This window comes from Ranitomeya imitator, chromosome 6 (genome assembly GCF_032444005.1).
Source record: "Ranitomeya imitator isolate aRanImi1 chromosome 6, aRanImi1.pri, whole genome shotgun sequence".
In the NCBI taxonomy this organism is placed as follows: domain Eukaryota; kingdom Metazoa; phylum Chordata; class Amphibia; order Anura; family Dendrobatidae; genus Ranitomeya; species Ranitomeya imitator.
In genome coordinates, this window is record NC_091287.1 from 9,801,027 (window position 1) to 9,945,205 (window position 144,179).

General features: G+C 46.7%; 1 protein-coding gene across 1 annotated transcript; it reads left to right on the top strand.

The window, feature by feature from the left end:
- The first annotated feature begins 871 nt into the window (after positions 1-871).
- LOC138641609 (oocyte zinc finger protein XlCOF7.1-like) lies at positions 872-96,103 on the top strand. Its single transcript, XM_069729125.1, has 3 exons — positions 872-1,146; positions 39,733-39,852; positions 93,501-96,103. Exons 2-3 carry the CDS (start codon positions 39,735-39,737, stop codon positions 95,468-95,470), a joined length of 2,088 nt encoding a protein of 695 aa, XP_069585226.1. The 5' UTR covers positions 872-1,146; positions 39,733-39,734; the 3' UTR covers positions 95,471-96,103.
- The last annotated feature ends 48,076 nt before the right edge of the window (positions 96,104-144,179 follow it).

Genomic DNA, 144,179 nt, shown 5'->3' on the forward strand with positions numbered 1-144,179 from the left:
TCCAGCACTAAGCAGCCTCTCCAGGACCTCGCTGTCTGCCGTCCTCCAGCACTAAGCAGCCTCTCCAGGACCTCGCTGTCTGCCGTCCTCCAGCACTAAGCAGCCTCTCCAGGACCCCGCTGTCTGCCGTCCTCCAGCACTAAGCAGCCTCTCCAGGACCCCGCTGTCTGCCGTCCTCCAGCACTAAGCAGCCTCTCCAGGACCCCGCTGTCTGCCGTCCTCCAGCACTAAGCAGCCTCTCCAGGACCCCGCTGTCTGCCGTCCTCCAGCACTAAGCAGCCTCTCCAGGACCCCGCTGTCTGCCGTCCTCCAGCACTAAGCAGCCTCTCCAGGACCCCGCTGTCTGCCGTCCTCCAGCACTAAGCAGCCTCTCCAGGACCTCGTTGTCTGCCGTCCTCCAGCACTAAGCAGCCTCTCCAGGACCCCGCTGTCTGCCGTCCTCCAGCACTAAGCAGCCTCTCCAGGACCCCGCTGTCTGCCGTCCTCCAGCACTAAGCAGCCTCTCCAGGACCCCGCTGTCTGCCGTCCTCTAGCACTAAGCAGCCTCTCCAGGACCCCGCTGTCTGCCGTCCTCCAGCACTAAGCAGCCTCTCCAGGACCCCGCTGTCTGCCGTCCTCCAGCACTAAGCAGCCTCTCCAGGACCCCGCTGTCTGCCGTCCTCCAGCACTAAGCAGCCTCTCCAGGACCCCGCTGTCTGCCGTCCTCCAGCACTAAGCAGCCTCTCCAGGACCCCGCTGTCTGCCGTCCTCTAGCACTAAGCAGCCTCTCCAGGACCCCGCTGTCTGCCGTCCTCCAGCACTAAGCAGCCTCTCCAGGACCCCGCTGTCTGCCGTCCTCCAGCACTAAGCAGCCTCTCCAGGACCCCGCTGTCTGCCGTCCTCCAGCACTAAGCAGCCTCTCCAGGACCTCGCTGTCTGCCGTCCTCCAGCACTAAGCAGCCTCTCCAGGACCCCGCTGTCTGCCGTCCTCCAGCACTAAGCAGCCTCTCCAGGACCCCGCTGTCTGCCGTCCTCCAGCACTAAGCAGCCTCTCCAGGACCCCGCTGTCTGCCGTCCTCCAGCACTAAGCAGCCTCTCCAGGACCCCGCTGTCTGCCATCCTCCAGCACTAAGCAGCCTCTCCAGGACCCCGCTGTCTGCCGTCCAGGTAATTCCCCGTCCTCCACCTTCTTAGTTGTTGGCTCCTGGGATTGTGAGTAATATATGAAGAGGGGGGTGAGGACTTATTCATGCTGATGACATATTGTAACCGCGGGGCCCTTCTTTTTTATGTGGCTGCACCCTCCTCTGTTACTGTATGTGGCAGGACACCAAACCTCACATGGCGGGGGATGGGGGTCTATAGTGTTTGCTGAATAACATCAGAGTCGGAGGACACAGACCGTTGTGAGGGAATTAGCAGAATTCAGCAGGGCGGCAGCTAAAGGGTTAAGGTGGGGGAATTTCTCCAGACCCCCATACACATGGGCATATGTTTTCGATAAGGGAGGGAAGAAGCAGCGGGCAGACATCTCTAGTACTGGGGAGAGCTGGGGGTGGAGAGTTGTATCTGGAGAAACGAGGAAAAACATCCCAAAAATTGTCCCCGAGACCCTGACAAATGTCTCGTGTCCCTTCCCTTGTATATGGGGGCGCCACATAACGAGCTGCTTGTAAATATCTCTGCCTGTCACCGCCGTAGCCCCCCACATGTATACACACAGGACTCTGACCACTCAGTATATAGTGTATATAATATGTGCAGAAATCCTGCTCCTATCCTGTATATTGTGAGCCCTCGCGGGCAGGGTCCTCATTCCTCCTGTACCAGTTATGACTTGTATTGTTTAAGATTATTGTACTTGTTTTCATTATGTATACCCCTCCTCACATGTAAAGCGCCATGGAATAAATGGCGCTATAACAATAAATAATAATAATAATAATAATAGTATACTGGGTGTAATTCTCAGTATCTGTATTATTCTCTATATACAGTTGCTTGTGAAAATATTCTACCAGCCCCCACTGCCCCCCACCCCGCTGACATTTTTTGTGTTTTGTTACCTCACAACCGGGAATGTCACTTGTTTGCATCAGTTCATGTACAGAACATGCCGACAACTGTGAACATTCGGTTTTCTTTTATTTTCTGAAGCAAACAACAAATAGGACAAAATAACTGAAAGCTTCAGTGTGCAAAACTATTCACCCCCTAAAGTCAGTATTTTGTAGAGCCTCCTTTTGTGGCAATTACAGCTACATGTCGCTTTGGATAAGTCTCTATGAGATTTCCACATCTTGCCATTGGGATTTTTGCCCATTCCTCAAGGCAAAACTAATCCAGGTCCTTCAAGTTAGATGGTTTACTCAGGTGAACATCGATCTTCACATCTGACCACAGATTCTCCATTGGATTAAGGTCGGGGCTTTGAGTAGGTCACTCCAAAACATTTACATATTTCCCCTTACACCACTCGAGTGTTGCTTTAGCAGTATGCTTTGGGTCATTGTCTTGTTGGAAGGTTAACCTCCGTCCCAGTCTCAAAACACTGACAGCCTACAACAGATTTTGCTCAAGAATATCCCTGTATTTCGCACCAACCATCTTCCTCTCAACTTGGACCATTTTCCCTGTCCTTGTTGCCAAAAAACATCCCCACAGCGTGATGATCCTACTACCATGTTTCACTGTGGGGATGGTGTTCTTGAGGTGATTCATTTATTTATTTTACTCATTTATGTAGTGCCATTAATTCCACAGCACTTTACAGACATTATCGGCACTGTCCCTGATGGGGCTCACAATCTAAATTCCCTATCAGTATGTCTTTGGAATGTGGGAGAAAACTGGAGAACCCGGAGGAAACCCACACAAACATGGGGAGAACATACAAACTCTTGCAGATGTTGTCCTTGGTGGGATTTGAATCCAGGACCCCAGCGCTGCAAGGCTGCTGTGATAACCTCTGAGCCACAGTGCCGCGTGTCGTGCCATGATGAGCCATGTTGTTTTAATGCCAGACATAGCATTTACCTTGGTGGACAAAAAGTTCAATTTTTGTCTCCTCCGACCACAGCACCTTCCACAAGATATAATTAGGGGAGTCTCTCACATGTCTTTTGACAATCTCAAAATAAGCCTTACAATTTTTGCTTGGAAGTAAAGACTTTTTTTCTGCTCACTCTTCCTTAAAGGGACTCTGTCACCTGAATTTGGCGGGACTGGTTTTGGGTCATATGGGCGGAGTTTTGGGGTGTTTGATTCACCCTTTCCTTACCCGCTGGCTGCATGCTGGCTGCAATATTGGATTGAAGTTCATTCTCTGTCCTCCATAGTACACGCCTGCGCAAAGCAATCTTGCCTTGTGCAGACATGTACTATGGAGGACAGAGAATGAACTTCAATCCAATATTGCAGCCAGCATGCAGCCAGCGGGTAAGGAAAGGGTGAATCAAACACCCCAAAACTCCGCCCATATGACCCAAAACCAGTCCCGCCAAATTCAGGTGACAGGTTCCCTTTAAAGTCACCTCTATGGAGTGTACAGTTCATTGTGGTCGTTTGGACTGGTACTCCAGTCTCTGCTTGGGAACTCTGCAGTTCTTTCAGGGTTACCTTTGGTCTCTGTGCTGCTTCTCTGAATAATGCCCTTCTTGCCTGGACTGAGAGTTTTGGTGTGTGACCATCACTTGGCAAGTTTGTTGTGATACCATGTTCTTTCCAAATGATGATAATGGATTGGATGGTGCTCCAGGAATCATCAGAGATTGGAATATTTTTTATAACCCAAACCTAACTTGTACTTCTCAACAACTTTGTCCCTGACTTGTTTGGAGATCTCCTTGGCCTTCATGGTGTTGTTTGGTTAGTGGTGTGTTGTGAATTCTGTTGTCGAACTCCCTCGTGTGGTCGTGAATGGTACTTCGGCGAGTTCTGTCCATGGACTCCCTCTGGTGGCTGTGAGTGAAGCTGGTGCTTCTGAGGTTCCTTGCACAGGTGACGTGGTTTATCCTTTGGTTGGCTGCTCTATTTAACTCCACTCAGATTGTTACTCCATGCCAGCTGTCAATGTTCCTGCAGTGGTTCAGTTCGCTTTTGGATCTTTCTGGTGACCTGTCTTCTCCAGCAGAAGCTAAGTTCCTGATAGTTATTATTTGTTCATTGTTTCCTTGTCCAGCTGGTTATCTTGATTTGTCTTGCTAGCTGGAAGCTCTGGGATGCAGAGTGGCACCTCCGCACCGTGAGTCGGTGCGGAGGTCTTTTTGCACACTCTGCGTGGTCTTTTGTAGTTTTTGTGCTGACCGCAAAGATACCTTTCCTATCCTCTGTCTGTTTAGTAAGTCTGGCCTCCCTTTGCTGAAACCTGTTTCATTTCTGCGTTTGTGACTTCATCTTACTCACAGTCAATATATGTGGGGGGCTGCCTTTTCCTTTGGGGAATTTCTCTGAGGCAAGGTAGGCTTTATTTTCTATCTCTAGGGCTAGCTAGCTCTTAGGCTGTGAAAGAGGCGTCTAGGGAGAGTCAGGAACACTCCACGGCTATTTCTAGTGTGTGTGATAGGATTAGGGGTTGCGGTCAGCAGAGCTCCCACATCCCAGAGCTTGTCCTGTGTGAGTTTAACTATCAGGTCGTGCCGGGTGCTCCTAACCACCAGGTCATAACAGTGGTGCCACTTGTTAATCGTCTTGCAACCTCTATGGCCTTTCAGAAAAGGTAACAAGTACCATATTTTTCGGACTATAAGACACACTTTTTTCCTCCAAAAATGTGGAGGAAAATGGGGGGGGGTGTCTTATAGTCCAGATGAACTGGCTCTGGCTATGGCGGGGAGGTGGGGGAGCGGTTTTGGCGGAGCAGGGGGTCGCAGAGGCAGGAGCCGGCTGCTGTGGCTAACTCCTGTGCCAGCTGAGAGAAATGAATATTCACTGAATTCCACACCCATTGGGATGGAGAGCAATGAATATTCATTTCTCATTAATGGCATCCTGGTATGATTGGCCCCCACCCCGGTCCTGGTATGATTGGTCCCATCCTTTCCTTATCCTGGTATGATTGGCCCCCACCCCCATCCTGGTATGCTTGGCCCCATCAGAAAACATTGAAAAAATCATTATGCTTACCTTCCCGGTGCTCCCTCCCAGCACACTGTTCCAATGCAATGTTTATGCTTGTAAGCAGTGCATGGCAGAGCCCTCATGCACTGCTTGCAAGCTGAAGGGCAGCTGAAGGAATACTCAATGCTCTACACACCAGGACTGTGTGCACGCAAAGCAGTGAGTATTCATTGCTCTCTAGCAAGCACAGTGGCAGCGGGAGACTTCCTGTTGCGGCCGGCAGTCACGTGTGCCGCTACTTAAGAGAATTGAATATTCACCCCATTTCATGAATATTCATTTCTCTTAAGTATTGGCACATGTGACCATCAGCTGCAGCAACAAGTCTCCAGCTGACACTGTGCTCACTACTGAAGAGCAATGAATACACACTGCTTTGCGCTCACACAGTCCCGGCGTGCAGAGCATTGAGTATTCCGGCAGCTGCCCTTCAGCCTGCGAGCAGCGCATGATGTCCTTGCCAAGTTGTGCTTACAAGCATAAAGCAGTTGCTGGCATCGGAGCAGGATGCTGTGAGGGCACGTCATGAAGTTAAGTGTAATGGTTTGTTTTTTTAATGTTTTCTGATGGGGCCGTGCATACTAGGATGGGGTGGTGGTCAATCATAAGGATGGGGACATGCATACCAGGAGCAGGGTTTGGGGCCAATCATACCAGAAAAAGGATGGGGTCAATGATACCATGGTAAGGATGGGACCATGTATACCTGCATGGGGGCCATTCATACCAGGTTAACAATAGGGCCCTGTATACCAAGATAGAGATGGGGCCATGCATACTAAGATGAGATGGGGACCCTGAATTCCAGGATATGGATGATTGAGCCATGCATACCAAGATAGGGATGAGGGAGCCATACAAATCAGAGTAGGGATGAGGGGGACCATGCATGCCAGGATAGGGTTAAGTGGGGCATGCATACCAGGATGGGGATGAGAGAGCCATGCATACCAGGATGGGGATGAGGGAGCCATGCATACCAGGATAGGGTTGAGGGGCCATGTGCCTCAGGATGGGGATGAGGGGACCATATATACTAGGATAAGGGTATTAAGTTCAAAATTGACCACATTTTTTGCTTCAATTTCCTTTTTCCTGATTTCCCTGATCCACACAGTCTGTGATTCCATCATTGAAGGAAATTAGATTAGTCTGGCATGACTTGTTTGCTACATACCCATGCTGGTTCTGGTTACTTACTGTATTCTTATCCAAATACTTACATAAATGCTGTTTAATAATTTGTTCAAAGATCTTTCCAGGCATAGAAGAAAGTCTTACTGGCCTGCAATTTCCTGGCTCCATCTTCTTTTCTTTTTGGAAGATAGGGACATCATTTACCCTTCTCCAATGTTCTGTGACTTATTCTGTTCTCCAGGATTTCTCAAAGATTCTTGCTAGTGCTTCTGCAATTTCCTCTTTCAGTCCCCTAGGATCCAAGAAATATTATTTTTCCTTGCTGAGAGTGACATGTTAAGCATGTCGTGTTGAGAAGACTTAAAGCCAGAATGGTCCTCTGGGAAATGTGCAAATTGTCATAAAGATAGATGACTAGAACTCTAGTACCACCTATTGGAAGTAGCAATCCTAAAAGTCAATGTCAACCCTTTAACGAGCCTTGTTACATAACTTAGGATAAAAGCCAAACCAGAATCTCAATTTGCAGATACTGTGTTTCGGGGTACTGCCCCTCATCAGTGCAAAGTGTGAGATCTGGTTTGGCTATATGAGAGGGATCCAAAAAGTGTAATTTCTCCTTGCGGCGAGTGACATGTAAAGCATGCTGAAATGAGGAGACTAAAAGCCGCAATGCTCCTCTGGGAAATATGCAAATTGTCTCTTCAGACAGGAAGAGGACTAGAACTCTAGTGCCACCTATTGGAAGCACCAATCCTAAAAGTCAGTGCCGACCCTTTAACGAGCCTTGTGACATAACTAAGTTAGGTTCCTCTCTGAAGAGACAATTTGCATAGTCCCCTAAGATGTAATTCATCTGGACCAGCAGATGTAAATTCATGTAAATTAGCTAAGTGTACACCATCTCTCTGTTTATTGATAGTGTGGATTCTTTTATTCCTTTGATGGCACCATGAAGATCAGTTGATGTTACAATTACTTTCTGAGAGAAAACAAATGCAAAATAGGAATTTACAATTTCGGCCTTCTCAACATCATTTTTTACCACTTCACCCTTTTCATCCTGTAAAAATCCTATAGCATGTTTGACTTTACTTTTTACATACCCCCCCAAATCCTTTCTTATTGCTTTTGACATGTCTTACAAGCCTTAATTCATTGTCCGCTTTAGATAATCTGATTCGTGCCCTGCAGGTTCTGCAGACAGCATTATATTCTTCTTTAGATATGCCTCCCTCTTTCCATTTGTTACACATTTCATTCTTACTTTTTAACATGTGTATAAGTTCTGTGTTCATCCTTCCTGGTTTCCTTAAATGCTTTCTATTCTTCCCTCTTTTAGAGATTGTTAACGATTGTGCTTTGAGAATTTCATTTTTCAAAAATCTCCCATCCTTCTTGGACATTTCTGTCCTTGAGAACATCCGGCCATTGTGTAATAATTATAGGGGATAACTCAGGAGACTCTTTGCGTGGAACAAGACAACTACAGGACACAGTTTTATAAGTGGTAAAGTCTATATTATCACACGGTGATTCAAACAGGTGCAGAGACAAACTCAAGTCCACAACACTTGGTGTAAATATTAAACGCATCTTAGCAGTCTATAGGAAACTTCAGAGGAAAATGCAATCAAGCAGAAAGTCTATGAAGCACAATTATTCTTGAGGATACTTGACACGAATAAGTCCTTGCTTAGTCCAGACACAGATAGATATGCTTGTAAGGCAGTTCAAATAATATCTTAGCTCAACCAGGGAGGCCTCGTTAATAGTCTCAGGTTCTTGCAGAGCAGCAAACAGCTTACATGTATATAGCATCCGAAAAAAAGGAGTCACTAAACTGCCACTTAGAGTATAAAAAATAACACCATTTATTTATAACCTTATAAAAAAGCTCAATACACAGACATATAAATAGAGTAACTATTGTGAATTACGAATAGGGTAACAAGACCAACCAACACAACCAAATCAACGGCTTGAGGTCTCAGGTTCACTAGAAGCACATGTATAATGAATAGTGTTCCATAACTAGTCCAACTAAGGACCCGTGGAAATAAATAAATCTAAATAAACATACAAGACTGGACCTCACCCATGTCAGCCGAGTTGTGTAGGTAGTCACGCCAGCCCCTACGCGCGTTTCGCGTAGGCTTCTTCCGGGGGCTGTACAGCGTGTGTCCCTAGCAAGGTATATAAAGAGCCACCGCACCTGAAGCTCGTAACGGGGCTCAAACGTCGGCGCATGCGCATGCGGCTACAGCGCCGGAACTAGCATCACAGCCCGGCCTTCCGGGCAAAGCGACGAGCCAGGGAGCCATAACCATGGCAACCATGACTCATACGCTAACCCAATGGAAGCCTGCGGCGATGCACCGTCACGCCGCGGCCACAGTCATGCGCACAAGCCCCAGCCCAGAGAACAAAGAGAGCGGATACAAGTACGTAGTGCATAATATAAGAGAAATACAAAAACTGAGTGTTCTAAAGTGTCAAGTGCATGTGCAAAATAAATACAGAATAAATGCATACCTCCCTGGTAAATATTGCAGTATATAATATAAAAAAAATACACAAAAATAGTACAAATAATAATAGCAAAACAGTGACGCAAAGTAGTCCAGAGCTTGATAAAGTTCTCCAGGGAAATGTGAAAGATAGTGGATATATATTTAGTTCTCGCTTTCACTGTCTCATAAAAGGGTGCCGTGGACATCAAAGACAATAGTAATTCCATCATGAGAAACTAAAATAAAATATAAAGCAAAAAATGAATGAATAAAATATGACAAGACACACAAAGACAAATAAAATCTAAATCCAGATATAACTACAGATATTACTCCTAGAGAAACGAAGCAAAGCTATTCTGCTCGTTGAGACCAAAGGGGACTGTTGTATTGAGAACGTTAATCCACCTGCACTCGCGCTGAAAAAGCATGCGTTTAGAATCACCGCCTCTGATGCCCGTGTGGATTCTGTCAATACCCCACACTTTCAACTCATTAGGATTGCAGTTGTGTTTTTCCCGAAAGTGTCTAGGGATAGTCTTTAAGGTACCCACATCGTTAACATCCTTAGCAGCAATGATCTCTCTTACGTGCTCTCGTGTTCTCACACGCAGTTCTCGAGAGGTAAGCCCTATGTATATAAGGTCACACGTGCATTTTGCATAGTAGATAACAAACACACTTTTACACGAGATAAATTCTCGGATTTTGAATTCATGTGACCCATCTGAGAATGTGAACGATGTGGCTCGCTGATGCTTCTTACACGCCATGCAATCCCTACATGGGAAGAAACCCACTCTTGGTTTATTGGCTCCAAAAATGGTAGGGGATTTAGCCACATAGTGACTCCTGACAAGTATGTCACGCAGATTTTGGCTCCGCCTAGCCGTCATCATTGGATTTGCTGATAGATGCTGATTGAGGACAGGATCCATCCTCAGAACAGACCAATGTCTCGAAAGGATAGATCGTATCTCATCCCAGTTTGAGTTAAAGGTTGTAATAAATCTAGTCATCCCTTGTTGTCCGTTCTTACCCCCTTTCTTTTTACCAGACACATGATCAAGTTGGTCCTGTGATAATAGAGACATCCTCTCGGTATGTTTGGCCCTCTTGTAGCCTTTTTTAACGCATCTTTTACTGTATCCACGTTCATTAAATCTCTCCCCAAGGTCCACTGCCTGACGCTCAAAAGCCTCATTCGTAGTACAGATTCTCCTCATTCGGAGAAATTGACCAACAGGTACAGCTCTGATGGTAGATCCGGTATGTGCGGAAGATGCGTGAAGTAACGCATTTACAGAAGTTTCCTTCCTGTACACATCCGTCCCCAATGTACCATCAGGCTGTACCTGTATCTTCAAGTCAAGAAACGAAATTTCCTTAGGGTGCCAGGAGTAGGTTAATCTGATGTTGAAATCATTGCGGTTCAACCTGGACATGAACAGATCCAGCTCACTGACCGATCCCTGCCAAATAAAAAAGACATCATCTATAAAGCGGTACCATCCAAGGATCTGGGGGGCGGCATGTGCGTCCACTGGAAAAATTTCCCTCTCCCAAAACCCCAAAAATAAATTTGCATACGAGGGCGCACATGCCGCCCCCATCGCGGTCCCACGCTTTTGCAGGAAAAAACGGTCCTTAAACGTAAAAAAATTATGTTCCAGGATGAACCGCAATAAGTCCAACACCAGATCCCTGACATCCGGATCCACATTACTGGATTCCAGGAAGAATCCTGCAGCCCTCATGCCATCCTCGTGATCGATACACGTGTAAAGTGTTTCCACGTCGGCCGTCACGAGGAGCATGTCGGGTTCAATCTGCAGGCCATCCAACCGTCTCGAGAACTGCGTGTGAGAACACGAGAGCACGTAAGAGAGATCATTGCTGCTAAGGATGTTAACGATGTGGGTACCTTAAAGACTATCCCTAGACACTTTCGGGAAAAACACAACTGCAATCCTAATGAGTTGAAAGTGTGGGGTATTGACAGAATCCACACGGGCATCAGAGGCGGTGATTCTAAACGCATGCTTTTTCAGCGCGAGTGCAGGTGGATTAACGTTCTCAATACAACAGTCCCCTTTGGTCTCAACGAGCAGAATAGCTTTGCTTCGTTTCTCTAGGAGTAATATCTGTAGTTATATCTGGATTTAGATTTTATTTGTCTTGGTGTGTCTTGTCATATTTTATTCATTCATTTTTTGTTTTATATTTTATTTTAGTTTCTCATGATGGAATTACTATTGTCTTTGATGTCCACGGCACCCTTTTATGAGACAGTGAAAGCGAGAACTATATATATATCCACTATCTTTCACATTTCCCTGGAGAACTTTATCAAGCTCTGGACTACTTTGCGTCACTGTTTTGCTATTATTATTTGTACTATTTTTGTGTATGTTTTTTTATATTATATACTGCAATATTTACCAGGGAGGTATGCATTTATTCTGTATTTATTTTGCACATGCACTTGACACTTTAGAACACTCAGTTTTTGTATTTCTCTTATATTATGCACTACGTACTTGTATCCGCTCTCTTTGTTCTCTGGGCTGGGGCTTGTGCGCATGACTGTGGCCGCGGCGTGACGGTGCATCGCCGCAGGCTTCCATTGGGTTAGCGTATGAGTCATGGTTGCCATGGTTATGGCTCCCTGGCTCGTCGCTTTGCCCGGAAGGCCGGGCTGTGATGCTAGTTCCGGCGCTGTAGCCGCATGCGCATGCGCCGACGTTTGAGCCCCGTTACGAGCTTCAGGTGCGGTGGCTCTTTATATACCTTGCTAGGGACACACGCTGTACAGCCCCCGGAAGAAGCCTACGCGAAACGCGCGTAGGGGCTGGCGTGACTACCTACACAACTCGGCTGACATGGGTGAGGTCCAGTCTTGTATGTTTATTTAGATTTATTTATTTCCACGGGTCCTTAGTTGGACTAGTTATGGAACACTATTCATTATACATGTGCTTCTAGTGAACCTGAGACCTCAAGCCGTTGATTTGGTTGTGTTGGTTGGTCTTGTTACCCTATTCGTAATTCACAATAGTTACTCTATTTATATGTCTGTGTATTGAGCTTTTTTATAAGGTTATAAATAAATGGTGTTATTTTTTATACTCTAAGTGGCAGTTTAGTGACTCCTTTTTTTCGGATGCTATATACTATTTGTGGAGTGTTGTTCTGTCCGTCTGCGGACTCATATATGTGTCTCGGATCTAATTATTTACATAAACAGCTTACATGTCCAGCAAATGCAGATGGAAGTAACACGAGCAGCAGATGAAGGAGGATTCCTGGAACTGGTGTATGCAGCAGGAACTCAGAGCAGAGTAGCAGGATCACCACACAGGTTCACAGGAACAGGTGTAAAGCCAGGGAGTCACCAGGGTCAGGAGCTGGATGCAAGGCAGAATACTCTAGCACAGACTGAAGGCTGGGGTGGAGTTTTATAGCAGGAAGACACAGTGCACAAGAGACCAAAGACGCCATCTTGGAAAAGGGCAGTAATGCACAAAAGGTAATAAAAAATGTTCAGAGTCCTGACACTTTGGACCTTTCCTACCCTCTTCCTCAGTCCCTTAAAATCTGCCTTTTGAAGTGCAACCTCAAAATCTGAGTCTTCACAGGTTTTCCTTCCCTAGTAATCCAAAATTCTATGACAGCATAACCGCTACCTTCTAGGGTCCCAGCCACTATTACCTCCTCAACTATTTCCTTCCTGTTGGTAAGAATTGGGTCCAAGATGGCAGATCCTCTTGTTTTCTCTTCTACATTTTGGAAGATGAAGTTGTCAGCAAGAGAAGATGAGAATTTTCTAGACCCAGGACTTTTGCCTGAGAGAGATTCCCAACAAATATCTGGATAGTTGAAATCTCCCATGATCACTACGTCATATTTCTTTTTTTATAACATGGCCATATGATGCATAGAGTTCATCCATATCTTCAGCCTGCCTAGGTGGCCTGTAGTAAATGCCTACAATGGTGACTTTTCCACTGTTCTCTCCTTGCATTCTTACAGAAACAGTCTCCCACAGAACTACCAGTCTGAAGTGAAGCTTTAATCTCTGTGGAGGTCAGGGGCAGACATACCACCGATGAAACCGGTCCAATTGCAGCGGGGGCTGGAGGTAGAGGGGGCCTTTCCAGGAAGGGGCATACTGCTTATAGCAGCAGACCATGCAGCTGCTTTGGGGGCATTCAGTCATGATTATGCTCGGGAGTGAAAAGGGCCCGATGTTATGCAGCACTGGCTCCTCTCACTCCCTCCTATAATCAAGTGGATGCCAAAAGCTGGGGAGAGCGCGGTGCGCAACAAAATGCAGGAGTTCAAAAAGGGGGCGTGTCATGCAGGGAGAGACGCTGGCCAATGAACGCTTTCCCCACCAGACTGATGAGAGCGCTCACTGGCTGTCGTCTCTGACCTCCTGCACGGCGCGTCTCAATGGTGAGTGCTCACCTGTAGTCAGGGGCCCGGGCTGCACTGCACACAGGGGACAACAGTGGAGGAAGAGCAGGACTTACAGGGGGTCCGGGCCACACAGCACACTAGGTACAACAGTGGAGGAAGAGCAGGACTTACAGGGGGTCCGGTGTTATGATCAGGTGACCTTGGAGCAGCATGAAAACTTTCACTGGAGTAGGTGGTAACTATACTGACCGCAAACCCTGACCTTATCAACGCAACTAGAAGTAGCTGTGGGGTGTTCCTAAAAAAACCTAGACACCTTGACACAGCTGGAGGACTAAATACCCCTAAAGATGGAAATAGGAATACTATCTTGCCTCAGAGCAGAACCCCAAAAGATAGGCAGCCCCCTACAAATGACTGTGAGTAGTAGAGGAAAAGACACACGCAGGCAGAAAACAGGATTTAGCAAAAGAGGCCACTTCTAGCTAAATAGGAAAGGATAGGACAGGATACTAAGCGGTCAGTATTAAAATCCTTCCAAAAATATCCACAGCAGAAAATACAAAAACTCCACCACCTAACTAAAGGTGTGGAGCGTATATCTGCAACTCCAGAGAATCCAACCAGACACAGTCTAAGCTGGACAATAGAAAACAAATGAATAGCACTGAATATAAGCACACAGCATGTGTGCCACAGAAAAAGAAACACTTATCTTTGCTGAATTGGCAGCTAAGCAGGAGAGGCCAGGCAGAGATCCAACACTTCCCAAGAAACATTGACAACTGACAAGGACTAATGAGTCCTGCAAACCTAAATACCTGTTGTGAATTCTGTGGCTAAGCTCCCTCCTGTGGTCGTGAGTGGTACTTCGGCTGGTTCTGTCTATGAGCTTCCTTTGGTGGATGAGAGTGGTACTGCGGCTTCTGAGTTTCCTTCCTCAGGTGATGAGGTTAAGTCGTTAGGTGCTGCTCTATTTAACTCCACCTAGTGCTTTGATCCTGGCCTCCAGTCAATGTTCTAGTATTGGTCTTGCTTTCTCCTGGATCGTTCCTGTGGCCTGTCTATCCTGCATAAGCTAAGTTTTGCTTGTGTTATTTTTTATTTGCTATTTTTTCTGTCCAGCTTGCTATATTGGTTTTTCTTGCTTGCTGGAAGCTCTGGGACGCAGAGGGAGCACCTCCGTACCGTTAGTCGGTGCGGAGGGTCTTTTTGCCCCTCTGCGTGGTTGTTTGTAGGTTTTTGTGCTGACCGCAAAGCTACCTTTCCTATCCTCAGTCTGTTCAGTAAGTTGGGCCTCACTTTGCTAAATCTATTTCATCTCTGCGTTTGTATTTTCATCTCAACTCACAGTCATTATATGTGGGGGCCTGCCTTTTCCTTTGGGGTATTTCTCTGAGGCAAGCTAGGCTTATTTTTCTTTCTTAGGGCTAGCTAGTTTCTCAGGCTGTGCTCGAGGCGCATAGGTCTGGTCAGGAGCGCTCCACGGCTACCTCTAGTGTGGTTGGATAGGATTAGGGATTGCGGTCAGCAGAGTTCCCACGTCTCAGAGCTCGTCTTATGTTTTTGGTAATTGTCAGATTACTTTGTGTGCTCTGAACTTCAAGGTCCATTGTGGTTCTGAATTACCTGTTCATAACAGTACTGGAGGCACAAAGTACTAATGCTTCTCAATAGAGGGAAAAGAGAAGTTCTGAGACCATTTTTTTTTCCTTTGCACTGTGTTCTGTCTTTCTTTTCCCCTTTACATCAGGGTGGTTCAGAACACAGGTGTGGACATGGACATTCAGGGTCTGTTCTCTTTGATGGATAATCTCGCTATAAATGTACAGAACATTCAAGATTTAGTGGTTCAGAATCCTATGTTAGAACCTAAAATTCCTATTCCTGAGTTATTTTCTGGAGATAGAGCTAAGTTTTTGAATTTTAAAAATAATTGTAAACTATTTCTGGCTTTGAAACCCCGCTCCTCTGGTGACCCAGTTCAACAAGTTAGGATCATTATTTCTTTATTACGTGGCGACCCTCAAGACTGGGCATTTTCCCTTGCACCAGGAGATCCTGCATTATGTAATATTGATGCGTTTTTTCTGGCGCTCGGATTGCTGAATGAAGAACCTAATTCAGTGGATCAGGCAGAGAAAAATTTACTGGCTCTGTGTCAGGGTCAGGATGAGATAGAGATTTATTGTCAGAAGTTTAGAAAGTGGTCCGTGCTCACTCAATGGAATGAATGTGCGCTGGCAGCTATTTTCAGAAAGGGTCTCTCTGAAGCCCTTAAGGATGTCATGGTGGGATTTCCTATGCCTGCTGGTCTGAATGAGTCTATGTCTTTGGCCATTCAGATCGGTCGACGCTTGCGTGAGCGTAAATCTGTGCACCATTTGGCGGTATTATCTGAGCATAAACCTGAGCCTATGCAGTGTGATAGGACATTGACTAGAGCTGAAAGGCAAGAACACAGACGTCAGAATGGGCTGTGTTTCTACTGTGGTGATTCCACTCATGCTATCTCCGATTGTCCTAAGCGCACTAAGCGGTTCGCTAGGTCTGCCACCATTGGTACGGTACAGTCGAAATTTCTTTTGTCCGTTACTTTGATCTGCTCTTTGTCTTCCTATTCTGTCATGGCATTTCTGGATTCAGGCGCTGCCCTGAATTTGATGGACTTGGAGTATGCTAGGCGCTGTGGGTTTGTCTTGGAGCCCTTGCAGTGTCCTATTCCATTGAGAGGAATTGATGCTACGCCTTTGGCCAAGAATAAGCCTCAGTATTGGACCCAGCTGACCATGTGCATGGCTCCTGCGCATCAGGAGGATATTCGATTTCTGGTGTTGCATAATCTGCATGATGTGGTCGTGTTGGGGTTGCCATGGCTACAAGTCCATAACCCAGTATTAGATTGGAAATCTATGTCTGTGTCCAGCTGGGGTTGTCAGGGGGTACATGGTGATGTTCCATTTCTGACTATCTCATCATCCACCCCTTCTGAGGTCCCAGAGTTCTTGTCTGATTACCGGGATGTATTCGATGAGCCCAAGTCCAATGCCCTACCTCCGCATAGGGATTGTGATTGTGCTATCGATTTGATTCCTGGTAGCAAGTTTCCTAAGGGTCGACTGTTTAATTTATCTGTACCTGAGCACGCCGCTATGCAGAGTTACGTGAAGGAGTCCTTGGAGAAGGGTCATATTCGCCCGTCATCGTCGCCATTGGGAGCGGGGTTCTTTTTTTGCCCAAGAAGGATGGTTCGCTGAGACCTTGTATTGATTACCGCCTTCTAAATAAAATTACGGTCAAATTTCAGTACCCCTTGCCGCTGCTGTCTGATTTGTTTGCTCGGATTAAGGGGGCTAGTTCGTTCACCAAGATAGATCTTCGTGGTGCATATAATCTTGTGCGTATTAAACGGGGCGATGAATGGAAAACAGCATTTAATACGCCCGAAGGCCATTTTGAGTACCTGGTTATGCCATTCGGGCTTTCTAATGCTCCATCAGTGTTTCAGTCCTTTATGCATGACATCTTCCGAGAGTACCTGGATAAATTCCTGATTGTATACTTGGATGATATTTTGGTCTTCTCGGATGATTGGGAGTCTCATGTGAAGCAGGTCAGAATGGTGTTCCAGGTCCTGCGTGCGAATTCTTTGTTTGTGAAGGGGTCAAAGTGTCTCTTTGGTGTTCAGAAGGTTTCATTTTTGGGGTTCATTTTTTCTCCTTCTACTATCGAGATGGACCCTGTTAAAGTTCAGGCCATTTATGATTGGACTCAGCCAACATCTCTGAAGAGTCTGCAGAAGTTCCTGGGCTTTGATAATTTTTATCGTCGCTTCATCAATAGTTTTTCTAGTATTGCTAAACCGTTGACTGATTTGACCAAGAAGGGTGCTGATGTGGTCAATTGGTCTTCTGCTGCTGTGGAAGCTTTTCAGGAGTTGAAGCGTCGTTTTTCTTCTGCCCCTGTGTTGTGCCAACCAGATGTTTCGCTTCCGTTCCAGGTCGAGGTTGATGCTTCTGAAATTGGAGCAGGGGCGGTTTTGTCGCAGAGAAGTTCTGATTGCTCGGTGATGAAACCATGCGCCTTCTTTTCCAGGAAATTTTCGCCTGCTGAGCGAAATTATGATGTTGGCAATTGAGAGTTGCTAGCCATGAAGTGGGCATTCGAGGAGTGGCGTCATTGGCTTGAAGGAGCTAAGCATCGCATGGTGGTCTTGACTGATCACAAGAACTTGACTTATCTCGAGTCTGCCAAACGGTTGAATCCTAGACAGGCTCGTTGGTCGCTGTTTTTCTCCCGTTTTGACTTTGTGGTTTCGTACCTTCCGGGCTCTAAAAATGTGAAGGCGGATGCCCTGTCTAGGAGTTTTGTGCCCGATTCTCCAGGTTTGCCTGAGTTGGCAGGTATTCTCAAAGAGGGGGTAATATTGTCTGCCATCTCCCCTGATTTGCGGCGGGTGCTGCAAAAATTTCAGGCTGATAGACCTGACCGTTGCCCAGCGGAGAAACTGTCCCTGATAGGTGGACGAATAAAGTTATCTCTGAAGTTCATTGTTCGGTGTTGGCTGGTCATCCTGGAATCTTTGGTACCAGAGATTTGGTGGCTAGATCCTTTTGGTGGCCGTCTCTGTCGCGGGATGTGCGTTCTTTTGTGCAGTCCTGTGGGATTTGTGCTCGGGCTAAGCCCTGCTGTTCTCGTGCCAGTGGGTTGCTTTTGCCCTTGCCGGTCCCGAAGAGGCCCTGGACGCATATCTCTATGGATTTTATTTCGGATCTCCCCGTCTCTCAAAGAATGTCGGTCATTTGGGTGGTTTGTAATCGCTTCTCTAAGATGGTCCATTTGGTGCCCTTGTCTAAATTGCCTTCCTCCTCTGATTTGGTGCCATTGTTTTTCCAGAATGTGGTTCGTTTACATGGCATTCCAGAGAACATCGTTTCTGACAGAGGTTCCCAGTTTGTTTCGAGGTTTTGGCGAGCCTTTTGTGCTAGGATGGGCATTGATTTGTCTTTTTCCTCGGCTTTCCATCCTCAGACAAATGGCCAGACTGAACGAACCACTCAGACCTTGGAAACATATCTGAGATGTTTTGTTTCTGCTGATCAGGATGATTGGGTGTCCTTTTTGCCTTTGGCTGAGTTCGCCCTTAATAATCGGGCCAGCTCGGCTACTTTGGTTTCGCCGTTTTTCTGCAATTCTGTGTTCCACCCTCGTTTCTCTTCAGGGCAGGTTGAGTCTTCGGACTGTCCTGGTGTGGATACTGTGGTGGATAGGTTGCAGCAGATTTGGACTCATGTAGTGGACAATTTGACTTTGTCCCAGGAGAAGGCTCAACGTTTCGCTAACCGCAGGCGCTGTGTGGGTCCCCGACTTCATGTTGGGGATTTAGTTTGGTTGTCATCTCGTTATATTCCTATGAAGGTTTCCTCTCCTAAGTTTAAGCCTCGTTTCATTGGTCCATATAGGATTTCTGAGGTTCTTAATCCTGTGTCTTTTCGTTTGACTTTTCCAGCTTCTTTTTCCATCCATAATGTGTTCCATAGGTCATTGTTGCGGAGATACGTGGCACCTGTGGTTCCATCTATTGATCCTCCTGCTCCGGTTTTGGTTGAAGGGGAGTTGGAGTATATAGTGGAGAAGATTTTGGATTCTCGTGTTTCGAGACAGAAACTCCAGTATCTGGTTAAGTGGAAAGGTTATGGTCAGGAAGATAATTCCTGGGTCTTTGCCTCTGATGTCCATGCTGCCGATCTGGTTCGTGCCTTTCATGTGGCTCATCCTGGTCGGCCTGGGGGCTCTGGTGAGGGTTCGGTGACCCCTCCTCAAGGGGGGGGTACTGTTGTGAATTCTGTGGCCAAGCTCCCTCCTGTGGTCGTGAGTGGTACTTCAGCTGGTTCTGTCTATGAGCTTCCTTTGGTGGATGAGAGTGGTACTGCGGCTTCTGAGTTTCCTTCCTCAGGTGATGAGGTTAAGTCGTTAGGTGCTGCTCTATTTAACCACCTAGTGCTTTGATCCTGGCCTCCAGTCAATGTTCTAGTATTGGTCTTGCTTTCTCCTGGATCGTTCCTGTGGCCTGTCTATCCTGCATAAGCTAAGTTTTGCTTGTGTTATTTTTTGTTTGCTATTTTTTCTGTCCAGCTTGCTATATTGGTTTTTCTTGCTTGCTGGAAGCTCTGGGACGCAGAGGGAGCACCTCCGTACCGTTAATCGGTGCGGAGGGTCTTTTTGCCCCCTCTGCGTGGTTGTTTGTAGGTTTTTGTGCTGACCGCAAAGCTATCTTTACTATCCTCGGTCTATTCAGTAAGTTGGGCCTCACTTTGCTAAATCTATTTCATCTCTGCGTTTGTATTTTCATCTCAACTCACAGTCATTATATGTGGGGGGCTGCCTTTTCCTTTGGGGTATTTCTCTGAGGCAAGCTAGGCTTATTTTTCTTTCTTAGGGCTAGCTAGTTTCTCAGGCTGTGCTCGAGGCGCATAGGTCTGGTCAGGAGCGCTCCACGGCTACCTCTAGTGTGGTTGGATAGGATTAGGGATTGCGGTCAGCAGAGTTCCCACGTCTCAGAGCTCGTCTTATGTTTTTGGTAATTGTCAGGTTACTTTGTGTGCTCTGAACTTCAAGGTCCATTGTGGTTCTGAATTACCTGTTCATAACAAATACCCCAGTCAGAATTGCAATCAGCAGATACACCTGTCCAAGACTGCAGCCCAGGGACAACTGCATTACCATCTACAACCACTGGAGGGAGCCCAAAAGCAGAATTCACAACAGTCCGGTCCACACAGCACACAGGGGACAACAGTGGAGGAAGAGCAGGACTTACAGGGGGTCTGGGCCACACAGGACACAGGGGGCAACAGTGGAGGAAGAGCAGGACTTACAGCGGGTCCGGGCCGCACCGCACACAGGGGACAACAGTGGAGGAAGAGCAGGACTTACAGGGGGTCCGGGCCACACAGCACACTGGGTACAACAGTGGAGGAAGAGCAGGACTTACAGGGGGTCCGGGCCGCACAGCACACAGGGGACAACAGTGGAGGAAGAGCAGGACTTACAGGGGTCCGGGCCACACAGCACACTGGGTACAACAGTGGAGAAAGAGCAGGACTTACAGGGGTCCGGGCCACACAGCACACAAGGGACAACAGTGAAGGAAGATCAGGACTTACAGGGGTCTTCTGCTCCCTCCACTGTTTTATTCCCAGCAGCATCTCACAGAGAAGAGGCCAGGGAAAGGAGGCTCACTGCACTGGACAGTATGGCAGCAGCAGGGAGCTGATGTCAGTCCTCTCTGCTGTGTCCCCATCCCCCACAGTGGGGTCTGCAGCCCTGTTCAGCTGATCTTGGAATTATGAGGCCGACCTCCTCCAGGGCTCATCTGAACACCTGATATCATAGATTAGTATGTACAGTATGATATATGTGTATGTACAGTCATGACCAAAAGTATTAACACCCCTGCAATTCTGTCAGATAATACTCAGTTTCTTCCTGAAAATGATTGCAAACATGAATTCTTTGGTACTATTATCTTCATTTAATTTGTCTTAAATGAAAAAACACAAAAGAGAATGAAGCAAAAAGCAAAACATTGATCATTTCACACAAAACTCCAAAAATGGGCCAGACAAAAGTATTGGCACCCTCAGCCTAATACTTGGTTGCACAACCTTTAGCCAAAATAACTGCGACCAACCGCTTCCGGTAACCATCAATGAGTTTCTTACAATGCTCTGCTGGAATTTTAGACCATTCTTCTTTGGCAAACTGCTCCAGGTCCCTGATATTTGAAGGGTGCCTTCTCCAAACTGCCATTTTTAGATCTCTCCACAGGTGTTCTATGGGATTCAGGTCTGGACTCATTGCTGGCCACCTTAGAAGTCTCCAGTGCTTTCTCTCAAACCATTTTCTAGTGCTTTTTGAAGTGTGTTTTGGGTCATTGTCCTACTGGAAGACCCATGATCTCTGAGGGAGACCCAGCTTTCTCACACTGGGCCCTACATTATGCTGCAAAATTTGTTGGTAGTCTTCAGACTTCATAATGCCATGCACATGGTCAAGCAGTCCAGTGCCAGAGGCAGCAAAGCAACCCCAAAACATCAGGGAACCTCCGCCATGTTTGACTGTAGGGACCGTGTTCTTTTCTTTGAATGCCTCTTTTTTTCTCCTGTAAACTCTATGTTGATGCCTTTGCCCAAAAAGCTCTACTTTTGTCTCATCTGACCAGAGAACATTCTTCCAAAACGTTTTAGGCTTTTTCAGGTAAGTTTTGGCAAACTTCAGCCTGGCTTTTTTATGTCTCGGGGTAAGAAGTGGGGTCTTCCTGGGTCTCCTACCTTACAGTCCCTGTTCATTCAGACGCCGACGGATAGTACGGGTTGACACTGTTGTACCCTCGGACTGCAGGGCAGCTTGAACTTGTATGGATGTTAGTCGAGGTTCTTTATCCAACATCCACACAATCTTGCATTAAAATCTCTTGTCAATTTTTCTTTTTCGTCCACATCTAGGGAGGTTAGCCACAGTGCCATGGACTTTAAAATTCTTGATGACAATGCGCACGGTAGACACAGGAACATTCAGGTCTTTGGAGATGAACTTGTAGCCTTGAGATTGCTCATGCTTCCTCACAATTTGGTTTCTCAAGTCCTCAGACAGTTCTTTGGTCTTCTTTCTTTTCTCCATGCTCAATGTGGTACACACAACGACACAGGGCAGAGGTTGGGTCAACTTTAATCCATGTCAACTGGCTGCAAGTGTGATTTAGTTATTGCCAACACCTGTTAGGTGCCACAGGTAAGTTACAGGTGCTGTTAATTACACAAATTAGAGAAGCTTCACATGATTTTTCGAAGGGTGCCAACACTTTTGTCCACCCCCTTTTTATGTTTGGTGTGGAATTATATCCAATTTGGCTTTACGACAATTCTTTTTGTATTTTTTTCATTTAAGACAAATTAAATGAAGATAATATTACCAAAGAATTTGTGATTGCAATCATTTTCAGGAAGAAACTGAGTATTATCTGACAGAATTGCAGGGGTGTTAATACATTTGGCCATGACTGTGAACATATTTGTTTTTGATTCATGTATGATACTGTAATTGTAAAGGATAGGAAAATCAATCTGGCTCTTTAAAGGGTTATTCACCGAATAATGGATGGGGGATAACTTGCTGATCACTGGGGATTCGACCACTGGGGCCCCCAGAGATTCTGAGAACAGGGGTCTGCAGTCTTGCCTTGAATGGAGCAGAGTGGTGCATGCTCGGCCTCTACTTTCTCCATTATCTATAGAGCTGCTGAGCCCCCCAGAGATTCTGAGAACAGGGGTCTGCAGACTCATCCTGGATGGAGCAGTTTTGCATGCTTGGTGTCAGGAATCACACCGTGACTGTCAACAATATGTCATGATCGGGGTGACCTTTGGCCAGCACCCGACTATCACATGTGCAGGGGGCTTATCTTAGTTATCCCTCCACTGCTACAATGCGATGAAAACACACACAAGGCTATTGACCTATCAATTTACCGCAGGGGCTTATTTTAGTTATCCCACTGCTCTGCCACAATATAACACGAACTGCAGGGATTTATGTATATCCCGCTTTACAGTTCCGCTTGAGAACTTGCAGCTCTCTGGCGCCCCTCTAACCTTCAGGTCAGATTAGGTACTGCACCTGGGGTAATTAGTTGCCAGAAAGGCTGCCTGCTATGTACTGGCTATTGGGCATGCTGCAGCGAGGGCGATTGTTGTGAATTCTGTGGCAGAGTTCACTCCTGTGGCCACAAGTGGTACTTCGGCTGATTCTCTCTGGGATCTTCCGTTTGTGGAGGAAAGTGGTACTGCAGCTTCTGAGTTTCCTCCCTCAGGTGATCTGGTGAGCTTGTTAGCTGCTTCTCTACTTAACTCCACCTAATGCTTTGATCCATGCTTCCTGTCAATGTTCCAGTGTTGGACTTGTGTATCTCTGGATCATTCCTGTGGCCTGCTGCTCTGCATAGCTAAGTGCTTCTTTGCTATTTGTTGCTATTTTTTCTGTCCAGCTTGTCTATTTGTTTTGCTGGAAGCTCTGGGACGCAAAGGGTGTACCTCCGTGCCGTTAGTTCGGTACGGAGGGTCTTTTTGCCCCCTTTGCGTGGTTTTCTTTAGGGTTTTATGTAGACCGCAAAGTTATCTTTTCTATCCACGTTCTGTCTAGAATATCGGGCCTCACTTTGCTGAATCTATTTCATCCCTACATTTGTCTTTTCATCTTACTCACAGTCAATATATGTGGGGGGCTGCCTTTTCCTTTGGGGTATTTCTCTGAGGCAAGGTAGGCTGATTTTTCTTTCTTCAGGCTAGTTAGTTTCTCAGGCTGTGCCGAGTTGCATAGGGAGCGTTAGGCGCAATCCACGGCTGCCTCTAGTTGTGTTTGGAGAGGATCAGGAATTGCGGTCTACAGAGTTCCCACGTCTCAGAGCTCGTTCTATTATTTTGGGTTATTGTCAGATCACTGTATGTGCTCTGATCGCTATGTACATTGTGTTACTGAATTGCCTATCATAACAGTACAGGAAGCCAAAAGTACTAATGTTTCTCAATAGAGGGAAAAAAAAAGAGTTCTGAGACCATTTTTTTTTTCTTGCACTGTGTTTTGTTTTGTTTTTTTCCCCTAGACATTTGGGTGGTTCAGGACACAGTTGTGGACATGGATATTCAGGATCTGTGCTCTTCAATGGATAATCTCGTTATAAATGTACAAAAAATTCAAGACTTGGTGGTTCAGAAGCCTATGTTAGAACCAAGAATTCCTATTCCTGATTTGTTTTTTGGTGATAGAGTCAAGTTTGTGAATTTCAAAAATAATTGCAAGCTGTTTTTGGCCTTGAAATCTCACTCCTCTGGTGACCCAGCTCAACAAGTGAGAATTATTATTTCTTTTTTGCGTGGTGACCCTCAAGACTGGGCATTCTCCCTTGCGCCGGGAGATCCTGCATTGGGTAATATTGATGCGTTTTTCCTGGCGCTCGGATTACTGTAGGATGAGCCTAATTCAGTGGATCAGGCAGAGAAAAATTTGCTGGCTTTGTGTCAGGGTCAGAATGAGATAGAGGTATACTGTCAGAAATTTAGAAAGTGGTCTGTACTCACTCAATGGAATGAAGCTGCGCTCGCAGCGATTTTCAGAAAGGGCCTCTCTGATGCCCTTAAAGATGTCATGGTGGGATTTCCTATGCCTGATGGTCTGAATGAATCTATGTCTTTGGCCATTCAGATCGGTCGACGCTTGCGTGAGCGTAAAGCTGTGCACCATTTGGCGGTATTACCTGAGATTAAATCTAAGCCTATGCAGTGCGATAGGACTTTGTCCAGAGTTGAACGGCATGAACACAGACGTCTGAATGGTCTGTGTTTCTACTGTGGTGATTCCACTCATGCTATCTCTGATTGTCCTAAGCGCTCTAAGCGGTTCGCTAGGTTTGCCACCATTGGTACTGTACAGTCAAAATTTCTTCTGTCCGTTACCTTGATATGCTCTTTGTCATCATATTCTGTCATGGCGTTTGTGGATTCAGGCGCTGCCCTGAATTTGATGGACTTGGATTATGCTAAGCGATGTGGGTTTTTCTTGGAGCCCTTGCAGTGTCCTATTCCATTGAGAGGAATTGATGCTACACCTTTGGCCAAGAATAAGCCTCAGTACTGGTCCCAGCTGACCATGTGCATGGCTCCTGCACATCAGGAGGATATTCGCTTTCTGGTGTTGCATAATCTGCATGATGTGGTCGTGTTGGGGTTGCCATGGCTACAAGTCCATAATCCAGTATTAGATTGGAAATCCATGTCGGTGTCCAGCTGGGGTTGTCAGGGGGTACATGGTGATGTTCCATTTCTGTCAATTTCGTCTTCCACCCCTTCTGAGGTCCCAGAGTTCTTGTCTGATTACCGGGATGTATTTGATGAGCCCAAGTCCGATACCCTACCTCCACATAGGGATTGTGATTGTGCTATCAATTTGATTCCTGGTAGTAAATTCCCTAAAGGTCGATTGTTTAATTTATCCGTACCTGAGCACACCGCTATGCGCAGTTATGTGAAGGAATCCCTGGAGAAGGGGCATATTCGCCCGTCATCATCGCCATTAGGAGCAGGGTTCTTTTTTGTAGCCAAGAAGGATGGTTCGCTGAGACCTTGTATAGATTACCGCCTTCTTAATAAGATCACGGTTAAATTTCAGTACCCCTTGCCATTGTTATCTGATCTGTTTGCTCGGATTAAGGGGGCCAGTTGGTTCACAAAGATAGATCTTCGTGGTGCGTATAATCTGGTGCGAATTAACCAAGGCGATGAATGGAAAACTGCATTTAATACGCCAGAGGGTCATTTTGAGTATCTAGTGATGCCGTTCGGACTTGCCAATGCTCCATCAGTGTTTCAGTCCTTTATGCATGACATCTTCCGAGAGTACCTGGATAAATTCTTGATTGTGTACTTGGATGACATTTTGATCTTCTCGGATGATTGGGAGTCTCATGTGAAGCAGGTCAGAACGGTTTTTCAGGTCCTGCGTGCTAATTCTTTGTTTGTGAAGGGATCAAAGTGTCTCTTTGGTGTGCAGAAGGTTTCATTTTTGGGGTTCATCTTTTCCCCTTCTACTATCGAGATGGATCCTGTTAAGGTCCAGGCCATCCATGATTGGACTCAGCCGACATCTCTGAAAAGTCTGCAAAAGTTCCTGGGCTTTGCTAATTTTTATCGTCGCTTCATCTGCAATTTCTCTAGTATTGCTAAACCATTGACCGATTTGACCAAGAAGGGTGCTGATTTGGTCAATTGGTCTTCCGCTGCTGTGGAAGCTTTTCAAGAGTTGAAGCGTCGTTTTTCTTCTGCCCCTGTGTTGTGTCAACCAGATGTTTCTCTTCCGTTCCAGGTCGAGGTTGATGCTTCTGAGATTGGAGCAGGGGCTGTTTTGTCGCAGAGAGGTTCTGATTGCTCAGTGATGAAACCATGCGCTTTCTTTTCCAGGAAGTTTTCGCCTGCTGAGCGAAATTATGATGTGGGCAACCGAGAGTTGCTGGCCATGAAGTGGGCATTCGAGGAGTGGCGTCATTGGCTTGAAGGAGCTAAGCATCGCGTGGTGGTATTGACTGATCATAAGAACTTGACTTATCTCGAGTCTGCCAAGCGCTTGAATCCTAGACAAGCTCGTTGGTCGTTGTTTTTTGCCCGTTTTGACTTTGTGATTTCGTACCTTCCGGGCTCTAAAAATGTGAAGGCGGATGCTCTGTCTAGGAGTTTTGTGCCCGACTCTCCGGGTTTATCTGAGCCGGCGGGTATCCTCAAGGAAGGAGTGGTTGTGTCTGCCATCTCCCCTGATTTGCGGCGGGTGCTGCAAAAATTTCAGGCTAATAAACCTGATCGTTGCCCAGCGGAGAAACTGTTTGTCCCTGATAGGTGGACGAATAGAGTTATCTCTGTACTTCATTGTTCGGTGTTGGCTGGTCATCCTGGAATCTTTGGTACCAGAGAGTTAGTGGCTAGATCCTTTTGGTGGCCGTCTCTGTCGCGGGATGTGCGTACTTTTGTGCAGTCCTGTGGGATTTGTGCTCGGGCTAAGCCCTGCTGTTCTCGTGCCAGTGGGTTGCTTTTGCCCTTGCCGGTCCCGAAGAGGCCTTGGACACATATCTCTATGGATTTTATTTCTGACCTTCCCGTTTCTCAAAAGATGTCAGTCATTTGGGTGGTCTGTGATCGCTTTTCTAAGATGGTCCATCTGGTACACTTGTCTAAATTGCCTTCCTCCTCTGATTTGGTGCCTTTGTTCTTCCAGCATGTGGTTCGTTTGCATGGCATTCCAGAGAATATTGTTTCTGACAGAGGTTCCCAGTTTGTTTCGAGGTTTTGGCGAGCCTTTTGTGGTAGGATGGGCATTGACTTGTCTTTTTCCTCGGCTTTCCATCCTCAGACTAATGGCCAGACCGAACGAACCAATCAGACCTTGGAAACATATCTGAGATGCTTTGTTTCTGCTGATCAGGATGATTGGGTGTCCTTTTTGCCTTTGGCTGAGTTCGCCCTTAATAATCGGGCCAGCTCGGCTACCTTGGTTTCGCCGTTTTTCTGCAATTCTGGGTTCCATCCTCGTTTCTCTTCAGGACAGGTTGAGTCTTCGGACTGTCCTGGTGTGGATACTGTGGTGGACAGGTTGCAGCAGATTTGGACTCAGGTAGTGGACAATTTGGCCTTGTCCCAGGAGAAGGCTCAACTTTTCGCTAATCGTAGACGCCGTGTGGGTCCCCGACTTCGTGTTGGGGATCTGGTTTGGTTATCTTCTCGTCATATTCCTATGAAGGTTTCCTCTCCTAAGTTTAAACCTCGTTTTATTGGTCCGTATAGGATTTCTGAGGTTCTTAATCCTGTGTCTTTTCGTCTGACCCTCCCAGATTCTTTTTCCATACATAACGTATTCCATAGGTCATTGTTGCGGAGATACGTGGCACCTATGGTTCCATCTGTTGACCCTCCTGCCCCTGTTTTGGTGGAGGGGGAATTGGAGTATATTGTGGAGAAGATTTTGGATTCTCGTGTTTCAAGACGGAAACTCCAGTATCTGGTTAAATGGAAGGGTTATGCTCAGGAAGATAATTCCTGGGTTTTTGCCTCTGATGTCCATGCTCCCGATCTTGTTCGTGCCTTTCATGTGGCTCATCCTGGTCGGCCTGGGGGCTCTGGTGAGGGTTCGGTGACCCCTCCTCAAGGGGGGGGTACTGTTGTGAATTCTGTGGCAGAGTTCACTCCTGTGGCCACAAGTGGTACTTCGGCTGATTCTCTCTGGGATCTTCCGTTTGTGGAGGAAAGTGGTACTGCATCTTCTGAGTTTCCTCCCTCAGGTGATCTGGTGAGGTCGTTAGCTGCTTCTCTACTTAACTCCACCTGATGCTTTGATCTATGCTTCCTGTCAATGTTCCAGTGTTGGACTTGTGTTTCTCTGGATCATTCCTGTGGCCTGCTGCTCTGCATAGCTAAGTGCTTCTTTGCTATTTGTTGCTATTTTTTCTGTCCAGCTTGTCTATTTGTTTTGCTGGAAGCTCTGGGACGCAAAGGGTGTACCTCCGTGCCGTTAGTTCGGTACGGAGGGTCTTTTTGCCCCCTTTGCGTGGTTTTCTTTAGGGTTTTATGTAGACCGCAAAGTTATCTTTTCTATCCTCGTTCTGTCTAGAATATCGGGCCTCACTTTGCTGAATCTATTTCATCCCTACGTTTGTCTTTTCATCTTACTCACAGTCAATATATGTGGGGGGCTGCATTTTCCTTTGGGGTATTTCTCTGAGGCAAGGTAGGCTGATTTTTCTTTCTTCAGGCTAGTTAGTTTCTCAGGCTGTGCCGAGTTGCATAGGGAGCGTTAGGCGCAATCCACAGCTGCCTCTAGTTGTGTTTGGAGAGGATCAGGAATTGCGGTCTACAGAGTTCCCACGTCTCAGAGCTCGTTCTATTATTTTGGGTTATTGTCAGATCACTGTATGTGCACTGATCGCTATGTACATTGTGTTACTGAATTGCCTATCATAACAGGCGATGTAACTACTCCCACTCAGGCAGGTACAATAATTATCAACGCCGCCGTTGCTACAACGATTCCTAAATGCACAGGACAAGTATGCTGCCACCAGCTTCAATTAAACGGGTTCAAAGCCAACCCAAATAAGTAGCGTAATTAACTTCAGAAGACTTAGGGTACATTTTAGAGCAAGAGAACGAAGCTAGTAATTTATATATTTTACTCCATAAAAGATCACGCAGTGTTTATAAAAGGCATATAAAGATGTTACAAAATAAGACAATTTAAAATATGTACAAAGCAATTATAAAATAAACAGGGATTAAGGAAAGATAAAACTCACATTTTGCTTAAGGTACCTTCACACATAACGATTTCCTTAACTATATCGTTGCTTTTTGTGAAGTAGCAACGATATCGTTAACGAAATCGTTATGCATGACAGTGACCAACGATCAGGCCCCTGCTGGGAGATCTTTGGTCGCTGGGAATGATCAGGACCTTTTTTTTGGTCGCTGATCACCCGCTGTCATCGCTGAATCGGCGTGTGTGACGCCGATCCAGCGATGTGTTCACGGGTAACCAGGGTAAATATCGGGTTACTAAGCGCAGGGCCGCGCTTAGTAACCCGATGTTTACCCTGGTTACCCGGGGACTTCGGCATCGTTGGTCGCTGGAGAGCTGTCTGTGTGACAGCTCTCCAGCGACCACACAACGACTTAGCAACGATCACGGCCAGGTCATATTGCTGGTTGTGATCATTGGTAAATCGTTAAGTGTAACGGTACCTTTAAGTCATTTCAGACAAACCATGCCGGTAGGCGGAGCCAAATTTCCCAATTCATCAGATAGTCTTTCTGTAGTGAGATCCCAGGCAAGAATGAAGGTGGGGTTGAGTGCAGGGACTTATACCTGCAGGCATGTGACATCACTAAAGAGGGTTGAGTTACCCTCGCCCTCCCCTTTCCTCCGAATTACAGATTTACCAGCAATACTTATAATTCTCATATCTTCCCTGGACAACCTAGCCGAGTTACAGCACACACATCATTCCTCTTATATTAAAATTAGCTTTCTATTGACTCCAAACGTGGTCTGGCTATTCCGCTTTGTTTGGGAAAAATCCATTTCTCTGGTTCTGTTACAGCTAGAGTTTAACAAAAGGCGCCGTTGGGAAGCTCTCTTAAGGCACGTTCTGAATATGTTTCTGGCATATCTCTATCATACACTGGCGACACGATATGGCTTATGCAAAAGCTCTCCACACACAGCAAACCTCATGGGTTTGGAAGCAAATAAATTCTTACGGGAGAGGGAAGAGGACAGAGAGAAGTTTGCACATGCTCCTGGCTACTTAAAATTCTTGGCTTGGAGCTCGAGGTTCAGGTTACAGGAGCTAGAGAGAACAGTCTGCTGACAGGCGAAGGGCAGCCTCAGTGCAGCTTCAAAGCTAGCAGAAAGTTCTAGAAAGGCATGTGAATTAATAAGGCAAACCATTCGTCAGTTTTACATTATCATCACTCTCGGACTCTGCTCTCTCCATTATCTATATTGCTGCTGAGCCCCCCAGAGATTCTGAGAACAGGGGTCTGCAGACTCGTCCTGAATGGAGCAGTGTTGTGCATGCTCGGCCTCTGTTCTCTCCATTATCTACAGAGATAAATATACCTCAAGGCACGGTGCACATAGCAATTGTACATGGGAGGAGAGAATATATATATATATATATATATATAACCACCAATGTGCACCAATGGAAGGTGTTTTGGACAAATCGGGAAAACATAGAAAAAATGAACAAAAAAACGAAACAAAGTCCAAAATGCAGTATAAATTACAATATTTATTAAAATATATATAATATAGTGTAACGGTGGGAAAAAATACCATAAAAAGCACAACAACAGGGACATATAAATGGCAGCACTAAAAATAAATTAAATATATAACCACAGTGTAAGGACAACATATATGTGCATACCCGTGTCAATAAGCCATAAAATATATAGCAAGCAGATTTACCAAGCTTAATTAGTTGGTGGCAAAAAGGAGACCGAATAGAGATGCTAATAATAAATATTGGTGCAACCTATTGGCACTAAATCCGGCCGGTATATAGTATAATAGTAATAGAGACCAGTGATCTATAAAGCACCCAGCGGGCAAACAAACAAAAAAAAAAAATACCCAAAAAAACAAAATAAAAAAATCGGAGTAGAGGTCAAAAAGAAACCACCTGGTATTACCTGCTCGACGAAGGCAGACGCCGAAACGCGCGTCGGGGTTTGGCACATCTCAGGGACGTTCATCCCATTCAGCAGGTAATACCAGGTGGCTTCTTTTTGACCTCTACTCCGATTTTTTATTTTATTTTGTTTTTTGGGGCATTTTTTTGTTGTTGTTGTTTCCTTGCCCGCTGGGTGCTTTATAGCTCACTGGTCACTATGACTATTATACTATATACCGGCCGGATTTAGTGCCAATAGTTTGCACCAATATTTATTATTAGCATCTCTATTCTGTCTCCTTTTTGCCACCAACTAATTAAGCTTGCACATGCACTTTATAATATTTATTTGGTAAATCTGCTTGCTATATATTTTATGGCTTATTGACACAGGTATGCACATATATGTTGTCCTTACACTGTGGTTATATATTTAATTTATTTTTAGTGCTGCCATTTATATGTCCCTGGTGTTGTGCTTTTTATGGTATTTTTTCCCACCGTTACACTATATTATATATATTTTAATAAATATTGTAATTTCTACTGCATTTTGGACTTTGTTTTGTTTTTTTCTTCGTTTTTTTTCTATTATCTATAGAGCTGCTGAGCACTGCCCTCGGCTATTCCCATCGGTTCCATACAAAGTGAATAAAGTAGATACCGGTTGATCCAGGCGACAGACGCATAATGTAATATAATATGTACATGATCGGGCTCTTCCGGTTCCAGCAGTTATCACATAACTACGAAGAGGCACTTTGCACACTTGTCATGTGCAGACTCTAGTGTCCGCCACGTCTACAGTGTTCACAAGAACACAAGATGTCACTTTACAGCAAGTCTGACTGCTCTGGAGCCGGCAGAACCGATTCCTATCGGAGATATATTTACACACACAGTAATAAGATTGGGCCGGAGGTTGGAATGGAGGTCTATCATCATCAGAGATGAGGCCAGCTTTTGTTTTAGACACAATGATAACCAGACTTTGGTCTGGAGACCACGTAGGCACCACCATGAGAGAACGTCACACTGATCCTAATCTAGGGATTGTGATGTGGGTGGCATAATGTAAATTAGCCGGACCGCTGTAACTGTTGTGAATTCTGTGGCTGAGTTCACTTCTGTGGTCACAAGTGGTATTGCAGTCTCTGGGCTTCCTCCCTCAGGTGTTTTGGTGAGCTCGTTGGCTGCCTTGCTATTTAGCTCCACCTGAGTCTGTCTTCCTTGCTCCTTGTCAATGTTCCAGTGTTGGATCTGAGCTACTGCATCTTTCCTTGGGCCTGCTGCTCTGCTAGATAAGTGCTTCTAGTTTGTTTTCTGTTTTTTCTGTCCAGCTTGCTATTAACTTTTGCTGGAAGCTCTGAGAAGCAAAGGGGTGCACCGCCGTGCTGTTAGTTCGGCACGGTGGGTCTTTTTGCCCCTTTGCGTGGTTTTCGTTTTAGGGTTTTTTGTAGACTGCATAGTTCTCTTTGCTATCCTCGCTCTGTCTAGAATATCGGGCCTCACTTTGCTGAATCTATTTCATTCCTACGTTTGTCTTTTCATCTTGCTAACAGTCATTATATGTGGGGGGCTGCCTATTCCTTTGGGGTATTTCTCTGAGGTAAGTCAGGCTTGTATTTCTATCTTCAGGCTAGTCAGCTCCTCAGGCAGTGTCGAGTTGCATAGGTAGTGATAGGCGCAATCCACTGCTGCTTATAGTTGTGTGAGGATAGATCAGGTACTGCAGTCTACAGAGATTCCACGTCTCAGAGCTCGTCCTATTGTTTTTGGTTATTGCCAGATCTCTGTATGTGCGCTGATTACTGCACGCTGTGTTGCCTGATTGCCAGCCATAACAGTACAAGGAGCCACACCAATGATTCCCAATAGAGGGAAAAAAGAAATCCTGACATCATTTTTTTTTCTTAGCTCTGTCTTCAGTCTTTTTTTTCCCCTAGACATTAGAGTGCTTCAGGACACAGCTGTGGACATGGATATTCAGGCTCTGTGCTCCTCAATGGATAATCTCGTTGTAAATGTACAAAAGATTCAAGATACTATTGATCAGAAATCGATGCTAGAACCAAGAATTCCGATTCCTGATTTGTTTTTTGGTGACAGAACTAAGTTCCTGAGCTTCAGAAATAATTGTAAGCTATTTTTGGCCTTGAAACCTCATTCTTCTGGTAATCCTATTCAACAGGTTTTGATTATTATTTCTTTTTTGCGCGGCGACCCACAGGACTGGGCGTTTTCTCTTGCACCAGGAGATTCTGCATTGAGTAATGTTGATGCATTTTTCCAGGCGCTGGGATTGCTTTACGATGAGCCTAATTCAGTGGATCAGGCTGAGAAAAATCTGCTGGCTTTATGCCAGGGTCAGGATGATGTAGAAGTATATTGTCAGAAATTTAGGAAGTGGTCAGTACTCACTCTGTGGAATGAATCTGCACTAGCGGCTTTGTTCAGAAAGGGTCTCTCTGAAGCTCTTAAGGATGTAATGGTGGGATTTCCTATGCCTGCTGGTTTGAATGAGTCTATGTCCTTGGCCATTCAGATCGGTCGTCGCTTGCGCGAGCGTAAATCTGTGCACCATCTGGCGGTATTGTCTGAGAGTAAACCTGAGCCTATGCAGTGCGACAGGACTATGACTAAAGTAGAACGGCAAGAACACAGACGTCTGAACAGACTGTGTTTCTATTGTGGTGATTCTACTCATGCTATTTCTAATTGTCCTAAACGCACTAGGCGGTTCGATAGCTCTGCCGTTATTGGTACTGTACAGTCCAAATTCCTTTTGTCCATTACCTTAATGTGCTCTTTGTCATCGTATTCTGTCATGGCGTTTGTGGATTCAGGCGCTGCCCTGAATCTGATGGATTTGGATTATGCTAAACGTTGTGGATTTTTCTTGGAGCCTTTGCGGTGTCCTATTCCGTTGAGAGGAATTGATGCTACACCTTTGGCCAAGAATAAGCCTCAGTACTGGGCCCAGCTGACCATGTGCATGGCTCCTGCACATCAGGAAGTTATTCGCTTTCTGGTACTGCATAATTTGCATGATGTGGTCGTGTTGGGGTTGCCATGGCTACAAACCCATAATCCAGTATTGGATTGGAACTCTATGTCGGTAACCTGCTGGGGTTGTCAGGGAGTACATGGCGATGTTCCATTTTTGTCTATTTCGTCATCCATTCCTTCTGACATCCCAGAGTTCTTGTCTGACTTTCAGGATGTATTTGAAGAGTCCAAGTCTGATGCCCTACCTCCACATAGGAATTGTGATTGTGCTATCGATTTGATTCCTGGTAGTAAATTCCCTAAGGGTCGTTTATTTAATTTGTCCGTACCTGAACACACCGCTATGCGCAGTTATGTGAAGGAGTCCCTGGAGAAGGGACATATTCGCCCATCGTCGTCACCATTGGGAGCAGGGTTCTTTTTTGTAGCCAAGAAGGATGGTTCGCTAAGACCGTGTATTGATTACCGCCTTCTTAATAAGATCACTGTTAAGTTTCAGTATCCCTTGCCATTGATTTCTGACTTGTTTGCTCGGATTAAGGGGGCTAGTTGGTTTACTAAGATTGATCTTCGTGGTGCGTATAATCTGGTGAGAATCAGGCAGGGAGATGAATGGAAAACGGCATTTAATACGCCCGAGGGTCATTTTGAGTATCTGGTGATGCCGTTCGGACTTGCCAATGCTCCATCTGTTTTTCAGTCTTTTATGCATGACATTTTCCGTGAGTATCTGGATAAATTCTTGATTGTTTACTTGGATGACATTTTGATCTTCTCAGATGATTGGGAGTCTCATGTGAAGCAAGTCAGAATGGTTTTCCAGGTACTGCGTGCTAATTCCTTGTTCGTGAAGGGATCAAAGTGTCTCTTCGGTGTGCAGAAAGTTTCATTTTTGGGGTTCATCTTTTCCCCTTCTACTATCGAGATGGATCCGGTTAAGGTTCAGGCCATCCAGGATTGGACTCAGCCGACATCTCTAAAAAGTCTGCAGAAATTCCTGGGCTTTGCTAATTTTTATCGTCGCTTCATCTGTAATTTTTCTAGCATTGCCAGACCATTGACCGATTTGACCAAGAAGGGTGCTGATTTGGTTAATTGGTCTTCTGCTGCCGTGGAAGCTTTTCAGGAGTTGAAGCGTCGTTTTTGCTGTGCCCCTGTGTTGTGTCAACCTGATGTTTCTCTTCCGTTCCAGGTCGAGGTTGATGCTTCTGAGATTGGTGCAGGGGCGGTTTTGTCACAGAGAGGTTCTGGTTGCTCAGTGTTCAAACCATGTGCTTTCTTTTCCAGGAAATTTTCTGCTGCTGAGCGTAATTATGATGTGGGCAACCGAGAGTTGCTGGCCATGAAGTGGGCATTCGAGGAGTGGCGTCATTGGCTTGAGGGTGCTAAGCATCGCGTGGTGGTATTGACTGATCATAAGAACCTTACTTATCTTGAGTCTGCCAAGCGCTTGAATCCTAGACAGGCCCGTTGGTCGTTATTTTTTGCTCGTTTTGATTTTGTGATTTCATACCTTCCGGGCTCTAAAAATGTGAAGGCGGATGCTCTGTCTAGGAGTTTTGTGCCCGACTCTCCGGGGTTATCTGAGCCGGCGAGTATCCTCAAGGAAGGAGTCATTGTGTCTGCCATCTCCCCTGATTTGCGGAGAGTGTTGCAGAAATTTCAGGCTAATAAACCTGATCGTTGTCCGGCCGAGAAACTGTTCGTCCCTGATAGGTGGACTAGTAAAGTTATCTCTGAACTTCATTGTTCGGTGCTGGCCGGTCATCCAGGAATCTTTGGTACCAGGGAGTTGGTTGCTAGATCCTTCTGGTGGCCATCTCTGTCACGGGATGTGCGTGCTTTTGTGCAGTCCTGTGGAATTTGTGCTAGGGCTAAGCCCTGCTGTTCACGTGCCAGTGGGTTGCTTTTGCCCTTGCCGGTCCCGAAGAGGCCTTGGACACATGTTTCGATGGATTTCATTTCTGACCTTCCCGTTTCTCAAAAAATGTCGGTCATTTGGGTGGTCTGTGATCGCTTTTCTAAAATGGTCCATCTGGTGCCCTTGGTTAAATTGCCTTCCTCCTCTGATTTGGTGCCTTTGTTCTTCCAGCATGTGGTTCGTTTACATGGCATTCCTGAGAATATTGTTTCTGACAGAGGTTCCCAGTTTGTCTCGAGGTTCTGGCGAGCCTTTTGTGGTAGGATGGGCATTGACCTATCTTTCTCCTCGGCCTTCCATCCTCAGACTAATGGCCAGACCGAACGAACCAATCAGACCTTGGAAACATATCTGAGATGTTTTGTTTCCGCTGACCAGGATGATTGGGTGTCATTTTTGCCGTTGGCTGAGTTCGCCCTTAATAATCGGGCCAGCTCGGCTACCTTGGTCTCTCCATTTTTCTGCAATTCTGGGTTCCATCCTCGTTTCTCTTCAGGACAGGTTGAGTCTTCGGACTGTCCTGGTGTGGATTCTGTGGTGGACAGGTTGCAGCAGATCTGGACTCAGGTAGTGGACAATTTGACCTTGTCCCAGGAGAAGGCTCAGCTTTTCGCTAATCGCAGACGCCGTGTGGGACCCCGACTTCGTGTTGGGGATCTGGTTTGGTTATCTTCTCGTCATATTCCTATGAAGGTTTCCTCTCCTAAATTTAAACCTCGTTTTATTGGTCCGTATAGGATTTCTGAGATTCTCAATCCGGTGTCTTTTCGTCTGACCCTCCCAGACTCCTTTTCCATACATAATGTATTCCATAGGTCGTTGTTGAGGAGATACGTGGCACCTATGGTTCCATCTGTGGAGCCTCCTGCCCCTGTTTTGGTGGAGGGGGAATTGGAGTATATTGTGGAGAAGATTTTGGATTCTCGTGTCTCTAGACGGAAACTCCAGTATCTGGTCAAATGGAAGGGTTATGCTCAGGAAGATAATTCCTGGGTTTTTGCCTCTGATGTCCATGCCCCAGATCTTGTTCGTGCCTTTCATGTGGCTCATCCTGGTCGGCCTGGGGGTTCTGGTGAGGGTTCGGTGACCCCTCCTCAAGGGGGGGGTACTGTTGTGAATTCTGTGGCTGAGTTCACTTCTGTGGTCACAAGTGGTATTGCAGTCTCTGGGCTTCCTCCCTCAGGTGTTTTGGTGAGCTCGTTGGCTGCCTTGCTATTTAGCTCCACCTGAGTCTGTCTTCCTTGCTCCTTGTCAATGTTCCAGTGTTGGATCTGAGCTACTGCATCTTTCCTTGGGCCTGCTGCTCTGCTAGATAAGTGCTTCTAGTTTGTTTTCTGTTTTTTCTGTCCAGCTTGCTATTAACTTTTGCTGGAAGCTCTGAGAAGCAAAGGGGTGCACCGCCGTGCTGTTAGTTCGGCACGGTGGGTCTTTTTGCCCCTTTGCGTGGTTTTCGTTTTAGGGTTTTTTGTAGACTGCATAGTTCTCTTTGCTATCCTCGCTCTGTCTAGAATATCGGGCCTCACTTTGCTGAATCTATTTCATTCCTACGTTTGTCTTTTCATCTTGCTAACAGTCATTATATGTGGGGGGCTGCCTATTCCTTTGGGGTATTTCTCTGAGGTAAGTCAGGCTTGTATTTCTATCTTCAGGCTAGTCAGCTCCTCAGGCAGTGCCGAGTTGCATAGGTAGTGATAGGCGCAATCCACTGCTGCTTATAGTTGTGTGAGGATAGATCAGGTACTGCAGTCTACAGAGATTCCACGTCTCAGAGCTCGTCCTATTGTTTTTGGTTATTGCCAGATCTCTGTATGTGCGCTGATTACTGCACGCTGTGTTGCCTGATTGCCAGCCATAACATGTAACATTCCAGAACACATAGCAGTGGCCTTCATGGACTCCGATCATAATGCAGCCGCTTCCTGTGTCTGGGATTGGCTGCGGTGCTGATGTCATATCGGCAGTGCTGCAGCCAATCAGTGACCTGAGTGGGGTATTACATGTACATGGGGACCCAACGCTCTGACCTGCTGAGCTCACTGATTGGCTGCTGTGCTGTTGAGTGGACCTCAACACTGCAGCCAATCCCAGATGCCGGGAGCAGAGGCAACACTCCGGGAAGATGAGTACAGATTATTTAGAATAACTTGGAGCCGGTGACCAATATTTACTTAAAGAGAACAATCCTTTTAACTAAGAACCACATGTTCAGTTTAGTATTTGTTTCATAGCTGCAAAAGAAATACAGGTGCTTCCAACAAAATTAGAAAATCATCATAAAGTGAATTTATTTCAGTTCTTCAATTCAAAAAGTGAATCTCATATATTCTATAGAGTCATTACACACAGAGTGACCTATTTAATGTGTTTATTTCTGTTAATGTTGATGATTATGGCTTACAGCCAATGAAAACCCAAAAGTCATTATCTCAGTAAATTAGAATACTTTATAACACCAGCTTGAAAAATGATTGTAAAATCTGAAATGTTGTCAGTAAATGCGCTGAATACTTGGTCGGGCTCCTTTTGCATCAATTACTGCATCAATGCGGCGTGGCATGGAGGCGATCAGCCTGTGGCATGGCTGGGGTGTTATGGAAGCCCAGGTTGCTTTGATAGCAGCCTTCAGCTCGTCTGCATTGTTGGGTCTGGTGTCTCATCTTCCTCTTGACAATACTCCATAGATTCTCTATGGGTTTAAGGTCAGGTGAGTTTGCTGCCAATCAAGCCCAGTGATACTGTTGTTTTTACACCAGGTATTGGTACTTTTGGCAGTGTGGACAGGGGGCGAGTCCTGCTGGAGAATGACATTTCCATCTCCAAAAAGCTTGTCGGCAGAGGGAAGCATGAAGTGCTCTAAAATGTCCTGGTAGACGGCTGCGCTGACTTTGGTCTTGATAAAACACAGTGGACCTACACCAGCAGATGACATGGCTCCCCAAACCATCACTGATTGTGGAGACTTCACACTAGACCTCCAGCAGCTTGGATTGTGGCCTCTCCACTCTTCCTTCAGACTCTGGACCTTGATTTCCAAATGAAATGCAAAATGTACTTTCATCTGAACACAACACCTTGGACCACTGACAACAGTCTAGTTCTTTTCTCCTCGGCCCAGGTAAGACTCTTCTGGCATTGTCTATTGAACATGAGCTGTTGACACAAGGAATGCGACACTTGTAGCCCATGTCCTGGAGACGTCTGTGAGTGGAGGCTCTTGAAGCGATGACTCCAGGAGCAGTCCACTCTTGGTGAATCTCCCCCACATTTTTGAATGGCCTTTTCTTAACAATCCTTTCCAGGCTGCGGTTATCCCGGTTGCTTGTGCACCTTTTTCTACCACACTTTTTCCTTCCATTCCACTTTCCATTAATATTCTTGGATACAGCAGTCTGTGAACAGCCGGCTTCTTTACCAATGACCTTTTGTGTCTTCCCCTCCTTGTGGAGTGTGTCAGTGACGCCTTCTGGACATCTGTCAGGTCAGCAGTCTTCCCCATGATTGTGGAGCTACTGAAACAGACTAAGGGACATTTATAAACACTTAGGTGCCTTTGCAGGTGTTATTTGTTAATTATTCTAATTTTATGGGATAATTACTTTTGGGTTTTCATTGGCTGTAAGCCGTAATCATCAACATTAACAGAAATAAACACGTGAAATAGATCACTCTGTGTGTAATTACTCTATAGAATATATGAGTTTCACTTTTGTATTGAAGAACTGAAATAAATTAACTTATTGATGATATTCTAATTTTGTGAGAAGCACCTGTATTAGTTTCAGATGTGCTGTCCATGTCTTTTTTTTCTCCAGTTATGTTGACTTTTCTTTCCATCTATAACTTTTCTATTATTTATTTCACAGTTATGAAATCTGGTGAAGATCTGATGAATCTTAATTCTGCAGCCATAATGGAGAAAGAAGAGCGTGATGTGCGGGGTGATGTGCGGGGTGATGAGCGGTGCGCGGAGGACGATCTGACAGGTAATTGCCCCAGGGAGGAGCCACCATTAAATAAAGAAAAGAGTCACGTTCTCCTCATTCTCCGGACAAGACAGTTCTGGGACAGAGGGTTTATGTTTTCTTCAGCCGTAGATTTCCCCGTTCAGATAAATACAGGTGATATCTGGAGATAATGTGATAGCGCTATATGTGATAACACCGCTGTGCATCTATAATATGGGTGTAAGATACAGCGGGAACATGGAGGTGAGGAGCGTGACCGGGCCGATATCTTTATCATCTACTGTCACTACTGATGAGGGGGAGGATTTGTCCAGTTTTGGGACTATGGAGCCATTAGCTGTTATTAGACACATACTGTATGTAGTGATGTTCGTGTGGACACAGCTATACCGGAGTCTGCCCACAGCTGTCTCTCCCGATTCGGCCATATGTTCATCTCTTCTTTATATAGCGAGAGAAGAAATCCGCTCTCAGACTTCTCTGGCAGTAATTTAATATCCAAGAAAACAGAAGCGTCCGATCGGAAGAATGGGGAAGTGTTATCCCTGACAGGACACTTTTATCACTATTTTAAAATGCAGTGGCAGGTGGTGTTGTGAATTCTGTGGCAGAGCTCCCTCCTGTGGCCACAAGTGGTACTGCGGCTTCTGAGTCTCCTTCCTCAGGTGATGTGGTGATGTCGTTAGACGTTTCCTATTTAGCTCCACCTGGTGCTTTGATCCTGGCCTCTTGTCAATGTTCTAGTGTGGGTCTAGCTTCCTCCTGGATCGTTCCTGTGGCCTGCTGCTCTGCATAAGCTAAGTTGCGCTTGTGTTATTTTTTGGTTTGCTGTTTTTTCTGTCCAGCGTGCTCTTTTTGTTTTTGTTGCTTGCTGGAAGCTCTGGGACGCAGAGGGTGTACCTCCGTGCCGTTAGTTCGGTACGGAGGGTCTTTTTGCCCCCTCTGCGTGGTTGTTAGTAGGGTTTTGTGTTGACCGCAAAGTTACCTTTTCTATCTTCGGTCTATTCAGAAAGTCGGGCCTCACTTTGCTAAATCTGTTTCATCTCTACGTTTGTCTTTTCTTCTCACTCACAGTCATTATATGTGGGGGGCTGCCTTTTCCTGTGGGGAATTTCTTTGAGGCAAGTTAGGCTTGTTTTCCTCTTAGGCCTAGCTAGTTTCTCAGGCTGTGCCGAGTTGCATAGGTAGCGTTAGGCGCAATCCACGGCTGCCTTTAGTTGTGGTACGATAGTATAGGGATTGCGGTCAGCAGAGTTCCCACGTCTCAGAGCTCGTCCTATATTTTTGGGTTATTGTCAGCACACTATTTGTGCTCTGAACTTCAGCATCCATTGTGGTTCTGAATTACCATTTCAGGACAGTGTGGGATGTCTGACCGCAGCTCCATTCATTCTCTTTGGGGCTTCCAAAAAAAAACAAGTGCAGCCACAGAGTGAATGAATGGCTCAGTGATCTAGTCGGACATGCCACTCCAGTCTAATGGGGATAAAAAGTTCCACATTTTGCTGAATGGGTCCAAGCAGTCAGACCCCCACCAATCAATACGTTATCACTTATCCTGTGGAGAGGTGATTACTTTTTTCCACAGGAAACCCCCTGTCAGTGCATCTCCGCCGCTGTGCACAAATCATTAAAACGCTAATGGAAATAAAGAATCTTCTCCTAATTAATATCAGAGAGAACAAACGACCGCCATACACAACACAATCCTCTATACCAAGACCAATAATACCACATACAGGAGGAAATACCACCACACCATGACCAGACCACATAGTGACCGAATAATACTACATACAAGGGACAAATACCACCGCACCATGTCAAGACCACATATTACCACCACATAGTGATTGAATACTACAATACTGATCAGTAATAAAAAAAATAAAAAAAAGCACAATACTATGACCATAAGTGCCAGTATTCACAGGAGATCTGTACTTAGTATGCAGTGTCTGTGTAGAGGTAATACAGAGATCACTGGTGACATTGTACACAGGACCTCTGTATATAGTATACAGTGTATGGTGTCAGTGTATAGGTAACACTTACTCACCAGTGACGTCTCTAGGTGAAGTCCTTCATCTTTCATCCAGCACAGACCGCCATCACTTCATTCAGCCAGGACTCGTCTCTGCAGGAAATAACACTGTTATCTCGAGCTCTGCTTGCAGAACACATGACTTAATTTTTCACAACTTCTACATTACACCACATGAAGAAAAAAAGGCGATATACGTGTCACTCTGCACAGTAACAGGACCGCCCCCCATTTAAAACAGTATCCTCAAAAAACAAAATAAATACATCACTGCATTAATAATATCCTTTAATTATCCCCTATGGTAATAATATTCCCCACCCTGGCCCCGTTTATCTCATTCCTGGCTTCAGCCATATGTTCTCCCATTCTGCCCTCATGAGTATCCATTCTACCCTATATGATCTCCCCATCCTGCCCCATCTGTCTCCATCGTATCCATCCTGCCCCATGATCCAATCCTGCCCCATGTCTTTCATTCTGCCCGGTGTCTCCAATCATGCCCCGTATCTACATTCTGCCCATGCCTCCAGTCCTGCCCCCAGTGTGTCCAGCAATCTGCCCCAGTGTGTCCAGCATATTACCCCTAGTGTGTCCAGCATATTACCTCCAGTGTGTCCAGCATATTACCCCTAGTGTGTCCAGCATATTACCTCCAGTGTGTCCAGCATATTACCCCTAGTGTGTCCAGCATATTACCCCCAGTGTGTCCAGCAGTCTGCCCCAGTATGTCCAGCATATTGCCCCAGTGTCCAGCAATCTGCCCCAGTGTGTCCAGCAATCTGCCCCAGTATGTCAAGCATATTGCCCCAGTGTGTCCAGTATTGCCCCCGGACAGTGTGTCCAGCAATCTGCCCCAGTGTGCCCGGCAATCTGCCCCAGTGTGCCCGGCAATCTTCCCCAGAGTGTCCGGCAATCTGCCCCAGTGTGTCCGGCAATCTGCCCCAGTGTGTCCAGCATATTACCCCCAGTGTTTCCAGCATATTACCCCCAGTGTGTCCAGCAATCTGCCCCAGTATGTCAAGCATTGCCCCCAGACAGTGTGTCCAGCAGTCTTCCCCAATATGTCAAGCATATTGCCCCAGTGTGTCCAGCGTTTCCCCCAGTGTGTCCAGCAATCTGCCCCAGTATGTCCAGCATATTGCCCCAGTGTGTCCAGATTTGCCCCCAGACAGTGTGTCCAGCAGTCTGCCCCAGTGTGTCCAGCATATTACCCCCAGTGTGCCCAGCAATCTGCCCCAGTATGTCCAGCACTGCCCCCAGTGTGTCCAGCAATCTGCCCCAGTATGTCCAGCACTGCCCCCAGTGTGTCCAGCAATCTGCCCCAGTGTCCAGCATTGCCGCAGTGTGTCCAGCAATCTGCCCCAGGGTCTCCAGCATTGCCCCCAGACAGTGTGTCCAGCAATCTGCCCCAGTGTGTCCAGCAATCTGCCCCAGTATGTCCAGCACTGCCCCAGTGTGTCCAGCAATCTGCCCCAGTATGTCCAGCACTGCCCCCAGTTTGTCCAGCAATCTGCCCCAGTATGTCCAGCATATTACCCCCAGTGTGTCCAGCAATCTGCCTGTTGTGAATTCTGTGGTCAAGCTCCCTCCTGTGGTCATGAGTGGTACTTCGGCTGGTTCTGTCTATGAGCTTCCGCTGGTGGATGTGAGTGGGGCTGTGGCTTCTGAGTTTCCTTCCTCAGGTGACGAGGTTAAGTCGTTAGGTGCTGCTCTATTTAACTCCACATAGTTCTTTGTTCCTGGCCTCCAGTCAATGTTCCAGTATTGGTCTGGCTCTCTCCTGGATCGTTCTTGTGGCCTGTCTGCCCTGCATAAGCTAAGTTCTGCTTGTGTTACTTTTGTTTGCTATATTTTCTGTCCAGCTTGCTATATTGGTTTTTCTTGCTTGCTGGAAGCTCTGAGACGCAGAGGGAGCACCTCCGTACCGTTAGTCGGTGCGGAGGGTCTTTTTGCCCCTCTGCGTGGTTGTTTGTAGGTTTTTGTGCTGACCGCAAAGCTATCTTTCCAGTCATTATATGTGGGGGGCTGCCTTTTCCTTTGGGGAATTTCTCTGAGGCAAGGTAGGCTTATTTTTCTATCTTCAGGGCTAGTTAGTTTCTCAGGCTGTGCCGAGTTGCATAGGAAGCGTTAGGCGCAATCCACGGCTACCTCTAGTGTGGTATGATAGGATTAGGGATTGCGGACAGCAGAGTTCCCACGTCTCAGAGCTCGTCCTATGTTAGTAACTATCAGGTCACTTTGTGTGCTCTTAACCACTAGGTCCATTGTGGTTCTGAATCACCTGTTCATAACATTACTGGAGGCCCAAAGTACTAATGCTTCTCAATAGAGGGAAAAGAGAAGTTCTGAGACCATTTTTTTTTCTTTGCACTGTGTTTTGTCTTTCTTTTCCCCTTTACATCAGGGTGGTTCAGAACACAGGTGTGGACATGGACATTCAGGGTCTGTCCTCTTTGATGGATAATCTCGCTATAAGTGTTCAGGACATTCAAGATTTAGTGGTTCAGAATCCTATGTTAGAACCTAAAATTCCTATTCCTGAGTTATTTTCTGGAGATAGAGATAAGTTTCTGAATTTCAAAAATAATTGTAAACTATTTCTGGCTTTGAAACCCCGCTCCTCTGGTGACCCAGTTCAACAAGTAAAGATCATTATTTCTTTATTACGTGGCGACCCTCAAGACTGGGCATTTTCCATTGCGCCAGGAGATCCTGCATTATGTGATATTGAGGCGTTTTTTCTGGCGCTCGGGTTGCTTTATGATGAACCTAATTCAGTGGATCAGGCAGAGAAAATCTTGCTGGCTCTGTGTCAGGGTCAGGATGAGGTAGAGATATATTGTCAGAAATTTAGGAAGTGGTCTGTGCTCACTCAATGGAATGAATGTGCTCTAGCAGCAATTTTCAGAAAGGGTCTCTCTGAAGCCCTTAAGGATGTCATGGTGGGATTTCCCATGCCTGCTGGTCTGAATGAGTCTATGTCTTTGGCCATTCAGATCGATCGACGCTTACGTGAGCGTAAAACTGTGCACCATTTGGCGGTATTATCTGAGCATAAACCTGAGCCTATGCAATGCAATAGGACTTTGACCAGAGCTGAACGGCAAGAACACAGACGACGGAATGGGCTGTGTTTTTACTGTGGTGATTCCACTCATGCTATCTCCGATTGTCCTAAGCGCACTAAGCGGTTCGCTAGCTCTGCCACCATTGGTACGGTACAGTCGAAATTTCTTTTGTCCGTTACTTTGATCTGCTCTTTGTCATCCTATTCTGTCATGGCATTTGTGGATTCAGGCGCTGCCCTGAATTTGATGGACTTGGAGTATGCTAGGCGCTGTGGGTTTTTCTTGGAGCCCTTGCAGTATCCTATTCCATTGAGAGGAATTGATGCTACGCCTTTGGCCAAGAATAAGCCTCAGTACTGGACCCAGCTGACCATGTGCATGGCTCCTGCGCATCAGGAGGATATTCGCTTTTTGGTGTTGCATAATCTGCATGATGTGGTCCTGTTGGGGTTGCCATGGCTACAAGTCCATAACCCAGTATTGGATTGGAAATCTATGTCTGTGTCCAGCTGGGGTTGTCAGGGGGTACATGGTGATGTTCCATTTCTGTCTATTTCATCATCCACCCCTTCTGAGGTCCCAGAGTTCTTGTCGGATTACCGGGATGTATTTGATGAGCCCAAGTCCAGTGCCCTACCTCCGCATAGGGATTGTGATTGCGCTATCGATTTGATTCCTGGTAGTAAGTTTCCTAAAGGTCGACTGTTTAATTTGTCTGTGCCTGAGCACGCCGCTATGCGGAGTTACGTAAAGGAATCCTTGGAGAAGGGTCATATTCGCCCGTCGTCGTCGTCGCCATTGGGAGCAGGGTTCTTTTTTGTGGCCAAGAAGGATGGTTCGCTGAGACCTTGTATTGATTACCGCTTTCTAAATAAAATCATTGTCAAATTTCAGTACCCCTTGCCGCTGCTGTCTGATTTGTTTGCTCGGATTAAGGGGGCTAGTTGGTTCACCAAGATAGATCTTCGTGGTGCGTATAATCTTGTGCGCATTAAACAGGGCGATGAATGGAAAACAGCATTTAATACGCCCGAGGGCCATTTTGAGTACCTGGTTATGCCATTCGGGCTTTCTAATGCTCCATCAGTGTTTCAGTCCTTTATGCATGACATCTTCCGAGAGTACCTGGATAAATTCATGATTGTATACTTGGATGATATTTTGGTCTTCTCGGATGATTGGGAGTCTCACGTGAAGCAGGTTAGAATGGTGTTCCAGGTCCTGCATGCGAATTCTTTGTTTGTGAAGGGGTCAAAGTGTCTCTTTGGTGTTCAGAAGGTTTCATTTTTGGGTTTCATTTTTTCCCCTTCTACTATCGAGATGGACCCTGTTAAAGTTCAGGCCATTTATGATTGGACTCAGCCGACATCTCTGAAGAGTCTGCAAAAGTTCCTGGGCTTTGCTAATTTTTATCGTCGCTTCATCAATAATTTTTCTAGTATTGCTAAACCGTTGACTGATTTAACCAAGAAGGGTGCTGATGTGGTCAATTGGTCTTCTGCTGCTGTGGAAGCTTTTCAAGAGTTGAAGCGTCGTTTTTCTTCTGCCCCTGTGTTGTGTCACCCAGATGTTTCGCTCCAGTTCCAGGTCGAGGTTGATGCTTCTGAGATTGGAGCAGGGGCTGTTTTGTCGCAAAGAAGTTCTGATGGCTCGGTGATGAAACCATGCGCCTTCTTTTCCAGGAAGTTTTCGCCTGCTGAGCGTAATTATGATGTTGGCAATCGAGAGTTGCTGGCCATGAAGTGGGCATTCGAGGAGTGGCGTCATTGGCTTGAAGGAGCTAAGCATCGCGTGGTGGTCTTCACTGATCATGAGAACTTGACTTATCTCGAGTCTGCCAAACGGTTGAATCCTAGACAGGCTCGTTGGTCGCTGTTTTTCTCCCGTTTTGACTTTGTGGTTTCGTACCTTCCGGGCTCTAAAAATGTGAAGGCGGATGCCCTGTCTAGGAGTTTTGTGCCCGACTCTCCGGGTTTGTCTGAGCCGGCGGGTGTTCTCAAGGAGGGGGTAATTTTGTCTGCCATCTCCCCTGATTTGCGGCGGGTGCTGCAAAAATTTCAGGCTAATAGACCTGACCATTGCCCAGCGGAGAAACTGTTTGTTCCTGATAAATGGACAAGTAGAGTTATCTCTGAGGTTCATGGTTCGGTGTTGGCTGGTCATCCTGGAATCTTTGGTACCAGAGATTTGGTGGCTAGATCCTTTTGGTGTCCGTCTCTGTCGCGAGATGTGCGTTCATTTGTGCAGTCCTGTGGGATTTGTGCTCGGGCTAAGCCCTGCTGTTCTCGAGCCAGTGGGTTGCTTTTGCCCTTGCCAGTCCTGAAGAGGCCCTGGACACATATCTCTATGGATTTTATTTCGGATCTCCCCGTCTCTCAAAAAATGTCGGTCATTTGGGTTGTTTGTGATCGCTTCTCGAAGATAGTCCATTTGGTACCCTTGTCTAAATTGCCTTCCTCCTCTGATTTGGTACCATTGTTCTTCCAGCATGTGGTTCGTTTACATGGCATTCCGGAGAACATCGTTTCTGACAGAGGTTCCCAGTTTGTTTCGAGGTTTTGGCGAGCCTTTTGTGCTAGGATGGGTGTTATGTTTGCTAATGACAGGTGTTATGAAGGCAATCCAGAAACACAGTGTGCTTAGCGATCAGAGCGCACACAGTGATCTGACAAATACCCAAAAATACAAGAACGAGCTCTGAGACGTGGAAACTCTGTAGACTGCACACCTGATCCTATCCTAAACACAACTAAAAGCGGCTGTGGATTGCGCCTAACGACTACCTAGGCAACTCGGCACGGCCTAAGAAACTAGCTAGCCTGAAGATAGAAAAATAGGCCTGACTTGCCCCAGAGAAATTCCCCAAAGGAAAAGGCAGCCCCCCACATATAATGACTGTGAGTAAGATGAAAAGACAAAACGTAGGGATGAAATAGATTCAGCAAAGTGGGGCCCGATATTCTAGGACAGAGCGAGGACAGTAAAGCGAACTTTGCAGTCTACAAAAAACCCTAAAGCAAAACCACGCAAAGGGGGCAAAAAAACCCCACTGTGCCGAACTAACGGCACGGCGGTACACCCTTTGCGTCTCAGAGCTTCCAGCAAAACAAAAGACAAGCTGGACAGAAAAAAAGCAACAAAAAAGCAAAAAGCACTTAGCTATACAGAGCAGCAGGTCACAGGAACAATCAGGAGAAGCTCAGATCCAACACTGAAACATTGACAAGGAGCAAGGATAGCAGCATCAGGCGGAGTTAAGTAATGAAGCAGTTAACGAGCTCACCAGAACACCTGAGGGAGGAAGCTCAGAAGCTGCAGTACCACTTGTGACCACAGGAGTGAATTCAGCCACAGAATTCACAACAGTACCCCCCCCTTGAGGAGGGGTCACCGAACCCTCACCAGAGCCCCCAGGCCGACCAGGATGAGCCGCATGAAAGGCACGAACAAGATCGGAAGCATGAACATCAGAGGCAAAAACCCAGGAATTATCTTCCTGAGCATAACCCTTCCATTTAACCAGATACTGGAGTTTCCGTCTAGAAACACGAGAATCCAAAATCTTCTCCACAATATACTCCAATACCCCCTCCACCAAAACCGGGGCAGGAGGCTCAACAGATGGAACCATAGGTGCCACGTATCTCCGCAACAACGACCTATGGAATACATTATGTATGGAAAAGGAGTCTGGGAGGGTCAAACGAAAAGACACAGGATTGAGAACCTCAGAAATCCTATACGGACCAATAAAACGAGGTTTAAATTTAGGAGAGGAAACCTTCATAGGAATATGACGAGAAGATAACCAAACCAGATCCCCAACACGAAGTCGGGGACCCACACGGCGTCTGCGATTAGCGAAAAGTTGAGCTTTCTCCTGGGACAAGATCAAATTGTCCACTACCTGAGTCCAGATCTGCTGCGACCTATCCACCACAGAATCCACACCAGGACAGTCCGAAGACTCAACCTGTCCTGAAGAGAAACGAGGATGGAACCCAGAATTGCAAAAAAATGGAGAAACCAAGGTAGCCGAGCTGGCCCGATTATTAAGGGCGAACTCAGCCAACGGCAAAAAGGACACCCAATCATCCTGGTCTGCAGAAACAAAACATCTCAGATATGTTTCCAAGGTCTGATTGGTTCGTTCGGTCTGGCCATTAGTCTGAGGATGGAAAGCCGAGGAAAAGGATAGGTCAATGCCCATCCTACCACAAAAGGCTCGCCAAAACCTTGAAACAAACTGGGAACCTCTGTCAGAAACAATATTCTCAGGAATGCCATGCAACCGAACCACATGCTGAAAGAACAAAGGTACCAAATCAGAGGAGGAAGGCAATTTAGCCAAGGGCACCAGATGGACCATTTTAGAAAAGCGATCACAGACCACCCAAATGACTGACATCTTTTGAGAAACGGGAAGGTCAGAAATGAAATCCATCGAAATATGTGTCCAAGGCCTCTTTGGGACCGGCAAGGGCAAAAGCAACCCACTGGCACGAGAACAGAAGGGCTTAGCCCTAGCACAAATCCCACAGGACTGCACAAAAGTACGTACATCCCGTGACAGAGATGGCCACCAGAAGGATCTAGCCACTAACTCTCTGGTACCAAAGATTCCAGGATGACCAGCCAACACCGAACAATGAAGTTCAGAGATAAGTTTATTAGTCCACCTATCAGGGACGAACAGTTTCTCTGCTGGACAACGATCAGGTTTATTCGCCTGAAATTTTTGCAGCACCCGCCGCAAATCAGGGGAGATGGCAGACACAATGACTCCTTCCTTGAGGATACCCGCTGGCTCAGATAAACCCGGAGAGTCGGGCACAAAACTCCTAGACAGAGCATCCGCCTTCACATTTTTAGAGCCCGGAAGGTACGAAATCACAAAGTCGAAGCGGGCAAAAAATAACGACCAACGGGCCTGTCTAGGATTCAAGCGCTTGGCAGACTCGAGATAAGTCAAGTTCTTATGATCAGTCAATACCACCACGCGATGCTTAGCTCCTTCAAGCCAATGACGCCACTCCTCGAATGCCTACTTCATGGCCAGCAACTCTCGAATGCCCACATCATAATTACGCTCAGCGGGCGAAAACTTCCTGGAAAAGAAAGCACATGGTTTCATCACTGAGCAATCAGAACCTCTCTGTGACAAAACTGCCCCTGCTCCAATCTCAGAAGCATCAACCTCGACCTGGAATGGACACAACACAGGGGCAGAACAAAAACGACGCTTCAACTCCTGAAAAGCTTCCACAGCAGCAGAAGACCAATTAACCAAATCAGCACCCTTCTTGGTCAAATCGGTCAATGGTTTGGCAATGCTAGAAAAATTACAGATGAAGCGACGATAAAAATTAGCAAAGCCCAGGAACTTTTGCAGACTTTTCAGAGATGTCGGCTGAATCCAATCCTGGATGGCTTGGACCTTAACTGGATCCATCTCGATAGTAGAAGGGGTAAAGATGAACCCCAAAAATGAAACTTTCTGCACACCGAAGAGACACTTTGATCCCTTCACAAACAAAGAGTTAGCACGCAGGACCTGAAAAACCATTCTGACCTGCTTCACATGAGACTCCCAATCATCTGAGAAGATCAAAATGTCATCCAAGTAAACAATCAGGAATTTATCCAGATACTCACGGAAGATGTCATGCATAAAAGACTGAAACACAGATGGAGCATTGGCAAGTCCGAACGGCATCACTAGATACTCAAAATGACCCTCGGGCGTATTGAATGCAGTTTTCCATTCATCTCCTTGCCTGATTCTCACCAGATTATACGCACCACGAAGATCTATCTTAGTGAACCAACTAGCCCCCTTAATCCGAGCAAACAAGTCAGATAACAATGGCAAGGGATACTGAAATTTAACAGTGATCTTATTAAGAAGGCGGTAATCAATACACGGTCTCAGCGAACCATCCTTCTTGGCTACAAAGAAGAACCCTGCTCCCAGTGGTGATGACGATGGGCGAATATGTCCCTTCTCCAGGGATTCCTTCACATAACTGCGCATAGCGGCGTGTTCGGGCACGGATAAATTAAATAATCGACCTTTAGGGAATTTACTACCAGGAATCAAATTGATAGCACAATCACAATCCCTATGCGGAGGTAGAGCATCGGACTTGGGCTCTTCAAATACATCCTGATAATCAGACAAGAACTCTGGGACCTCAGAAGGGGTGGATGACGAAATCGACAAAAATGGAACATCACCATGTACCCCCTGACAACCCCAGCTGGATACCGACATGGAATTCCAATCCAATACTGGATTATGGGTTTGTAGCCATGGCAACCCCAACACGACCACATCATGCAGATTATGCAACACCAGAAAGCGAATAACTTCCTGATGTGCAGGAGCCATGCACATGGTCAGCTGGGCCCAGTATTGAGGTTTATTCTTGGCCAAAGGTGTAGCATCAATTCCTCTCAATGGAATAGGACACCGCAAAGGCTCCAAGAAAAACCCACAACGTTTAGCATAATCCAAATCCATCAGATTCAGGGCAGCGCCCGAATCCACAAACGCCATGACAGAAAACGACGACAAAGAGCATATCAAGGTAATGGACAGAAGGAATTTGGACTGTACAATACCAATGACGGCAGACCTAGCGGACCGCTTAGTGCGCATAGGACAATCAGAAATAGCATGAGTGGAATCACCACAGTAGAAACACAGACCATTCAGACGTCTGTATTCCTGCCGTTCAACTCTAGTCATAGTCCTATCGCACTGCATAGGCTCAGGTTTAACCTCAGGCAGTACCGCCAAATGGTGCACAGATTTACGCTCGCGCAAGCGTCGACCGATCTGAATGGCCAAAGACAAAGACTCATTCAAACCAGCAGGCATAGGAAATCCCACCATGACATCCTTAAGAGCCTCAGAGAGACCCTTTCTGAACAAAGCTGCCAGCGCAGATTCATTCCACTGAGTGAGTACTGACCATTTCCTAAATTTCTGACAATATACTTCTATATCATGCTGACCCTGGCACAAAGCCAGCAAATTTTTCTCAGCCTGATCCACTGAATTAGGCTCATCGTACAGCAATCCGAGCGCCAGGAAAAACGCATCGACACTACTCAATGCAGGGTCTCCTGGCGCAAGAGAAAATGCCCAGTCTTGAGGGTCGCCGCGCAAAAAAGAAATAATAATCAAAACCTGTTGAATAGGATTACCAGAAGAATGAGGTTCTATCTCCAAAAAACAAATCAGGAATAGGAATTCTTGGTTCTAACATAGATTTCTGATCAATAGTATCTTGAATTTTTTGTACATTTATAACGAGATTATCCATTGAAGAGCACAGACCCTGAATATCCATGTCCACACCTGTGTCCAGAATCACCCAAATGTCTAGGGGAAAAAAAAAAAAGTGAACACAGAGCAGAAAAAAAAAAAAAAAATGATGTCAGAACTTTTTCTTTCCCTCTATTGAGAATCATTAGTTTGGGCTCCTTGTACTGTTATGTTTGCTAATGACAGGTGTTATGAAGGCAATCCAGAAACACAGTGTGCTTAGCGATCAGAGCGCACACAGTGATCTGACAAATACCCAAAAATACAAGAACGAGCTCTGAGACGTGGAAACTCTGTAGACTGCACACCTGATCCTATCCTAAACACAACTAAAAGCGGCTGTGGATTGCGCCTAACAACTACCTAGGCAACTCGGCACAGCCTAAGAAACTAGCTAGCCTGAAGATAGAAAAATAGGCCTGACTTGCCCCAGAGAAATTCCCCAAAGGAAAAGGCAGCCCCCCACATATAATGACTGTGAGTAAGATGAAAAGACAAAACATAGGGATGAAATAGATTCAGCAAAGTGGGGCCCGATATTCTAGGACAGAGCGAGGACAGTAAAGCGAACTTTGCAGTCTACATAAAACCCTAAAGCAAAACCACGCAAAGGGGGCAAAAAAAACCCACCGTGCCGAACTAACGGCACGGCGGTACACCCTTTGCGTCTCAGAGCTTCCAGCAAAACAAAAGACAAGCTGGACAGAAAAAAAGCAACAAAAAAGCAAAAAGCACTTAGCTATACAGAGCAGCAGGTCACAGGAACAATCAGGAGAAGCTCAGATCCAACACTGAAACATTGACAAGGAGCAAGGATAGCAGCATCAGGCGGAGTTAAGTAATGAAGCAGTTAACGAGCTCACCAGAACACCTGAGGGAGGAAGCTCAGAAGCTGCAGTACCACTTGTGACCACAGGAGTGAATTCAGCCACAGAATTCACAACAGATGGGCATTGATTTGTCTTTTTCCTCGGCTTTCCATCCTCAGACAAATGGCCAGACTGAACGTACCAATCAGACCTTGGAAACATATCTGAGATGTTTTGTTTCTGCCGATCAGGATGATTGGGTGTTTTTTTTGCCTTTGGCTGAGTTCGCCCTTAACCCCTCTGTGACCTTAGACGTACTATCCCGTCGAGGTGCCCTGGGCTTATCTGACCCTGGACGGGATAGTACGTCATAGCCGATCGGCCGCGCTCACGGGGGGAGCGCGGCCGATCGCGGCCGGGTGTCAGCTGCTTATCGCAGCTGACATCCGGCACTATGTGCTAGGAGCGGTCACGGACCGCCCCCGGCACATTAACCCCTGGCACACCGCGATCAAAGATGATCGCGATGTGCCGGCGGTGCAGGGAAGCACCGCGCAGGGAGGGGGCTCCCTGCGGGCTTCCCTGAGCCCCCCGCAGCAACGCGATGTGATCGCGTTGCTGCGAGGGTCTCCTCACCTCCCTCCCTGCTCGAGCCCCGGATCCAAGATGGCCGCGGATCCGGGTCCTGCAGGGAGGGAGGTGGCTTCACAGAGCCTGCTTAGAGCAGGCACTGTGAAGGCTGCAGCGCTGCATGTCAGATCAGTGATCTGACAGAGTGCTATGCAAACTGTCAGATCACTGATCTGTGATGTCCCCCCCCTGGGACAAAGTAAAAAAGTAAAAAAAAATTTTTCCAAATGTGTAAAAAAAATAAAAAAAAATATTCCAAAATAATGAAAAAAAATAAATAAATATTATTCCCATAAATACATTTCTTCATCTAAATAAAAAAAAAAAACCAATAAAAGTACACATATTTAGTATCGCCGCGTCTGTAACGACCCGACCTATAAAACTGTCCCACTAGTTAACCCCTTCAGTAAACACCGTAAGAAAAAAAAAAAAAAACGAGGCAAAAAACAATGCTTTATTATCATACCGCCGAACAAAAAGTGGAATAACACGCGATCAAAAGGACAGATATAAATAACCATGGTACCGCTGAAAGCGTCATATTGTCCCGCAAAAAAAGAGCCGCCATACAGCATCATCAGCAAAAAAATAAAAAAGTTATAGTCCTGAGAATAAAGCGATGCAAAAATAATTATTTTTTCTATAAAATAGTTTTTATCGTATAAAAGCACCAAACCATAAAAAAATGATATAAATGAGGTATCGCTGTAATCGTACTGACCCGAAGAATAAAACTGATTTATCAATTTTACCAAACGCGGAACGGTATAAACGCCTCCCCCAATAGAAATTCATGAATAGCTGGCTTTTGGTCATTCTTCCTCACAAAAATCGGAATAAAAAGCGATAAAAAAATGTCACGTGCCCAAAAATGTTTTCAATAAAAACGTCAACTCGTCCCGCAAAAAACAAGACCTCACATGACTCTGTGGACCAAAATATGGAAAAATTATAGCTCTCAAAATGTGGTATTGCAAAAAATATTTTTTGCAATAAAAAGGGTCTTTCAGTGTGTGACGGCTGCCAATCATAAAAATCCGCTAAAAAACTCGCTATAAAAGTAAATCAAACCCCCCTTCATCACCCCCTTAGTTAGGGAAAAATAAAAGAAAATGTATTTATTTCCATTTTCCCATTAGGGCTAGGGTTAGGGCTAGGGTTAGGGCTAGGGCTAGGGTTAGGGCTAGGGTTAGGGCTAGGGTAAGGGCTAGGGCTAGGGTTAGTGCTAGGGTTAGGGCTAGGGTTAGGGCTAGGGTTAGGGCTAGGGCTAGGGTTAGGGTTAGGGCTAGGGTTAGGGCTAGGGTTAGGGCTAGGGTTAGGGTTAGGGTTAGGGCTAGGGTTAGGGCTAGGGTTAGGGTTAGGGCTAGGGTTAGGGCTAGGGTTAGGGCTAGGGTTAGGGTTAGGGTTGGGGCTACAGTTAGGGTTGGGGCTAAAGTTAGGGTTAGGGTTTAGATTACATTTACAGTTGGGAATAGGGTTGGGATTAGGGTTAGGGGTGTGTCAGGGTTAGAGGTGTGGTTAGGGTTACCGTTGGAATTAGGGTTAGGGGTGTGTTTAGATTAGGGTTTCAGTTATAATTGGGGGGTTTCCACTGTTTTGGCACATCAGGGGCTCTCCAAACACGACATGGCGTCCGATCTCAATTCCAGCCAATTCTGCGTTGAAAAAGTAAAACAGTGCTCCTTCCCTTCCGAGCTCTCCTGTGTGCCCAAACAGGGGTTTACCCCAACATATGGGGTATCAGCGTACTCAGGACAAATTGGACAACAACTTTTGTGGACCAATTTCTCCTGTTACCCTTGGGAAAATACAAAACTGGGGGCTAAAAAATAATTTTTGTGGGAAAACAAAAAGATTTTTTATTTTCACGGCTCTGCGTTATAAACTGTAGTGAAACACTTGGGGGTTCAAAGTTCTCACAACACATCTAGATAAGTTCATTGAGGGGTCTAGTTTCCAATATGGGGTCACTTGTGGGGGGTTTCTACTGTTTAGGTACATTAGGGGCTCTGCAAACGCAATGTGACGCCTGCAGACCAATCCATCTAAGTCTGCATTCCAAATGATGCTCCTTCCCTTCCGAGCCCTCCCATGCGCCCAAACGGTGGTTCCCCCCCACATATCGGGTATCAGCGTACTCAGGACAAATTGGACAACAACATTTAGGGTCCAATTTCTCCTGCTAACCTTGGAAAAATACAAAACTGGGGGCTAAAATATAATTTTTGTGGAAAAAAAAATATTTTTTATTTGCATGGCTCTGCGTTATAAACTGTAGTGAAATACTTGGGGGTTCAAAGCTCTCACAACACATCAAGATGAGTTCCTTAGGGGGTCTACTTTCCAAAATGGTGTCACTTGTGGGGGGTTTCTACTGTTTAGGTACATTAGGGGCTCTGCAAACGCAATGTGACGCCTGCAGACCATTCCATCTAAGTCTGCATTCCAAATGGCGCTCCTTCCCTTCCGAACCCTCCCATGCGCCCAAACGGTGGTTCCCCCCCACATATGGGGTATCAGCGTACTCAGGACAAATTGGACAACAACTTTTGGGGTCCAATTTCTCCTGTTACCCTAGGGAAAATACAAAATTGGGGCTAAAAAATAATTTTTGTGGGAAAAAAATTTTGTTTTATTTTTATGGCTCTGCATTATAAACTTCTGTGAAGCCCTTGGTGGGTCAAAGTGCTCACCACACATCCAGATAAGTTCCTTAGGGGGTCTACTTTCCAAAATGGTGTCACTTGTGGGGGGTTCCAATGTTTAGGCACATCAGTGGCTCTCTAAACGCAACATGGCGTCCCATCTCAATTCCTGTCAATTTTGCATTGAAAAGTCAAACGGCGCTCCTTCCCTTCCGAGCTCTCCCATGCGCCCAAACAGTGGTTTACTGCCACATATTGGGTATCAGCGTACTCGGGACAAATTGGACAACAACTTTTGAGGTCCAATTTCTTCTCTTACCCTTGGAAAAATAAAATATTGGGGGCAAAAATATAATTTTTGTGAAAAAATATGATTTTTTATTTTTACGGTTCTGCATTATAAACTTCTGTGAAGCACTTGGTGGGTCAAAGTGCTCACCACACCTCTAGATAAGTTCCTTAGGGGGTCTACTTTCCAAAATGGTGTCACTTGTGGGGGGTTTCAATGTTTAGGCACATCAGTGGCTCTCCAAACGCAACATGGCGTCCCATCTCAATTCCTGTCAATTTTGCATTGAAAAGTCAAATAGCGCTCCTTCCCTTCCGAGCTCTCCCATGCGCCCAAACAGTGGTTTACTGCCACATATGGGGTATCAGCGTACTCAGGACAAATTAGACAACAACTTTTTGGGTCCAATTTCTCCTGTTACCCTTGGTAAAATAAAACAAATTGGAGCTGAAGTAAATTTTTTGTGTAAAAAAGTTAAATGTTCATTTTTATTTAAACATTCCAAAAATTCCTATTAAACACCTGAAGGGTTAATAAACTTCTTGAATGTGGTTTTGAGCACCTTGAGGGGTGCAGTTTTTAGAATGGTGTCACACTTGGGCATTTTCTATCATATAGACCCCTCAAAATGACTTCAAATGAGACGTGGTCCCTAAAAAAAAATGGTGTTGTAAAAATGAGAAATTGCTGGTCAACTTTTAACCCTTATAACTCCCTAACAAAAAAAAAAATTGGTTCCAAAATTATGCTGATGTAAAGGAGACATGTGGGAAATGTTACTTATTAAGTATTTTGTGTGACATATCTCTGTGATTTAATTGCATAAAAATTCAAAGTTTGAAAATTGCGAAATTTTCAAAATTTTCGCCAAATTTCCGTTTTTTTCACAAATAAACGCAGGTACTATCAAAGAAATTTTACCACTATCATGAAGTACAATATGTCACGAGAAAACAATGTCAGAATCTCCAGGATCCGTTGAAGCGTTTCGGAGTTATAACCTCATAAAGGGACAGTGGTCAGAATTGTAAAAATTGGCCTGGTCATTAACGTGCAAACCACCCTTGGGGGTAAAGGGGTTAATAATCGGGCCAGCTCGGCTACTTTGGTTTCGCCGTTTTTCTGCAATTCTGGTTTCCACCCTCGTTTCTCTTCAGGGCAGGTTGAGTCTTCTGACTGTCCTGGTGTGGATACTGTGGTGGATAGGTTGCAGCAGATTTGGACTCATGTGATGGACAATTTGACATTGTCTCAGGAGAAGGCTCAACGTTTCGCTAACCGCAGGCGCTGTGTGGGTCCCCGACTTCGTGTTGGGGATTTGGTTTGGTTGTCATCTCGTTATATTCCTATGAAAGTTTCCTCTCCTAAGTTTAAGCCTCGTTTCATTGGTCCGTATAGGATTTCTGAGGTTCTTAATCCTGTGTCTTTTCGTTTGACCCTTCCAGCTTCTTTTTCCATCCATAACGTATTCCATAGGTCATTGTTGCGGAGATACGTGGCACCTGTGGTTCCATCCGTTGATCCTCCTGCCCCGGTTTTGGTTGAGGGGGAGTTGGAGTATATAGTGGAGAAGATTTTGGATTCTCGTATTTCCAGACGGAAACTTCAGTACCTGGTTAAGTGGAAGGGTTATGGTCAGGAAGATAATTCCTGGGTCTTTGCCTCTGATGTTCATGCTGCCGATCTGGCTCGTGCCTTTCATTTGGCCCATCCTGGTCGGCCTGGGGGCTCTGGTGAGGGTTCGGTGACCCCTCCTCAAGGGGGGGTACTGTTGTGAATTCTGTGGTCAAGCTCCCTCCTGTGGTCATGAGTGGTACTTCGGCTGGTTCTGTCTATGAGCTTCCGCTGGTGGATGTGAGTGGGGCTGTGGCTTCTGAGTTTCCTTCCTCAGGTGACGAGGTTAAGTCGTTAGGTGCTGCTCTATTTAACTCCACCTAGTTCTTTGTTCCTGGCCTCCAGTCAATGTTCCAGTATTGGTCTGGCTCTCTCCTGGATCGTTCTTGTGGCCTGTCTGCCCTGCATAAGCTAAGTTCTGCTTGTGTTACTTTTGTTTGCTATATTTTCTGTCCAGCTTGCTATATTGGTTTTTCTTGCTTGCTGGAAGCTCTGAGACGCAGAGGGAGCACCTCCGTACCGTTAGTCGGTGCGGAGGGTCTTTTTGCCCCTCTGCGTGGTTGTTTGTAGGTTTTTGTGCTGACCGCAAAGCTATCTTTCCTATCCTCGGTCTATTCAGTAAGTCGGGCCTCACTTTGCTAATATCTATTTCATCTCTGTGTTTGTATTTTCATCTTAACTCACAGTCATTATATGTGGGGGGCTGCCTTTTCCTTTGGGGAATTTCTCTGAGGCAAGGTAGGTTTATTTTTCTATCTTCAGGGCTAGTTAGTCTCTCAGGCTGTGCCGAGTTGCATAGGAAGCGTTAGGCGCAATCCACGGCTACCTCTAGTGTGGTATGATAGGATTACGGATTGCGGTCAGCAGAGTTCCCACGTCTCAGAGCGCGTCCTATGTTAGTAACTATCAGGTCACTTTGTGTGCTCTTAACCACTAGGTCCATTGTGGTTCTGAATCACCTGTTCATAACATCTGCCCCAGTATGTCAAGCATTGCCCCCAGACAGTGTGTCCAGTAATCTTCCCCAGTATGTCAAGCATATTGCCCCAGTATGTCCAGCATATTGCCCCAGTGTGTCCAGATTTGCCCCCAGACAGTGTGTCCAGCAATCTGCCCCAGTGTGTCCAGCATATTACCCCAGAGTGTCCAGCATTGCCCCCAGACAGTGTGTCCAGCAATCTGCCCCAGTGTGTCCAGCATATTACCCCCAGTGTGTCCAGCAATCTGCCCCAGTATGTCCAGCACTGCTCCCAGTGTGTCCAGCAATCTGCCACAATATGTCCAGCACTGCCCCCAGTGTGTCCAGCAATCTGCCCCAGTGTCCAGCATTGCCCCAGTGTGTCCAGCAATCTGCCCCAGGGTCTCCAGCATTGCCTCCAGACAGTGTGTCCAGCAATCTGCCCCAGTATGTCCAGCACTGCCCCCAGTGTGTCCAGCAATCTGCCCCAGTATGTCCAGCATATTACCCCCAGTGTGTCCAGCATATTACCCCCAGTGTGTCCAGCAATCTGCCCCAGTATGTCAAGCATTGCCCCCAGACAGTGTGTCCAGCAATCTTCCCCAGTATGTCAAGCATATTGCCCCAGTGTGTCCAGCATTTCCCCCAGTGTGTCCAGACTTGCCCCCAGACAGTGTGTCCAGCAATCTGCCCCAGTGTGTCCAGCATATTACCCCCAGTGTGTCCAGCAATCTGCCCCAGTATGTCCAGCATTGCCCCCAGTGTGTCCAGCAATCTGCCCCAGTATGTCCAGCACTGCCCCCAGTGTGTCCAGCAATCTGCCCCAGTATGTCCAGCACTGCCCCCAGTGTGTCCAGCAATCTGCCCCAGTGTGTCCAGCAATCTGCCCCAGTGTCCAGCATTGCCCCAGTGTGTCCAGCAATCTGCCCCAGGGTCTCCAGCATTGCCCCCAGACAGTGTGTCCAGCAAGCTGCCCCAGTGTGTCCAGCAATCTGCCCTAGTATGTCCAGCACTGCCCCCGGTGTGTCCAGCAATCTGCCCCAGTATGTCCTCCAGCACTGCCCCCAGTGTGTCCAGCACTCTGCCCCAGTGTCCAGCATTGCCCCCAGTGTGTCCAGCAATCTTCCCCAGTGTCCAGCATTGCCCCAGTGTGTCCAGCAATCTGCCCCAGTATGTCCTCCAGCACTGCCCCCAGTGTGTCCAGCAATCTGCCCCAGTGTCCAGCATTGCCCCCAGTGTGTCCAGCAATCTGCCCCAGTATGTCCAGCACTGCCCCCAGTGTGTCCAGCAATCTGCCCCAGTATGTCCTCCAGTACTGCCCCCAGTGTGTCCAGCAATCTGCCCCAGTGTCCAGCATTGCCCCCAGTGTGTCCAGCAATCTGCCCCAGTGTCCAGCATTGCCCCAGTGTGTCCAGCAATCTGCCTCAGTATGTCCTCCAGCACTGCCCCCACTGTGTCCAGCAATCTGCCCCAGTGTCCAGCATTGCCCCCAGTGTGTCCAGCAGTCAGCCCCAGTGTGTCCAGCATTGCCCCAGTGTGTCCAGCAATCTGCCCCAGTGTGTCCAGCATTGCCCCAGTGTGTCCAGCAATCTTCCCCAGTATGTCCAGTGTTATGTAGGCAATCCAGTGACACAGTGTGCCAGCAATCAGAGCACATACAGTGATCTGATAATAACCCAAAAACAATAGAACGAGCTCTGAGACGTGGAATCTCTGTAGACCGCAATACCTGAACCTATCCTAAACACAACTAAAGGCAGCTGTGGATTGCGCCTGACACTACCTATGCAACTCGGCACAGCCTGAGGAACTGACTAGCCTGAAGATAGAAATACAAGCCTGACTTGCCTCAGAGAAAAACCCCAAAGGAAAAGGCAGCCCCCCACATATAATGACTGTTAGCAAGATGAAAAGACAAAACGTAGGGATGAAATAGATTCAGCAAAGTGAGGCCCGATATTCTAGATAGAACGAGGATAGCAAAGAGAACTTTGCAGTCTACAAAAAACCCTAAAGCAAAAAACCACGCAAAGGGGGCAAAAAGACCCACCGTGCCGAACTAACGGCACGGCGGTACACCCTTTGCGTCTCAGAGCTTCCAGCAAAAACAAATAGACAAGCTGGACAGAAAAAACAGCAACAAAAGCAAAGAAGCACTTATCTAAGCAGAGCAGCAGGCCACAGGAAAGATCCAGAAGCTCAGATCCAACACTGGAACATTGACAAGGAGCAAGGAAGACAGAATCAGGTGGAGTTAAATAACAAAGCAGCCAACGAGCTCTCCAGAACACCTGATGGAGGAAGCTCAGAAGCTGCAGTACCACTTGTGACCACAGGAGTGAATTCAGCCACAGAATTCACAACAGTACCCCCCCTTTGAGGAGGGGTCACCGAACCCTCACCAGAGCCCCCAGGCCGACCAGGATGAGCCACATGAAAGGCACGAACAAGATCTGGAGCATGGACATCAGAGGCAAAAACCCAGGAATTATCTTCCTGAGCATAACCCTTCCATTTAACCAGATACTGGAGTTTCCGTCTAGAAGCACGAGAATCCAAAATTTTCTCCACAATATACTCCAATTCCCCCTCCACCAAAACCGGGGCAGGAGGCTCAACAGATGGAACCATAGGTGCCACGTATCTCCGCAACAACGACCTATGGAATACATTATGTATGGAAAAGGAGTCTGGGAGGGTCAAACGAAAAGACACAGGATTGAGAATCTCAGAAATCCTATACGGACCAATAAAACGAGGTTTAAATTTAGGAGAGGAAACCTTCATAGGAATATGACGAGAAGATAACCAAACCAGATCCCCAACACGAAGTCGGGGACCCACACGGCGTCTGCGATTAGCAAAAAGTTGAGCCTTCTCCTGGGACAAGGTCAAATTGTCCACTACCTGAGTCCAGATCTGCTGCAACCTGTCCACCACAGAATCCACACCAGGACAGTCCGAAGACTCAACCTGTCCTGAAGAGAAACGAGGATGGAACCCAGAATTGCAGAAAAATGGAGAGACCAAGGTAGCCGAGCTGGCCCGATTATTAAGGGCGAACTCAGCCAACGGCAAAAAGGACACCCAATCATCCTGGTCAGCAGAAACAAAACATCTCAGATATGTTTCCAAGGTCTGATTGGTTCGTTCGGTCTGGCCATTAGTCTGAGGATGGAAAGCCGAGGAAAAAGATAGGTCAATGCCCATCCTACCACAAAAGGCTCGCCAAAACCTTGAAACAAACTGGGAACCTCTGTCAGAAACAATATTCTCAGGAATGCCATGCAAACGAACCACATGCTGGAAGAACAAAGGCACCAAATCAGAGGAGGAAGGCAATTTAACCAAGGGCACCAGATGGACCATTTTAGAAAAGCGATCACAGACCACCCAAATGACTGACATCTTTTGAGAAACGGGAAGGTCAGAAATGAAATCCATCGAAATATGTGTCCAAGGCCTCTTTGGGACCGGCAAGGGCAAAAGCAACCCACTGGCACGTGAACAGCAGGGCTTAGCCGTAGCATAAATCCCACAGGACTGCACAAAAGTACGTACATCCCGTGACAGAGATGGCCACCAGAAGGATCTAGCCACTAACTCTCTGGTACCAAAGATTCCAGGATGACCAGCCAAGACCGAACAATGAAGTTCAGAGATAACTTTACTAGTCCACCTATCAGGGACGAACAGTTTCTCCGCTGGACAACGATCAGGTTTATTCGCCTGAAATTTTTGCAACACTCGCCGCAAATCAGGGGAGATGGCAGACACAATGACTCCTTCCTTGAGGATACCCGCCGGCTCAGATAAACCTGGAGAGTCGGGCACAAAACTCCTAGACAGAGCATCCGCCTTCACATTTTTAGAGCCCGGAAGGTACGAGATCACAAAATCGAAGCGGGCAAAAAATAACGACCAACGGGCCTGTCTAGGATTCAAGCGCTTGGCAGACTCGAGATAAGTAAGGTTCTTATGATCAGTCAATACCACCACGCGATGCTTAGCTCCTTCAAGTCAATGACGCCACTCCTCAAATGCCCATTTCATGGCCAGCAATTCTCGGTTGCCCACATCATAATTACGCTCAGCAGCCGAAAACTTTCTGGAAAAGAAAGCACATGGTTTCAACACTGAGCAACCAGAACCTCTCTGTGACAAAACCGCCCCTGCTCCAATCTCAGAAGCATCAACCTCGACCTGGAACGGAAGAGAAACATCTGGTTGACACAACACAGGGGCAGAACAAAAACGACGCTTCAACTCCTGAAAAGCTTCCACAGCAGCAGAAGACCAATTAACCAAATCAGCACCCTTCTTGGTCAAATCGGTCAATGGTTTGGCAATTAGCAAAGCCCAGGAACTTTTGCAGACTTTTCAGAGATGTCGGCTGAGTCCAATCCTGGATGGCTTGGACCTTAACCGGATCCATCTCGATAGTAGAAGGGGAAAAGATGAACCCCAAAAATGAAACTTTCTGCACACCGAAGAGACACTTTGATCCCTTCACAAACAAAGAATTTGCACACAGGACCTGGAAAACCATTCTGACCTGCTTCACATGAGACTCCCAATCATCTGAGAAGATCAAAATGTCATCCAAGTAAACAATCAGGAATTTATCCAGATACTCACGGAAGATGTCATGCATAAAAGACTGAAACACAGATGGAGCATTGGCAAGTCCGAACGGCATCACTAGATACTCAAAATGACCCTCGGGCGTATTAAATGCAGTTTTCCATTCATCTCCTTGCCTGATTCTCACCAGATTATACGCACCACGAAGATCTATCTTAGTGAACCAACTAGCCCCCTTAATCCGAGCAAACAAGTCAGATAACAATGGCAAGGGATACTGAAATTTAACAGTGATCTTATTAAGAAGGCGGTAATCAATACACGGTCTCAGCGAACCATCCTTCTTGGCTCCAAAAAAAACCCTGCTCCCAGTGGTGATGACGATGGGCGAATATGTCCCTTCTCCAGGGATTCCTTCACATAACTGCGCATAGCGGCGTGTTCAGGCACGGATAAATTAAATAATCGACCTTTAGGGAATTTACTACCAGGAATCAAATTGATAGCACAATCACAATCCCTATGCGGAGGTAGGGCATCGGACTTGGGCTCTTCAAATACATCCTGATAATCAGACAAGAACTCTGGGACCTCAGAAGGAGTGGATGACGAAATAGACAAAAATGGAACATCACCATGTACCCCCTGACAACCCCAGCTGGATACCGACATGGAATTCCAATCCAATACTGGATTATGGGTTTGCAGCCATGGCAACCCCAACACGACCACATCATGCAGATTATGTAGCACCAGAAAGCGAATAACTTCCTGATGTGCAGGAGCCATGCACATGGTCAGCTGGGCCCAGTACTGAGGTTTATTCTTGGCCAAAGGTGTAGCATCAATTCCTCTCAACGGATTAGGACACCGCAAAGGCTCCAAGAAAAACCCACAACGTTTAGCATAATCCAAATCCATCAGATTCAGGGCAGCGCCTGAATCCACAAACGCCATGACAGAATACGATGACAAAGAACATATCAAGGTAATGGACAGAAGGAATTTGGACTGTACAGTACCAATGACGGCAGACCTATCGAACCGCTTAGTGCACTTAGGACAATCAGAAATAGCATGAGTGGAATCACCACAGTAGAAACACAGCCCATTCAGACGTCTGTGTTCTTGCCGTTCAACTCTGGTCATAGTCCTATCACACTGCATAGGCTCAGGTTTAATCTCAGACAATACCGCCAAATGGTGCACAGATTTACGCTCGCGCAAGCGTCGACCGATCTGGATGGCCAAACACATCGACTCATTCAAACCAGCAGGCATAGGAAAACCCACCATGACATCCTTAAGAGCCTCAGAGAGACCCTTTCTGAACAAAGCTGCCAGCGCAGATTCATTCCACAGAGTGAGTACTGACCACTTCCTAAATTTCTGACAATATACTTCTATATCATCCTGACCCTGGCACAAAGCCAGCAAATTTTTCTCAGCCTGATCCACTGAATTAGGCTCATCGTACAGTAATCCGAGCGCCAGGAAAAACGCATTGACATTACTCAATGCAGGGTCTCCTGGCGCAAGAGAAAATGCCCAGTCCTGAGGGTCCCGGCGCAAAAAAGAAATAATAATCAAAACCTGTTGAACAGGATTACCAGAAGAATGAGGTTTCAAAGCCAGAAATAGCTTACAATTATTATTTTTGAAACTAAGAAACGTAGTTCTATCACCAAAAAACAAATCAGGAATAGGAATTCTTGGTTCTAACATAGATTTCTGATCAATAGTATCTCGAATCCTTTGTACATTTGTAACGAGATTATCCATTGAAGAGCACAGACCCTGAATATCCATGTCCACACCTGTGTCCTGAAACACCCAAATGTCTAGGGGAAAAAAAAGACTGAACACAGAGCTGAGAAAAAAAAATGATGTCAGAACTTCTTTTTTCCCTCTATTGAGAATCATTAGTTTGGCTCCTTGTACTGTTATGTAGGCAATCCAGTGACACAGTGTGCCAGCAATCAGAGAACATACAGTGATCTGATAATAACCCAAAAACAATAGAACGAGCTCTGAGACGTGGAATCTCTGTAGACCGCAATACCTGAACCTATCCTAAACACAACTAAAGGCAGCTGTGGATTGCGCCTGACACTACCTATGCAACTCGGCACAGCCTGAGGAACTGACTAGCCTGAAGATAGAAATACAAGCCTGACTTGCCTCAGAGAAAAACCCCAAAGGAAAAGGCAGCCCCCCACATATAATGACTGTTAGCAAGATGAAAAGACAAAACGTAGGGATGAAATAGATTCAGCAAAGTGAGGCCCGATATTCTAGATAGAGCGAGGATAGCAAAGAGAACTTTGCAGTCTACAAAAAACCCTAAAGCAAAAAACCACGCAAAGGGGGCAAAAAGACCCACCGTGCCGAACTAACGGCACGGCGGTACACCCTTTGCATCTCAGAGCTTCCAGCAAAAACGAATAGACAAGCTGGACAGAAAAAACAGCAACAAAAGCAAAGAAGCACTTATCTAAGTAGAGCAGCAGGCCACAGGAAAGATCCAGAAGCTCAGATCCAACACTGGAACATTGACAAGGAGCAAGGAAGACAGAATCAGGTGGAGTTAAATAACAAAGCAGCCAACGAGTTCACCAGAACACCTGAGGGAGGAAGCTCAGAAGCTGCAGTACCACTTGTGACCACAGGAGTGAATTCAGCCACAGAATTCACAACAGTCCAGCACTGCCTCCAGTGTGTCCAGCACTGCCTCCAGTGTGTCCAGCACTGCCCCCAGTGTGTCCAGCAATCTGCCCCAGGGTCTCCAGCATTGCCCCAGTGTGTCCAGCAATCTGCCCCAGGGTCTCCAGCATTGCCCCAGGGTGTCCAGCAATCTGCCCCAGTGTCCAGCATTGCCCCAGTGTGTCCAGCAATCTGCCCCAGGGTCTCCAGCATTGCCCCAGTGTGTTCAGCATTGCCCCCAGACAGTGTGTCCAGCAATCTGCCCCAGTGTCTCCAGCAATCTGCCCCAGTGTGTCCAGCGTATTACCACCAGTCTGTCTGAGTCAGACATAAAGAAAAAAAAAGTAAAATCCTCACCTCTCCCGTTCCCAGCGCTGGTCCGGTGCACTCACCATCTCTCCGGCTCTGCAGTGCTCAGGACAGAGAGGCTGAGTGCGCAGTGATGACGTCATCGCACCCTCTGCCCTGAGATGTCGCAGAGTCAGAGGGCGCTGAAGACGCTGCAGCTGCCGCAGGAACCAGGAGAGGTGAGTACTAGAAGGGGGGCCCGATGCCCGCACTGGCATCGGGGGGAAGGGGGGGGGGGTCGTGGCGGCGGTCGGCGCCGCCCGAAGATTTAAAGGACCCGCGTCTCTCTTTTTTTTTTTTCTTCCTCCTCCTCCTCTCTGGGTCGGGGCCCACCGGGCATTTCACCGGTATCCCGGTGGGCCAGTCCGACGCTGATTACTCTTATACAGTAGACTCAGGAGCTGAAATCACTATGCCAATCCAAGGTTCCCTGAAGAGTGTGTTCACTGGGAGTTGAAATAAATTTACCTATCAGGAAGGTCAATTCAGGTACTCAGAGAACAGGTGTAAATCAAATGTAGTGATATCAAGGGACCCCCTGGAATGGCACACTGAGTATAACCTACACATACCTACAATAACAATACATATAAATATAATACAAAGGTCCTTAAGCGCTTCAACTAGGTATACCCGGGTATCTATGAATATATGGTAACCTGAGGTGAGTCTCCCCTCAGGCGTAAAGATTGCATAGGCTGCAGCCAGTCCCAGATCTTTGGCGCCAATAAGTTGCAGCAACACAAGGTTCCTTGTCTTGTCGGCTGAATCCGAACCCAAACGCCGGGGACTTATAGTTCTGTTGCCTCAAGATGCCCTTTCTGTATAAAAGTTCTGCTCAATATGGCTTCTCCGCTCATCACAAACAGGGACTCCGCAGAGCTCCACCATCACACAGCTCTCAGGAATGTTCTGTCTAATTCCACAGCAAAGCCTCAGGCTTCCAAGTTGAAGGGGGTTGCAGTAAGCAGTCTCTTAAGGTACCTTCACACTGACCAACTTCACAACGATATCGCTAGCGATCCGTGACGTTGCAGCGTCTTGGATAGCGATATCGTTGAGTTTGACAGGCAGCAGCGATCAGGATCCTGCTGTGAGATCGTTGGTCAGAGCAGAAAGTCCAGAACTGTATTTTGTCGCTGGATCTCCCGCAGACATCGCTGAATCGGCATGTGTGACGCCGATTCAGCGATGTCTTCACTGGTAACCAGGGTAAACATCGGGTTACTAAGCGCAGGGCCGCGCTTAGTAACCCGATGTTTACCCTGGTTACCAGTGTAAATGTAAAAACAAACACTACATACTTACATTCCGGTGTCTGTCGCGTCCCCCGGCGTTCTGCTTCCCTGCACTGTCAGCGCCGGCCAGCCGTAAAGCAGATTACAGCGGTGACGTCACCGCTGTGCTTTCCGGCCGGCCGGCGCTCAGTCAGTGCAGGAAAGCACAGCGCCAGGGGACAGACACCGGAATGTAAGTATATAGTGTTTGTTTTTTTTACATTAGCACTGGTAACCAGGGTAAACATCGGGTTACTAAGCGTGACGCCGACTCAGCGATGTCTTCACTGGTAACCAGGGTAAACATCGGGTTACTAAGCGTGACGCCGACTCAGCGATGTCTTCACTGGTAGCCAGGGTAAACATCGGTTTACTAAGCGCAGGGCCACACTTAGTAACCCGATGTTTACCCTGGTTACCATTGTAAAAGTAAAAAAAAAAACACTACATACTTACATTCCTGTCACGTTCCCCCGGCGTCAGCTTCCCTGCATCCCCCAGTGTCAGCGCCGGCCGGCCGTAAAGCAGAGCACAGCGGTGACGTCACCGCTCTGCTTTCCGGCAAGCGCTTACACAGTGCTGGGAAGCTGAAGGCGAGGGACGTGAGAGGAATGTAAGTATGTAGTGTTTTTTTTTTTTACTTTTACAATGGTAACCAGGGTAAACATCGGGTTACTAAGCGCGGCCCTGCGCTTAGTAACCCGATGTTTACCCTGGTTACCCGGGGACTTCGGGATCGTTGGTCGCTGGAGAGCTGTCTGTGTGACAGCTCTCCAGCGAGCACACAGCGACGGTGTAGCGATTGGCATCGTTGTCTGGATCGCTGCAGCGTCGCTAAATGTGACGGTACCTTTAGGCTTAGTTCAGATGCAGCATTTTTGAAGCGTTTTTCATCTTTAACATTGCTTTCAACCACTACAAATGCATCACTGGGAAATGTCATTGTAATATGTAACAACCGTAGCTGGCCATGTGGTGTGTGACACATAAGCAGACCCATCTTGTTTCATTTATGAAGGAGGGACTCTTAAAGTCACAGAGCCTATTTTTACTGGTGCATCAGGCGGCATTATTCTTCTTAAAGGGCCATTATGAAACAGTGAGTCTCCTAAGCTGTTGTAGCCTATGCTGTGAGTGGATGGGCTGCCAAGAATTACGACGCACCACAGTACCCCTTTCATAAGATGTCCAGGGGGGACTCCTAAAAACTGTTGAATTGAATTCAAGGCCAGCCCTGCTACCAATTCATATGCCCCCCTTACGCCTTGGAACCCACATACTGGATGGGCTCCTGAAAATCCACTTCACAATATGCATTTTGTACTCCCATAGTCCTTTGTTTTACACATTGGCAGCAAGGCGAGCCCTGGTGTATAGTCATATGCACCCCATCAGGCCTTAGAACCCACATACTGGATGGGCCCATGAAAATCCACATTTTTTAATGGTATGATGGTTCCCTCTTTGCAAAATTATTTACAGGAGAATTTGGCAATTGCATTTGCCATGTTTTTAACACTAAAGTTCAGATACGGCTTTAAGAAAGGCTAATACTTGCAATTCAAAGCAATTTCGTTGCAAACTACCAAATTCAAGGAACAGTAAAAATGATTAATGTGAGTGTGTACACTTTTTTGTATATGTTAACAATAACATACAAAGGTTAATAATTACATATAATTAAAGAAATATAGTGATCACGTATATATGAAGATTAACTACATACAGTATACTTAGATCATCACCAAGAGGCTTTTAAACATGATCCGTCTGGAATATCCGAGAAGCAACACCAAGACAGAGAACCCCTAGGAGATTACCTTCACTGCATGGGCGTCCCCAATTATGCAGGTATCAGCACACTGTACATGTACAAGTACCCAAGTTTTGGCATCTGTCTTAGTCATGTTTCTCTGGTGTTATATAGTGATTTACACTATCTAGTAACTCTATTTTCACCCAGAGCTTCAAGTGGCCACTTTTCAAGGTTGGATGAACCTGAGATATCATGGAGTCATCAGACGAGGGGCCAACCCTAGAAAATTAAAGCCACAAAGATTTAGATCAAACCACCACTGGCATAGTTTCAGTAAACCTTAATGTTTTACAATGACAAACAGCAAACATATAGAGGCTTCGAACTGTTTGTGAAGTGAGTAGACAAACATTTATCAAGATTGTGTCACTATGAGCATTGTCTGTCACATCTGTAAATGTTTTACAAGAAATTCAGCTATGTGATTGAATGCTTTCGGTGTACAGTATTTCAATCTTGTTTACAAATCGCCATTTGTATTTTCGCCATTTGTACATTTGAGGCAGCCAAAGTCATGGCTCTCAAGTAGAGAAACTAATATAGTGGACAAAGCTATATCTTTAATGAACTACTGAGCAAAACTAACAGCATTGCTTTATCAAACTTATATGAAGTGTATTGTGTCCAATGTGAGCAACCAGGCAACACAAAAAGGAGCTTTTCAAGTGAGCTCTTTAAGGTACAGAAATGTTATGACGTGTTTGCCAACAAGGATGTGGTTTCACCAATGTGGGGTACCTTTTTGTAAAAATATACTATTGCTATCACAGCCCCCCTTGCCCAAACTTCACCAGCCTATAATAGTACAGACACCAAAAAACAGGCAAAGATGCTTACCTGTCTAAATAGGCCTCAATACAAATGCACAAGCAGGGTGCAGCGGACCCAAACAAAATAGCAAGTGCACAGGTGCAATACCTAATGAAACAGCCAGCCTTCAATAAGGGTTTGGCCGTGTGGTACACCAATGCACTAAGATAAAATACTCTGTATGTGGCGTGTTCACACAAGGAATACAAAGCGTCTGGCTACAGCCTATTAATGACGCCATATGGCGGGCTGCCCAGTGCTAAAAATGCATCCCGTGCGAACAGAGGCCACAGTGTACAGAACAATTCGGGCCCAGCTGCACCCTGCAAAAAATATACGTGCAAAAAAACATATAAATATATGTAAGGTCTTAGTTGATATTAGGGCCATAATATGGAAGCTGGCAACCCACGCCAAGGGTCCTTACGTATTGCCAGTCCTACTCTAACATGAAAAACACCAAAAAAGGACACATTCAAGAAAAAACACCAAAAAACAGGCAAAGATGCTTACCTGTCTAAATAGGCCTCAATACAAATGCACAAGCAGGGTGCAGCGGACCCAAACAAAATAGCAAGTGCACAGGTGCAATACCTAATGAAACAGCCAGCCTTCAATAAGGGTGCACCTGTGCACTTGCTATTTTGTTTGGGTCCGCTGCACCCTGCTTGTGCATTTGTATTGAGGCCTATTTAGACAGGTAAGCATCTTTGCCTGTTTTTTGGTGTTTTTTCTTGAATGTGTCCTTTTTTGGTGTTTTTCATGTTAGAGTAGGACTGGCAATACGTAAGGACCCTTGGCGTGGGTTGCCAGCTTCCATATTATGGCCCTAATATCAACTAAGACCTTACATATATTTATATGTTTTTTTGCACGTATATTTTTTGCAGGGTGCAGCTGGGCCCGAATTGTTCTGTACACTGTGGCCTCTGTTCGCACGGGATGCATTTTTAGCACTGGGCAGCCCGCCATATGGCGTCATTAATAGGCTGTAGCCAGACGCTTTGTATTCCTTGTGTGAACACGCCACATACAGAGTATTTTATCTTAGTGCATTGGTGTACCACACGGCCAAACCCTTATTGAAGGCTGGCTGTTTCATTAGGTATTGCACCTGTGCACTTGCTATTTTGTTTGGGTCCGCTGCACCCTGCTTGTGCATTTGTATTGAGGCCTATTTAGACAGGTAAGCATCTTTGCCTGTTTTTTGGTGTTTTTTCTTGAATGTGTCCTTTTTTGGTGTTTTTCATGTTAGAGTAGGACTGGCAATACCTAAGGACCCTTGGCGTGGGTTGCCAGCTTCCATATTATGGCCCTAATATCAACTAAGACCTTACATATATTTATATGTTTTTTTGCACGTATATTTTTTGCAGGGTGCAGCTGGGCCCGAATTGTTCTGTACACTGTGGCCTCTGTTCGCACGGGATGCATTTTTAGCACTGGGCAGCCCGCCATATGGCGTCATTAATAGGCTGTAGCCAGACGCTTTGTATTCCTTGTGTGAACACGCCACATACAGAGTATTTTATCTTAGTGCATTGGTGTACCACACGGCCAAACCCTTATTGAAGGCTGGCTGTTTCATTAGGTATTGCACCTGTGCACTTGCTATTTTGTTTGGGTCCGCTGCACCCTGCTTGTGCATTTGTATTGAGGCCTATTTAGACAGGTAAGCATCTTTGCCTGTTTTTTGGTGTTTTTTCTTGAATGTGTCCTTTTTTGGTATAATAGTACAGAGCACGTTCACCCTGGTGCTCTAGTGGCAGTTAAACAAGAGACAGTTACAGTTCCGCTTTACAGTTACAGTTCCCGCGTTACAGTTCCGCTTGAGAACTTGGAGCTCTCTGGCGCCCCCCTTGCTCTCAGGTCAGATTAGGTACTGCACCTGGGGTAATTAGTTGTCAAAAAGGCTGCCTGCTATGTACTGGCTATTGGGTACACTAAAGCGAGGGCGATATAACTACTCCCACTCAGGCAGGAACAATAATTATCAATGCCGCCGTCGCGACAACGACTCCCAAAGGCACAGAACCAGCATGCTGCCACCAGCTTCAATTAAACGGGTCCGAAGCCAACCCAAATCAGTAGCGCAATTCACTTCAGAGGCTTAGGGTACGTTTTAGAGCCAGAGAACGAAACTAGTAATTATAAGTTTTACTCCATAAAAAGATTAGGCAGTGTTTATAAAAGGCATATAAAGATATTACAATATGAGACAAAGTATGTACAAAGCAATTATAAAATAACAGGGATTAAAACAGAAAGTAACACTTACATGTGCTCAGATCTTTTCAGGCAACCATGTTGGTAGGTGGAGCCCAAAATGTCCCAATTCATGAGGTCTGGCAGTAACAGCTCCTCAGGCAAGACTGAAGGTGGGGTTACGTGCCGGGCTTTATATTCGCTGGCTTGTGACATCACTAAAAAGGCCGGTTTCCCTGGACCCTCCCCCCTCCTCAGACTTACAGATTTTAACAGCAATTCTTATCATTCTCATATCTTCGCTCGAGAATCTGGCCCAACACACCCTCATTCATCTTGTATTAAAAGTAGCTTTCCATTGAATCCAAATGTGATCTAGCTTTCTCTAGTCACCTTCCACGACGGCATACGGAGGTTGCCTCTTTGCCCTAATGGGGGACAGGAAATGGAGAGGTTAAAAGGCCCTCCCACCTCCCTCTCACCAGTGTCTTTCCTGTTCCCCATGGGACAGGAGAGGTTTACTTCGTATGCAGTGGTGGCCGGTAACTACTGCTACACAGGCTCTGCCTAATTATAAACCAGGCAGCATGGGGTCGTTTCTTACCTCCCCCTCCCGCTTATGCTGCTCCCGTCAAGCCGCGCTGCGGTGTCCTCGGGACCTGGTCCTAATCTTCCCGCGCCCCCGTGAGGGCAAAGCAGGCTAGCGTTCCTATCCGGAGTCCTCCTGGAGCTCTCCGGTGTCCTCTCCTCCACATGCCGCTGGCGACCCGGAAGTGATCGCGCGCGTCACTTCCGGTCTTTTCTGGGCGCCCTGGAGGCACTTCCGCCGGCGGTATCTCGTGCAGGACGGCGTCCTCCACCCTGGACCATGGAGGGGAGGAGGAATTTTACAATCGCTGGGGGCTGGGACATGCCACAGAGGATAAAACCTGCCAGAAGACGTCGCAGGTAAGACTGTCCTATCATGGAGAGCAGTACCTGCCCTGCACTTGCAGAGCCCAGCGCTGCCCCTGCCACAGTAAGTGCCGCAGGGACAAGGGGTCCTTAGATAGTATTTGGGGGTATTACTTTTAGCATGACTCTCTCTCCCCTCTCATTGCAGGGAGAAAAGTCTACCCCCAAAACTACTACAAAAAAGAAGTGTGCCATCTGTAACATTAAGCTGCCACCATCTTGGGAGAAAAAACTCTGCAAGACCTGTACTGACAAGATTGTCAGGGTAGAGCAACCTTCTTTACTAGAAGAAATACGCTCCTTGGTCAAACAAGAGGTGCAATCCTCCCTAGCGGCCTTTACCCCCCCCCCCCACCCCACCCCCTCAGCCACCCTCCCCAGCTAAAAAAAGGAAAATCCAGGAGGAGGATTCTGAATCGGAATCAGACCTCTCCTATGCCTCATCCTCGGGTAGACGGGAGGAACCTACGTCCCCTATAACCTCTGAAGTTCGGAAGTATCTTTTCTCTTCAGAATGGGTTGAGGATTTAGTAGCTGCTGTACGCAGTACTATGGGGCTGGAGGAAGAGCCAGAGCCACAGTCCATACAGGACCAGATGTTTGGCGGTATATCCAAGGGTAAACAGGTGGGGTTCCCGATCCACTCAAATATATCCGATATGATCGATCAAGAGTGGGAACTTCCTGAAAAACGTCTCAGTACTCCATCCGAGATGAAGCATAGATTCCCCTTAGAAGGAGATTTAACCAAATGGGATGTTCCGAAAGTTGATTCACAGGTGACAAGAGTGGCTAAGAGAACGGCTCTTCCTTTCGAAGACTTGTCTCAATTGAAAGACCCGATGGACAGAAAAATTGAAAGTCTGTTAAAAAAATCGTGGGAAACCTCCTCGGTAGCCCTCAAAGCCAACATTGCTTCAACCTGTGTGGCTAGAGCACTTTTCCGTTGGTTAGGTGAACTAGAATCCCACATATCCCAGGGTACATCTAGAGCTGAATTGCTGGAATCGCTACCCAGTCTCCTTAGAGCCACGGGTTTCCTAGCAGACTCTTCTATGGAAACCATCAGAATTGCCGCCAGGTCATTAGTACAGACCAATTCGGCTAGAAGGGCGCTTTGGTTAAAAATGTGATCTGGTGATATCACCTCCAAGGCCAAATTGTGCGCCATACCATTTAAAGGTAACTATGTCTTCGGGCCTTCCCTGGATGACATCTTGGAGAAGGCAACCGATAAAAAGAAAGCCCTCCCAGAGCAAAAAACTCCCAAAAAGAAGTTTTTTCGTCCCTTTCAGGGACAAACCTCTCAGAGAGGGAAAGGCAAGTCTGGGAGGTGGAGTTACCCAAAGGGAGGGGGGAGAAACATCCTTATCCCTCAGCAACAGCAGTCTCAACAAGAGAAGCGGTGACTTCGACCCGGTGGGGGGGAGACTCTCAAAATTTATACTCCAGTGGCAAAAAATCACCAATTGCTCCTGGGTCCTCAAAGTCATCGAAGAGGGTCCTGTAATAGAACTCATTTCCTCTCCTCCACGGGGTCTAAATATCACCTCCCTTCCCTCCGTGAAAGACCAGTCCACTCTAGAGTCGGGTCTCAGGACCCTAAAGATGTCAAATGTGATATCCCAGGTTCCGGAATCAAAGAGGGATCGGGGACACTACTCTCGTCTATTTCTGGTTCCCAAACCATCGGGCGAGTCCCGTATTATTATAAATCTGAAGGGCCTCAACCGGCATGTCAAATACCGAAAATTCAAGATGGAATCAGTGAAAAATGCGATTCCCTTGATAAGCCCGCACTCCTACATGGCCACTATCGATTTAAAAGATGCATACTTTCACATCCCCATTCATCAGAGACATCGCCAGTATCTCAAGTTTGCAGTGCAGAAGGGACGTCTGATAGAGCACTATCAGTTCAACGTCCTTCCGTTTGGGATCTCCTCTGCTCCAAGAGTTTTTTCCAAAGTAATGGGGGAAGTAGTCTCCTTCATCCAGAGGCAAGGCGTCTGTATAGTGCCATACCTAGACGACCTTTTGTTAGTGGCTCCCACCAAACAATCTCTGGAGTCTCATGTATCAAAGACGCTCGATATTCTGACATCTCTGGGATGGGTGCCGAATTTAGAAAAATCTCACCTACGACCCTCCAAATGCAGGAAATTCCTGGGAGTTCTTCTGGACTCTGTAAGACAAATGTCCTTCCTCCCATTGGAACATCGTCTGACTCTACTATCAAAAGTCAAGATGTTCAGAGACACCAGATCCCCTACAATCAGAGAAGGCATGTCTCTACTAGGATCGATGACAGCCTGCATCCAATCGGTACCCTGGGCCCAAGCCCATTCCAGGATTCTTCAGGCACATATCCTACAGAATTGGAATGGTCAGCCCAATTCTTTGAACAGGAGACTGTACACACCGGGCTGTGTCAAGGCCTCTCTGGCGTGGTGGATGACTCCGAAAAATTTACAAAAAGGAGTCAGTTGGTCTCAGGTTCCTCTGACTACGGTCACAACAGATGCCAGCAAAAGAGGTTGGGGGGCACCCCAGAGCACCCCAAGGGCTCTGGGATCAATCGACGAGCAGAAAATCATCTAACTACAGAGAGCTAAAAGCTGTAGAGGAAGCCCTTCTGATGGGGGGTCATCTTATCAAGGGACATCATGTCCGAATATATTCAGACAATGTGACCACGGTGGCTCACATCAGACATCAGGGCAGTTCAAAAAACAACAACCTGAAGAACATATCTGCCAGAATATGTTCCTGGGCAGAAAGACATCTGTTATCCCTGACGGCAGTTCACCTGAAAGGCTCATCCAACACTCAGGCGGATTATCTAAGCTGTCAAAACATACAGTTAGGGCCAGAAATATTTGGACAGTGACACAAGTTTTGTTATTTTAGCTTTTTAGAAAAACATGTTCAGAAATACAATTATATATATATAATATGGGCTGAAAGTGCACACTCCCAGCTGCAATATGATAGTTTCCACATCCAAATCGGAGAAAGGGTTTAGGAATCATAGCTCTGTAATGCATAGCGTCCTCTTTTTCAAGGCACCAAAAGTAATTGGACAATGGACTCTAAGGGTTGCAATTAACTCTGAAGGCTTCTCCCTCGTTAACCTGTAATCAATGAAGTAGTTAAAAGGTCATGGGTGGATTCCAGGTGTGTGGTTTTGCATTTGGAAGCTCTTGCTGTGAGCAGACAACATGCGGTCAAAGGAACTCTCAATTGAGGTGAAGCAGAACATCCTGAGGCTGAAAAAAAAGAAAAAATCCATCAGAGAGATAGCAGACATGCTTGGAGTAGAAAAATCAACAGTTGGGTACATTCTGAGAAAAAAGGAATTGACTGGTGAGCTTGGGAACTCAAAAAGGCCTGGGCGTCCACAGATGACAACAGTGGTGGATGATCGCCGCAGACTTAATTTGGTGAAGAAGAACCCGTTCACAACATCAACTGAAGTCCAGAACACTCTCAGTGAAGTTGGTGTATCTGTCTCTAAGTCAACAGTAAAGAGAAGACTCCATGACAGTAAATACAAAGGGTTCACATCTAGATGCAAACCATTCATCAATACCAAAAATAGACAGGCCAGAGTTAAATTTGCAGAAAAACACCTCAAGAAGCCAGCTCAGTTCTGGAAAAGTATTCTATGGACAGATGAGACAAAGATCAACCTGTACCAGAATGATGGGAAGAAAAAAGTTTGGAGAAGAAAGGGAACGGCACATGATCCAAGTCACACCACATCCTCTGTAAAACATGGTGGAGGCAACGTGATGGCATGGGCATGCATGGCTTTCAATGGCACTGGGTCACTTGTGTTTATTGATGACATAAGAGCAGACAAGAGTAGCCGGATGAATTCTGAAGTGTACCGGGATATACTTTCAGCCCAGATTCAGCCAAATGCTGCAAAGTTGATTGGACGGCGCTTCATAGTACAGATGGACAATGACCCCAAGCATACAGCCAAAGCTACCCAGGAGTTCATGAGTGCCAAAAAGTGGAACATTCTGCAATGGCCAAGTCAATCTCCAGATCTAAACCCAATTGAGCATGCATTTCACTTGCTCAAATCCAGACTTAAGACGGAAAGACCCACAAACAAGCAAGACCTGAAGGCTGCGGCTGTAAAGGCCTGGCAAAGCATTAAGAAGGAGGAAACCCAGCGTTTGGTGATGTCCATGGGTTCCAGACTTAAGGCAGTGATTGCCTCCAAAGGATTTGCAACAAAATATTGAAAATAAAAATATTTTGTTTGGGTTATGTTTATTTGTCCAATTACTTTTGACCTCCTAAAATGTGGAGTGTTTGTAAAGAAATGTGTACAATTCCTACATTTTCTATCAGATATTTTTGTTCAACCCTTCAAATTAAACGTTACAATCTGCACTTGAATTCTGTTGTAGAGGTTTCATTTCAAATCCAATGTGGTGGCATGCAGAGCCCAAATCGTGAAAATTGTGTCACTGTCCAAATATTTCTGGCCCTAACTGTACATCCTGGAAAATGGTGTTTGAGCAACCAAAGTTTCGATATGCTGGTGGACAAATGGGGTCTTCCAGAAATCGACCTCTTTGCATCCCGGCAAAATGCGAAAGTCGAAGCCTTCTTCTCCCTAAATCCCAGAGACGGCTCCAGAGGAGTGGATGCATTGGCCCAGGAATGGAATTTTCGGCTGGCATATGCGTTTCCACCAATTCCGATATTGGCAAAGGTCTTGCAGAAGGTTCGGGAAGAACGAACACCAACTATATTGGTAGCCCCATTGTGGCCAAAGAGGAGTTGGTACAATCTGATTGTGGATTTACAGGTGGATGGGCCATTCCAGTTTCCGATGGAAGAAAACCTTCTTTCTCAAGGACCAATACATCTCCTAGACGTCCACAAATGGAATCTGGCGGCATGGCTACTGAAGCCCAGGTGTTGAGAGCCAAAGGACTATCAGAAGCAGTGGTTTCCACACTTCAAAAATCAAGGAAACCGGTGACCATTGCTATATATAATAAAATCTGGAAGAAATTCTCATCCTTTTGTCTTCCTGAAGTACCAGATCCCCTTAATCCGAATCTGTCGCAAATTCTAGATTTTTTGCAAAAAGGCCTAGAAATAGGCCTCAGGCCGAGCACCCTAAAAGTCCAAGTTTCCGCACTCAGTTCAATATTTGACCAGGATCTGGCAAATCATCGCTGGATTAAGAGGTTCATGATATCAGCCTCTAGGATGAATCCTAAAAAACAAATAACAGTACCTTTATGGGACCTGAATCTGGTATTACAAGGACTTACAGGTGCACCCTTTGAACCATTATCCTCCTGCTCGCAGAAAAATCTGATTTATAAAACAATTTTTCTAGTGGCCATTACCTCAGCAAGGAGGGTAGGAGAATTACAGGCTCTCTCAATAAGAGAACCATACTTGTCTATCCGAGATGACTCTATAATACTGCGCCTTGACCCCTCCTTTCTTCCAAAGGTCGTATCAGATTTCCACCGCTCTCAGGAAATCATTTTACCTTCTTTTTGCCAGAATCCAACAAATCCAAAAGAAGAGAAATTTCATACTCTGGATGTCAGACGCATTGTATTATTTTACCTAGAGCAAACCAGCTCTTACAGAATTGATCATAATCTATTTGTCCATCCATCAGGACAAAATAAAGGAAAGAAAGTAGCAAAAAGCACTATTGCCAACTGGATAAAGAAAGCGATAGCAGAAGCATATCTCGCTCAAGATAAAACTCCAGTGGGAATCAAGGCTCATTCGACTAGATCAACCTCAGTCTCTTGGGCAGAAAGAGCAGGTGCATCAACAGAGCAAATCTGCAGGGCAGCCACGTGGTCTTCGTTGCATACTTTCTCCAGACATTACAGACTAGACGTAATGTCCAACAAGGATTTAGTCTTCGGCCGGAAAGTACTCCAGGCTGTTGTCCCTCCCTAGCGCCAAAATTAGTTGGTATTCCTCCGTATGCCGTCGTGGAAGGTGACTAGAGAAAATAGAATTATTCTTACCGTTAATTCGGTTTCTAGGAACCTTCCACGACGGCGCTAGTTCCCTCCCTATATACTCCTGGATTAAAATCTGGGATTCAAGGTAAACCGGTGCTATGGTTTTCAGTTATAAGTCACTGGTGAGAGGGAGGTGGGAGGGCCTTTTAACCTCTCCATTTCCTGTTCCCCATTAGGGCAAAGAGGCAACCTCCATATGCCGTCGTGGAAGGTTCCTAGAAACCGAATTAACGGTAAAAATAATTCTATTATTCCGCTTTGTTTGGGAAAAATACAATTCTCAGCTTCTGTTGGAGTTAGACTCCAGCAAAAGGCCCCGTTGTGAAGCTCTACTAAATCACATTCCGAATATGCATCCATCTTTTTTCTATCATTGATGGGGCCCAAATTATGCCCTTTTTACTATCTCCCATATCTGCAAAGTAAAGCACATGTTTCTTGTGGACAAAGCCAGCTCGGGTCTAATTAACATTCCTAGCTTGGAGGAGGTGCAGAGCATAGAGGAATAGGTTCACACACACACATCAGAAGCAAAGAGAGAAGGGGGGTCAGAGCCCACAGCGTGCGTGATAACAGGGAAAATGAAAAATCCTACTCCATTTTATACATTATCATGACACCCTGCTTTACCCCAGTGTTATTTATGACCTTGTTTACTTTGGCTTGATTATATGCATCTGGTCCTCTCTTAATTCTGTGACCAAGATGAACAGAGACCACTCCTCTCTGCTTCACACCTGAATGCACTTTGTAGCACATACATTGCATAACTCAAGTCTGCCAAGACTTTAGTCTGCAGTGTGTATCCTATAAGTGCATCATAGAAGTGTGAAGATTAGAATGAAAACCAGAATTGAACCAGAAGGGAACTGAAGGGAACTGGATAGTCACTGTAAACAATATTTCTATTTGTTTTCACTCTCACCGCTATAATCCTTCACTTTCTAATAACCCCCCTAATCCCTTCTCCTAGTAAGGAACTGTTCATCTCTTCTTCAATCCTCTCCATCCATCTCACCTCTTCAGAACTTGTCCTCAACATACAATCCTCTGTCTCCAAGCACAGACAGTCTAGCCATGCACTCTCCTGCTCCCACCCGCTAACACTTTCTCTGCTCCTTCCCACTGCTGGTGATATCTCTCCAAATCCTGGTCCTCCTCACCACATCCCCACAGTCAGTTCTACCTCCCATCCACGCTCACAAATTTCTGTAACCTCTCTAACCTTATACCCATTCACCTGGGCCCCGCTTCCCCAGTCCCACTAACAGGAGCTCTGTGGAACGCTCGTTCTGTCTGCAACTAACTTTCCTACATGTAGAACCATAGATAAACGAGTAAAGCCAGCTCACCAAGCAACCACCGCAGGTGCACGGAACTCCACGCTGATCCTTGTAGTCATATATGAGAAGAGAAGAAAAAAACTTTTTACAGCTCCGTATTGATAAAATTCAGGCTCGATGCTTTATTATGCCAATTTAAAAACAGTGGATGTATAGCTCTCCAAAAGCACAACGGGAAAAGAGCGACACGTTTCGATCACTAAAGATCTTTGACAAAGACCTTTAGTGATCGAAACGCGTCGCTCTTTTCCCGTTGTGCTTTTGGAGAGCTATACATCCACTGTTTTTAAATTGGCATAATAAAGCATCAAGCCTGAATTTTATCAATACGGAGCTGGAACATTTTTTTTTATTCTCTGTCTTTCCTACATCCATGATCTTTTTGTTACTACCAAACTTTCCTTCCTCACCATCACCGAAACCTGGCTCACCCCTTCTGACACAGCCTCTCCTGCTGCACTCTCGTATGGTGGATTCCACCGTTCCCACACACCCCGTTCAGCAGCAAGTATGGTGGAGGAGTTGGTTTTCTCCTGTCAGATAACTGCTCCTTCACCTCAATGTCACTACCACCCACTGTTACCCTCCCTTCCTTTGAGGTGCACTCTGTGCGCATCTACTCCCCCTCCAATTGGCTGTCATTTACCGCCCCCCAGGGCCAGCTACCACCTTCTTTGACCACTTCACCATGTGGCTACTTCATTTCCTTTCTGTGGACATCCCCACTATCATCATGGGCGACTTCAACATTCCCATTGACACTTCCCTCTCAGCTGCCACTAAGCTCCTATTTCTCACTTCCTCCTTTGGCCTCACTCAATTGTCTTCTGCTGCCACTCACAAAGATGGCCACACACTGGACCTCATCTTCACCCGCCTCTGCTCCCTATCTAACCTCTTTAACTCACCTCTCTCTTTCTGACCACAACCTACTCAAATTCTCTTCCCTCTCCACTCCTTGACTACAATCCCCAACCTACAAACTTGCACACCCTCACTGAAATCTTAAACACCTTGATCTTGTTATGCTGTAAGAATCGCCTGCACTCAGATGTCACCCGAATGCAGTCCTGTTTGAGTGTGATGATTCAAAGAGGGAAAACGGAGAGTGGACCCTCTAGACCGCGACAACGAACCCCTCACGGACGAGCTGACCAGATAGACCACCCCCTATACAGGGAGAGTTAGGGGCAGGCCCGTGAGGGACTATCGCCACGGAAGCTGGAGGACCAGGACTGGAGAAGACCAGGAAGAGGCGAAGATAGTAGAACCACAGGATAAGTGGGTACTGCAGAGTAACAGGACTGATGGGTAAACTACAGCAGTACAGGAACTGGTGGAGGAACTGAGGAAATGCAGAGGCTACAGGAAAGACAGGGTAAGCCCAAAGTCAGAGGGAAAAACGAACTTCACAGAGACTAAGAGCGGCCAGGAACACCTGAAGGAACAAATGATAACCAGGCACAGAGGTACAGCAGGAAGCAGTTTAAATACCTAAAGGCAGGATAGCACTTCCAGATAACAGACCTCCAGAACCATAGAGAGGACAATAAGGAGGACCGACTTCCAGGTACTAGTCCTCCAGGACCATAGAGGAGACGAAGAGGAGAGCCAACAGAAGATCAGAAGTGCACACACGCGCACGAGAAGCAGAGGTCAGGAGCGAGCGCGGAGGAAGAGACGCTGACTGGGGAGACGGCAGCAGCGGTATGATAGATCTACACTCACTCTCTGAATCCCTTCTCCCTCTCACAGACATAAGTTCCCTACACAATGCGGATGACTCTGCCGCTCTATATAACACCACAATACTGTAGCTTTGGAATCTCTTGCCCCTCTCACACATACCAAAGCTCACAAAATCAACAGACAGCCCTGGCACACCAGCCTGACAAAAGAACTGAGGCGAGCTTCCAGGGCTGCAGAATAACCGTAAACAGTTATTCAACACCTTTAATTCTCTCCTCCGTCCCCCAGCACCTCCGCCCTCCCCACTCATCTCAGCTGAAGACTTGCCTTATTTTTCAAGCAGAAGATTGATAACATCAGGGATGGTTTTGATCGACAACCCCCAGAGCCCTTCCTCCCGACTTCCCAGCCCTCCACCTCCAAAGCCAACTTCACCATTACAGAAGATCGACTCTCCACTCTACTCTCAACATCGCATCTCACCACTTGTGCACTTGACCCGATCCCATCCCACTTCATCCCAAACCTCGCCACAGTCTTCATCCCAACCCTAACCCATCTCTTCAACCTATCACTAACAACTGGTGTTTTCCCCTCAAGCCTTAAACATGCCTCAATCACACCTATCCTCAAAAAGCCCTTTCTTGTCTCATCCTCTGTATCTAGCTATCGCCCTATATCACTTCTCCCCTACACCTCAAAACTACTGGAACAACAAGTCCATCTTGAACTGTCTTCCCATCTCTCTTCCACCACTTACAATCTGGCTTCCGGTCACACCACTCCACTGAAACTGCCCTAACTAAGGTCACTAATGACCAATTAACTGCCAAGAGCAAGCGACACTACTCTATCCTCCTCCTCCTGGACCTGTCCTCTGCCTTTGACACAGTGCACCATTCCCTATTACTACAGCCCCTCTCATCCCTTGGCATCACAGACTTGGCCCTATCCTGGATCTCGTCATACCTAACAGACCGGACATTCAGCATCTCCCACTCACACACCACCTCCTCACCTCGCCCCCTATGTGTCGGAGTCCTGCAAGGTTCAGTCCTAGGGCCCCTGCTTTTCTCTATTTACACCTTTGGCCTGGGACAGCTCATAGAATCTCATGGCTTTCAGTATCATCTCTATGCTGATGACACACAGATCTACATCTCTGGACCAGATATCACCTCCCTACTAACCAGAATCCCTCAATGTCTGTCCACTATATCATCCTTCTTCTCCGCTAAATTTCTAAAACTTAACATGGACAAAACAGAATTCATCATCTTTCCCCCATCCCAAGCGACTCCCCCAATGAACCTATCCATTACAGTAAATGGCTGCCCACTCTCCCCAGTCCCACAAGCTCGCTGCCTCGGGGTAATCCTTGACACTGATCTCTCCTTCAAACCACATATCCAAGCCCTTTCCACTTCCTGCCGCCTTCAACTCAAAAATATTTCATGGATCCGTATATTCCTAAACCAAGAATCTGTAAAAACACTAGTCCATGCCCTCATCATCTCCCACCTTGACTACTGCAACCTCCTGCTCTGTGGCCTCCCCTCAAACACTCTCACACCCCTCCAATCTATTCTAAACTCTGCTGCTGTAATATTAAATTGTCCTCCTCTGTATTGATTACCCTGCAGAGTTGAGTGTCATCTGCAAAAATTGAAATTCTACTCTGTAGAGGCCATTTACTCTGTGCTCCTCTCTGCTGTCAGGCCGTCTCCTCAGCGCTTCTCTCTGATATCAGGCCGTCTCCTCGGCGCTCCTCTCTGCTATCAGGCAGTCTTCTCGATGCTCCTCTCTATCAGGCCATCTGTCAGTGCTTCTCTCTGCTATCAGGCCATCTCCTCGATGGTCCTCTCTATCATGTCATTTCCTCGGCACTTCTCTCTGCTCTCAGGCCGTCTCCTCGATGCTTCTCTCTATCAGGCCGTCTCCTCGTCACTCCTCTTTTTTACCCTCAGTCTGTCTCCTCATCCCTCTTCTCTGCTCTCAGGCAGTCTCCTCGGCACTTCTCTCTGCTGTCAGGCAGTTTACTTAGCGCTTCTCTCTGCTATCAGGCCGTCTCCTCGATGCTCCGCTCTATCATGCCATCTCCTCGGCGCTTCGCTCTATGAGGCTGTCTCCACAGCGCTCCTCTTTACCCTCAGTCTGTCTCCTTATTGGAGGTATGACATATTACGGTTATCTTATGTATATAGTTGTGGTTCTACAATGGTATTGCTACACCCTGAAGTGTATTACCGTGTATATATAATGATACTGCTACACTATCCTGTGTATTACCATGTCTAGCTGAATGTACAAATGTATAAATGTATATAATGTTATTTGCTATGCTTAGAGAATAGGATAACTGTAGTTAGCAGTTTGCCCGCTAGATGGGAGCATTCTAGTATAGACAGTTCTAGTTAGGAATATAATATAGGAAGTGGTTAAGTATAGGAGGGGCTGCTGTGTGGTAAGCCAGGAATGTTCCTGAAGTTAGTCGGGTGGGAGCGCCCAAAGGGTTTACATGGGCTACAAGCCCAGGACACATCATCAGCTCCGCTGCGTTAAAGGGGAAGCCTAGTCATCCACAGCAGAAGGAAAAGAAAATAGCAGGCTCGTACAGCTAAGAGCCCTAGAGAGCGATCAAGATGTGTCAGCTCTTTGCTTGGGCAGACACTCTGAGGACCGGTGCGAATCGGATGGGGAACTTCACAGAAGCAGCGAGTACAGAGGGAAGGAACTTGGCACCTACACATAGCGCAGCACAGAAGTACAGTTTACTCTTCCAGTGGCAATTGACTCTGGTAATTAATGAACTTGAGTTTGGTGCGAAACAGACGGAGGGAAGCTTAACCATAACATTGCTGTGCAGAGAGTTTCCAGAGGAACCATCAGAATCAGTCTGGCCCAGGCCTGTGCTATGTAACCATGAGAGAGGTGCAGGGAAAGATGAGGAGCAAGCCTGTTGTAAATGCTGGAAAGATCTTGGATGTGCTAAGTACAGTATCCAGTAAAGATGTTCTTGTTCAAGTTAGTTTGGACTGTGTCTCAATTGATTCAAGCCTGCGTGCTGAGGGTTTCTTACTGCAAGGAGAGAATCCTGAAGGAACCAAACCTGTTGGTACAGGTATGTTGACTATCAGAAGTAATTTCCCTGTGAGAGGAGACCAGGACATGGAAGCACAGGTGTCCATGGCTGTGACTATAGACCTGGGCGACCCTTACATCCTCAGCCCTCTTCACTGCTCTCGGGCAGTCTCATTGGTGCGCCACTCTGCCCTCAGGCCGTCTCCTTGGCACTCCTCTCTATCAGGCCGTCTCCTCGATGCTCCTTTCTGCTAACAGGCTGTCCGTCTCCTCGGTTCTCCTCTCTGCCCTCAGGCCGTTTCCTCGGCACTCCTCTTTACCCTCAGTCTGTCTCCTCAGCTCTCTTCTCAGCTCTCAGGCAGTCTCCTCAGCATACCACTGTTTCTAGCTCCTTAACTTCCTCTAGAGTCTACCACTGCACCTTAAACCTCTTCATTAATGAGACACACGTTTCAACAGTGCAGAGAGAATCCCCCAACTCAATTCTGTGCAGCCAGAGCTCACCGCAATCAGGCAGTATTAAAACTGATACGTCTTGGAGATTGCAGTCACACAGCTCAATAGTTGTGGACAGCTATCCGGCCCAAGTTTGAGCAATTGCTGTCTCCACTGAATCTGAAGCCAGGGAAGACCGGGTGAAAAACCAGTTCAAACCTAGTGGTGGCCCTACGCCAGGTGAACCTCACAAGAGTGCCTTGCATGGCTCATGTCCTCAAACTGGTGGTACAGCAATTTCTCCACCACTATCCCAGCCATGATGCACTTCTGCAGAAAACACAGAAGCTCTGTACTCACTTCCACCGATCGCACCCCGCAGGTCATCAACTTGAATCGCTACAGAGTTCTTTCGGCCTACCAGTTAACCGCTTGATTTGCGAGGTGCCAACACAGTGAAGTTCAACGCTTCACATGTTGCAGCAACTGTGGCAGTAGCGATGAGCCCTGGTGCAGTATGTGCTTTTGCATAGCCTGGGCCTACGCAGTATGAATGTGGTGCAAATGATGCTTGCAGAGCGGGCCAGCTGAAAGACCTCTACACCCTTCTACTCAGTTTCAAAATGGCTACTAAGATGGTTAGCACTGACAATGCCATCATCAGCATCACTATTCTGGTCATCTACATGCTGGAGCACACTTTGAATAGTCTGTGGGAGGAAATGGTGGTCTCAGAGGAAGAGCTGGAAGAAGAGGAAGATGCGGATTGAATGACAATATCTCTAAGTTCCGGACTGTTGTCGTACATGCGGCTGCCATGAGGGTGGATTACAGCAATCAAGGGTGGCTCATCGTTTCAGACAAACTGTTACTTAAGGTGCAGGAGCCAAGGAACAAATAGAGGGGGATGAGGAGGAAGAAGTGATGGGCTTGCAACAGTCAGGAGATAATGAAGATAATGATCCACTCTCTGTTATCTGTGGTTGATGGGATGGGACGGGGGAAGCAAGCTTGAGTGTTATCCCGCCATCAACACACCATGGACTTGGGTCTCATAGAAGTGAAAATACTAGCAAAAGGCAGGATGCAGTGGACCCATGTAGTTAAGATGGCGGCAACACAGGTGCAGAAATACCGAAGAAGCAACCACTCACAACCTACCAGACCCAATGGAGGAGGTGACTGCTTGGTATATTACTGCACAAAAAAGACTTGTATGTGATGCTGTTCACATAATGGAAATACACAGCATCCAGGTTAACAGCCTGTTAGTGACACCCTTCAATTAGATCAGGCGGGCTGCCCAGCGCTATCCAAATGCACATTGTTGTGAACAGCGCCACATACAAGTCTTTTCTCTGCAGTAATATACCAAGCAGCCACCTCCTCCATTGGGATTGGTAGGTTGAGTGGTTGCCTCATCGGTATTTCTGCACCTGTGTTGCCCCCATCTTATCTACATAGGTCCACTGCATTTGTTTGGAGGCCTGGGCAGGTAAGGATCTCTGCCTTTTGCTAGTATTTTTTTTAATTTTTGGAGGATCTCTAAATCCTCTTTTTGTGCTATATTTGTTTAGTGTTAGGACTCGTAAGTGTGGGAACCCCTGACGTGGGTTACGAGCTTGCGAATTTGGCCCAAATATTAACTAATACTTCACGTATTTATATGTGTTTTTTGCACTTTTTTCAGGGTGCAGTTGGGCCCATTTGGTCTTGTAAACTGTGGTGTCTGTTCACATGGGAAGCATTTGGATAGCGCTGAGCAGCCCGCCTGATCTAATAGAAGGGCGTCACTGATAGGTTGTTAACCTGGATACTGTGTAATTCTATTGTGTGAACAGCGCCACATACAAGTCTTCTTTGTGCAGTATTATAACAAGCAATCACCCCCTCCATTGGGATTGGTAGGTTGTGAGTGGTTGCCTCATCGGTATTTCTGCACCTGTGTTGCCACCAGCTTAACTACATGGGTCCACTGCATCCTGATAGAGCATTTGTTTGGAGGACTGGACAGGTAAGCATCTCTGCCTTTTGCTAGTATTTTTTGAATTTTTGGAGGATCTTGAAATCCTCTTTTTGTGCTATATTTGCCTCACAGAAGTGCCGGACACATGAGCGCCTTCTTTCTGCACTATCTGCAATATGATGCCCATATTGTTGGGATTAGAAATAGTGCTGACTACCGGGTTACCACTCTGTTAGATACACGGTACAAGAGTAAGTTTTGCCAGATGCTTTTCCCCTGGAAAGACATGCGTTCATGCTGAAGTATGGAAACATGCCTCTAGACAATCTTAAGAGTGGTTTTCCTAAGACAGCACTGAGGCACACAGTGTGCATCCCAGTTATAAACTTAGCACCCCGGGAATGTCAAGGCATCAAAGCAAAAATATTAGGAGCAGCAGTGTAAGTGGCATAAGTAATTTCTGTGAGTCGTTTTACACATTTTTTTTTTAGACCAGCCGGTGCACCAGCAGTACAGAGAACAAGTCTTACAAGTTGTGAATGACTGGAGAGGATGGTGCAGGAGTATCTGGAGCTCAATTACATCAGGGAGAATTTGGACCTTTTTGCATTTAGGTTTTGTCATGCTTGGCAGCCAGCATTCTCTCAGAATGAGTCTCCAGTGCTGCTGGTGTCCTGATGGATAACCGCATCCGGCTGTCCACTGAAAGTACAGAGCACCTAACTTTCATCAACATGGATCTCCAATGACTTTCGCACAACAGTCGCATACTGGGCAGTCTAGGCGATGGTGTCATTTTTAGTGTCATGCATTGATCTCGAGTTATTGCAGTTTGTGCCATCTTTGTGGTGTCTTCTGTGCCTGCTGTGGCTGCTGCTGATGTTATACACATTTTTTGAAATGTGCAGACTCCATGTTCAGTCTCCATCTGGTGGGTTGCCTGTAGTGGAAGGTGTTTCCGAGGCCCATTATACTGTTTCTACTCTGTGGAAATTGATGCCTCTTTAGTGGTGTCTGATAATTATTTTTTGAAATATGGAGACACCAAGTTGAGTCTCCTTCATGTATGTTTCCTGTAGCAGTAGGACTCCCAGACCTGCGCTTACTTTCAGTCAACTACCAGTGTTACTATGCTTAAATTTTTCAACCTATAGTAGTCTACTAAGCTCGTATTTGTGCCACCTGAGTGTGGCTGAGCTGTTTGCAGCAGTTTGAGCTGTTGCATGTGGTGTCAGGGCTCCCAGCACAGCAGGCCTACACTGATCCCTCACCCACCTCGTCTTACTGTGATGTTGAATTGAAAGCTGTAAATGCTGTCCAAGACCCCGATACCTCATGCCTGGCCCATGGCTAACTGCTACTGTGCCATTATCACATTTCTACTCTGTGTCAAATGCCAGTTTTCCTCTGGTTTGCCATTAATGTTTGTAAATGTTTGGACTCCAAGCTGGGTCTCCTTCATGTGTGTTAACAGAATTTGGCAGGGCTCTCCGAGCACTAGGCCTGCACCTGTCTCTCATCCACCTTTTACTGATCAATGTTTCAGCTTTATATGCTAGTCCTGGCCCTGTTCCATGTATTCATGCAGCTCAATTATACTATTTGTACTCTGGGTCAATTGATGCCATTTTTCCTGGTGTCTGCGCTTAATTTGACCTGCTTTGGCAGCTTTTTGTCCCCTCCTTAAGGTATTGTCTATACATTTGGTTTTGCCTCCCATTGAATTCAGTGGGGTTCAGGAACATTCGATGAACATTGGGACGTTCGCTGAACTGAGCCTAACCTTGAAGGTTCCCTGATGTTTACTCACAAGATAATAAAGGCCGGTGGCGCAAGTTGAGATCGTGTGTATTTTGGCCAAAATATCAACTAATAGCTCACATTGTTTTCCATCTTTGCATTGTGCGTGGTATTGTGAACAGATTTTGACATATTTCCCATCTATCCCATATCTAGTGTGATGGTGTGTGGACCCCCTGTGTCACTGGCCGGGCTTACACTGGAGGGGCGTAAGTGACTACCTGGTCTTCACTAGAGCCTCTGATGGTGAGGATAGGCTGGACTGTTAGGGTCATCACCAGGTGCCACTTCATGCCAGTCCCCGGACCTGCAGTAGCTGACCGGAGGGTCACAGGCACAAGAACAAAGCACAGAGGGCGAAGACAGAGATGTGGTCAGATAATCCGAGATCTGCTTGGGCAGCAAAGGTTCAAGGTACAAACCCGAGATCAGGAGCGGAGAGATCGGACTAAACCAACTTGTTTTCCCCAGGTGTCTGCACCAAACTACGCAACAACAATATTCTCTGATTATTGCATATTTGCTACATTTTTTTAAAGCTTTCCCCTCTTCTTTAATGTGTTTTTAGGGCACATGTGAAGCCGCGGGTTTAGTGTGTTTTTATAGGACTGAAAAGCTTTGATTCTGCACTTAAAAAGGTATGTGCAGTTTTTACCTGCGTTTTTTTCAGGCTACACATAAAAGCTTATACAGAAAATAAGGATCAAAACTGCGGACTTAAGTCGCATATTTAGACCCACAGTTCAGTTTCATGTACTACTAAAAAACATTAAAAACACTGCTCTGTATCTGCACCCAAAACTCAGCAAATGAGGGAAAAACACATAAAACAAATGCAGCAAAAATGCAATAATCAGAAGATTATTATTGTTTTGTGTTGTGCCGATATCTGCAGAAATCATGTAGAGAAATGGCGTAAAGGCTGCGTTTTTTGTGCAGCTATGTGTGAACATGGCCTCAGTGTTACGTTTTTATTACTTTTTTTATGGATTTAAGAAGAACTTCCAATTAAGCCATTTTTTATACCTTTACCCATCACAGTAAACAACTTATTGCTGTATTATGCGGGTTATGATTACAGGGAGCCAAATATGTCTGTGTTATTTGCTTATTTGTGATGTTTATTATTTTTTAAAAAGAGCCGTATTAATGACATTATCGTAGTTGTTTTTATTTTAAATACATTTTTATAGTAAGAAAAAAATCTGACTTTTATTTTCCCACTGGAATACAGGGACAAAGAGATACACTGCTATGTACTGTATGTATCTCTATGTGATAGTATAATTTTCCTGTGGGTTCAGAGGCAGCTATGCAGGTCAAAGTGTAGAAAATCCAACTGTGGCTCATGACTTTAGATGCTGCTTTCTATGATACAGGTTGTGAATTAAATTCCTGTATCAGATTTGATCAGTCTGAGTCACTTTAATTTGCTAAAACAAATCACAAGAAGACTGAGTTCACATTTTACTCCTGGTGTCTGCCTCTTTCTGGACTATTGGTTCCATGATAGAAGTGAGTAAATTAATTTGCAAAACCTGTGACCTTCAGCCAGGGCCGAACTGGCCATCTGACAATTCTGGCAAATGAAGAAGGGCCTGTCTGGACATAGGCTGCCTTGTCTGCTATGTTGTTAACAAATTCTGTGTTCTCAAGACACCCATACTGTTAGAAGTTGTCATGGAGCACAAAGTTTCTGACTCCGTCACTTAAGGTACCTTCACACTGAACGATATCGCTAGCGATCTGTGATGTTGCAGCGTCCTGGCTAGCGATATCGTTCAGTTTGACAGGCAGCAGCGATCAGGATCCTGCTGTGCCATCGTTGGTCGGTGCAGAAAGTCCAGAACTTTATTTTGTCGCTGGACTCCCTGCAGACATCGCTGAATCGGAGTGTGTGACGCCGATTCAGCGATGTCTTCACTGGTAACCAGCGTAAACATCGGGTTACTAAGCGCAGGGCCGCGCTTAGTAACCCGATGTTTACCCTGGTTACCAGCGTAACAGTAAAAAAACCAAACACTACATACTTACCTTTCGCTGTCTGTCCCCCGGCGCTGTGCTTCTCTGCACTGTGAGCGCCGGCCAGCAGGCCATGGGTATCATTACCAGGGCAGCACCAAGATGTAGCAGCTAACTACAATGGCAGATGCCCTTATGTCTTGTAGCGAAACAGACAAGGGAACTCCTAAAGATAGTTTAGCTGGACAGAAGGAAAGCTGTGGTACTGGAAGAGTCAGAACATCCCGGGAACACCCTGGGAGGAATGAGGGAAGACACAGGGAAAGTGGAAGATGCATACTATGTGGAACCTTATATTGTTGCTGTAACTGAGCTGGACATACTGAGAATGGATACAAATAAATTCTTTTGTGTTAAGTTGGATATGGACACTGTCTCTTTTTGTGTAACAACGTCAGGATCAGAACCTCAGCAGACCAGAGGGGATCCTATTGGGTCCGAAGACAAAGAGACAAGTACACTAAAAATTGGACTTTGTGTGTATGGAGCGGGTGGCCAGGGTGCCCCAAACCAACCTCCATTGCGGGCCATGACTACGGCCCTGGCGCCCCCTACATGTATTCGACGTGCGTGTCAAATCGCTGCATGCTGCAATTTTATGTGTATATCGACCGAAACTCTCCAATGCAAGCCTATGGGTGCAAGAAAAACTCGGACACCACACGGACTATCTGTCTAGCTTGCGACAAATACCCAAACATTTTTCTCATTTCAGCCCATTGAGCCATTAAATTCAATAGGGAAAAGCAGTGAGAAATGTAAATCCATAAGCATAGGTGCGAGAAAATCACATCATCGCATTTCAAACGCATTACACATGAATGACCATACAGAGAACACTTGTGCGACTCTCGGCAGGGAGACTCGGACTGATTTTCCATACGTCAGGTGTGATCCCAGCCTTACAAACATTTTTCTACCTTGTAAAGAATCAAGGTCTTCATATACATTCCCTGTCACACTGTGTTTTGGAGTGCGCTGCCCTAGCACTTCCGCTTGTGACGTGAGCATTGTGCAGCCAGTGTCTGATCAATGCATCCCATAGTTAGATAGGTATGAATCTAATGGTAGGTTCCTTTTATTAACAATTTGCTACCTATCTTGCAATTTACACAGAATTTCTTATATTGTGTAATATTTTTATACATAAACATAATTTTTAAGGTTACATTATTCTCAAAATCTAACATCAATTTATTTCTTGGCAGATGAGTGCACTAGGAGCTTTGAAGGACATCTGATCTTGTCGTATTGTAAAGCAGATGATTGTAGTTTCACACAAGATACATATGAAGACCATGCTGGCATCTCAGATACACCTTCAGCATCTCACAGCAAAGATCTGATATCTGGTCTCTGTAAAGAAATATTTCCAAATTCATCACAGACTATAAAGCGAAATAAAAGTCACAGAAGAAATGTGGAAGATCAGGGAGCTCCTACAATTCACAAGCCATTTCCATGTTCAGAGTGTGGGAAATGTTTTATGCATAAATCACTTCTCATTACACACGAGAGAATTCACACAGGAGAGATTCTATATTCATGTTTAGAATGTGGGAAATGCTTTGCTCATAAATCACTTCTTGTTACACATGAGAGAATTCACACAGGAGAGAAGCCATTTTCATGTTCAGAATGTGGGAAATGTTTTACTCGGAAACCATATCTTCTGATACATAAGAGAATTCATACAGGAGAGAAGCCATATTCATGTTCAGAATGTGGGAAATGTTTTGCACAGAAATCACAGCTTAATTGTCATGAGAGAATTCATACAGGAGAGAAGCCATATTCATGTTCAGAATGTGGGAAATGTTTTACACGTAAATCACTTCTTGTTACACATGAGAAAATTCATACAGGAGAGACGCCATTATCATGTTCAGAATGTGGGAAATGTTTTACACATAAATCAAGCCTTGGTAAACATGAGAGAATTCACAAAGGAGAGAAGCCATTTTCATGTTCAGAATGTGGGAAATGCTTTACAGAGAAATCAAACCTTGTTACACATGAGAGAATTCACACAGGAGAGAAGCAATTTTCTTGTTCAGAATGTGGGAATAGTTTTACATGTAAATCAAGCCTTGTTAAACATGAGCGAATTCACACAGGAGAGAAGCCATTTTCTTGTTCAGAATGTGGGAAATGTTTTACATATAAATCAAGCCTTGTTGTACATGAGCGAAGTCACATAGGAGAGAAGACATTTGCATGTTCAGAGTGTGGGAAATGTTTTAGTCAAAAAACACATCTTCTGAAACATGTGGAATGTGGAAAATGTTTTGCTCAAAAATCATTTCTCGTTGCACATGAGAGAATTCACACAGGAGCGAACCCATATTCATGTTCAGAATGTGGGAAATGTTTTACACATAAATCATTTCTTGTTGCACATGAGAGAATTCACACAGGAGAGAAACCATTTTCATGTTCAGAATGTGGGAAATGTTTTAGACATAAATCAAGCCTTGTTACACATGAGAGAATTCACACAGGAGAGAAGCCATTTTCATGTTCAGAATGTGGGAAATGTTTTACACATAAATCAAGCCTTGTTACACATGAGAGATTTCACACAGGAGAGAAGCCATTTTCATGTTCAGAATGTGGGAAATGCTTTACAAAGAAATCAAACCTTGTTACACATGAGAGAATTCACACAGGAGAGAAGCAATTTTCTTGTTTAGAATGTGGGAAATATGTTACATGTAAATCAAGCCTTGTTAGACATGAGAGAATTCACACAGGAGAGAAGACATTTTCTTGCTCAGAATGTGGGAAATGTATTACATGTAAATCAAGCCTTGTTAAACATGAGATAATTCACACAGGAGAGAAGTCATTTTCATGTTCAGAATGTGGAAAATGTTTTGCTCATAAATCACTTCTCGTTACACATGAGAGAATTCACACAGGAGAGAAGCCATTTTCATGTTCAGAATGTGGGAAATGTTTTACAGATAAATCAAACCTTGTTACACATGAGAGAATTCACACTGGAGAGAAGCCATCTTCATGTTCAAAATGTGGAAAATGTTTTGCTCATAAATCACTTCTCGTTACACATGACAGAATTCACACAGGAGAGAAGCCATTTTCATGTTCAAAATATGGAAAATGTTTCACTCAAAAAACACATGTTCTGAAACATGAGAAAATACACACAATATAGAAGTCATATTCATGATTAGAATGTGCAAAATGTTTTACTTGTAAATTAAATCTGGCTAGACACGAGAAAGAGGAGAGAGGCCATTTTCATGTTCAGAATGTGGAAAATGCTTTACAGAAAAATCTTATCTTGTGAGACATGAGAAAAATAACACAGTAGAGAAGCCATTTTCATGTTCCAAATGTAAGGATTGTTTTACTCAGAAATCAACTCTTTTTACAAATCAGACAATTCACACAGGAGAGAAGCCATTTTCATAGTATGACTGTAAATGTGATACTCCATTGTGAGAACTGCTGAGCTAATTCACGAATGCGTGAACAGTGGTATACAAACTTAATAGACAGACTACAGGTCTCTACGCCAGTTAGCATGAGCACTCCTGCCTCATTGTCTGACAAGTCGGCGAGGGTCTCAGGATCTGGATCACCCATGAACAACAATACTTTAAAAACATATTAAAGGAAATTTAAATATTTAGCTACAATTTAATGCCATGCTATGAAACAAAAAAAACATTACTGGTTAGTACAAAGATTATATGCAATGACCAAATTGTAACAAACGCACAATAAAGAAAACAATAAAACATGTCATATTCTGTATTTTCCTACAATAAATCGTTCATGAATATTCAATTGTGATGGAGTGATATGTTATGTGGGTATCATTTTGTGTATATTTATATTTTACTGATTTTCATAGTGTTCTCTTGTTGCCCTGTATCATTCCGTGTATTCCCCATATTGTCTAGTCTCAATTACCTTCCAAAAGGCTGATAATTGAATTAGCTCACTTACTGTCTGCACCCTGACTGTATCTATGCCTCTGATGAACCCCCTTTATTGCCTTAATCCCAGAGGCACATTTGTCAGGTCTGGGAGGCCTGAAAAACACCCCAACCTGTCTGACTATCCCTGGATATAAGGAGGGGGCTGGGCAGGACAAAACCTGGAAGTCAGATCTGGTGAGGTGAGGATAGTGTGAACATAGCACGTCAGAGAGAAAGGGAAGCATATGGACCATTTTTGTCCTCTGTCTGCTGGATTATTGGATTCTCGTCACCTTGGACATTTATCCTGTTACTGATCTGCATTCGTGTTCTGGACTATTGTATCCTCAGTGTGGTGGAATGTTTATGGACCTTTTAGTTTTGCCTATAATAAAGGTCTTGGGATTGTTCACACTTCCCTCACTCTGTTGATTGTGTGGTATAGGAGAAGGACCCCGTGACAACTGGTGGCAGTGGCGGGATCAACAGAGTGTAACTCAATGGAGAAGCACACACAGAGTACAGAAATTGGACTGTATCCAGTTTACAGGAGGGAGCCAGAGACCTGGGCCTGAACTACCAGGGACTGACTAAAGAAGCCTTAATTGACCCACTGGTGGGTGCTAGCCCAGCCACCTCCTCCCAGATGTCTGAATGAAAAGCACTGGAGACAGGGATCCCCACCCCAAAAAGCCATTGGTTGGTGTGGTACAAAGAAGAGATGGCGGTTCTGGGCCAGGCGTCTCTCAGGAGTATAAGGAGGAGGCTGCCCGCAGAGACAAGAAGCAATGGAGCTCGAAAGGGGAGTAATGCAATGTGGAGTGTAAACCCAACGATCCGGGAGCCTGTATGGATCACCCGGACAGAGTTTAAGCCATTTGAAGTGTCTTCCGGAAATGTGGAGGGGTTCTTCAAGGACTTTGAGCAGCAGTGTGCTGTGATGGAGGTGCCCCACTCCGGCTGGATGCGTTAGTGGGACTCCTGAATGGAAGCATGGCGGAGGCTTACCAAACCATAGACTCACAGTGGAATCGGGATTATAACATTGTAAAGCAGACTATACTGGATTATCATGCTATCAACCCTATCTCATATAGGGCCAAGTTTCGAGACCACCCATGCACCATGGGGGGATCATTTAGGATGTATGCACATAAGATGTCCCAGGCATATCGGAGATGGCTGGAAGCAGAAAACACCTTTACTGTGGAAGATGTTATACAGGCGTTCCTTATAGAACAATTTCTTGCCAAGTGCCCCGCAGAGGTATGGGAATGGGTCTGGGAGCGCATGCCGTGTACCGTGGATAGAGCTGCATCCCTGGCCGATGAAGCCCTTACTATCCAACTGCAAAGGTGGAGGCTTCTGGACAATAAACCACGTGTGTTCCCATGCCCCGTCCCCCTCCAATTATATCTGCCCTTCCACCTAGTCGCAAGCCAATGACAATCACGCCTCACAATCCTGGGCCCCAACAGTTCCAACCACGATCTGGGGGTATCACAGAGAGGAAATGTTATGGGTGTGGGCAACCTGGACATTTGCAGTCTGGCTGTCCCTCAAGGATTCGGAGGGAGCCCCATGCAGCCCCACCTCATCCAGTGCATCTTGTGCACTCCATCCCGCCTGAGGAAGAGCTACCACCACCCCCACCAGAGTGGACCACCGACCACGGCACCATAGATACGCCTCCTGTAGTGTACCGCCTCCGGCCTTTGTCCTTTAGCTAACCAGAGCAACGGCAACGACACCTGCAGGATGTCTTAATTGATGGATACAAAGTGTCAGGATTTAGAGACACGGGGCATTCCTGACTATCGCTGACCCCCATGTGTTTCGACCCGAGGCAATTCACCAGGGTCCAGGAATTCCCACTGTCATAGCAGGGGGTGCCCGCAAATATATACAGCGAGCTTCCGTGCTTTTGGATTATGGCTGTGGAGAAAAACTGTTTGATTGGAGTTATGGGAGGACTTCCTGCAGATATCCTCCTTGGGAATGAAATTGGGGAGTTACAGTGCCAATTTGTGGGAGCAGTCACCCGACTACAGGCCCTTTAATCACTACGTCATCCGGACCTCACCGGGGAGCAAGCACCATAAATCGCATCAGAGTTGCTAACCAATACATTCGCTGCTACTACATTGGGAGAGTCTTGGGATAGAGAGGAGTTTAGGAGAGAAATAGAGGGTGACACTACCTTAGCAGCCCTTAGGCAAAGGGCAGAAACTGGGCACATGGGAGATAATGGGTATGGCATCACTCGAGAAAACAGACTATATTATCGTGTAACAAAGGTCAGTGACAAGGGCAACCCTGACACAACGACCAGGCAACTCATTGTCCCTCAGAAGTACAGGGCACAGCTAGTCCAACTGGCCCATGACATCCCCTTGGCTTGGCATCAAGGGAGGAAAAGGACGGAAAAGAGACTCACGCAAAGTTTTTACTGGCCTGGCATCTTGCAGTCGGTAGCCAATTATTGACGCACCTGCGATGTGTGCCAGCGAATGCGGCATCCAGGAGCTCGACATAAGGTAACCTTGCAATCCCTGCCAATAATTGAAGATCCATTTCAACATGTAGCTGTCGACATCATAGCTCCTCTGGCCCACCCCAGCCGGTGGGGGAAAAATATATCCTGACAGTGGTGGACTATGCCACTCCGTATCCTGAAGCTGTGGCCCTGTCCAGTATTACAGCAGTAAAGGTAGCAGAGGCCCTTGTTACCATCTTTACCCAGGTAGGGTTTCCTCCAGTCTCTATGACATACCTGCGGTGTTCCAGCCATTCGCACCACCCCATACCACCCGCAGACCAAAGCAATATGTGAACACTTTAATGGAACCCTAAAAAATATGCTGAGGGCTTTTGCTGACATTGAAAAAGACTGTGAAAAATACCTGCCACATCTCCTCTTCGCCTATCAGGAAGTTCCCCAAGAGTCCACAGGGTTCTCTCCCTTCGAACTACTGTTTAGCCGGTAGGTCCATGGACCTCTCACTCTTCTGAAAACATTTGGAGGGAGATATCTCAGACACCGGAATGCCCGTCATTCCCTATGTTCTAGAGTTCAGAGACCATCTCGCCCAGCTAGCTACCTTGGCTAAAGAACATCAGCGAATGGCCCAGTCCAGACAAAAAAAACCTGGTATGACTGTAATGCCAGGACCCAGGAATTTATGGAAGGACAACAAGTGCTCATGATTACTGCTTCCCCTGCCAACAAGCTTCAAGCAGCGTGGGAAAGCCCTTATCAGGTTGTCAAGAAAATGACACTAACTACGCTATTGCCCTGGACTCTAGTGGTCGACCACAGAAAACAGTCCACATTAACAAGCTGAAAGAACCGATTTCTGCTTGTTCTAGCCGTCTGCCACCCCCTAGTGATACCGCCGCCGACGAGTATCTCCCCAATCACTGGAACAAGTACCCCTGGGCTCCCATTTATTGGATATACAAAAGGACGATATTTTTGCCGTACTAAGGCCGAGGGCTGCTGCTTTCTCCTCAAAGCTGGGGAAGACTACTCTCACCCAGGGCCGCCATCAGGGCATTACAGCCGTGACTGGCGTAAGGGGCCCGGTGAGCAGAGGGGGCCCGCATCGGGCCCCCTCTTACCTGCTCACCGGGCCCCTACCGGCAGCCGCAGGCTGAACCGGGCCCTTAGCGGCGGCCGGCGCTGCAGCTGTACGCTATTGACATGCGGGCCCGCGCCCGCACGTCAATAGTTAACAGCCGCCAGCCGCAGCGTGCAGGTCGCCTGCGTCTGACGTCATTGTCAGTCGCCGGCGAGTGCACAGTGCAGCTGCGTGGAGAGATCAGGAGCGCGGCAGGTAAGTAGAACTTTTTTTTTTCTATTAAGAGCGGAGAGCGGAGAGCGGCGATCGGGGGGGGGGGGGGAGGTTTGGGCAGAAGGCTGGACACAGAGGGGGCAGAAGGCAGCTGGACACAGGGGGGCAGAAGGCAGCTGGACACAGAGGGGGCAGAAGGCAGCTGGACACAGGGGGGCAGAAGGCAGCTGGACACAGAGGGGGCAGAAGGCAGCTGGACACAGAGGGGGCAGAAGGCAGCTGGACACAGAGGGGCAGAAGGCAGCTGGACACAGGGGGGCAGAAGGCAGCTGGACACAGAGGGGGCAGAAGGCAGCTGGACACAGAGGGGGCAGAAGGCAGCTGGACACAGAGGGGGCAGAAGGCAGCTGGACACAGGGGGGCAGAAGGCAGCTGGACACAGGGGGGCAGAAGGCAGCTGGACACAGGGGGGCAGAAGGCAGCTGGACACAGGGGGGCAGAAGGCAGCTGGACACAGGGGGGCAGAAGGCAGCTGGACACAGGGGGGCAGAAGGCAGCTGGACACAGAGGGGGCAGAAGGCAGCTGGACACAGAGGGGGCAGAAGGCAGCTGGACACAGGGGGGCAGAAGGCAGCTGGACACAGAGGGGGCAGAAGGCAGCTGGACACAGAGGGGGCAGAAGGCAGCTGGACACAGAGGGGGCAGAAGGCAGCTGGACACAGGGGGGCAGAAGGCAGCTGGACACAGAGGGGCACAGAGGGGCAGAAGGCAGCTGGACACAGGGGGGCAGAAGGCAGTTGGACACAGAGGGGGCAGAAGGCAGCTGGACACAGGGGGGCAGAAGGCAGCTGGACACAGAGGGGGCAGAAGGCAGCTGGACACAGGGGGGCAGAAGGCAGCTGGACACAGAGGGGGCAGAAGGCAGCTGGACACAGAGGGGGCAGAAGGCAGCTGGACACAGAGGGGGCAGAAGGCAGCTGGACACAGAGGGGGCAGAAGGCAGCTGGACACAGAGGGAGCAGAAGGCAGCTGGACACAGGGGGGCAGAAGGCAGCTGGACACAGGGGGGCAGAAGGCAGCTGGACACAGAGGGGGCAGAAGGCAGCTGGACACAGGGGGGCAGAAGGCAGCTGGACACAGGGGGGCAGAAGGCAGCTGGACACAGAGGGGGCAGAAGGCAGCTGGACACGGGAGGCAGAAGGCTGGACACAGGGGGCAGAAGGCTGGACACAGAGGGGGCAGTAAAGCTGGACACAGGGGGCAGTAAAGCTGGACACAGGGGGCAGTAAATCTGGACACAGAGGGGGCAGTAAATCTGGACACAGAGGGGGCAGTAAATCTGGACACAGAGGGGGCAGTAAATCTGGACACAGAGGGGGCAGTAAATCTGGACACAGAGGGGGCAGTAAATCTGGACACAGAGGGGGCAGTAAATCTGGACACAGAGGGGGCAGTAAATCTGGACACAGAGGGGGCAGTAAATCTGGACACAGAGGGGGCAGTAAATCTGGACACAGAGGGGGCAGTAAATCTGGACACAGAGGGGGCAGTAAAGCTGGACACGGGGGGGGGCAGAAAGCTGGACACGGGGGGGGGCAGAAAGCTGGACACGGGGGGGCAGAATGCTGGACACGGGGGGGGCAGAAAGCTGGACAGGGGGGGGCGGGGCAGAAAGCTGGACACGGGGGGGGCAGAAAGCTGGACACATGGGGGGCAGAAAGCTGGACACATGGGGGGCAGAAAGCTGGACACGGGGCAGAGTGCTGGACAGAGATGGGGCAGAGTGCTGGACAGAGATGGGGCAGAGTGCTGGACAGAGATGGGGCAGAGTGCTGGACAGAGATGGGGCAGAGTGCTGGGCAGAGTGCTGGACAGAGATGGGGCAGAGTGCTGGACAGAGATGGGGCAGAGTGCTGGACAGAGATGGGGCAGAGTGCTGGACAGAGTGCTGGACAGAGATGGGGCAGAGTGCTGGACAGAGATGGGGCAGAGTGCTGGACAGAGATGGGGCAGAGTGCTGGACAGAGATGGGGCAGAGTGCTGGACAGAGATGGGGCAGAGTGCTGGACAGAGATGGTGCAGGATTGGAAACAGATGGGGCAGGATGGATACGATGGAGACAGATGGGGCAGGATGGGGAGATAATATGGGGTAGAATGGATACTCATGAGGGCAGGATGAGAGAACATATGGCTGGAGCCTGAAATGAGACACACGGTGGACAGGATGGCGAATATTACCATAGGGGCTAATTAAGGGATATTATTATTGCAGTGATGTATTTATTTTATTTTTTGAGTATACTGTTTTAAATGGGGGGGCGGTCCTGTTACTGTGTAGAGTGATACTATGTTGCCTTCTTCATGTGGTGTAATGTAGAAGTTGGGAAAATTAAGTAATGTGTTCTACAAGCGGAACTCGAGATAACTGTTTTATTTCCTGCAGAGACGAGTCCTGGCTGGATAAAGTGATGGCGGTCTGTGCTGGATGAAAGATGAAGGACTTCACCTAGAGACGTCACTGGTGAGTCAGTGTTACCTATACACTTACACTATACACTGTATACTATATACAGAGGTCCTGTGTACAATGTCACCAGTGATCACTGTATTATCTATACATTATATACAGAGCTCCTGTGTGTAATGTCACCAGTGATCACTGTATTACCTGTACACAGACACTGCTTACTAATTACAGATCTCCTGTGCATAATGGCACTGATGGTGATAGTATTGTGGGTTTTTTTTGTATTACTGATCAGTATTGTAGTATTCAGTCATTGTTGGTAATATGTGGTCTGGTCATGATGTGGAGGTAATATGCGGTCTGGTCATGGTGTAGCGGTATTTGTTCCTTGTATTTTATATTATTCGATCACTGTGGTGGTAATATGTCATCTGGTCATAATGCTGTGGTATTTGTTCCTTGTATGTAGTATTATAGGTCATTTTAAAAATTGAAAAATAAATAAAAATATACCTAAATTGTATTGCATATTTTAACAAATATTTAGTAGGTTACAGTAGAGTAGGGCCCGGCCAAAAGTGTCTACCTTGTTGTGGTGGCGGCTTAAAAAATCTTTTGGCCAAAACAAAAGCTGCCTGCTATATGTGTGATCTGGTGATGGGAACTGTTAATGTGTGATAGGTGAGAAGTGGAGATTTTCCAAGAGAGAGTGGTGGGACTGTGGACAGTTCGTGGGGTGGAGCCTGGAGGCGGGGCTGGGGTGGAGCCTGGGCGGAGTTTCAAGGGGGCCCCGAAAATTTTGCCAGTATGGGGCCCCGAAATTTCTAGTGGCAGCCCTGCTCTCACCAGTCACCATGTGGAAACCCCCGGACAACGCCTCATCCAGCAGGCTGCCTACCGGGTTCCAGAGGCTTTTCAAGGCATGATAAATAATGAACTGGAGGAGATGAAATGACTGGGAGTTGTTCAGCCATCTCACGGTTCTTGGGCCTCTCCTGTCATCCTGGTCCCCAAGAGGGATGGTACAACACAATTCTGCGTTGATTACAGACGATTAAATGATGCCACCAAGAGTGATGCTTACCCCCATGCCCAGAATTGATGATCTATTGGATCGTCTGGCCAGTGCCCAATTTGTGACCAAGTTAGACTTGAGCAAGGGGTACTGGCAGATACCCCTAATGGAGGACGCTCGGGAGCAATCGGCTTTCATTACTCCATTTGGGCTTTTTGAGTTCCTGGGTATGCCCTTTGGGATGAAAAATGCCCCCACTACTTTCCAGAGATTGGTAGATCGACTGTTAGAACAATGTTAGGACTTTGCCTGTGCTTACTTGGATGACATTGCCATTTTTAGCACAACCTGGGAGGAACATCTTATACACTTGGGCATAGTGCTAGACTATATCTTTACTGCAGGACTGACCATTCACCCTGATAAATGCCAAATAGGGATGGCTGAGGTTCAGTACCTTGGGCATAGAGTAGGAGATGGGACCCCAAGAACTGAGCCTGCCAAGGTGAAAGCCATTAACAACTGGTGTAGACCCCAGACTAAAAAAGCAGGTACTTGCATTTTTAGGAACTGCTGGTTACTATTGAAAATTTGCTTCTAATTTCGGCACCTTGGGCAAGCCCCTAACCGACCTGTCCCGTAAGAACATGCCTAGGAATGTGACATGGACGACTGCATGCGAGGATGCCTTTTCAGCATTAAATACCGCCCTCATCACTCCTCCTGTCTTGGCTGACGCTGATTATAAGCGCAGGTTCCTCGTGCAGACAGATGCATCCACCTTTGGGATTGGGGCAGTACTTAGCCAAGTGATCGCCGCCGGAGAAGAACATCCTGTTGCTTTTGCCAGTCGGAAACTACTGGATCGGGAAGTTGCCTATGCCACTATTGAAAAGGAGTGCCTTGCCATCGTATGGGCGCTAAAAAAATTGCAGCCATACTTGTATGGCAGAGACTAGGGTTGAGCGAAACGGGTCGTTCATTTTCAAAAGTCGCCGACTTTTGGCAAAGTCGCGTTTCAATGACGCGAAAAGCGCCATTTCTCAGCCAATGAAGGTGAACGCAGAGTGTGGGCAGCGTGATGACATAGGTCCTGGTCCCCACCATCTTAGAGAAGGGCATTGCAGTGATTGGCTTGCTGTCTGCGGCGTCACAGGGGCTATAAAGAGGCGTTCCCGCCGACCGCCATCTTACTACTGCTGATCTGAGCTTAGGGAGAGGTTGCTGCCGCTTCGTCAGAAGCAGGGATAGCGTTAGGCAGGGTCCATTAACCACCAAACCGCTTGTGATGTAGCGATTTCCACTGTCCAACACCACCTTCGGTTTCCAGGGACAGTGGAGGCTACATTTTTTTTTCTCAGCGCTGTAGCTCATTGGGCTGCCCTAGAAGGCTCCCTGATAGCTGCATTGCTGTGTGTACGCCGCTGTGCAAACCAACTGCTTTTTTCAAAGCACAAATCCTCTTGTTCGTTGCTTTCTGCACAGCTATCTTTTTTGTTTGTCCTCACTTTTTATTTAATTTGTGCATCAGTCCACTCCTTATTGCTGCCTGCCATACCTGGCTGAGATTACTGCAGGGAGATAGTAATTGTAGGACAGTCCCTGTTTTTTTTTTTTTTTTGTGGGAGATTAAGATTGGCATTTCTGCTAGAGTGCCATCCCTGTGTGTGCCATCTCTCACATAGTGGGCCATAGAAAGCCTATTTTTTTTTTTTTGTTGATTTGGTTTCTAATTTCTACCTGTAAAAATCAACAAATCAATCAGTGGGAGATAAATATTGGCCTCTGGGCTTGTGTGCCACTCCTGACTCCTGTGTGTGCCATCTCTCACTCAGTGGGCCATAGAAAGCCTATTTATTTTTTTGGTTGATTTGGTTTCTAAATTCTACCTGAAAAAATCAACAAATCAATCAGTGGGAGATAAATATTGGCCTCTGGGCTTGTGTGCCACTCCTGACTCCTGTGTGTGCCATCTCTCACTCAGTGGGCCATAGAAAGCCTATTTATTTTTTTGGTTGATTTGGTTTCTAAATTCTACCTGAAAAAATCAACAAATCAATCAGTGGGAGATAAATATTGGCCTCTGGGCTTGTGTGCCACTCCTGACTCCTGTGTGTGCCATCTCTCACTCAGTGGGCCATAGAAAGCCTATTTATTTTTTTGGTTGATTTGGTTTCTAAATTCTACCTGAAAAAATCAATAAATCAATCAGTGGGAGATAAATATTGGCCTCTGGGCTTGTGTGCCACTCCTGACTCCTGTGTGTGCCATCTCTCACTCAGTGGGCCATAGAAAGCCTATTTATTTTTTTGGTTGATTTGGTTTCTAAATTCTACCTGAAAAAATCAACAAATCAATCAGTGGGAGATAAATATTGGCCTCTGGGCTTGTGTGCCACTCCTGACTCCTGTGTGTGCCATCTCTCACTCAGTGGGCCATAGAAAGCCTATTTATTTTTTTGGTTGATTTGGTTTCTAAATTCTACCTGAAAAAATCAATAAATCAATCAGTGGGAGATAAATATTGGCCTCTGGGCTTGTGTGCCACTCCTGACTCCTGTGTGTGCCATCTCTCACTCAGTGGGCCATAGAAAGCCTATTTATTTTTTTGGTTGATTTGGTTTCTAAATTCTACCTGAAAAAATCAACAAATCAATCAGTGGGAGATAAATATTGGCCTCTGGGCTTGTGTGCCACTCCTGACTCCTGTGTGTGCCATCTCTCACTCAGTGGGCCATAGAAAGCCTATTTATTTTTTTTATTTGGTTTCTAAATTCTCCCTGAAAAAATCATTTTATTTTATTTGGTTTCTACATTCTTCCTGAAAAAAATCATTTTATTTTGTTTCTAAAGTCTCCCTGAAAAAAAAAAAAATCAGTGGGAGATTAATATTGCCCTTTCTGCTTGTGTGCCAGTCTTGACTCCTGGGTGTGCCATCTCTCTCTCTCAAATAGTGGGCACTGGGCCATAGAAAGGCTATTCTTTTTTTATTTGGTTTCTAAATTCTCCCTGAAAAAATCATTTTATTTTATTTGGTTTCTAAATTCTTCCTGAAAAAATCATTTTTTTTAATTTTGTTTCTAAAGTCTCCCTGAAAAAAAAACAGTGGGAGATTAATATTGCCCTTTCTGCTTGTGTGCCAGTCTTCACTCCTGGGTGTGCCATCTCTCTCTCTCAAATAGTGGGCACTGGGCCATAGAAAGGCTATTTTTTTTTAATTTGGTTTCTAAATTCTCCCTGAAAAAATCATTTTATTTTATTTGGTTTCTAAATTCTTCCTGAAAAAAATCATTTTATTTTATTTTGTTTCTAAAGTCTCCCTGAAAAAAAAAAAATCAGTGGGAGATTAATATTGACAGTCCTGTGTGTGTGGCATCTCTCTGATTTGGTGCCACAGAAAACAGAGTGTGTAACATTGTGCCTGATTTTCCTTGCGGTCTCACCAACCTGTAAAGGGATATCGAAATCATACTGAAGTTATAGCTCACCGTGTAAGTTGTTTGACAGCAACAAATAAAGTTACTTTGGTAAAGTTTTTAAAACAATGAGGAAGTCTGGTGGAAGAGGTCGTGGCCGTGGGCGTTCATTGTCAGCTGGTAATGATGGTAGTGGTAGTGGAGCATCAGGTGGTTGTGGGAAAAAAAATATTCCACCTAAGTCTGGAGCTGTGGAGCCAGGTTCGTCGTCTGGCTACACAAGGCCTCGAACGCTCTCTTTTCTCGGAGTAGGAAAACCGCTTTTAAAGCCGGAGCAGCAACAGCAAGTTTTGGCTTACATTGCTGACTCAGCCTCTAGCTCTTTTGCCTCCTCTTCTGAAACTGGTAAATGTAAAAGCAGTGCGTCGTTTGTGGATGTTCCCGGTCAGGGACAAGTCGCTTCCTTGTCCTCTTCAGCAAAAACAACAAGAGAGAAGGATGCAGCAGGCGACACAACGGGTTACTCCATGGAGCTCTTTACACATACCGTCCCTGGCTTAGAAAGTGAAACAGTTAACAGGCCATGCCCATTACAAGTAGATTCTGACATGGAGTGCACTGATGCACAGCCACAGCCAGACTACTATGCTGGTCCTTTGACTCAGACCACAACATTGCTCTCTCAGGGTACTGATCCACAATCAGACCCTGATGAGACTATGTTGCCCCGTCACGAACGCTATACCACCGACCTACACGGTGACACAGACGAAGTTGCACACGAGCTAGAAGAGGAGGTTATAGATGACCCAGTTGTTGACCCCGATTGGCAGCCATTGGGGGAACAGGGTGCAGGCGGCAGTAGTTCTGAAGCGGAGGTGGAGGAGGGGCCGCAGCAGGCATCAACATCGCAACAGGTTCCATCTGCCGGGCCCGTATCTGGCCCAAAACGCGTGGCAAAGCCAAAACCTGTTGGAGGACAGCGTTGCCATCTGGGTAAAGCTCAGTCTGCAATTCCTGAAAAGGGATCCGATGCTAGGAAGAGTGCAGTCTGGCATTTTTTTTAAACAACATCCAATTGATCAGCGCAAAGTCATCTGTCAAAAATGTTCAACTAGCTTAAGCAGAGGTCAGAATCTGAAAAGTCTCAATACAAGTTGCATGCATAGACATTTAACCACCATGCATTTGCAAGCCTGGACTAACTACCAAACGTCCCTTAAGGTTGTAGCTCCCTCGGCCAATGAAGCTAGTCAGCAACGCAACATCCCTTCCGTCACTGTAAGGCCACCATTTTCCGCACCACCGGCAGTATCTGTGCAGGTTTCTTTGCCAGCCCAAAGCAGTCAGGGTCAGGGAATCACCAGTTTTGTAGGAGGAAATACTGCATCTAGGGCACCAGCGGAAACAATACCGTCTCCAACCGTCTCTCAGTCTGCCATGTCCACCGGCACACCCGCTAGTTCCACGATCTCCAGCTCTCCAGTCCAGCTCACCCTACATGAGACTCTGGTTAGAAAAAGGAAGTACTTATCCTTGCATCCGCGTACACAGGGTTTTAACGCCCACATAGCTAGACTAATCTCGTTAGAGATGATGCCCTACCGGTTAGTTGAAAGCGAAGCTTTCAAAGCCCTGATGGAGTACGCTGAACCACGCTATGAGCTACCCAGTCGACACTTTTTTTCGAGAAAAGCCATCCCAGCCCTGCACCAGCATGTTAAACAGCGCATCGTCCATGCACTCAGGCAATCTGTACCAGTAGGCATGGCCAGGGACGTTACGTGTCCATCACGGCACACTGGGTGAATGTGGTGGATGCAGTGACCACAGGGGACATCAATTTCGGGACAGTTGTGCCTAGCCCACGGTCTAGGAAACAGTTGGCTGTAGGCGTTCGCACCCCCTCCTCCTCCTCGCCAAACCACTCCATCGGCAGCTGTCACTGTTGCACACCAGTTGTCCCATTATGGGTCAGATACTGGCAAGCGTCAGCAGGCTGTATTGGCTATGAAGTGTTTGGACGACAACAGACACACCGTGGAAATTCTGTCCGAGTTCTTGCAGCAAGAAACGCAGTCGTGGCTGGGCACAGTAGATCTTGAGGCAGGCAAGGTAGTGAGTGATAACGGAAGGAATTTCATGGCTGCCATCTCCCTTTCCCAACTGAAACACATTCCTTGCCTGGCTCACACCTTAAACCTGGTGGTGCAGTGCTTATTGAAAACTTATCCTGGGTTCTCCGACCTGCTCCTCAAAGTGCGTGGACTTTGCTCACATATCCGCCGTTCGCCTGTACACTCCAGCCGTATGCAGACCTATCAGCGGTCTTTGAACCTTCCCCAGCATCGCCTAATCATAGACGTTGCAACAAGGTGGAACTCAACACTGCACATGCTTCAGAGACTGTGCGAACAGAGGCGGGCTGTTATGTTTTTTGTGGGAGGATACACATACACGGGCGGGCAGTAGGATGGCAGACATGGAGTTGTCAGGTGTGCAGTGGTCGAAGATACAAGACATGTGTCAAGTCCTTCAGTGTTTTGAGGAATGCACACGGCTGGTTAGTGCAGACAATGCCATAATAAGCATGAGCATCCCCCTAATGTGTCTGCTGATGCAAAGTTTGACGCACATAAAGGATCAGGCGTCTGCACCAGAGGAAGAGGAAAGCCTTGATGACAGTCAGCCATTGTCTGGTCAGGGCAGTGTACAGGACGAGGTAGCGGGTGAAGAGGAGGTGGAGGACGAGGAGGATGATGGGCATGAGTATATTTTTAATGAGGAAGCTTTCCCGGGGGCACTGGAAATTGGTTGCGTGGCAAGGCCGAGTTCTGGTTTTTTGAGGGACACAAGTGACGTAGATTTGCCTGAAACTGCCCCTCAAACAATCACAACCGCAGATTTGACAACTGGAACTTTGGCCCACATGGCGGATTATGCCTTACGTATCCTCAAAAGGGACACACGCATTACTAAAATGATGAATGATGACGATTACTGGTTGGCCTGCCTCCTTGATCCTCGCTATAAAGGCAAATTGCAAAATATTATGCCACATGAGAACTTGGAACTAATATTAGCAACCAAACAATCAACTCTTGTTGACCGTTTGCTTCTGGCATTCCCTGCACACAGCGCCCGTGATCGTTCTCACACGAGCTACAGGGGGCAGCAGACCAGGAGTGTTAGGGGTGCACACATCAGAAGTGGCGTTGGACAGAGGGGTTTTCTGACCAGGTTGTGGAGTAATTTTGCTATGACCGCAGACAGGACAGGTACTGCTGCATCAATTGAAAGTGACAGGAGACAACATTTGTCCAGTATGGTTACAAACTATTTTTCATCCCTTATCGATGTTCTCCCTCAACCGTCATTCCCATTTGATTACTGGGCATCCAAATTAAACACCTGGCCAGAATTGGCAGAATATGCATTGCAGGAGCTTGCTTGCCCGGCAGCCAGTGTCCTATCAGAAAGAGTATTCAGTGCTGCAGGTTCAATATTAACCGAAAAAAGGACTCGTCTGGCTACCCAAACTGTTGATGATCTAACATTCATTAAAATGAACCACAACTGGATTTCGAATTCTTTTGCCCCACCTTGCCCGGCCGACACCTAGCTTTCCTATGAAAAGCTCTTGCCTGTGGACTACTCTTAAAAGAGGCATAGATGCTCATGAGGAGAATATAATTTTACCTCTATACAAGTCACTAGTTCGACCACACTTAGAATACTGTGCACAGTTCTGGTCTCCGGTGTTTAAGAAAGACATAGCTGAACTGGAGCGGGTGCAGAGAAGAGCGACCAAGGTTATTAGAGGACTGGGGGGTCTGCAATACCAAGACAGGTTAGTACACTTGGGGCATACGACATGTTTACACCTCCCTAAATGGCCAAACTCCCCACACGGGGCCGTGGTATCACGACTTGGCGCAAGCACCCGTGAGAGTGCTGTTTGTCTGAAGAGGTGGGTGTGCCCGCTTTTGGTCGTCAGCACTGCCACTGGGTCCCTCATAGTACAATAAAGTGTCTCTGGCGGTGGTGGTGCGCACCCAACGTCAGAAACACTGTTGTAACATGAGGGGCCCTGGGCCTGTACCGCCGGCCACAAGAGAGTTCACCCACCCCCAGGTCAAACATTGCTCTACCACTTCCACAGTTATCTCTCACACTTCCACCAATGTTTAGTCTATGCGCTGACATCCTTCCATTCCTGCCACTGACAATACCGTTGTGTTGACATGTACGATGGTACTTAACATAGTCAGGGGCAGTGTCCTCTATTTACCAAAGTAAATACTTTGCGCCAAATTAGTAGGTCTGAAACTACGCAGAGGATCCCACCCCTGTACCTAATGATTGCACCCTTTAGTGTTTTCGTTTTGTTTTAATGCGAGACATTCACATTTATTTATTGTTTTAGACTACTAACTGGCAGACACTCATTACAATCGGCCTCCGCTGACAACACCAATGCTGCCCGTGTACCCCTGGAACCAATTTTAAATTGCCTACAGCCAGCCCAATTTTATTATGTTAGGCCTTCGAAGCCTGTCTGCGGTCCCTCCTTCCACTCGGCCTCCACTGACCTGTCTACTGCTGCCCGTGTACCCCTGGAACCAATTATAAAGTGCCTACAGCCAGCCCAATTTTATTATGTTAGGCCTTCGAAGCCTGTCTGCGGTTCCTCCTTCCACTAGGCCTCCACTGACCATACCACTGCTGCCTGTGTACCCCTGGAACAAATATTAAATTGCCTACAGCCAGCCCAATTTTATTATGTTAGGTGTTGTGAGTTCTGTTTTTGGGCTCCCTCTGGTGGTTACTGATGGTACTGGGTGACTTGTGTTTTCTGCGGTCTCTGGGTTCCACCTGTTCCATCAGGATATGGGAGTTTCCTATTTAACCTGGCTTTCTTGTCATTTCCCCGCCGGCTATCAATGTAATCAGTGTGTCTTGTTTCCTCTGCTACCGGCTTCAGTAATCTTCAGGACAAGCTAAGTTCTGTTTTTTCCTGTTTCACGTTTTGTTTAATTTTTTGTCTTAGTCCAGCTTGCAGATATGTGATTCCTTGCTGCTGGTTGCTCTTGTGGGCTGTAATTACTCTTCATGGTCCATGAGTTGGAACATGAGTTCAAGTAATTACAGGATGGTTTTTTGAAGGGTTTTTAGCTGACCGCGCAGTTCTCTTTTGTATCCTCTGCTATCTAGCTTTAGCGGGCCTCATTTTGCTGAAACTGTTTTCAGACTACGTATGTGCTTCCCTCTCATTTCACCGTCATTATATGTGGGGGGCTGCTATTTCTGTGGGGTATTTCTCTGGAGGCAAGAGAGGTCTGTGTTTCTTCTAATAGGGGAAGTTAGATCTTCGGCTGGTGCGAGACGTCTAGGATCATCGTAGGCATGTTCCCCGGCTACTGCTAGTTGTGTGTTTAGGTTCAGGGTCGCGGTCAGCTCAGGTTCCATCTCCCTAGAGCTCGTTTTGTGTCTGTGCTTGTCCTTTTGTGATTCCCTGCCATTGGGATCATGACAGTATAGCCGGCCCAAAAGTGGTAATCATTTTGGCTGAAGTAGAAGGAAAAGTAGTCTGAGGAAGTTTTTTTTTTTTTCCCCTCCTCAGAGTTTGCAGCCTGGCTGTTTTTTTTTTTTTTTTTTTCCTCCTCTTAATCCTTGAATGGCTCTGACCTCAGCTGTTTATCATCGACGTCCAGAGTTTTGCTTCCAGCCTGAACAATCTTGCTGCTAAGGTTCAAAATATACAAGATTTTGTTGTACATGCTCCTATGTCTGAACCTAGAATTCCTGTCCCAGAGTTTTTTTCTGGAGATAGATCTAGTTTTTTGAATTTTAGGAACAATTGCAAGTTGTTTCTTTCTTTGAAATCTCGCTCCTCTGGAGACCCTGCTCAGCAGGTCAAGATTATTATATCTTTCCTGCGGGGTGACCCTCAGAATTGGGCATTTGCATTGGCACCAGGGGATCCTGCGTTGCTTAATGTGGATGTGTTTTTTCTGGCATTGGGTTTGCTCTATGAGGAACCAAACCAAGAGATTCAGGCTGAAAAAGCTTTATTAGCTCTCTCTCAGGGGCAAGATGAAGCAGAAATTTATTGTCAAAAATTTCGGAAGTGGTCGGTGCTTACTCAGTGGAATGAGTGCGCCCTGGCTGCAAGGTTCAGAGATGGCCTTTCTGAGGCCATTAAAGATGTTATGGTGGGGTTCCCTGCGCCTACAGGTCTGAATGAGTCTATGACTATGGCTATTCAGATTGATCGGCGTTTACGGGAGCGCAAACCTGTGCATCATTTGGCGGTGTCTTCTGAACAGTCACCTGAGATAATGCAATGTGATAGAATTCAGTCCAGAAGTGAACGGCAAAACTATAGGCGGAAAAACGGGTTGTGCTTTTATTGTGGTGATTCAGCTCATGTTATATCAGCATGCTCTAAACGCACAAAAAAGGTTGATAAGTCTGTTGCCATTAGTACTTTACAGTCTAAGTTCATTCTGTCTGTGACTCTGATTTGTTCATTATCATCCATTTCCGTCGATGCCTATGTGGATTCAGGCGCTGCCCTGAGTCTTATGGATTGGTCATTTGCCAATCGCTGTGGGTTTAGTCTGGAGCCTCTGGAAGTCCCTATTCCTTTGAAGGGAATTGACTCTACACCTTTGGCTATGAATAAACCTCAGTACTGGACACAAGTGACCATGCGTATGACTCCCGTTCATCAGGAGGTGATTCGCTTCCTGGTACTGTATAATTTGCATGATGTCCTAGTGCTTGGTCTGCCATGGTTACAAACTCATAATCCAGTCCTTGACTGGAAAACAATGACTGTGTTAAGCTGGGGTTGTCAGGGGGTTCATGATGATGCACCTCCGATTTCTATCGCTTCATCTACTCCTTCTGAGGTTCCTGTGTTTTTGTCTGATTATCGGGATGTTTTTGAGGAGCCTAAGCTCAGTTCGCTTCCTCCTCACAGGGATTGCGATTGTGCTATAGATTTAATTCCTGGCAGTAAATTTCCTAAAGGTCGTTTGTTCAATCTGTCAGTGCCAGAGCATACTGCTATGCAGGATTATGTTAAGGAGTCCTTGGAAAAGGGACATATCCGTTCATCTTCGTCCCCTTTGGGAGCAGGTTTTTTTTTTCGTGGCCAAAAAAGATGGTTCCTTGAGGCCTTGTATAGATTATCGTCTTTTGAATAAGATTACCGTAAAATATCAGTATCCTTTGCCATTGTTGACTGATTTGTTTGCTCGCATTAAGGGAGCTAAATGGTTCACTAAGGTTGATCTTCGGGGTGCGTATAATCTTATACGAATAAAGCAAGGTGATGAGTGGAAAACCGCATTTAATACGCCTGAGGGCCATTTCAAGTATTTGGTAATGCCTTTTGGACTTTCTAATGCTCCTTCAGTCTTCCAGTCCTTTATGCACGATATTTTCCGTGAATATCTGGATAAATTTATGATTGTGTATTTGGATGATGTTTTGGTTTTTTCTGATGACTGGGAGTCCCATGTTCAGCAGGTCAGGAAGGTGTTTCAGGTCCTGCGGGCCAATTCCTTGTTTGTAAAAGGCTCAAAGTGTCTCTTTGGAGTCCAGAAGATTTCTTTCTTGGGGTATATTTTTTCCCCTTCTACTATTGAGATGGATCCCGTCAAGGTTCAGGCTATTTGTGACTGGACGCAGCCTACATCTCTTAAGAGTCTACAGAAGTTCTTGGGCTTTGCTAATTTCTATCGTCGTTTCATAACTAATTTTTCTAGTGTTGTTAAGCCTTTGACGGATTTGACTAAGAAGGGTGCTGATGTTGCTGATTGGTCTCCTGCGGCTGTGGAGGCCTTTCAGGAACTTAAGCGCCGGTTTTCTTCTGCTCCTGTGTTGCGTCAGCCAGATGTTTCGCTTCCTTTTCAGGTTGAGGTTGATGCTTCCGAGATTGGAGCGGGGGCGGTTTTTTCACAGAGAAGCTCCGATGGCTCAGTGATGAAGCCATGCGCGTTTTTTTCTAGAAAGTTTTCGCCGGCTGAGCGGAATTATGATGTTGGTAATCGGGAACTTTTGGCCATGAAGTGGGCATTTGAGGAGTGGCGTCATTGGCTAGAGGGTGCTAGACATCGTGTGGTGGTCTTGACTGATCACAAAAATCTGATTTACCTTGAGTCTGCCAGGCGTCTGAATCCTAGACAGGCTCGTTGGTCACTGTTTTTCTCTCGTTTCAATTTTGTGGTTTCATGCCTGCCAGGTTCAAAGAATGTGAAGGCGGATGCTCTTTCTAGGAGTTTTGTGCCTGACTCCCCTGGAAATTCTGAGCCCACTGGTATCCTTAGGGATGGGGTGATTTTGTCGGCTGTCTCCCCAGATTTGCGACGTGCTTTGCAGGAGTTTCAGGCGGGTAAACCTGATCGTTGTCCGCCTGAGAGACTGTTTGTTCCGGATAATTGGACCAGTAGAGTCATCTCCGAGGTCCATTCTTCTGCGTTGGCAGGTCATCCTGGAATATTTGGTACTAGAGACTTGGTGGCCAGGTCTTTTTGGTGGCCTTCCTTGTCGAGGGATGTGCGTTCTTATGTGCAGTCTTGTGTGGTTTGTGCTCGGGCTAAGCCTTGCTGTTCTCGGGCCAGTGGATTGTTGTCACCTTTGCCTATCCCGAAGAGGCCTTGGACTCACATTTCCATGGACTTTATTTCGGATCTCCCTGTCTCTCAAAAAATGTCCGTCATCTGGGTTGTGTGTGATCGCTTTTCTAAAATGGTTCATCTGGTGCCCTTGCCTAAGTTGCCTTCCTCCTCTGAGTTGGTCCCTCTGTTTTTCCAGAACGTGGTTCGTTTGCATGGGATTCCGGAGAACATCGTTTCTGACAGGGGATCCCAGTTTGTGTCTAGATTTTGGCGGACGTTCTGTGCTAAGATGGGCATTGATTTGTCCTTTTCGTCTGCATTCCATCCTCAGACGAATGGCCAGACGGAACGAACTAATCAGACCTTGGAAACTTATTTGAGGTGTTTTGTTTCTGCTGATCAGGATGACTGGGTTACCTTTTTGCCGCTGGCCGAGTTTGCCCTTGATAATCGGGCTAGTTCTGCTACCTTGGTTTCTCCTTTCTTCTGTAATTCGGGGTTTTATCCTCGTTTTTCCTCTGGTCAGGTGGAGCCTTCTGATTGTCCTGGAGTGGACATGGTGGTGGATAGGTTGCATCGGATTTGGAGTCATGTGGTGGACAATTTGAAGTTGTCCCAGGAGAAGGCTCAGCAGTTTGCTAATCGCCGTCGCCGCGTGGGTCCTCGACTTCGTGTTGGGGACTTGGTGTGGTTGTCTTCTCGTTTTGTTCCTATGAAGGTCTCTTCTCCTAAGTTCAAGCCTCGGTTCATCGGTCCCTATAGGATCTTGGAAATTCTTAACCCTGTGTCGTTTCGTTTGGATCTCCCGGCATCATTTGCTATTCATAATGTGTTCCATCGGTCGTTGTTGCGGAAGTATGAGGTACCTGTTGTTCCTTCGCTTGAGCCTCCTGCTCCGGTGCTGGTGGAGGGAGAATTGGAGTATGTTGTGGAGAAGATCTTGGATTCTCGTGTTTCCAGACGGAAACTCCAGTATTTGGTCAAGTGGAAGGGTTATGGTCAGGAGCATAATTCCTGGGTGGTTGCCTCTGATGTTCATGCTGATGATTTGGTCTGCGCCTTTCATAAGGCCCATCCTGGTCGCCCTGGTGGTTCTCGTGAGGGTTCGGTGACCCCTCCTCAAGGGGGGGTACTGTTGTGAGTTCTGTTTTTGGGCTCCCTCTGGTGGTTACTGATGGTACTGGGTGACTTGTGTTTTCTGCGGTCTCTGGGTTCCACCTGTTCCATCAGGATATGGGAGTTTCCTATTTAACCTGGCTTTCTTGTCATTTCCCCGCCGGCTATCAATGTAATCAGTGTGTCTTGTTTCCTCTGTTACCGGCTTCAGTAATCTTCAGGACAAGCTAAGTTCTGTTTTTTCCTGTTTCACGTTTTGTTTAATTTTTTGTCTTAGTCCAGCTTGCAGATATGTGATTCCTTGCTGCTGGTTGCTCTTGTGGGCTGTAATTACTCTTCATGGTCCATGAGTTGGAACATGAGTTCAAGTAATTACAGGATGGTTTTTTGAAGGGTTTTTGGCTGACCGCGCAGTTCTCTTTTGTATCCTCTGCTATCTAGCTTTAGCGGGCCTCATTTTGCTGAAACTGTTTTCATACTACGTATGTGCTTCCCTCTCATTTCACCGTCATTATATGTGGGGGGCTGCTATTTCTGTGGGGTATTTCTCTGGAGGCAAGAGAGGTCTGTGTTTCTTCTAATAGGGGAAGTTAGATCTTCGGCTGGTGCGAGACGTCTAGGAAAATCGTAGGCACGTTCCCCGGCTACTGCTAGTTGTGTGTTTAGGTTCAGGGTCGCGGTCAGCTCAGGTTCCATCTCCCTAGAGCTCGTTTTGTGTCTGTGCTTGTCCTTTTGTGATTCCCTGCCATTGGGATCATGACAGTTAGGCCTTCGAAGCCTGTCTACGGTCCCTCCTTCCACTCGGCCTCCAATGACCTGTCTACTGCTGCCCGTGTACCCCTGGAACCAATTATAAAGCGCCTACAGCCAGCCCAATTTTATTATGTTAGGCCTTCGAAGCCTGTCTGCGGTCCCTCCTTCCACTAGGTCTCCACTGACCTGTCTACTGCTGCCTGTGTACCCCTGGAACCTATTTAAAAGTGCCTACAGCCCAATTTTTTTTTATGTTAGGCCTTCGAAGCCTGTCTGCGGCCCGTTCTTTCTACTACTCCTACACTGACCAGACCACTGCTGCCCGTGTACCCCTGGAACCAATTATAAAGTGCCTACAGCCAGTCCAATTTTATTATGTTAGGCCTTTGAAGCCTGTCTGCGGTCCGTTCTTTCTACTACTCCTCCACTGACCAGACCAATGCTGCCCGTGTACCACTGGAACCAATTATAAAGTGCCTACAGCCCAATTTTTTTTGTTAGGCCTTCAAAGCCTGTCTGCGGCCCGTTCTTTCTACTACTCCTACACTGACCAGACCACTGCTGCCCGTGTACCCCTGGAACCTATTTAAAAGTGCCTACAGCCCAATTTTTTTTTTATGTTAGGCCTTCGAGGCCTGTCTGCGGTCCCTCCTTCCACTAGGCCTCCACTGACCATACCACTGCTGCCCGTGTACCCCTGGAACCTATTTAAAAGTGCCTACAGCCCAATTTTTTTTTTATGTTAGGCCTTCGAGGCCTGTCTGCGGTCCCTCCTTCCACTAGGCCTCCACTGACCAGACCACTGCTGCCTGTGTACCCCTGGAACCAATTTTAAATTGCCAACAGCCCTAATTTTTTATGTTAGGCCTTCGAAGCCTGTCTGCGGTCCCTCCTTCCACTAGGCCTCCACTGACCATTGTAATGCTGCCCGTGTACCCCTGGAACCAATTTTAAATTGCCTACAGCCCAATTTTTTTTATGTTAGGCCTTCGAAGCCTGTCTGCGGCCCGTTCTTTCTACTACTCCTACACTGACCAGACCACTGCTGCCCGTGTACCCCTGGAACCAATTATAAAGTGCCTACAGCCAGTCCAATTTTATTATGTTAGGCCTTTGAAGCCTGTCTGCGGTCCGTTCTTTCTACTACTCCTCCACTGACCAGACCACTGCTGCCCGTGTGCCCCTGGAACCTATTTAAAAGTGCCTACAGCCAGCCCAATTTTATTATGTTAGGCCTTCGAAGCCTGTCTGCGGTCCCTCCTTCCACTAGGCCTCCACTGACCATTGTAATGCTGCCCGTGTACCCCTGGAACCAATTTTAAATTGCCTACAGCCCAATTTTTTTATGTTAGGCCTTCAAAGCCTATCTGCGGTCCCGTCTTTCTACTACTACTACACTGACCAGACCACTGCTGCCCGTGTACCCCTGGAACCAATTTTAAATTGCCAACAGCCCTATTTTTTATGTTAGGCCTTCGAAGCCTGTCTGCGGTCCCTCCTTCCACTAGGCCTCCACTGACCAGACCACTGCTGCCTGTGTACCCCTGGAACAAATTTTAAATTGCCTACAGCCAGCCCAATTTTATTATGTTAGGCCTTCGAAGCCTGTCTGCGGTCCCTCCTTCCACTCGGCCTCCACTGACCTGTCTACTGCTGCCCGTGTACCCCTGGAACCAATTATAAAGTGCCTACAGCCAGCCCAATTTTATTATGTTAGGCCTTTGAAGCCTGTCTGCGGTCCCTCCTTCCACTAGGCCTCCACTGACCATACCACTGCTGCCCGTGTACCCCTGGAACCTATTTAAAAGTGCCTACACCCCAATTTTTTTTTATGTTAGGCCTTCGAAGCCTGTCTGCGGTCCCTCTTTCCACTAGGCCTCCACTGACCATACCACTGCTGCCCGTGTACCCCTGGAACCTATTTAAAAGTGCCTACAGCCCAATTTTTTTATGTTAGGCCTTCAAAGCCTGTCTGCGGCCCGTTCTTTCTACTACTCCTACACTGACCAGACCACTGCTGCCCGTGTAACCCTGGAACTTATTTAAAAGTGCCTACAGCCCAATTTTTTTTTAGTTTAGGCCTTCGAAGCCTGTCTGCGGTCCCTCCTTCCACTAGGCCTCCACTGACCATACCACTGCTGCCCGTGTACCCCTGGAACCTATTTAAAAGTGCCTACAGCCCAATTTTTTGTTATGTTAGGCCTTCGAAGCCTGTCTGCGGTCCCTTCTTTCTACTACAACTACACTGACCAGACCATTGCTGCCCGTGTACCCCTGGAACCAATTTTAAATTGCCTACAGCCCAATTTTTTTATGTTAGGCCTTCGAAGCCTGTCTGCGGTCCCTCCTTCCACTAGGCCTCCACTGACCAGACCACTGCTGCCAGTGTACCCCTGGAACAAATTTTAAATTGCCTACAGCCAGCCCAATTTTATTATGTTAGGCCTTCGAAGCCTGTCTGCGGTCCCTCCTTCCACTCGACCTCCACTGACCTGTCTACTGCTGCCCGTGTACCCCTGGAACCAATTATAAAGTGCCTACAGCCAGCCCAATTTTATTATGTTAGGCCTTCGAAGCCTGTCTGCGGTCCTTTCTTCCACTAGGCCTCCACTGACCATACCACTGCTGCCCGTATACCCCTGGAACAAATTTTAAATTGCCTACAGCCAGCCCAATTTTATTATGTTAGGCCTTCGAAGCCTGTCTGCGGTCCCTCCTTCCACTCGACCTCCACTGACCTGTCTACTGCTGCCCGTGTACCCCTGGAACCAATTATAAAGTGCCTACAGCCAGCCCAATTTTATTATGTTAGTATGTTAGGCCTTCGAAGCCTGTCTGCGGTCCCTCCTTCCACTAGGCCTCCACTGACCTGTCTACTGCTGCCCGTGTACCCCTGGAACCTATTTAAAAGTGCCTACAGCCCAATTTTTTTTATGTTAGGCCTTCGAAGCCTGTCTGTGGCCCGTTCTTTCTACTACTCCTACACTGAGCAGACCACTGCTGCCCGTGTACCCCTGGAACCTATTTAAAAGTGCCTACAGCCCAATCATTTTTTAGGTTAGGCCTTCGAAGCCTGTCTGCGGTCCCTCCTTCCACTAGGCCTCCACTGACCTGTCTACTGCTGCCCGTGTACCCCTGGAACCTATTTAAAAGTGCCTACAGCCCAATTTTTTGTTATGTTAGGCCTTCGAAGCCTGTCTGCGGTCCCTTCTTTCTACTACTACTACACTGACCAGACCATTGCTGCCCGTGTACCCCTGGAACCAATTTTAAATTGCCTACAGCCCAATTTTTTTATGTGAGGTCTTCGAAGCCTGTCTGCGGTCCCTTCTTTCTACTACTACTACACTGACCAGACCACTGCTGCCCGTGTACCCCTGGAACCAATTTTAAATTGCCAACAGCCCAATTTTTTTATGTTAGGCCTTCGAAGCCTGTCTGCGGTCCCTCCTTCCACTAGGCCTCCACTGACCATTGTAATGCTGCCCGTGTACCCCTGGAACCAATTTTAAATTGCCAACAGCCCAATTTTTTTTATGTTAGGCCTTCGATGCCTGTCTGCGGTCCCTTCTTTCTACTACTACTACACTGACCAGACCACTGCTGCCCGTGTACTCCTGGAACCAATTTTAAATTGCCAACAGCCCTATTTTTTTATGTTAGGCCTTCGAAGCCTGTCTGCGGTCCCTCCTTCCACTAGGCCTCCACTGACCATACCACTGCTGCCCGTGTACCCCTGGAACCTATTTAAAAGTGCCTACAGCCCAATTTTTTGTTATGTTAGGCCTTCGAAGCCTGTCTGCGGTCCCTTCTTTCTACTACTACTACACTGACCAGACCATTGCTGCCCGTGTACCCCTGGAACCAATTTTAAATTGCCTACAGCCCAATTTTTTTATGTTAGGCCTTCGAAGCCTGTCTGCGGTCCCTCCTTCCACTAGGCCTCCACTGACCAGACCACTGCTGCCTGTGTACCCCTGGAACAAATTTTAAATTGCCTACAGCCAGCCCAATTTTATTATGTTAGGCCTTCGAAGCCTGTCTGCGGTCCCTCCTTCCACTCGGCCTCCACTGACCTGTCTACTGCTGCTCGTGTACCCCTGGAACCAATTATAAAGTGCCTACAGCCAGCCCAATTTTATTATTTTAGGCCTTCGAAGCCTGTCTGCGGTCCCTCCTTCCACTAGGCCTCCACTGACCTGTCTACTGCTGCCCGTGTACCCCTGGAACCTATTTAAAAGTGCCTACAGCCCAATTTTTTTTTATGTTAGGCCTTCGAAGCCTGTCTGCGGCCCGTTCTTTCTACTACTCCTACACTGACCAGACCACTGCTACCCGTGTACCCCTGGAACCTATTTAAAAGTGCCTACAGCCCAAATTTTTTTTATGTTAGGCCTTCAAAGCCTGTCTGCGGTCCCTCCTTCCACTAGGCCTCCACTGACCATACCACTGCTGCCCGTGTACCCCTGGAACCTATTTAAAAGTGCCTACAGCCAGCCCAATTTTATTATGTTAGGCCTTCGAAGCATGTCTGCGGTCCCTCCTTCCACTAGGCCTCCACTGACCATTGTAATGCTGCCTGTGTACCCCTGGAACCAATTTTAAATTGCCTACAGCCCAATTTTTTTTATGTTAGGCCTTCGAAGCCTGTCTGCGGTCCCGTCTTTCTACTACTCCTCCACTGACCAGACCACTGCTGCCCGTGTACCCCTGGAACCTATTTAAAAGTGCCTACAGCCCAATTATTTTTTAGGTTGAGCCTTCGAAGCCTGTCTGCAGTCCCTCCTTCCACTAGGCCTCCACTGACCATACCACTGCTGCCCGTGTACCCCTGGAACCTATTTAAAAGTGCCTACAGCCCAATTTTTTGTTATGTTAGGCCTTCGAAGCCTGTCTGCGGTCCCTTCTTTCTACTACTACTACACTGACCAGACCATTGCTGCCCGTGTACCCCTGGAACCAATTTTAAATTGCCTACAGCCCAATTTTTTTATGTTAGGCCTTCGAAGCCTGTCTGCGGTCCCTTCTTTCTACTACTACTACACTGACCAGACCACTGCTGCCCGTGTACCCCTGGAACCAATTTTAAATTGCCAACAGCCCTATTTTTTTATGTTAGGCCTTCGAAGCCTGTCTGCGGTCCCTCCTTCCACTAGGCCTCCACTGACCATTGTAATGCAGCCCGTGTACCCCTGGAACCAATTTTAAATTGCCTACAGCCCAATTTTTTTTATGTTAGGCCTTCGAAGCCTGTCTGCGGCCCGTTCTTTCTACTACTCCTACACTGACCAGACCACTGCTGCCCGTGTACCCCTGGAACCTATTTAAAAGTGCCTACAGCCCAATTTTTTTTTATGTTAGGCCTTCAAAGCCTGTCTGCGGTCCCTCCTTCCACTAGGCCTCCACTGACCATACCACTGCTGCCCGTGTACCCCTGGAACCTATTTAAAAGTGCCTACAGCCAGCCCAATTTTATTATGTTAGGCCTTCGAAGCATGTCTGCGGTCCCTCCTTCCACTAGGCCTCCACTGACCATTGTAATGCTGCCCGTGTACCCCTGGAACCAATTTTAAATTGCCTACAGCCCAATTTTTTTTATGTTAGGCCTTCGAAGCCTGTCTGCGGTCCCGTCTTTCTACTACTCCTCCACTGACCAGACCACTGCTGCCCGTGTACCCCTGGAACCTATTTAAAAGTGCCTACAGCCCAATTATTTTTTAGGTTAGGCCTTCGAAGCCTGTCTGCGGTCCCTCCTTCCACTAGGCCTCCACTGACCATACCACTGCTGCCCGTGTACCCCTGGAACCTATTTAAAAGTGCCTACAGCCCAATTTTTTGTTATGTTAGGCCTTCGAAGCCTGTCTGCGGTCCCTTCTTTCTACTACTACTACACTGACCAGACCATTGCTGCCCGTGTACCCCTGGAACCAATTTTAAATTGCCTACAGCCCAATTTTTTTATGTTAGGCCTTCGAAGCCTGTCTGCGGTCCCTTCTTTCTACTACTACTACACTGACCAGACCACTGCTGCCCGTGTACCCCTGGAACCAATTTTAAATTGCCAACAGCCCTATTTTTTTATGTTAGGCCTTCGAAGCCTGTCTGCGGTCCCTCCTTCCACTAGGCCTCCACTGACCATTGTAATGCAGCCCGTGTACCCCTGGAACCAATTTTAAATTGCCTATAGCCCAATTTTTTTTATGTTAGGCCTTCGAAGCCTGTCTGCGGTCCCTTCTTTCTACTACTACTACACTGACCAGACCACTGCTGCCCGTGTACCCCTGGAACCAATTTTAAATTGCCAACAGCCCTATTTTTTTATGTTAGGCCTTCGAAGCCTGTCTGCGGTCCCTCCTTCCACTAGGCCTCCACTGACCATACCACTGCTGCCCGTGTACCCCTGGAACCTATTTAAAAGTGCCTACAGCCCAATTTTTTGTTATGTTAGGCCTTCGAAGCCTGTCTGTGGTCCCTTCTTTCTACTACTACTACACTGACCAGACCATTGCTGCCCGTGTACCCCTGGAACCAATTTTAAATTGCCTACAGCCCAATTTTTTTATGTTAGGCCTTCGAAGCCTGTCTGCGGTCCCTCCTTCCACTAGGCCTCCACTGACCAGACCACTGCTGCCTGTGTACCCCTGGAACAAATTTTAAATTGCCTACAGCCAGCCCAATTTTATTATGTTAGGCCTTCGAAGCCTGTCTGCGGTCCCTCCTTCCACTCGGCCTCCACTGACCTGTCTACTGCTGCCCGTGTACCCCTGGAACCAATTATAAAGTGCCTACAGCCAGCCCAATTTTATTATGTTAGGCCTTCGAAGCCTGTCTGCGGTCCCTCCTTCCACTAGGCCTCCACTGACCTGTCTACTGCTGCCCGTGTACCCCTGGAACCTATTTAAACGTGCCTACAGCCCAATTTTTTTTTATGTTAGCCCTTCGAAGCCTGTCTGCGGCCCGTTCTTTCTACTACTCCTACACTGACCAGACCACTGCTGCCCGTGTACCCCTGGAACCAATTATAAAGTGCCTACAGCCAGTCCAATTTTATTATGTTAGGCCTTTGAAGCCTGTCTGCGGTCCGTTCTTTCTACTACTCCTCCACTGACCAGACCACTGCTGCCCGTGTACCCCTGGAACCAATTTAAAAGTGCCTACAGCCCAATTTTTTTTTATGTTAGGCCTTCGAAGCCTGTCTGCGGTCCCTCCTTCCACTAGGCCTCCACTGACCATACCACTGCTGCCCGTGTACCCCTGGAACCTATTTAAAAGTGCCTACAGCCCAATTTTTTGTTATGTTAGGCCTTCGAAGCCTGTCTGCGGTCCCTTCTTTCTACTACAACTACACTGACCAGACCATTGCTGCCCGTGTACCCCTGGAACCAATTTTAAATTGCCTACAGCCCAATTTTTTTTATGTTAGGCCTTCGAAGCCTGTCTGCGGTCCCTTCTTTCTACTACTACTACACTGACCAGACCACTGCTGCCCGTGTACCCCTGGAACCAATTTTAAATTGCCAACAGCCCTATTTTATTATGTTAGGCCTTCGAAGCCTGTCTGCGGTCCCTCCTTCCACTAGGCCTCCACTGACCAGACCACTGCTGCCCGTGTACCCCTGGAACTAATTTTAAATTGCGTACAGCCAGCCCAATTTTATTATGTTAGGCCTTCGAAGCCTGTCTGCGGTCCCTCCTTCCACTCGACCTCCACTGACCTGTCTACTGCTGCCCGTGTACCCCTGGAACCAATTATAAAGTGCCTACAGCCAGCCCAATTTTATTATGTTAGGCCTTCGAAGCCTGTCCGCGGTCCCTCCTTCCACTAGGCCTCCACTGACCATACCACTGCTGCCCGTGTACCCCTGGAACAAATTTTAAATTGCCTACAGCCAGCCCAATTTTATTATGTTAGGCCTTCGAAGCCTGTCTGCGGTCCCTCCTTCCACTCGGCCTCCACTGACCTGTCTACTGCTGCCCGTGTACCCCTGGAACCAATTATAAAGTGCCTACGGCCAGCCCAATTTTATTATGTTAGGCCTTCGAAGCCTGTCTGCGGTCCCTCCTTCCACTAGGCCTCCACTGACCTGTCTACTGCTGCCCGTGTACCCCTGGAACCTATTTAAAAGTGCCTACAGCCCAATTTTTTTTATGTTAGGCCTTCGAAGCCTGTCTGTGGCCCGTTCTTTCTACTACTCCTACACTGACCAGACCACTGCTGCCCGTGTACCCCTGGAACCAATTATAAAGTGCCTACAGCCAGTCCAATTTTATTATGTTAGGCCTTTGAAGCCTGTCTGCGGTCCATTCTTTCTACTACTCCTCCACTGACCAGACCACTGCTGACCGTGTACCCCTGGAACCTATTTAAAAGTGCCTACAGCCCAATTTTTTTTTATGTTAGGCCTTCGAAGCCTGTCTGCGGCCCGTTCTTTCTACTACTCCTACACTGACCAGACCACTGCTGCCCGTGTACCCCTGGAACCTATTTAAAAGTGCCTACAGCCCAATTATTTTTTAGGTTAGGCCTTCGAAGCCTGTCTGCGGTCCCTCCTTCCACTAGGCCTCCACTGACCATACCACTGCTGCCCGTGTACCCCTGGAACCTATTTAAAAGTGCCTACAGCCCAATTTTTTGTTATGTTAGGCCTTCGAAGCCTGTCTGCGGTCCCTTCTTTCTACTACAACTACACTGACCAGACCATTGCTGCCCGTGTACCCCTGGAACCAATTTTAAATTGCCTACAGCCCAATTTTTTTATGTTAGGCCTTCGAAGCCTGTCTGCGGTCCCTTCTTTCTACTACTACTACACTGACCAGACCACTGCTGCCCGTGTACCCCTGGAACCAATTTTAAATTGCCAACAGCCCTATTTTTTTATGTTAGGCCTTTGAAGCCTGTCTGCGGTCCCTCCTTCCACTAGGCCTCCACTGACCATTGTAATGCTGCCCGTGTACCCCTGGAACCAATTTTAAATTGCCTATAGCCCAATTTTTTTTATGTTAGGCCTTTGAAGCCTGTCTGAGGTCCCTTCTTTCTACTACTACTACACTGACCAGACCACTGCTGCCCGTGTACCCCTGGAACCAATTTTAAATTGCCAACAGCCCTATTTTTTTATGTTAGGCCTTCGAAGCCTGTCTGCGGTCCCTCCTTCCACTAGGCCTCCACTGACCAGACCACTGCTGCCCGTGTACCCCTGGAACAAATTTTAAATTGCCTACAGCCAGCCCAATTTTATTATGTTAGGCCTTTGAAGCCTGTCTGCGGTCCCTCCTTCCACTAGGCCTCCACTGACCATTGTAATGCTGCCCGTGTACCCCTGGAACCAATTTTAAATTGCCTACAGCCCAATTTTTTTATGTTAGGCCTTCGAAGCCTGTCTGCGGTCCCGTCTTTCTACTACTACTACACTGACCAGACCACTGCTGCCCGTGTACCCTTGGAACCAATTTTAAATTGCCAACAGCCCTATTTTTTATGTTAGGCCTTCGAAGCCTGTCTGCGGTCCCTCCTTCCACTAGGCCTCCACTGACCATACCACTGCTGCCCGTGTACCCCTGGAACAAATTTTAAATTGCCTACAGCCAGCCCAATTTTATTATGTTAGGCCTTCGAAGCCTGTCTGCGGTCCCTCCTTCCACTAGGCCTCCACTGACCTGTCTACTGCTGCCCGTGTACCCCTGGAACCTATTTAAAAGTGCCTACAGCCCAATTTTTTTTATGCTAGGCCTTCGAAGCCTGTCTGTGGCCCGTTCTTTCTACTACTCCTACACTGACCAGACCACGGCTGCCCGTGTACCCCTGGAACCAATTATAAAGTGCCTACAGCCAGTCCAATTTTATTATGTTAGGCCTTTGAAGCCTGTCTGCGGTCCGTTCTTTCTACTACTCCTACACTGACCAGACCACTGCTGCCCGTGTACCCCTGGAACCAATTATAAAGTGCCTACAGCCCAATTTTTTTTATGTTAGGCCTTCGAAGCCTGTCTGTGGCCCGTTCTTTCTACTACTCCTACACTGACCAGAACACTGCTGCCCTTGTACCCCTGGAACCTATTTAAAAGTGCCTTCAGCCCATTTTTTTTTGTTAGGCCTTCGAAGCCTGTCTGCGGTCCCTCCTTCCACTAGGCCTCCACTGACCATACCACTGCTGCCCGTGTACCCCTGGAACCTATTTAAAAGTGCCTACAGCCCAATTTTTTTTTATGTTAGGCCTTCAAAACCTGTCTGCGGTCCCTTCTTTCCACTAGTCCTCCAGTGACCTGGACACTGCCGCCCGTGTACCCCTGGAACCTATTTTAAAGTGCATACAACCTACTTTTTTCTTTATATTATAATTATAAAGACCAGATGGACTACGCTGTACCACGGTAAGAGCTACCCAGTCGTCACTTCTTTTGCGAGAAAAGCCATCCCAACCCTCCACCATCATGTAAAAATCCGCATTGTCCATGCGCTAAGGCTATCTAATAGTAGAAAGGTGCACCTGACAACAGATGCATGGACCAGTAGGCATGTCCACGAAAGGTTACATGTCCATTACGGCGTATTGGGTTAATGTTGTGGATGCATGGTCCACAGGGGACAGCCTATTAAGTCTGTCTGCAGTCCCAAATAGAAATTGTCCTCCGCTTACCACACCAATGCTGCCTGTGTACACCTGGAACATTTTGTAAACTCCATTGACCCAAATTTTTGGTTTAAAGCCTACTACCAGTGTCTGCCGCTCCAAGGTGTTCTCCGGGTTGCCTTTTCTGAGCTTTGATCTTCAGGCTCTCGTTTAGTAGTTTTTAAAATCTAACTGCAGTGGGGCTAGTACTTGATTTGGGGCCTACCACCAGTGTCTGCCGCTCCAAGGTGTTCTCCGGGTTGCCTTTTCTGAGCTTTGATCTTCAGGCTCTCGTTTAGTAGTCTTTTTAATCTAACTGCAGTGGGGCTAGTACTTGGGTTGGGGCCTACCACCAGTGTCTGCCGCTCCAAGGTGTTCTCCAGGTTGCCACATAATCGAAGCCTATTTTGTAATTTTACGCCTACAAAGTCTTTCTACGGTCCCTTCTTCCAATTGTCCTTCACTGACCACAACAATGCAGAACGTGTACCCATGTAACCTTTTTTAAACCAGCGTCGAGCCAACTTTGTGGTTTAAGGCCTACTTTTAGTGTCTGGCTGCGCCACTCAATACAGCTGTCCTCTTTACAAAAAATGACCACAATTATCTGGTTTTCAGCCTATCGGGATTTTAAAACTGCAGTGGGCCTATTAGTTGGGTTGGGGCCTTCTATCTGTGTCTGCCGCTCCTTGCTGTTCTCCTACAGTGAACAAAGCTGTGCCGCCTGTTTACTACTCTTGCCAATTTTGAACTGCATTTAGACTACTTACAGATTTGGGCCTACTCTCTGTGTCAGCCTCTCATTCGAGTTGTCCTCCACTGAACAAAACAATGCCCCCTGGTTAGTACTGTTACCAATTTTGAACTGCATTTAGCCCACGTTATTCTTTGGGCCTATATCTGTGTTTCCTCCTCATCCTGCCCATTGCCCAGCCAGTGATAGATGAGTCTGCTGGTACATTGACCCATAACGCAACATTCTCCGTGCACGCTACACTCCAAGATTGTGACCCTGCTGAAAGTCAGGTCCCCCTTCCCGCATACCATACCACCTTACACGGGGACAAAGAGGAAGGTGCAGATGAAGGTGCAGGTTCCTTCATCAGGTGGGGGGAGGAATACTCGTTGGCGACGTCACTGGCACAGGGCCCCTCATAGTACGCAAAAGTGTCGCTGCCGGTGGGAGGCGCCCCCGCCGTGCAAACACACCGCTGTACTTTGAGGGGCCCTGTGCCAGTGCCAATGCCAACAAGGGCCCCCCCCCCCTGCTTGCTCAGGATCACGGCACTTGTAAAGTTGAAATACTTATCTCTCCCTGCTCCACTGCCGTGACATGGTCCAGATTTACTGGGCCCACTAAATACTTGAACCGGCCCTACCCCCCACAACTTTAGCCAAATGACCCCCAATTTCCAATGCCTAACTATTATTATAAGGGAAATTAAGATTGACAAGCTTCATTAAGAAGAATCAATGGTTTTGACATTAAAATGGGCACTCTAGGTGTTTTCCTGGCCCCCAGTCACTGCCGACTATGCTGCCCCATTGACTTGCATTGGGTTTCGTGTTTCGGTCGATCCCGACTTTACGTCATAATCGGCCGATTTCACTCGACCCGACTTTTGAGATAGTCGGGTTTTGCGAAACCCGGCTCGACTCTAAAAAGGTCAAGGTCGCTCAACTCTAGCAGAGACTTTACAATTGTTATAGACCACAACTGCCTCTCATGGCTGAACCGTGTATCTGTCATGGTCTGCTGAGTTTCTGGGATTAGGTGGTTTTAGGGTTAATTTGGATGGCCTCACTCTGGGATTTTGGGAGGCTTTTTATAGCCTCATTGTGGAGCCATCCTCTGTCGCTTATACTCTGACTCTTGGCCGAGTGTGTGACCCTGTTGTGCCTGTGCTTTGTGCCTGTGCTTATTTATGCTTGTCTGGTTCTGTCCCCGTTTTAGAGTTCTGTCTGTCCCTTTTGTACTGCGCTGCTATCTCTGTGTATGACTACTTGCTTACGTTCTGACTATTCTCTGCTCGTCCCTTCTGTACCGCGCCGCCCTCTCTGTGTCTGACCCCGGTTTGTACGACTTGAGTTTTCTTTTCCTCTATTTCAGGGTGCCTGTAAAATCCTGTACTTATCTTCAGTAGCAGGACGCTAAGCCCCGCCCCCTGTGGTCACATGATCGCAGGTCCTTCTGTTTCCTTCTACCTTTAGCTCTCTGTGCAGGTCCTATCTGCCTGAGCTTTCCCTGTGCCATCTGACCCCGGGATCTCCCACAGTGTGGGTGAGTCACCCTGCTCAGCCGTGGCAGCACGCCGGTGCTGACAGGGTTCTGATAGTATCAGGGGACAATGGAAGATTGCTGCAGTGGAGCTTGTACTTACAGCCCTTCAGCTTCTCCATCCAATACAAGCGGGGAAGCCAACACCAGAACGTCGATCGACTGTTTCGACAAGAAGAACCATAGGCTCCCCAGGCTGACCTACCCCTGCCACTGTACAAGGAACTATAAATGATTGAGCAATATGGACTAAAGTGAGCAGGCCAGATGTCTGTGTAGACCTCATGGGGTGCTCACTTATTATGAGGGAGGAGAAGTTGTGATGGTGTGATATGTTGTGGGAATCATTTTGTGTATATTTATATTTTACTGATTTTCATAGTGTTCTCTTGTTGCCCTGTATCATTCTGTGTATTCCCCATATTGTCTAGAGTCTCAATTACCTTCCAAAAGGCTGATAATTGAATTAGCTCACTTACTGTCTGCAGCCTGACTGTACCTATGCCTCTGATGAACCCCCTGTAGTGCCTTAATCCCCGAGGCACCTTTGTCAGGTCTGGGAGGCCTGAAAACCACCCCAACCTGTCTGACTACCCCTAGACATAATATACAAAAACAGGTTGCATTCTATCATGCCAAAACACGTCAAATATGAAATATATGAAATATGAATAGCAAAATGGCTTTTTGAACATTAGGAAAAAAATTTTGAGACGCATAGCACAGAATTTGGCCAAATAGTGTGAGCCCATCAACCATCGTCAAGGTGGTCTCTGTTGTGAATTCTGTGGTCAAGCTCCCTCCTGTGGTCATGAGTGGTACTTCGGCTGGTTCTATCTATGAGCTTCCTCTGGTGGATGTGAGTGGGGCTGCGGCTTCTGAGTTTCCTTCCTCAGGTGACGAGGTTAAGTCGTTAGGTGCTGCTCTATTTAACTCCACCTAGTTCTTTGTTCCTGGCCTCCAGTCAATTTTCCAGTATTGGTCTTGCTTTCTCCTGGATCGTTCTTGTGGCCTGTCTGCCCTGCATAAGCTAAGTTCTGCTTGTGTTACTTTTGTTTGCTATTTTTTCTGAGGAGTGCTCAGTCAGTAAGCTAACATAGTAATGACAGAAAAACGATTGGCACACCCAAGCTAATGTGAATTAGCTTACTGACTGAGCACTCCTCCCTTCACCATCTGGTTTTTAATTACATCTAATCACACTTGGTTCCGGCCAACCCATATGTAGGCTTTGCTGAGAGAGGTGTCCATATTCACCCAAGCATACAGACATTAGCCTTCGATAAGTGTTCACATTTAGACAGGGAGGTCAGGTACCCATCACTTTAATCAGACCATCTTAACGATGGTTGATGGGCTCACACTATTTGGCCAAATTCTGTGCTAAGCATCTCAAAAATTTTTTCCTAATGTTCAAAAAGCCATTTTGCTATTCATATTTCATGTATTTCATATTTGACGTGTTTTGGCACGATAGAGTGCAACCTTTTTTCGTATATTATATATGGAGGTAGCTGCACCTGGTATGCACCTATTCACACTAGTTTGGATGTGCCAGTCATTTTTCTGTCATACCCCTAGACATAAGGAGGGGGCTGGGGAGGACAGGAGCTGGAAGTCAAATCCAGTGTGGTGAGGATAGTGTGAACACAGCACGTCAGAGAGAAAGGTAAGCGTATGGATTTTTTATCCTCTGTCTGCTGGATTATTGGACTCTCATCTCCTTGGACATTTATCCTGTTACCGAATTGCATTCGTGTTCTGGGCTATTGTATCCTCAGTGTGGTGGAATGTTTATGGACCTTTAAGTTTTGCTATAATAAAGGTCTTGGGATTGTTCACACTTCCCTCGCTCTGTTGATTGTGTGGTATAGGAGAAGGACCCCGTGACATCAATATACCTCTGTATTTTATCGAATCTTATCATGTGTCCTCCTGATGCTTGGGTAAACTAAAACCGTCCCCACAAAAATCATATATTTCTCAGACATGGGTCAGTTTTAGTTTGCTTTTTTATTATGTTAATTTTAATATTTACTAATAAATATTGGTTTTAATTGTGATTTGGGATCTCTTCTTCTTCTCGCATATAATTATGTGAGATTAGTTGTTATATGGGTCAGTTTTAGTTGCACAATTTGTGTTTGAGCATAAAGAGGCTGCCCTGTACCCAGGTGGTATAAAGGGTCACAGTAGGGTCTGTCCTGGGGTCAGCCTCTCCATGCTGAAGAAGAGGAGTAGTGAGAACGTCACTCGATCCCTCCTGCCCCTTTGAACTGTGAGTGGATGACAGTATGAGGCCTCGGTTATTATCCTTTCATACCCTTGTTATATATATATACAGTTTATGTAGAAAGTATATACAATCACATGTAATAAGAATGAAGAAAGGTGCAGTTACCGATAGTCTACATTAGATTGTCTTTTTCTTCATTTTCTTGGTCTATGTGAACATGTTACATTACATATACAGTGGGGCAAAAAAGTATTTAGTCAGTCAGCAATAGTGCAAGTTCCACCACTTAAAAAGATGAGAGGCGTCTGTAATTTACATCATAGGTAGACCTCAACTATGGGAGACAAACTGAGAAAAAAAAAATCCAGAAAATCACATTGTCTGTTTTTTTAACATTTTATTTGCATATTATGGTGGAAAATAAGTATTTGGTCAGAAACAAAATTTCATCTCAATACTTTGTAATATATCCTTTGTTGGCAATGACAGAGGTCAAACGTTTTCTGTAAGTCTTCACAAGGTTGCCACACACTGTTGTTGGTATGTTGGCCCATTCCTCCATGCAGATCTCCTCTAGAGCAGTGATGTTTTTGGCTTTTCGCTTGGCAACACGGACTTTCAACTCCCTCCAAAGGTTTTCTATAGGGTTGAGATCTGGAGACTGGCTAGGCCACTCCAGGACCTTGAAATGCTTCTTACGAAGCCACTCCTTCGTTGCCCTGGCGGTGTGCTTTGGATCATTGTCATGTTGAAAGACCCAGCCACATTTCATCTTCAATGCCCTTGCTGATGGAAGGAGGTTTGCACTCAAAATCTCACGATACATGGCCCCATTCATTCTTTCATGTACCCGGATCAGTCATCCTGGCCCCTTTGCAGAGAAACAGCCCCAAAGCATGATGTTTCCACCACCATGCTTTACAGTAGGTATGGTGTTTGATGGATGCAACTCAGTATTCTTTTTCCTCCAAACACGACAAGTTGTGTTTCTACCAAACAGTTCCAGTTTGGTTTCATCAGACCATAGGACATTCTCCCAAAACTCCTCTGGATCATCCAAATGCTCTCTAGCAAACTTCAGACGGGCCCGGACATGTACTGGCTTAAGCAGTGGGACACGTCTGGCACTGCAGGATCTGAGTCCATGGTGGCGTAGTGTGTTACTTATGGTAGGCCTTGTTACATTGGTCCCAGCTCTCTGCAGTTCATTCACTAGGTCCCCCCGCGTGGTTCTGGGATTTTTGTTCACCGTTCTTGTGATCATTCTGACCCCACGGGGTGGGATTTTGCGTGGAGCCCCAGATCGAGGGAGATCATCAGTGGTCTTGTATGTCTTCCATTTTCTAATTATTGCTCCCACTGTTGATTTCTTCACTCCAAGCTGGTTGGCTATTGCAGATTCAGTCTTCCCAGCCTGGTGCAGGGCTACAATTTTGTTTCTGGTGTCCTTTGACAGCTCTTTGGTCTTCACCATAGTGGAGTTTGGAGTCAGACTGTTTGAGGGTGTGCACAGGTGTCTTTTTATACTGATAACAAGTTTAAACAGGTGCCATTACTACAGGTAATGAGTGGAGGAAAGAGGAGACTCTTAAAGAAGAAGTTACAGGTCTGTGAGAGCCAGAAATCTTTATTGTTTGTTTCTGACCAAATACTTATTTTCCACCATAATATGCAAATAAAATGATAAAAAAACAGACAATGTGATTTTCTGGATTTTTTTTTTCTCAGTTTGTCTCCCATAGTTGAGGTCTACCTATGATGTAAATTACAGACGCCTCTCATCTTTTTAAGTGGCGGAACTTGCACTATTGCTGACTGACTAAATACTTTTTTGCCCCACTGTATATATTATGTATATGTATTTATTACCAGATGATCTTACCCCTCTTGATACTCCAAGGAGGACGTCATGACAATTCTTATAAATTATAGTCGTTAAATTTATTTGTTTCACTAAAGTAATTATTGCAGAAAGATGCAGAATGTGTGAAAAAATTACAAGAAAATCATCCATTTGTCCATGGTCAGTCAATAGATTGCTTAAAGGCAGTATGTCAGCCATCTTTGTCTGTATCCTGGATGGAAGGCTTGTCAGCTGTTTTGCCATGTTCACACGTTGCGGATTTTACTGCGGATCTGCGGCGTTTTTGACGCTGCGGATCTGTAACAGTTTTCCATGTGTTGTACAGTACCATGTAAACCTATGGAAAACCCAATCCACTGTGCACATGCTGCGGAAAAAAACTTGCAGAAATGCAGCGTTGTTGTTTCCGCAGCATGTCAATTCTTTATGCGGATCTGCAGCGTTTCGGCACCCATTGACTTGCATTGAGTCATGCACATCCGCAGCAAAACCGCAGGTGTAAAAAAGATCTGTGGTTTAGCTGCGGATGAAACGCTGCAGATCGGGAGGAGGGAAGTGTGTGGGCGTAGAATGGGCTGAGACTGTGCGTGTCTGTGTGTGCAGGCGGGGTCTGCGTGTGTGTGTGTGGGTCTGCCGGGGCATCTGTGTGGGCTGTCGGGGGTCTGTCGGGGCTCTCGGGGGTCTGTGCGGGCTGTCGGGTGTCTGTGCGGGCTGTCGGGGCATCTGTGTGGGCTGTTGAGGGTCTGTGTGGGGCTGTCGGGGGTCTGTTGGGGCTCTGTGCGGGCTGTCGGGTGTCTGTGCGGGCTGTCGGGGGTCTGTGCGTGCAGGCATCGTCCAATGGGACTACAAGTCCCATCCGGCTATGCTTGCTACAGTGACAGTGATTGACACATTATCCAATGATGGGACAGTAGTAGTCCCATCATCCGGCTAATGTGTTGAATGTAAAAAAAACACAAACATACAACAGTATAAACAACATATAACACTACATACAACATATAACAGTACATACAACATACAACATATAACAGAACATACAACACAACGGTACATACAACATACAACAGTACATACAACATATAACATAAAATACAACATACAACAGAACATACAACATATAACAGTACATGCAACATACAACATATAACAGAACATACAACAGTACATACAACAGTACATACAACATATAGCAGTACATACAACATACAACATATAACATACACCATACAACAGAGCATACAAAATATAACAGTACATACAACATACAACAGCACATACAACATACATTACATACAACATATAGCAGTACATACAACATACAACAGCACATACAACATATAACAGTACATACAACATACAACAGTACATACAACATACAACATGTAACAGTACATACAACATACATTACATACAACATATAGCAGTACATACAACATACAACAGTACATACAACATATAACAGTACATACAACATACAACAGTACATACAACATACAACATGTAACAGTACATACAACATACAAAATATAATGGTACATACAACATAACAGTACATACAACATATAACAGTACATACAACAGTACATATGACATACAACAGTACATACAACATATATAACAGTACATACAACATACAACAGTACATACAACATAAAATACAACATACAACATGTAACATAACATACAACATATAACAGAACATACAACAGAACATACAACATACAACAGAACATACAACGTATAACAGTATATGCAACATACAACAGCACATACAACATGCAACAGTACATACAACATACAACATATAACAGTACATACAACATACAACAGTACATACAACATATAACATGTAACAGTACATACAACATACAAAATATAATGGTACATACAACATAACAGTACATACAACATATAACAGTACATACAATATATAACAGTACATACAACAGAACATACAACATACAACATGTAACAGAACATACAACATACAACATATAACAGAACATACAACATAACAGTACAAACAACATACAACAGTACATACAACATACAATAGTACATACAACATACAGTGCATTCATATATTACATACAATACATACATATAGACATAATAGATGGTTGCCCGATTCTAACGCATCGGGTATTCTAGAATATGTATGTCCACGTAGTATATTGCCCAGCATGTAGTATATTGCCCAGCCACGTAGTATATTGCCCAACCATGTAGTATATTGCCCAGTCACGTAGTATATTGCCCAGACACGTAGTATATTGCCCAGTCACGTAGTATATTGCCCAGCCACGTAGTATATTGCCCAGCCACATAGTATATTGCCCAGCCACGTAGTATATTGCCCAATCACGTAGTATATTGCCCAGCCACGTAGTATATTGCCCAGTAAAGTAGTATATTGCCCAGCCACGTAGTATATTGCCCAGCCACGTAGTAGATTGCCCAGTTACATTGTATATTGCCCAGTGACGTAGTATACAGCAGAGCCACATAGTATATTGCCCAGTTACGTAGTATATTGCCCAGTGACGTAGTATACAGCACAGAGCCACGTAGTGTATTGCACAGCCCATGTAGTATATTGCCCAGCTATGTAGTATATTGCCCAGCCACATATGACACAGGTTAAAAAAATAAAAATATACTCACCTTCCGCAGGCGTGTTGTAGCACTGTCACCTGTGTGGGGTGCAGTCAGCATCTTCCGGTCCCAGGGTGTGCTGACGTCGCGGTCACGTGACCGTGTCACGGTCACATGACCGTGACGTCACGGCAGGTCCTTGTCATGCAGGACCTGTCATGACGTCGCGGTCACATGACCGTGACGTCACGGCAGGTCCTTTCCACGCAGGCGCCAGGACTTGTGATGACGTCACGGTCACATGACCGTGACGTCATGGCAGGTCCTTCTGCCAGACCATCTGTGCGACCGGAACGTGCCGGTTGCATCGCGAGGAGCGGGAAAGGCGGCGTAGGTGAGTATATAATCATTTTTAACTTTTTTAATTATTTTTAACATTCGATGTTCTTACTATTGGCGCTGCATAGGCTGCGTCAATAGTAAAAAACTTGGTCACACAGGGTTAATAGCAGCGGTAACGGACTGCATTACACCGCGGCATAACGCGGTCCATTACCGCTGCCATTAACCCTGTGTGAGGGCAGACTGAAGGGGTGTATGCGGGCGCCGGGCAGTGAGTGCGGGGAGTAAGGAGCGGCCATTTTCTTCCGGACTGTGCGCGTCGCTGATTGGTCGCGGCAGCCATGACAGGCAGCTGCCGAGACCAATCAGCGAACGAATAACCGTTACAGACAGAAGGACAGACGGAAGTGACCCTTAGACAATTATATAGTAGACAGTATATACATATAGACATACAGTTTATTATTATTATTATTTATTTATATAGCACCATTGATTCCATGGTGCTGTACATGAGAAGGGGTTACATACAAGTTACCGATATCACTTACAGTAAGCAAAACTAACAATGACAGACTGATACAGAGGGGCGAGCACCCTGCCCTTGCGGGCTTATATTCTACAGGATGGTGGGGAAGGAGACAATAGGTTGAGGGTTGCAGGAGCTCCGGTGTTGGTGAGGCGGTAGCTACGGTAGTGGTCAGAAGGCAGCGGGGTCAGTGCAGGCTGTAGGCTTTCCTGAAGAGGTGAGTTTTCAGGTTCCCTCTGAAGGATCTGAATGTGGTTGATAGTCGACAGGGCCGGACTGGGACTAAAATTCAGCCCTGGCATTTGAAGTCACACAGGCCCACTTGTCACATGGTGACTGTATAATATCGTTGTACACTTGTTGGTTACAAGAAGTTAGGGGAGTGTAACACGACTACATAACATATAATCACAGCTGTATCATCGATACAGTATAATGCAGACCACATATAGTATAATGATGCTGAAGCGATGGCCGGGGGACCACCACGGTGCAGGAAGACTACTTTATACAAGATGAGGTGCAAACAACAAACGATAGATTTATTGGAAGACAGGGAATGGAAGGGACAAGGAAGGTGCAAACAGGGGTTTACAATAGCAAAAGATAATGCACATGAGTTATCTTCTCTGTAAAATAGCACAGTGCTTCAACAATTACAAAACTCAGAATCTGTCTCACAAGCAACTTTACACAATAAAACATATATCGATGCTACTCTGCATATAACCTCCCTGGCCTTTACTACGCAGGCCACACGGCTACCGTGCTCTAACTACTGAAGCCTGCACTAGGCCCTAACAGGTGCACCAAACAGGAACAAACTCACGGTGATGTTGGGGACACAGGTCCAGTCCCAGGGGGCCCTCGAAGTCCAAAACGGTGGTGCGCACGGATTCCTGTCAGCTCTGCAAAGCGTGGTCTTCTCCTTGCTTCTGGATCCTAGGGATGCTCCTGGAAACTGTAAGTCCCCTTCTCAGTATCTTCGTGGCTTCACAAACTAGCACAGAACAGCCACCCTTTGCTGTAACCGGGAAAGTCTATTTAACAAACTCAGTTCGTCTCAAGCTGTGTAATCTTTCTTGCAGCCAACAACTCTTCCTTGCAGCCAGAACAGCACAAAGTTCTCTCAGAAACTTTCCCTCCACACGCTGCTTTAGCTCCACCCCTCCACACAGCACCGACCAGTTCATAACAAACATAAGAGCAGGGGAGAAAAGCAGAACATACCATCACACCAGACAAGGGGATGCAGCCTCTTAAAGTGACAGCGTGTTTCTTATTGTCCATAACAGCACCACCCTCTTACATGCCTCCCTTCTTAATGATGGGCGTCCTGGGCCATCACAGCATCAGGGTAAAAGTGTAATGGAGGAGGCAACAAAGGTGTAAAAACAGACAGAGCACACTGTTCTACATATCGGACTGGTGGAACCCCTGCATTAGACCTCTGGGATCTCCGAAGCTCTTGGCTGTCAGGCAAGGCTTGACTATCTTCCAGAGGAACACTTGTTGCAGGGGACATTGTGCGCACTTGTCTGGTCTCATCCTCGTATGGCGGTACTGGTACATCCATGGGATTACCGTCTCTGGGCGGCTGAGGACCCCCTACTGTGCCAGGGACGGTCCACCACTCATCATCGATTTGGTCATCAGGCATGACAGATTCAGGAAGTGGAGGGGCGCCTTCAGGCGACAATGGCATAGAACAGACCTCAGACCGGCAAGGCCGCAGCATATTTCTGCATATTTCTGTGAAGTACCGCCCCGGATGCCCCATCTTCAATCTGTACCTTGTAGACAGGGCCGTTAGCATACACTCGCTCGATAACATTGTACGGCTGTACTTCCTATCTCTCACTTAGTTTTCCCTTAGGGCGTTTCTGACCAATACCCGGTCTCCAGGTTGGAGCGGTAACTCTTAAATCGGTTTGCGGGCCGTATGTTCTTTTTCTTGCAGTTGCTGACCCGCCAACCGCCGTATCGTTTGCAAACGTTGCCGATGCTCTTTCACCCATCAGGTGACAGTTCGCTCCATCAGCTCCTCTGGCTGTTCCAAATTCAGCTCAATGATCTCTCGTCCAGCTCTTCCAAACAACACTAGATAGGGGATATAACCCGTGGTGGAGTGGACCCGATTGTTGTAGGTCCAGACCAATTCTGGCAGATAGTCTGGCCAACACACCTTCTTATCCTCCTCCAATGTTCTCAGCATCTGAAGCAAGGTTCTGTTGAAGCGTTCACAAGCTCCATTGCCTTGAGGATGGTAAGGGGTGGTCCGGGACCGCTCGATGCCATACATGCGATACAATTCTTCCATCACCTTGCCTTGGAAACATGCGCCTTGGTCGGAGTGGATGCGCTTTGGGCACCCATACACCCGGCAGATGGCTCGCGCCGCCGATTCCGCAGTCTGGTGTCTAGTCGGAGTGACTACTGCGAACTTAGAGAAATGATCGGTCATCACCAACAGTATTGCAGCCCCCGGGCCGAGTGTCCCACGAGGAGATAGTCGATCATCAAGACTTCAAACGGTTCCTTAGTTTGTATGGTCTGGATGGTTGTCCTCTGTTCAGTACTCTTAATGAGGTCACATACTCGACACTGCCGGCAAACCTCTTCCACCACAAGCTCCAACCGGGGGCAATACACATACCGCTGCAACCATTGGTAGGTCTTTGTGGGGCCGAAGTGCGCTCCGAATTCGTGGGCTTCTTTAGCTATTTCTTGAGCCATTCTTCCTGGGATGACCACTTGCCACCTTACTTCCATATCTTTTGGCTATTGCCTCTTACGATATAGTACTGACTCTCGCACTTCCAGTCTATCCCACTGGTGCAACACACTCCTCATTTCAGAGTCCAGATTATCTCTCTCTTGTTTGCCAGGCTTCCGCTTTTGCGTTACCCACCATTTCATCTGTCTCAGCCCTTCGTCTTCATCCTGAACGTGTCCCCATTCCTCATTGGTTCTCCCCAGGGACCGGGGTAATGCGCAGGCCTCCCTTCTTGACTGGGCCACAACCATTAGGGGCTTGAACTTATTGAAGTCTGAGGTTTCCTCCTCTTCGAGTTGCTCATCAAGATCCCCCACTGGAGTCTCCACAGGCACTCTTGACAGCCCATCCGCATTTGCGTTTTCGGTAGCAGAGCGATAACGGATGGTAAAGTCGAACTTGGCCAGGCGAGCCATCCACCATTGTTCTAAGGCCCCCAGTTTAGCATTCTCAAGGTGGGCCAGGGGATTATTGTCTGTTCGAACTTGAATTTTGGTACCTGTCAGGAAGCCTGCAAACTTTTCTGTCATGGCCCACACCAGGGCCAGGAGCTCTAACCGGAAGGAGCTGTAATTGTGAGGGTTTCTTTCGCTGTCACGCAGGGACCTGCTAGCATACCAGATAACTCTCATGTCCATCCTGTATCTGAGAAAGTACTGCACCGAGTCCATGAAGGCTACCATCGGTGTACAACAGGAACGGTTGATCGAAGTCTGCGTAGGCCAAAATCGGGGCCAAAGTAAGGGCATTCTTTATAGCCTGGAAGGCCTCGTGTTGACCCTGTGTCCAGGGGATGCGCTGGGTCTTCGACACTCCAGCGGTCCCCCTCAGCAACTCATTGAGAGGACCTGCCACCTTCGCGAAGTCTTTAACAAACCGGCGGTAGTACCCCGCGAGTCCCAGGAAGGCTTGGAGATCTCTCACTGTTTGAGGGACTGGCCACTTCTGGATAGCAGCCACTTTTTCTGGCGAGGGTAGAACTCCATCTTGTGACACTATGTGGCCTAGGTACTCGATCTCCCTCTTGAAGAGCTGGCATTTTTTTGGCTTCAACTTCAGGTTATGAGCCCGCAGTCTTCCGAGTACCTGTCCAAGCCGGGCAAGGTGGTCTTCGAATGAGGATGAAAACACAATGATGTCATCCAGATAGATCAGGATAACCTCGAAATTTAAATCTCCCAAACACTTTTCCATCAGCCGTTGAAAGGTGCCTGGAGCATTGGAGAGCCCGAAGGGCATCCGGTTAAACTCAAACAGTCCCATAGGGAGGATGAAAGCGGTTTTCTCTCTGTCTTTCTCTGCCACGGCTACCTGCCAGTATCCGCTTGCTAGGTTCAGGGTGGAGAAGTACTTGGCTTTCCCCAACGCTGTCAAGGATTCCTCGATGCGGGGCAATGGATACGAGTCTCGAACAGTGCAGGCATTGAGTTTCCTGTAATCTACACAGAACCGGATGGTCCCATCCTTTTTCTTGACGAGCACCAACGGGGCTGCCCAAGGGCTCTGACTACTTTGCACCACTCCTGAATCCAGCATCTGCCTCAGTAATGCTTTCACCTCTTGGTACATCTTGGGCGGGATCTGCCGGTATCGTTCTCGAATTGGACGAGCTTCCCCAGTCGGGATCTCATGCGTGATGGCTTCAGTACAGCCGAAATCTTCGGCGTGACGGGCGAATGCGGCCTGATTTTCCCACAGCATAGTTTCTATTGCTTGTACGCGCTCAGGGCCCATAGCCTTCACATCCACTTCCATTTGCTCAAGGATGACCCGTCCACTCCACTCCGGGGATGGTGTCTCTTCGTCTCCCGCAGCAACTGCTAGGGTCCACCCCATGCCTTCTTTCGGTGATAAAGACATCTCCTTCTGACTCACCACTTCACCCTTATGTAGGTACACCAGGGCCAGATCTGTCCCTCGTGGCAAGGTGACCTCCCTGGGGCTCACATTCAAAGCTCTTATGGGGACATGTCCTCGCTGGATCACAGCTATCGTACGAGCTATCATGACTTCTTGATCCACTCCTCCGCCTACCACAGGCTGAACAACCACTTCCAACCCATCAAGGTTGCGGTGAGTCCCCACTGGAAGGTATACTATAGTTTCTCGCTCGGGAGGTAGGATTACAGGTTCTTTACCAGGAGCCCGGATGACCCCTACCGTCTGATAAGATGGCACACTCTTCTGCGTCCCACAGACGCGGATCAGTCATTGAAGGGCTTCTTGAGTAGGCTTATGTGGAGTAGCCTTCTTCCAATATCCAGGTCCCCGTTTGGTAAACATAATCTGATCGAGTTCACGTAGGATATTCATTCCCAGTACTACAGGCACATCTTCCTTGACAGGCTCAGGGACTAGCAGGATCCCTTTTCTTCCAACTTCTTGCCCACAGATTCGAATATTCATCCACACGACCCCTGTGACCGGAATCGGTTGTTGGTTGGCAGCAAACAAGCGAATCAATGTCTCTTTTTCTGGCTTGGCCAGGTTCTGGAAATGCTGCTTAAAGTACGCTTCTGGCATCGTTGTCACTTGTGACCTGGTATCTACCAGGCAATCCACCAGAACTCCTTCGAATTCAGCATGTAGGATGGGGCTCCCAGCAATAAAGTGTTCGTTATCATATGGAGCGGCCTCTCTTCTCGCCTCCCCTGCAGAGTGCCGCACTACTGCGGGGGTTGGTAGTTTAACGGCAGCTTCCACTGGCCTTGAGTATAGTTCCGACAGTCTCTGGCAAGATGCCCCCGTCCTCCACACTCCCAGCATTGAATGCCTCCTCCTCGCCGAGGGGTACTTCGAGCCTGTCCTCGTGCCGCCGATGCCTGATGGGAGGGGGCTTGTTCCCACTGATCCCTTGTCGATTGGGCTGAAGAATGGTTGCATGAGTATGGTGGGTCAGTCTCTTGTAGTTCCCCCACTCTTCGCTCCATCTGGGTCAGTTTCTCTTGCACGTTAACAAAGGACCGCTGCAAGTCTTGCACTACCTGGACCAGCACCTCTTGATGGTTTGGTGTTATGACCTGGTGGTTAGGAGCACCCGGCCCGACCTGATAGTTAAACTCACACAGGACAAGCTCTGGGATGTGGGAGCTCTGCTGACCGCAGGCCCTAATCCTATCACAACAACTAGAAATAGCCGTGGAGCGTTCCTGACTCTCCCTAGACGCCTCTTCACAGCCTAAGAGCTAGCTAGCCCTAGAGATAGAAAATAAAGCCTACCTTGCCTCAGAGAAATTCCCCAAAGGAAAAGGCAGCCCCCCACATATATTGACTGTGAGTAAAGATGAAAGTCACAAATGCAGAAATGAAACAGGTTTCAGCAAAGGGAGGCCAGACTTACTAAACAGACAGAGGATAGGAAAGGTATCTTTGCGGTCAGCACAAAAAACTACAAAAGACAACGCAGAGTGTGCAAAAAGACCTCCGCACCGACTAACGGTGCGGAGATGCCACTCTGCATCCCAGAGCTTCCAGCTAGCAAGACAAAATCATGATAACCAGCTGGAAAAGGA

Coding starts and splice junctions, on each gene's coding strand:
- LOC138641609 (XM_069729125.1), top strand. CDS start 39,735: ATGAAATCTGGTGAAGATCTGATGAATCTTAATTCTGCAGCCATAATG. Junction 39,853..93,500: donor CGCGGAGGACGATCTGACAG/GTAATTGCCCCA, acceptor ATTTCTTGGCAG/ATGAGTGCACTAGGAGCTTT.